Source organism: Bos indicus, chromosome X, assembly GCF_029378745.1.
Source record: "Bos indicus isolate NIAB-ARS_2022 breed Sahiwal x Tharparkar chromosome X, NIAB-ARS_B.indTharparkar_mat_pri_1.0, whole genome shotgun sequence".
Lineage (NCBI taxonomy): Eukaryota > Metazoa > Chordata > Mammalia > Artiodactyla > Bovidae > Bos > Bos indicus.
Genome location: NC_091789.1, coordinates 127,118,148 through 127,262,326, shown reverse-complemented (window position 1 = coordinate 127,262,326; position 144,179 = coordinate 127,118,148). Strand labels below are relative to the sequence as shown.

Here is a 144,179-nt window from a genome sequence, read left to right as displayed (position 1 = left end):
GCTTCTTTCTTGGGAGACTGTACATTTCTAAGAAATTGTCTATTTCTTCTAAGTTTTCCGTTTTATTGGCATACAGTTGCTTATAGTAGTCTCTTAGGTTCCTTTGTATTTCTGTGGTTTCCGTTTTAATTTCTCCTCTTTCACTTCTAATTTTATTAATTTGAGTCCTCTCCCTTGTTTTTTGTTCATGAGTCTGGCTGAAAGTTATCAATTTTGTTTATATTTTAGAAGAATCAGCTTTTAGGTTCATTGATCTTTTCTATTGTTTTCTTCATCCTATATCATTTATTTCTGCTCTGATCTTTATGATTTATTTCCTTCTACTAACTTTAGATTTTGTTTGTTCTTCTCTAGTTGTTTTAGGTATAAGGTTAGGCTGTTTGAGATTTTTATTGTTTCCTGAGGTAAGATTGTATTGCTATAAACTTCCCTCTCAGAACTTCTATGTTCCATAGGTTTTGGATCATCATGTTTTCATTTTAATTTGTCTCTAGGTAATTTTTTATTTCTTCTTTGATTTCTTCAGTGATCTATTGGTTATTTAGCAAAATATTGTTTAGCCTCCATGTGCTTGTGGGTTTTTTTTTTTTTTAGCTTTTTTCCTTGTAGTTGATTTCTAATCTCATAGCATTCTGGTTGGAATATATAGGCATATATACATACACACACATATACATTCCTATATAGTCATACTCATACTATACAAAAAAGCTGAAGCTCCAATACTTGATGCTAGGAAAGACTAGGGGCAAGAGCAGAGGGGGGTGGTAGAGGATGAGATGGTTGGATGGTATCACTGACTCAGTGGACGTGAGTTTGAGCAAACTCTGGGAGAAGGGAAGGACTGGGAAGCCTAGTGTGCTGCAGTCTATGGGGTGGTAAAGAGTTGTACATGACTTAGTGACTGAACAACAATAACAACACTTATACTAACAAATACACACAATTGGTAGTTGTTTCTGTGTGAGCACCCATGCAGAGACTTAACCCAGAAGGGGACTTTGTTTGTATAGTTCCTTTTGCTCAATTATAAAATGAATGCCCATTACAAAGGCAAATACACTGAAAAAAGTCAATAAAGAATAAAGGGACCACATCCTCATGATCTTCTGAAAAGCCTCTGAATACATGGAGCTGCTCTTTTACCTTAGGTTGAAAGAAGTAGAATCTATCAAGCACTTCATGGCCTTGTCAGCAAACTGGATGTCACTAACGTTGGGAGTCTAAATGGTGGCAGGGGCTTCCCAAGAGAGTCTTCTGATGAGTCTCCTTTCATGAAAGGTAACTGCCCTACTAAGGAGGAGATCAAGGAATTCTTGAATATAATGAGGGTGAGACGGAGAAAACACTTCATCGTTAGGAGCCCAGAAAGCCTATCACTCAAGATTTATGCAGGAAAAGTAACTGGAGTGCCAGCAGGTGCCAACAGTGATCCTCCATAGTATGAATTCCTATGGGGTCCAAGGGCCCATTCAGAAACCAGCAAGATGAACATCCTGGAGGTTTGGCAAGGTCACTTACACTATCCACAGTTCCTTCCCACACCAATATGAGGAAGCTTTTAGAAATGAGGAAAAGAGAACCTGACCAAGTTGTAATGAGGGTAAGCACTACTGACACAGACAGCACATGTTCCAGGGTCATGTCCAGTTTCTTCTCCTACCCACAATGAGTCTGCGCTGGTTTCTTTAATTTGTTGTTGAAGAGAGCAGTGAATGTTTCAACTAATGGAGAATTGGTGCTGGGCTAGAAGAAACAACGTTTATCATTTTGTCTTCCTGTTTTATGTGATACCTTGGAGATTTCCCTTCCTTCCTTCTTCCTTCTTTTTATAAAATAAAATTTTCATTCTTTTTAAATTTCTTTCTTCTTTCTAATTAATTCCTAAATGTGTCTTTTAACAGGAGATTTAAATAGCTTCAGAATATAAGTTTACTAATCAAATCTTTGGTTACATACTTAACTCTGTGTATCAGGTTTAAGAGCATAGGAACTATGTATTTTGGAAAACAAATTGGGAAATTTTTATCTTATTTTGTGATATAAAGCAGAATATTATGCGATTGAGTAGCTGTTTCTTTGGAAATATAAAAAAATTAGTAGTAAAATTGTTGGGCTTAAGAAATAGGTAATGTGAAAGACGGTGACTCATGGCCTTCCTAATACTTTCAGTCCATCATTTTGTAAAATTAAAAGATGTGTACATGAATTACTTAATCAAAGAAAGTAGGAGAAATTAAAACAAATTAGATAGCACTTCACTGGCTCATTAATTCTCTAAATATTAACAGACCGCATGCTCTGTGGAAGACACCTTGATATTCTTGGGGATGTTACCGATTGTGTGTCTAGGAGCAATTAGAAGTTAAAATGTATCACATTAGTGCAATTTAAAAGGAGTAAAGGGATAGGAGCCCAAGTAAGAGCAGGTAGGTGTAAAAGCCCTGAGGCAAATCAATTTGGACATTTGGGAAACTGCAGCTTTTCAGTGTAAAGTAAGTTTTAAGCTTATCTATAAGGTGAATGAGGTAAGGCTATGGGGGACCCTCAGATGGTATGTCTCAAAGTTGAGAGACTAAAGCCTAAAGTATAAAATGGCCCTTAGCAGTTACCCTTGAATCCTTGATAAATTAGAAAGAAACTCTCCACTGGGAGAGACAAGGTAGGTGTTACTAGTTCCAACGCATTTGATCACAGTTTACAAAGTAGCTATTTTACATTCTCAACCACAAACTCATGCTGCTGCTGCTGCTGCTAAGTCACTTCAGTCGTGTCCGACTCTGTGCGACCCCATAGACGGCAGCCCACCAGGCTCCCCCGTCCCTGGGATTCTCCAGGCAAGAACACTGGAGTGGGTTGCCATTTCCTTCTCCAATGCATGAAAGTGAAAAGTGAAAGTGAAGTCACTCAGTCGTGTCCATCTCTTAGCGATTCCACGGACTGCAGTCTTCCTGGCTCCTCCGTTCATGGGATTTTCCAGGCAAGAGTACTGGAGTGGGGTGCCATTGCCTTCTCCACAAACTCATGCTATCTTCCATAAAAAAGGAAGGATGACTCAGAGGGTAGAAAGGAGAACTCACAAGACTGAGGTGATAACCAGAGTTTTTCCCAGGCTTTGAAATCAAATCAGGGAACTGAAACATTTGTCCATTGCTGTTGCCCAGTGACTCTTATACTTCCCATTTGCTTGTTTCTAAACAAGAATGTCTATAGATTCCTACTGCTATATCTCCATTGTACATTGGATTTGTTAGAACAGATGTCTTGTCTCTTTATCTTACTGCTACTGCTAAGTCACTTCAGTCGTGTCCGACTCTGTGTGACCCCATAGACGGCAGCCCACCAGGCTCCCCTGTCCCTGGGATTCTCCAGGCAAGAACACTGGAGTGGCTTGCCATTTCCTTCTCCAACGCATGAAAGTGAAAAGTGAAAGCGAAGTCGCTCAGTCATGTCCGACCCTCAGCGACCCCATGGATTGCAGCCTACCAGGCTCCTCCATCCTTGGGATTTTCCAGGCAGGAATACTGGAGTGGGGTGCCATTGCCTTCGGAGATTCATTCTGCCCAAGTGGTATGCTTAATGAACTTCCACCCAAGAGTCTCATCATCTGCAGTTGGACCTGGTTTAGATGATGAGACTTGGATTTTAAGTCAATTGTGTAATGAGGCAAAACTCTGAGGGATCTTGAGAGAGGGTGAATGAATTTTGTATAAGGTAGGGGCAGGAAATATTGAAGCCTGGAGAGTAAACTGTGGCAGGCAGAACCTCATGTGACCCCCCCTGATCACCAATTCCTGGTGATCATGCCTTTGTATATTGGTTTAGGGTGGGGCCTCTGACTTGCTTCTAATTAATATATTATGACAAAGGTGATGAGATGTCACCTCTATGATGACATTACATTATATGTGTTACAGAAATAATTAGAAAAACAAACCATCCTGCTGATTCAAAAATTCCTCTCCACATATTATGCATAAAATAAAAAACAAATATAGATTATTAAGGAAATATCTTTCTTGAAAAAATTATTACCAAGGTACAAAGGGAATTTTGAAATAGGGGGAGGGGAAATATTGCAATAGAGAAAAGCTGTAACCATAAGATCTCCAAGAATCTCAAGTATTAGGCAAAAAGGGTTTTTCTTTTCTAAATGGGAGTTAACAACACTAGAACGACTGGGTGTGGGGAGAGGGCATGAAGTGGGTAGCGTGACTGGATACTGAATCAGAGAATGTTTTACCCTGAGGCCTGCCTATTCTCAAGACAGGTTGTCTGCTAGGTCTGGTGAGAGGAGGCCAAAATTCAGGAGACTGGAGGAAAAAGAGAAGCTTAACCCAAGTTTGGATAACAAGCATTTTGTTTCAACTGATCACTTATGAAACAAAAAGTGGTATTTCTGAGTATCCGTATCTGACCTTGTCATAGGTAAACAAAGGAACATCCATGAGTCTTATTTAAATTATATGGGGAAGAATGGTTCTTTCAGGTAAGCAATTTCCTGAAACACAAAGCAGGAGGATCTCTTAACCTTCACTGTTTTCCAGAATCACACGGTTCAGGTAAAATATTATCATATAGGCAAGAAAATAATTTTAATATTAAATAAACATTAAACTGGGATATGAGGTGCATCACAAGCAAGCAACTAAAGAGATATCAAAGTCAACAAGAAATCTCACCCTTTTATATAGCCAAGCAGATATAACCCATTACATTCACATTCTCGAGATAAAAGATAGCTAGACCTCAAGAAAGAGGACTCAATATCACTGTTGGTGCTTTGCTAAGTCTCTTTAGTCATGTCCGACTCAAACCTAGACTTTTTTTAATATGCTAGACAGCATATTAAAAAGCAGAGACATCACTTTGCCGACAAAAGTCAGTATAGTCAAAGCTATGGTTCTTCCAGTAGTCATGTATGGATGTGAGAGTTGAACCAAGGAAAGCTGAGTGCTCAAGAATTGATACTTTCGAATTGGGGTGCCGGAGAAGACTCTTGAGAGCCCCTTGGACTCCAAGGAGATGAAACCAATCACTCCTAAAGGAAATCAGTCCTGAATATTCATTGGAAGGACTGATGCTGAGGCTGAAGCTCCAATACTTTGGCCACCTGATGCAAAGAGCTGACTCATTGTAAAAGACCTTGATGCAGGGAAAGATTGAAGGCAAAAGAAGAGAACGGCAGAGGATGAGACAGTTGGATGGCATCACCGACTTAATGGACATGAGTTTGCGCAAAGGCCGGGAGATAGTGAAGGACAGGGAAGCCTGGTGTGTTGCAGTCCATAGGGTCACAAAGAGTTGGACATGACTTAGTGACTGAACAACAATCACCATGTGTTAGACAATTCTTCCTGAATGCATGTGGTAAGTGGGGTGGTACAATGTATTAGCCTTTATCCAAAGGAAAACATTCATGGGTGGAAAAATTGGCAAGAATATTGAAAAGAGAATGGTTTTCTATTTACAAGTTTTCTAAAGTAAATGCTCTAAAAAGAGAAAGTCTCATGCCTTTTTTGGGGCACCAAAAGAATTATTTTTTATTTTTTTAATTTATATTTTTCTTTCCAATACCCTCCCTTTGTTGCTACAGAATAGTAACACTACAGTTTTAACTTTTATTTCCACTGCCATTTCTACCTTTCACTGGGCAAATTATAACCATCTAAATAACCAATAAATCTATGGTAAATTACAAAAGCAATGAAAATATAAAAATAAAGTAGGGTGGATTGAAAAATTCAGTACATTATTTGCCCAGAGGGGAAAATTTTTAAATATGTCACACTAAAGGAGAATGGTTAAAGCAAATTTTTGGTTAGCAATGTACAAAAGTTCTCCATCATACATTAATTTCAAAAACTGTTGTGATGCTTTGTTGCTCAAGCTTCCAAATGATTAACTAGTTGAGTATTATTTAGTAGTGCCTTGTAAAACAGTACCCATTCTAAGCCTAAACTTAACTCCAGAGTCTGAGAATCTAAAATTTTAATTAGGAGTTTCTCTTGCAAGGGCCAATAAATTTCTGAGTTTCCCTTAATAACATAAGTAAAATAATATTTATATGATCACTTAGAACTCTTAAATAAGTGCTCTATCTCACCACATAGTTCTTCCCAGATGTGAAGCACAAAGACATTTGGCCATTATCTAGTACCAAGATTTTATTACAAGGCACCTGTTGAAAGGCAAAGTTTGAATTTCCAGTGTTTAATGGGTTGTTGTTGTTCAGGTGCTAAGTCGTGTCCAATTATTTTTGACCCCGTGGACTGGATGCAGCACACCAGGCTTCCCTGTCCTTCACTATCTCCCAGAGTTTGCTCAAACTCATGACCATTGAGTTGGTGATGCCATCCAACCATCTCATCCTCTGTCGTCCCCTTCTCCTCCTTCATTCAATCTTTCCAAGCATTAGAGTCTTTTCCAATGAGTCAACTCTTCACATCAGGTGGCCAAAGTATTGGAGTTCCAGCTTTAGCATCAGTCCTTCCAAAGAACACCCAGGACTGATCTACTTTAGAATGGACTGGTTGGATCTCCTTGCAGTCCAAGGGACTCTCAAGAGTCTTCTCCAACACCACAGTTCAAAAGCATCAATTCTTCGGTGCTCAGCTTTCTTCATGGTCCAACTCTCACATCCATATATGACCACTGGAAAAACCACAGCCTTGACTAGATGGACCTTTGTTGACAAAGTGATCCTTCTGCTTTTTAGTACACTGACTTTCCTTCAAAGGAGCAAGTTATTTCAATTTCATGGATGCAGTCAACATCTGCAGTCATTTTGGAGCCCACAAAAATAAAGTCTGTCACTGTTTCCATTGTTTCACCAACTATTTGCCACAAAGTGATGGGACCAGATGTCATGATCTTAGTTTTCTGAATGCTGAGTTTATTTTTCCTTTAAAAAAATTATTTATTTAGGCTAATTACTTTAAAATATTGTATTGGTTTTGCCATACATTGGCATGAATCTGCCACAGGTGTACATGTGTTCCCCATCCTGAACTCCCCTCCCTGAGTTTTAAGCCAGCTTTTCCTACTTCCCTCTTCACCTTCATGAATAGGTTCTTTGGTTTTCTTTGCTTTTTGCCATTAGATTTTTGTCATCTACATGTCTGAGGTTGTTATTTCTCTCAGCAATCTTGATTCCAGCTTATTATTCATCCAGCGTAACATTTTGCATAATGTACTCTGTGCATAAGTTAAATAAGCAGGGTTACAATATAGAGCCTTGATATACTCCTTTCCCAGTTTGAACCAGTCTGTCCGGTTCTAACTGTTGCTTCCTGACCCACATACAGTTTCTCAGGAAGTAGATAAAGTGGTCTGGTATTTCCATGTCTTTAAGAATTTTCCACAGTTTGTTGTGATCTGCACAGTCAAAGGATTTAGCGTAGTCAATGAAGCAGAAGTAGGTATGTTTCTGGAATTTCCTTGCTTTTTCTATGACCCAACGGATGTTGGCAATTTGATCTCTGGTCCCTCTGCCTTTTCTAAATCTAGCTTCTACATCTGGAAGTTCTTGGTTCATGTATTGCTGAAGTTTTGCTGAAGGGATTTTGAACATTACTTTAATAGCATGTGAAATGAATGCAATTGTAAAGTAGTTTGAACATTGTTTAGCACTGCCTTTCTTTGGGATTGGAAATGAAAACTGACCTTTTCCAGTCCTGTGACCATGATGAGTTTTCCAAATTAGCTGCATATTGAGTGCAGCAGTCTAACACCATCATCTTTTGGGATTTTAAAATAGCTCAGCTGGAATTCCATCACCTCCACTTGCTTTGTTCCTAGTAATGTTTCCTAATGCCCATGTGACCTCTCTCTCCAGGATGTCTGACTTTAGGTGAGTGACCACATCATCGTGGTTATCCAGGTTATTAAGAAATTTTTAGTACAGTTCTTCTGTGTATTCCTGCCACCTTTTCTTAATCTCTTCTGCTTCTATTAGATCCTTGCATTTTCTGCCCTTTCTTGTGCTCATCTTTCCATGAAATGTTCCCTTGGGATATCCAATTTTCTTGAAGAGATCTCTATAAGTCTTTTCCATTCTACTATTTTCCTCTATTTTTTTTTTTGTTTGTTTTGCATTATTCACTTAGGAAGGCTTTCTTATCTCTCTCTGCTATTCTCTGAAACTCTCAATTCAGTTGGGTATATCCTTCCCTTTTTCCTTTTCCTTTTGCTTCTCTTCTTTTCTCAGCTATTTTTAAAGCCTCCTCAGACAACCATTTTGCCTCCTTGCATTTTCTTTTCTTGGGGATGGTTTTGATCACTGCCTCCTGTATAATGTTACAAACCTTGGTCCATAGTTCTTTAGGCACTCTGTCTACCAGATCTAATCCCTTGAATCTATTGGTCACCTCCACTGTATAACTGACTTCCCTCATGTCTCAACCCATAAGGAGTCTGCCTGCAATGCAGGAGGCCTGGGTTTGATACCTGGGTTGGGAAGATAATCTGGAGAAGGAAATGGCAACCAATTCCAATATTCTTGCCTGGAAAATCCCATGGACAGAGGAGCCTGGCAGGCTACAGTTCACGGGGTCACAAAGAGTCAGAGACGACTGAGAAACTTCACTTCACTGTATAATTACAAGGGATATGACTTAAGTCATACCTGAATAGCTTAGTAGTTTCCTCTACTTTCTTCAATTTAAGCCCTTAATTTTGCAATAAGGAGCTCATGATCTGAGCGACAGTCAGCTCAAGGTCTTGTTTTTGCTGACTGTGTAGAGCTTCTCCATCTTTGGCTGCAAAGAATATAATCAATCTAATTTTGGTATTGACCATCTGATGATGTCTATGAGGGTGTTTGCTATGACCAGTGTGTCTACTCTTGGAAAAACTCTGTTAGGCTTTGTCCTGCTTCATTTTGTACTCCATGCCCAACTTGCCTGTTACTCTAGGTATCTCTTAACTTCCTATTTCTGCATCCCAGTCCCATATGATTAAAAGGACATCCTTTTTTTTTTTTTTTTTTTTGGTGTTAATTCTAGAAGGTATTGTCTGTCTTCATAGAATCTTTTGACTTAGTTGTTGGGGCACAGACTTGGATTACTGTGATGTTTAATGGCTGGCCTTAGAAATGAACCAAGATCATTCTTTTGTCTTGGAGATTATACCCAAGTATTGCATTTCAGACTCTTTTGTTGACTATGAGGGCTATTACAGTTCTTCTAAGGGATTCTTGCCCACAGTAGTACACATAATGGTCATCTGAATTAAACCCACTCATTCTCATCCATTTTAGTTCACTGATTTCTAAAATATCAATGTTCACTCTTGCCACCTCCTGCTTGACCATGTCTAGTTTACCTTGATTCATCGACTTAATACTTTATGCTCCTATGCAGTACTATTCTTTATTCCACTGGACTTTACTTTCACCACCAAACACATCCACAGCGGAGCACTGTTTCAGCCTTGGCCCATCCTCGTCATTCTTTCTGGAGCTATTTCTCTATTCTTCCCTGTCAGGAAGCATTTAACAGCAGGCTTCCTGTGTGCTGTTTTGGATCTGTCAGGAATTTTCTGCTCCTTATTAATTCAGGAATCAAGAGGAGAGGCAAGCCTCTCCCGGGACTGAGGAATCCAGACATTTCCTTCATTAGTTTTTCTATACGGTGATAAGTACCCTCTTCCTTTTTATGAACCATATGGTAAAAGTGGTTATTTACAACTCTCTCTTTCATATGGATGACCTCATGCTTTCTTGATAACTTGTAAGTTTTGATTTTATCTCTGCTGAAAATAGCTACCTTGTAAGACAGTATATATATGCCCACACCATGTTGATTAAAACCCTTTGCTCCGTCAGGGCTCTGGTGCCCATGTCTTTCTTCCTTTCTCTCTCTTTCTCCCTCTCTTTTTCAGGCTGATCCCCTGGAGCACAGAGGCCCTCTGAGTTCACTTTCCTGCGCGGGCTTCTAAGAGCCTCTCGAGAAGGCACTCTGCATTTTCACCCCATCGAGAGGGCGCCTGAGGCCTCCGTGGACAAAGCAAGTCCTGTGTCAGGGGCTTTATTGGCTTTCTGCGTAAACCAAGGAATATCAGCCTCTTTCTCTCCTTTACTTTCTTATTGTCGACTGCAGACCACCAAGTTCCGGTCCATTAAAGGAATTCAACAAGTGGCGCCCAGAACAAGAACTTGGTACACATAGGCAGATTCTTGGACGGAGTGACCCCAAGGCCTATTGAGGCCGGTAAGTACTAAGACATGGGTAAAATGGCTGGAAAGCCCCATCACTTTTCTACTTTACTTCATCACTTATTTAAAGTTCAGTGATCTAATGAAACGTATGCTGATTTTTTAGCTAGATTATAAACTGCTATTTCCCGTACTGTAATTGGAAAAGAAGCCAAAAGGCAACTAGAGAAATTACTTGCTTATGAAAATGCAATTCAGGAATGTCAAAAAGCTATAGCTCCAATTGGTGAGACAGGGACTATTATTGATTATTTGAAGGCTTGTTGCAGTCTAGGATTAGAAACTCAAAAGATGCAAACGGCAGCTGAAACAATAGCTGCAGCCTTAAGAAAGGGAAATAAAGGATGCTTTACATGTGGAAATAAGAACCATTTAAAACGGGATGGCCCTAAGAAAGCTAAAAAAAAAAAAAAAAAAGAAAAAATACATAAAAATAAAAACCTCCAAAAATCTGCCCTCGCTACCGTAGAGGAATTCATTGGGCCAAAGATTGTAAGTCTAAATTTGACATTGAAGAAAACCTATTCCGGAAAACTCCAAGCAGGGACCCCTCAGATCCCCTTCAACAAAAACCTGGGGCAAATTCCATCTTTTACCTAAAACCCTCAACATCTGGCAGTGCTGCCATCAATATACCAGCTTTGTTTTTATATAATATGAAGTTAATGAGCTCTATTTAAATTCAAATTCACGTGAACTGAAAAATATTAAATATATATATAATGTTTATTTAAATATAATTTGAATATAATTGTTTGCTAATCTAATTAAGACATGTCTTAAGTCATCAACATTATATAATACTTTTATTATGCCTGCTGCTGCTGCTAAGTCACTTCAGTCATGTCTGACTCTGTGTGACCCCATAGATGGCAGCCCACCAGGCCCCCCCATCCCTGGGATTCTCCAGGCAAGAACACTGGAATGGGTTGCCATTTCCTTCTCCAATGCAGGAAAGTGAGAAGTGAAAGTGAAGTTGTTCAGTCGTGTCTGACCCTCAGCGACCCCATGGACTGCAGCCCACCAGGCTCCTCCACCCATGGGATTTTCCAGGCAAGAGTACTGGAGTGGGGTGCCATTATTATGCCTAGGTTTAAGGTAAACTAAATTTGTCAACAAAAAGGTAACTATATGTATATATAAATATATAAATGAGATAAAAACTTTTAGATAAACTCTATTAAAAATAATTATATTTTAATAGAATAATCTATTATTATAATCTGTTATTATAATCTAAAATAATCTCTTAAGATTGAGATAACTTAAATTTCTAGAGTTGTACTAAACTAAACAATAAAAGTTTATTAAATAGGTAGGTCATTTCCAAATAAAATAAGTTTTTAAAACATTAATTACTAAACATTAACTTCCTCTTACAAAAAGTTTTTCTTACAGAAAAACTAAAGAGATTTTAAACTATTAATAAATATATTATATAATGCATAATATATTGATATATATAAATATAGACATATATTTATATATAATATATATTATAATATGATATAATAAATATGTTCACCAATCTATAAAATGCTAATATACAAGACACTTCATAGTTGCTAAGGAAAAGTAAGATATATGCTTTTAATAAAAAGATATAAGATATGACAAACTCAGATATACATTCCACACTTTTCCTTGGGGCCACTGCTCATTTAACAAACAATACAATTATTAAAATAACCTGGAAATATGACAAGCCTATTTGGACAGAGCAGTGGCCCCTCACAAAAGAGAAATTACAGTCGACTAAAGAACTTATAGATACACAACTAAAATTAAAGCATATTGAGAAATCTTTTTCTCCTTGGAACTCTCTTATTTTTGTAATTAAAAAATAGTCTAACAAATGGCATCTCCTAACAGACCTTAGAAAAGTTAATGCATCTATGAAACCTATGGGTACATTACTACCAGAAATCCTATCACCTACCACTATTCCTTAAAATGGGCATATTATTATTATTGATTTACAAGATTGCTTTTTTAATATACCTTTACACTCTTTAGACCAAGAGAGATTCACTTTCTCTCTCCCTTATCTTAATCGTATTAGACCTTATAAATGGTACCAATGAACTGTACTGCCACAGTTCAGTTCAGTTCAGTCACTCAGTTGTGTCCGACTCTTTGTGACCCCATGAATCGCAGCACACCAGGCCTCCCTGTCTATCACCAACTCCCGGAGTTCACTCAGACTCACATCCATCGAGTCAGTGATGCCATCCAGCCATCTCATCCTCTGTCGTCCCCTTCTCCTCCTGCCCCCAATCCCTCCCAGCATCAGAGTCTTTTCCAATGAGTCAACTGTTCGCATGAGGTGGCCAAAGTACTGGAGTTTCAGCTTTAGCATCATTCCTTCCAAAGAAATCCCAGGGCTGATAGGGATGATGAATTCTCCATGTGTCAGTACTATGTAGCCAAAGCCCTTGAGCCTGTGAGAAAACAATTTCCTAATTTTCTTGTTATTAACTATATGGATGATGTATTGTTTTTGGCTCCATCTATCTTAAAAACTCAACACATGTTTGATATAGCTCAAATATGCTTAAAAAACTCTGGATTAATCATTACCCCTAAAAAAAATTCAAACCTCTACACCTTACCATTACTTGGGGTTTGTTGTTAATAGGCAACACATTACTCCCCAACTAACTCGGATCCGTACTGATAAATTACCAACCTTATATGATTTTCAAAAGCTCTTAGGTGATATTAATTGGATTAGACCTTCTTTGCTGCTGCTGCTAAGTCACTTCAGTGGTGTCTGACTCTGTGCGACCCATAGAAGGAAGCCCACCAGGCTCCCCCGTCCCTGGGATTCTCCAGGCAAGAACACTGGAGGTTGCCACCTCCTTCTCCAATGCATGAAAGTGAAGTTGCTCAGTTGTGCCCGACTCTTTGCAACCCCATGGACTGCAGCCCACCAGGCTCCTCCGTCCATGGGATTTTCCAGGCAAGAGTACTGGAGTGGGCTGCCATCACCTTCTCCAGGAGACCTTTGCTGCCGCTGCTAAGTTGCTTCAGTTGTGTCCGACTCTGTGCAACCCCAGAGACGGCAGCCCACCAGGCTCCCCCGTCCCTGGGATTCTCCAGGCAAGAACACTGGAGTGGGTTGCCATTTCCCTCTCCAAAGCATGAAAGTGAAAAGTGAAAGTGAAGTCGATCAGTCGTGTCCGAGTCTCCGCGACCCCATGGACTGCAGCCCACCAGGCTCCTCCGTCCATAGGATCCTCCAGGCAAGAGTACTGGAGTGGGGTGCCATTGCCTTCTCCAAATTATCAACTGAATAACCTATTTAATACTTTAAAAGGAGATCCTGATTTAAATAGCCCTTGTTCACTTCCTCAAGAGGCATGAGAGGAACTCTGTTTGGTGCAAAATAAATTACAAAAACAATTTCTTACTCACATCAAACTAGATTTACCTCTAAAATTGTTTACACTCCCCTCTCCTATATTTCTAGAAACTTTAAACAATTTTTACAATCTTTTCCTATTATACACATTACAAGTATTCTTTATAATCCACAGACACAAGACATAGTCAAACAAACACATCACACACTAAAGTTACAAATAAAAAAATTTTAAAAGGGAGAATACACAGGTACACTACTGTCTTCCTTATCTAAAACAGACTTTACTAGATTCCAACATATTTTCTAAACCTATAACTATTGTTAATACAGCTTTGCTTGTTTTAAATTTTTTAACCTCTTCTTAAGATTCGACCCAAGGGGGCCCTCAGCATTCAAAATGGAGATGAAACAAAAACCCCAGAAAAGAAAAATTCAAAAACGGGCTATGTCTGCTCTAAAGATCTCCAAAAAACACAGCCTTTGGGGGCATCACCCCTATGATCTCCCCAGTTGGGGACAAATAAAAACCCTTACTAATCAAGCTGAAAATTTGGTCTTTCAACAGAGATTGCCTCCGAGTCCTGAATACATTGTCCTGACAATGCTCAGTCTTTTGACCTGTACCTCCCCCATGCTCGAGCTCGGACTAATACCCAACCCCCCTCTATTACAGGTGGTCGAATAGACAGAGAGAGGACCAATCGTTTCAACTAATGACTCTATACATATGCCTTCTCCCTAGTAGAGGAAAGGGCCCTCACACCCTGGGCAAAAAAGAAAACTAATTAACATTTCTCTAGGCTATGAAGTCCTTCCCTTGTGCATGGGCCTAACAAAATTGTACATAAACATCAGCTAACAAACTTGGGCTTTTGTCCTGCCTCCAAAAAAAGACTTTCAGATATTGCTTAGATTATTTACTGCCCTTTCTTTGTCTATAAACCATGTTTATACTACTGAGACTTTAGGGAAAGAGTTAGAAAAAAAGTTAGGGAAAAAACAAAGAACATTATGCAAAGTGTTCACTTATAAAAACTTTACTTATACTCCTGTTCATTGAGACAAATGTCAATCAAACCAAATCAAAAAAAATAAATGTTTGTGGCTAATTATACAATTGTTGATTGGGAACCCAAGGTATGTGGTTATCTGACTACTCAGAATATATTAACAACACTGTGTGTGATATGGAAGGTTACTGACACTACGATGAAACATTACTATGACAAAAGACTTCTTGAGTGGCTTAAAGGTGGATTAGCCCCACCTCGTCCTAGGATCATCCTTGATAAACAGAGTGGGCCTGAACAATGGGACATTTGAAAACTTGCTGCGAACACCAGAGCACGAAAAAACTTGAGACTTGGACTGGACATTTCATAGGAACCAGTTGTGGTCATAATAACTATTTCTTTCGCTATAATCAGTGATATTTTATACAGGCCTGTGTTCCACTTCCTTTTGTTATAGCCATAAAAAAATTTACAATTTAATAAGACTTTTACATTCTGTAACTTGTATTAATTACAAACTATATACTTGTCTTAATTCCTCTATTTCTTTAAGCTACTCGATTTTGTGTTACTCCTGTTCAATTCAATCATAGTGCCTACAACTGGGAACAAATCAAATTTCATTTACAAAATATACATGATAATGCCTCTCTGAATGTACAATTACTACAAAAGAAAATCTTTAAAACTTTTTCTAAAAATCTGCCCTCTTCCCCTAATTTAATAACTTTAGCTAAACAAATTATCTGGGCTAGACCCTCGAAGATAGTTTCAAAGTATTACCCACAGTATCAGGTCTGGAAATGTAACTTTGGTAATTGTCTTGATAATTATATTTGTTGTTTACCGTCGCCTTTCTATAAGGATGGTTAATACTAACCAAACTCATTTGGTCAAGACCTTTTTTACAAATATAATAAAATAGGGGGAATTGTTAGGAAGCATTTAACAGCAGGCTTCCTGTGTGCTGTTTTGGATCTGTCAGGAATTCTCTGCTCCTTATTAATTCCTGAATATTCAGGAATTAAGAGGAGAGGCAAGCCTCTCCCGGGACTGAGGAATCCAGACATTTCCTTCATTAGTTTTTCTATACGGTGATAAGTACCCTCTTCCTTTTTATGAACCATATGGTAAAAGTGGTTATTTACAACTCTCTCTTTCATATGGATGACCTCATGCTTTCTTGATAATTTTTAAGTTTTGATTTTATCTCTGCTGAAAATAGCTACCTTGTAAGACAGTATATATGCCCACACCATATTGATTAAAACACCTTTGCTCCATGAGAGCTCTGGTCCCAGTGTCTTTCTTTCTTTCTCTCTCTTTTTCTCTTTCTCTCTCTCTCTCTCCCCCTCTCTTTTTCAGGCTGATCCCCTGGAGTGCAGAGGCCCTCTGAGTTTACTTTCCTGCCGGGGATTCTAAGACCCTCTCGAGAAGGCACTCTGTGTCTTCACCCCATTGAGAGGGCACCTGAGGCCTCCGTGAACAGAACAAGTCCCATGTCAGGGGCTTTATTGGCTTTCTGCGTAAACCAAAAAATATCAACCTCTTTCTCTCCTTTACTTTCTTATCATCGACTCCAGACCACCAAGTTCCAGTCCATTAAAGGACCTCAACACTTCCCCAGTAACATATTGGACACCTACGAACAAGGGGGCTCATCTTCTGATGTCATATCTTTTTGCCTTTTCATATTATTGAGAAATATCAATAACCTCAGATATGCAGATGACACCACCCTTATGTCAGTAAGCAAAGAAGACCTAAAGAGCCTCTTGATGAAAGTGAAAGAGGAGAGTGAAAAAGTTGGCTTAAAGCTCAACATTCAGAAAACTAACATCATGGCATCTGGTCCCATTACTTCATGGCAAATAGAGGGGGAAACAGTGGAAACAGTGACAGACTTTATTTTGAGGGGGCGCCAAAATCACTGCAGATGGCGAATGCAGCCATGAAATTAAAAGATGCTTGCTCCTTGGAAGAAAAGTTATGACCAACCTAGACAGCATACTAAAAAGCAGAGACATTAATTTGCCAACAAAGGTCCGTCTAGTCAAAGGTATGGTTTTTTTCAGTAGTCATGTATGGATGTGAGAGTTGGACTATAAAGAAAGCTGAGCACCAAAGAATTGATGCTTTTGAACTGTAGTGCTGGAGAAGACTCTTGAGAGTCCCTTGGACTGCAAGGACATCCAAGCAGTTCATCCTAAAGGAAATTAGTCCTGAATATTCATTGGAAGGACTGATACTGAGGCTGAAACTCCAATACTTTGGTCACCTGATGCGAAGAACTGATTCATTTGAAAAGACCCTAATGCTGGGAAACAATGAAGGTGGGAGGAGAAGGGGATGACAGAGGATGAGATGATTGGTTGGCATCACTGACTCAATGGACATGAGTTTGAGTAAGCTCTGGAAGTTGGTGATGGACAGGGAGGCCTGGTGTACCGCAGTTCATGGGGTCACAAAGAGTTGGACATGACTGAGTGACTGAACTGACTGACTGACTGTTCATGGGGTTCTCGAGGCAAGAATACTGAAGTGGTTTGCCAATTTCTTCTCCAGTGGACCACGTTTTGTCAGAACTCTCTACCATGACCTGCCCTTCTTGTGTGGCCCTGCACAGCATGACTGATAACGTCATTGAGTTACAGAAGGCTGTGATCCATGTGATCATATTGGCTAGCTTTCTGTGATTGTGGTTTTCTTTTTGAGGCAGTGGGATTACAGTCCTTTCTTTTTCTGTTTGCCTTCTGATGGATGAGGATAAGAGGCTTGTGCAAGCTTTCTGATGGGACAAACTGGCTGTGGGGAAACCTGGGTCTTACTCTGGTGGGCAGCACAATGCTCAGTAAATCTTTAATCCAACTGTCTGCTGATGGTTGGGGCTGTGCTCCCTCACTGTTTGTTGTTTGGCCTGAGGATTTCTAGTCCTAGAGTCTATAGGCTCTATGGTAGGACTAAAGGCAACCTCCAAAAGGACTTATGCCAACAAGTACCTCCCAGGACTGTTGCTGCCAGTGCCCCTGCTCCTGCTGCAGGCCACTGCTGACCCACACCTCTGCAGTAGACCCTCAAACACTAATAGGCAGGTCTGGCTTAGTGTCTTGTGGGGCTACTGCTCCTTTTGCCTGTATTCTGGTGTGCACAAGGTTTTTTTTGTGCCTTCCAGGAATCTCGCTTCCCCCAGTTCTATGGAAGCTCTGTAATCATATCCCACTGTCCTTCAAAGTCAGATTCCCTGGGGACTCAGTCCTTTTGCTATATACCCAGGTTGGGAAGTCTGAGGTGTGCCCTAGAATGTTTGCAACAGTATGAAAACTTGTTTGGTATTATTGTCCTCCAGTTCATGGGTCACCTACCCAGCAGGTATATGGTTTGATTTTCATGTGATTGACCCCCTCCTACCACCTTGTTGTGGCTTCCTTTATCCTTGGACATGGAGTAGCTTTCTTCTGTGGGTTCCAACATCCTCCTGTCAATGATTGTTCAGCAGCTAGTTGAGATATTGGTGTTCTCAAAGGAGTTGAGCAAACATCCTTCTACTCTACCATCTGAATGTACATGGCTCTAATTTTTTTAAGCCTTGAGGACACACCCAAGCTCTTTTTAGCATCCATCCAAATCAGTAGTTATATTATTATAGCAGTCAATTAAATGTCCACAAACAATGACTTTTGTTTATCTCCATATATTGGGACTGTATCCCAAATTAAACAAAGTGACAGTAGACCTGTCCTCTGAAGTCTCTATCAGCAAGTAACAGATTTATCTACTAATTTGATGCTTTGCTTTTTTACATTATCCTTCTGTTTCTTTCAGGATAGTCATAGTCCCCATACTTAACTGTCATCTTAAATATGAACATTCCTGTAATTTTGAACATGTGATTATATCTTGGAGTGAGTGCCTTGAGAGTTTTGTGCAGTTGTTGTTGTTCCAGGATGAAATAGTCCAAGTGGTATGTTTACAAATTTTAACAACTAACCTGTCTATTTTCCAGTAAAACATGACTCTTAAAGAACTTGAAATAGTAAAACATGACTCTTAAAGAACTTGAAATAGCCACTACTGTGAACAGGACAGCAAGGTGGTCTGTGAGAATAGTAAGTTTGCTAGGATGTCTCCTTTCAGTTGTATTAAGAATCAATTTAGTTACTCTAGAAAATGTAAGTTTCATGTCCTCTAGAGAATCAGTCCTAGTCCTTCTGTAGTGCTGGCTTCACATGGAAGTATGAATCTGTTTGAGTTTATCCTTTTTAGATTCCACGTATAAATGATATCATCCAGTATTTGCCTTTCTCTGAGTTATTTCACTTAGCATAGTGTCTCCAAGGTCCACCCAAATTATTGAAAATGATACCATTTCCTTCTTTCTCATGGAAGAATAATATTCCATTGTGTATATATATATATATATATATATATATATATACATATATATATACACACACACACACACACACACACACTACATCTTCTTTATCCATTCATCTTTGATGGACACTTGGATTGTTTCTTTATCTTGGCAACTATGAATAATGCTGCAATAAAAAAAGAGGTGCAGACATCTTTTTTATATTCTGTTTCCATTTCTTTTTGATATCCAGAAGTAGGACTGCTGTATGATTTGCTACATGTATTTTATTAGAAAGGAACCAAATAGCCAAGAAATCTTGAGAAAGAAGAACAAAGCCAGAGGCATGATACTTCTGAATAACAAACCATAATACACAGCTGTAGTAATCAAAATAGTATGGTATTGATATAAAAACAGACACATAGACTAATGAAATGGAATCAATAGCCCAGAAATAAACCCCCTCATATATGATCAACTCACATTTGACACCCCTTCATGGATCACTGCCTTGTCATGGTGAAGAGGCTTGCATAACTCAATGAAGCAATGCATATAGGGCCACTCAAGACAGACGGGTCAGGTTGGAGAGTTCTGACAAAATGTGGTCCACTGGAGGAGGGAATGGAAAAACACTCCAGTATTCTTGCCATGAGAACCCCATAAACAGTATAAAAAGGGGAAAAAATATGACACCAGAAGATGAGCTCCCCAGGTCTCAAGATGTCTAATATGCTACTGGGAGAGAGTGGAGAGATATTATTAATAGCTCCAGAAATAACAAAGTAGATAGGCCAAAGCAGAAATGACACTCAGTTGTGGATATGTCTGTGATGAAAGTAAAGTCCAATGCTATAAAGAACAATATTGCATATGAACCTGGAGTATTAGGTCCATGAATCAAGGTAAATTAGACATGGTAAAACAGGAGATTGCAAGATGAACACTGATATCTTTAGGAATCAGTGAACAAAACTGGACAGGAATGACTGAATTTAATTCATATGACCTTTATATCTACTACTGTGGGCAAGAATCCCTTAGAAGAAATGGACTAGCCCTACCAGTCAACAAAAGAGTCCGAAATGCAGTACTTGGGTGCAATCTCAAAAACGACAGAATATTCTCAGTTAGTTTCCAAGGAAAATCATTCAATATCACAGTAATCCAAGTCTATGCCCCAACCACTGATTCTGAAGAAGCTGAAGTCTACCAGTTTTATGATGACCTATAAGACTTTCTAGAACTAACATCAAGAAAAGATGTCCTTTTCATCATGGGGGACTGGAATACAAAAGTAGGAAGTTGAGGGATACCTGGGGTAATGGGCAAGTTTGACTTTGGAGCAAAAAATGAAGCAGAACAAAGCCTAACAGAGTTTTATAAAGAGAACACACTGGTCATAGCAAAAACTCTCTTCCAACAATACAAGAAATGACATTACATGTGGACATCACCAAATGGTCAATAATGAAATCAGACTGATTATATTCTTTGCAGCCAAAGTTGGAGAAACTCTATAGAGTCAGCAAAAAAGAAGACCTGGAGCTGACTGTGGCTCAGATCATGAGCTTCTTATTGCAAAATTCAGGCTTAAATTGAAGAAAGCAGGGAAAACAACTAGGCCATTAGGGTATGACCTAAGTCAAATCCCTTATAATTATACAACAGATTCAAGTGATTAGATCCAGTGACCAATAGATTCAAGGGATTATATCTGGTAGACAGAGTGCCTGAAGAACTATAGATGGAAGTTTGTAACACTGCACAGGAGGTGGTGACCAAAACTATTCCAAAGAAAAAGAAATACAAGAAGGCAAAGTGGTTTTCTGAGGAGGCTTTACAAAGAGCTGAGGAAAGAAGAGAAGTGAAAAGCAAGGGAGAAAGGGAAAGATATACCCAACTTAATGTAGAGTTCCAGAAAATAGCAAAGAGAGATAAGAAGACCTTCTTAAATGAACAATGCAAAGAAGTAGAGGAAAACAACAGAATGGGAAAGACTAGAGATCTCTTCCAAAATAACTGGAGATATCAAGAGAACATTTCATACAAGGATAGGCACAATGAAGGACAGAAATATCAAGGACCTAACAGAAGTAGAAGAGATTAAGAAGAGGTGGCAAGAATACACAGAAGAACTATGCCAAAAGGGTCTTAATGACCTGGATAATCACAATGGTGTGGTCACTCACCTAAAGCCAGACATCCTATAGTATGAAATGAAATGGGCCTTAGGAAGCATTACTACAAACAAAACTAATGGGGGTGATGGAATTCCAGATAAGCTATTTAAAATCCTAAAAGATGATGCTGTTGAAGTGTTGCACTCAATACTTTAGCAAAGTTGGAAAACTCAGCAGTGGCCACAGGACTGGATAAGGTCAGTTTTCATTTCAATCCCAAAGAATGCATACATTCATGCTAAGTTGCTTCATTTGTGTCTGACTCTTTGTGACCCTATGGCTGTAGCCTGCCAGGCTCCTCTGTCCAAAGGATTCTCCAGTCCAGAATATTGGAGTGGGTTGCCATTTCCTTCTCCTGGAGATCTTCTTGACCCAAGGATTGAGCCCATGTCTCTTTATGTCTCCTGCATTGGTAGGCAGGTTATTTACCACTAAGCCACCTGGGAATCCCAAAGAAAGGCAATATCAAAAAATGTTCAAACTACTGTACAGTTGTGCTCATTTCACATGCTAACTAGGTTATGCTCAAACTCCTTTAGGCTAGGCTTCAGCAGTACATGAACCAAGAAATTCCAGATGTACATGCTGGATTGAGAAAAGGCACAGGAACCAGAGGTCAAATTGCCAACATCCATTGGATCATAGAGAAAGCAAGGGGATTACAGGAAAACATCTATTTCTGCTTCACTGACAATGCTAAAGCCTTTGACTGTGTGGATCACAACAAACTGTGGAAAATTCTTAAAGAGATGGGAATACCAGACCACCTTACCTACATCCTGAGAAATCTGTATGCAGGTCATGAAGCAACAGTTAGAAATTTACATGGAAAAACAGACTGGTTCAAAATTGGGAAAGGAGTACCTCAAGGCTGTATATTGTCACCTTGCTTGTTTAATGTATATGCAGAGTACATCATCAGAGAAGGCAATAGCAACCCACTCCAGTACTTTTGCCTGGAAAATCCCATGGACGGAGGAGCCTGGTAGGCTGCAGTCCACGGGGTCACTAAGAGTCAGACACGACTGAGTGACTTCACTTTCACTTTTCACTTTCATGCATTGGAGAAGGAAACGGCAAACCAATCCAGTGTTCTTGCCTGGAGAATCCCAGGGAGGGGGGGAGCCTCGTGGGCTGCCATCTATGGGGTTGCACAGAGTTGGACACGACTGACGCGACTTAGCAGCAGCAGCAGCAGAGTACATCATGCGAAGTGTCGGGCTGGATGAAGCACAAGATGGATTCAAGATTGCTGGGAGAAATATCAACAGTCTAAGATATTCAGATGATACCACTCTAAAGGCAGAAAGTGAAGAGCAACTGAAGAGGCTCCTGATGAAAGTGAAGAGGAGAGCAAAAAGGCTGGCTTAAAACTCAACATTCAAAAAACCAAGATTATGGCATCTGGTCCCATCACTTCATGACAAACATAAGGGAGGAAAGTGGCAACAGTAACAGATTTTATTTTCTTGGTCTCCAAAATCACTGGGGACAGTGACTTCAGCCATGAAATTAAAAGATGCTTGCTCCTTGGAAGAAAAGCTATGATAAACCTAGACAGCTCATTAAAAAGCAAAGACTTCACTTTGCCAGCAAGGTCCATATAGTTAAAGCTATGGTTTTTCCTGCAGTATGTATGGATATGAGACTTGGACCATAAAAAAGGCTGAGCACTGAAGAAGTGATCCTTTTGAACTGTAGTGTTGGAGAAAACTCTTGAGAGTCCCTTGGACTGCAAGGAGATCAAATCAGCCTATCCTAAAGGAAATCAGTCTTGAATATTCATTGGAAGGACTGATGCTGAAGCTGAAGCTCCAATACTTTGGCCACCTGATGTGAAGAGCTGACTCAATGGAAAAGACCCTGATGTTGGAAAACACTGAGGGCAGGAGAAGGGGGGCAACAGAGGATGAGATGGTTGGATGGCATCACTGACTCAATGGACATGAGTTTGAGCAAAGCCTGGGAGATTGTGAAGGATAGGAAGCCTGGTGTGCTGCAGTCCATGGGGTTGCAAAGAGCTGGACATGACTTAGCAGCTAAGCAACTACAACAACATATGACAAGATGCCAACAATAACATATGACCCAATGGGAGAAAGCAATGTGTCATCAAAAAAAAAAAAAGCTGTTGGAAAAACTGAATAACCACATGCAGAGGAATGAGGTTCATGCCCTATGTTATACTCCTATGTTATACTGGTGACAAAAATGAACTGAAAATAGTGTAAAAACTTAAATTTAAAACCTGAAACTGTAAAACTCCTAGAAGAAAACTAGGAAAAGCTCCTTGACATTGGTCTTGGCAGTGGTTTCCTGGATATGACAGCAAAAGCACAAGCAACAAAAGCAAAAATAAGTGAGTCTGCTAGGTTTGAAGAGCAAATTTTATAGCTCTATCAGCAAAGTTCTTACTACCTTTAGAAACTTCATCCTTCTGCCCTGAGTTCTACCCTGAATTACTGCTATCTGAGTAGACAGTTGGAAAGCCTCTAACAAACTAGCTATCACTTTTCCAAAAGAAAATTTTTTCTCATCAAAGTAAAAATTCCCCTTCTCCAAATTTACCCTGTGGCATGGCAGAACCAAGCTGGAGGAGGGCATGGCAACCCATTCCAGTATTCTTGCCTGGAAAATCTCATGGACAGAAGAGCCTGGGGGGCTACAGTCCATGGATTCAAAAAGAGTCAGACACAACTGAGCAACTGAATACACGTATGGCCGAACCAAATATTTATTAGTAGTATATGTATCCATTTTAAGTCTAGGACCAAGAATTGAAGCTCTAGGAACTGTTAACTCATGTGCTTCTGCAGACCTAACTCCAGACAAAACATCTAAGATTTCATGTCACTGCTGCAGAGGAAGCCTTAAGTCGGCCACTTTTATCTTGAGTACATGACTCAGCAGTAAACATTAACAAATTTGCCTTTTAAACAGAAATATCAAATAAATTATGCCAGATTTTTCAAAATTTAGACTCCAAAGCTTAGGGTGAGAGAGAAGCTGTAGCCAATTTCAATTATTCAAAAGCCTCTTCAGACTCTAGGGATAAACCCCAGAGGATCTAGAGAACAACCATGTAGTTGTTTTGTCAGAAGTTACGACTGTCCTATAAAAAACTAGAATCCCCTGTCCCCAATATCCTACTAGTTCCCAAATTATCTAAGATATTTTTCTGTAGTTGGCGATTTTATCTGCAAAATTGGCTGGCTCCTCACTCATAACACTTAGCCACCTTCCTCTGACAACAGATGTCCTAACTGTTTTCCCTCAGTTTGCCAATATTGCACTTTGCCTAGGGAGGCCTTATGGCCCTGTGAAGAGAGGAATTTTAACAAAGTGTCATCTCTGCATTGTTCTTTAGTTTTTGAGTGGGCCAGCAAATCATCTGCATGTTGCATGATTATCCCTCTACTAGTGGCACGAATTTCTCTACATTTTCCTGTAAATGATAAGAGAAAATAGTGGGAGAGTCCTAAAACATTTGAGGAATCCTTTGCCATAAATGCTGTACTCTTTTTTAAGCCAACACACATAAGAATATAGATCGGTATGCTAGAGGAACAGAGAAGGAGAAACAAAACCAGAATGCAGATCAACTACAAAGAAAAAACACTGCAGATGCAGGTATGAAAGTCATGAGTGAGAACAGTGGGAGGCTTAGGGACTACAGGAATTAATGGACAACAGGTTTACTTACTTCTCTAAGATCTTGCACAAAATGATTTAGTGGTTAAACATCTTCCTAAAATTTCCCTTCCTTCTTTACTATAAGTATGGGAGTATTACAGGGCAAGTATCATGTTCATCTTTTTTATTGTCTCCCCTTTTCTCTAATTCTTTTATAACAAGTTTTATTCCTTCTAACTGACCTCTCAACAAGGAATATTGTTTTACATATGGCCATGACATCCCTTCCATGAGCTATTTTTATTGGTTCCGTATGTCTCCACATCCAATAACGATACTGGTTCCATTCCCAGTATCATTATTCCCTAGGGTCTAAAGTGATGCATAGTTCATTTCAGCTTAGGGTGCTTTTCCAGCATGGTATGACACTGCCACTTTCTGCTACACCCCATTTCATTCATAAGGCACAATGAACCCAATCAGGGTCTTTTCTCCCCCTTGCGTGCTCCACAGATAGTCTGTCCAGTGTATAGAATGCAGTAGGTAACCTTTAATTTCCAAGGCATGTCTCTCCCCAGTGGGTTTACAGGAGGATCAAGAGAAAGTAAGAAAGGATTTTCTTTAGTCATGGGACTATCTGTATGGGAATCATGGATGAAAAGGGACAAGAAGAAGGCTGACCCAAAATGCCAGAAACCTGTATTGATCTATCACCAAATGAAAAAGCAAAAAAAAAAAAAAAAAAAAAAATCCTGAGGAAATTTCAGAATAAGCAGCACCAGTACCACCAATTCCCACCTGCAAGATTCCAGTATCTGTCCATTTTTAGCTATTTTGCTAATTATCCCTCAATCTCCCTGGGCTTTCCTGATACCCTGATTCTGGCAACTTTGGCATTTGGAATTTCTCTTCAGTTCCTCTTCCAATGTCCTGGCTTCTTGTAAAAATGACACACAATTTCCCTTCTTCACTCTTTTCAGAAGTTGGTCAGATTAGGGGTTAGTCCTCTACTAAATATTTTTAACTGAGCAGCTAAGACAATGATTTTTAATTTCTTCTTTCCTTCATCTTTCTTTTGATAGTCAGAAAATGAGGTGGCTGCTGCCAAGATTTCAGTAACAATCTGTCCTTACCATCCTTCCCGTTTCTGCCTAACTTGAGTATGGATAGTCATCAAGAGTGCCCAGACAAAGGTGCTGAAGGCCAGACAGTGATTCTGATCTGCCTTTGGGCCTGAGCCAATAGATTTTGAGACTGCCTCAGTAAAGAGCCAATTGAAATCAGTTGTGGGGGGGGACTCACCAGTTTTCTGGTTACACCTCTGCAATGTCTCTCAGCTCACCTTTAGCAGAAAGGCTTCAAGCACGGCTATTAGTAACCCTTCCTGCAGGTCTTTAATGTCCTTGGTTCTTTCATACTTGTGTGAGGGGGAGTGGAGGGGGGCAGAGGTTTCCTTTGGCCACCATACACCTTGATGCATGAATTTTCTGGACCTTGACATGCTTGTTCCATCAAACACACCAAGACAGCTGGTTGAAAAATTCCACACACCAATCAATGCATATCCCCACACAGGGGGCTGTCAACTGAAAACACACTGCAAAGTATTTCTAGGATACAGTGAAAGAAAGTCTTTAAATGAGTCACATCGGCTTGTTAGAAAGGCAAGCAGATGCCCTCGGAGGCCTAGGTGGCTCCTCGGCACTTGGCATTGCTGGTGATCCAATAGGAAGAGGTGGTTGTTCTCATACTGAAACAAGAAAAATGTAAATTATGTGGTCTTTTGTCTAATCTTCCCATGTTGACATTTATTAGTGTAACACAACACCTCTTTTTTTGTTTGCTTTGCTTCAAGTGCCTAGTGGAATTACTTTTCACCCTGTTTCCTTCAGATGGGGAAACAATCTTTTATCCACATTTTCAATTATTACATGATCCTGTAGCTTTAATATTTCTGTTCTCCTACCAACCTGGTGGGGAGGATACTGGAATCTTATAGGTAAAATTAGGCTAAGACATGAAGTGGACTCAGGCTAGGGCATGAAGTACACACACCTGTGTCCTCCAATAGGGCAGATAATAATAACTTCTTAGCAGTTAAAAAATCATGCCTTAGTCCCTCTGTGCAAAGGAATCACTCATGAAAGGAACTATGCATCCAAAAGGTCACTGCCTCCTCTTCTCCAGAAACTGATTTGAGTTTGGGAAAGATGAGGAGAAGCAGGGAAACAGAGAGAGCTGGGACGTCAGGGAAGAGCTGGGACTGCCTCTAAGTCAGTAACATCTTGGTTCTCCTCAGTGTGTCTATAATCAGAACCATATCCCCTAGCCACTATGTCTATCACTATCATCCAGGTTATGCTTCCTTAAAGTCCAGTGATTGACATCTCAGTGGGGAGACTGGTGCAGAGGTAGATGGAATGAACAGATCATTGGTCCAGGAAGTGTTCTCCCAAGGCACTGCTAAATTCCCATGCACTTTTCTTTGAAAGTTAAAGCCCAAGATGGTACCCAGACCAACTATGCAGGAAACGAGGGAACTGAAGGTGCTGCCATTTCCTCTTCCTCTTCAGTTCTGTTACTCAGTTGACTAATGTACTCATTTCCTTCCAGCCTTTTCCTTCCAGCCTTTTCCTTCCAGATGCCCTACCTGAACAATGCTGGTATCTCCCTAGTTGATGGAAAACACACATTCTTTTTGCACATCTCAACTGGATGTAACTTTGAAAATTACCCTAATATATGTAAAAGGTTCTTAGTCCCCAAAGAACTGAATTTTGCGTCTAATGTGAGGGAGTGTTTGAGTTGCATTTTTTTTGTTATATTAATATTTATTTATTTGGCTGTGCCAGGTCTGACTTGTAGCATGCAAGGTCTTCCATCTTCGTTGAGGCATGAAAGATTTGTAGGTGCAGCACATGAACTCTCAGGTGCAGTATGTGGGATCTAGTTCCCCAACCAGGGATCGAACCTGGGCCCCCTGTATTGGGAGCACAGAGTTGCAGCCAATGGACCACTAGGGAAGCTCCTGCATTATTTTTCAATGAGGATATACAGTTGTTCCATTATCACACCTTAGTAAAAAGGCTGTTCTTGCTCCACTTCTCTGCAATGGCAGTTTTAATAATTAGAGGTTCACATGCAAGTGGGTCTTTTATGACATTCCATTCAGTTCTATTGGTCTATTTGCTTATATTGACATATGCAACACAAATTTTTAATAACTGCAGTGTTTTTTCCTCTGGAACTCTGCCTTCAGTTGGATATATCTTTCCCTTTCTCTTTTGTCTTTTGCTTCTCTTCTTTCCTCAGATGTTTGTAAGGCCTCCTCAGGCAACCACTTTGCCTTTTTGCATTGCTTTTTCCTTGGGATGATTTTGGTTACTGACTCCTGCACAATGTTATGAACCTCCATCCATAGTTTTTCAGGCACTCTATCAGATCTAATCCTTTGAATCTGTTTGTCACCTCCATTGTATAATTATAAGGGATTTCATTTAGGTCATACCTGAATGGCATAGTTATTTTCCATACTTTCTTCTATTAAACCTGAATTTTGGAATAAGGTGCTCATGATCTGAGCCATATTCAGCTCCAGGTCTTATTTTTACTGATTATACAGAGCTTCTCCATCTTTGGCTTCAAAGAACATAAACAATCTGATTTCAGTATTAACCATCTGGTGAGGTCCATGTGTATAGTAATCTATTGCGTTGTTGGAAAACAGCATTTGCTATGACCAGTGCATTTTATTGGCAAACTCTGTTAGCCTTCACTCTGCTTCATTTTGTATTCCAAGGCCAAACTTGCTTATTACTCCAGCTATCTCTTGATTTCCTACTTTTGCATTCCAGTCCCCTATGATGAAAAGGGCATCTTTTTAGCTGTTAGTTCTAAAAGGTCTTATAGGTCTTCATAGAACCTGTCAGCTTTAGCTTCTTTGGCATTAGTTATTGGGACATACACTTGGATTACTATGATGTTGAATGGTTTGCCTTGGAAATGAACCAAGATCATTCTGTTGTTTTTGAGACTGTACCCAAGGACTGTGTTTCAGACTCTTTGGGGGGGCTACTCCATTTCTTTTAAGGTATTCTTGCCCACAGTAGTAGATATAATAGTCATCTGAACTAAATTTGCCCATTCCTGTACATTTTAGTTCACTGATTCCTAAAGATGTCGATGTTCATTCTTGCCATCTCTGGCTTGACCACATTAATTTACCTTGATTCATGGACCTAACATTCAAGGATCCTATGCAATATTGCTCTTTACAGCATCAGACTTCACTTTTACACTAGACAGGAAAAGATATACCCAACTGAATGCAAGAGTTCCAGAGAACAGCAAGGAGAGATAAATAAACAATGGAAAGAAATAGAGGAAAACAATCAAATGGGAAAAACTGGAGATCTCTTCCAGAAAACTGGAGATATCACTCTTCCAGAAAACTGGAGATATCAAGGGAACATTTCATGCAACAATTGGCACAATAAAGAACAGAAACCTAAGGACCTAACAGAAGCAGAAGATATTAAGAAGAGGAGGCAAGAATACACAGAAGAACTATATAAGAAAGGTCTTAATGACTCAGATATCCACAATATTCTGTCCCTAATCTAGACCTGGACATACTGGAGTATGAAGTCAAATGGGCCTTAGGAAGAATTGTTACCAACAAAGCTAGTGGAGGTGATGGATTCCAGCTGAGCTATTTCAAATCCTAAAAGACGATGTTGTTAAAATGCTGCACTCAATACATCAGCAAATTTGTAAAACTCACCAGTGGCCACAGGACTGGAAAAGGTTCATTTGCATTCTAATCCCAAAGAAAGGCAATGTCAAAGAACGTTCAAACTAAGGCATAATTGCACTCATTTCACATGCTAGCAAGGTAATGCTCAAAATCCTTCAAGCTAGGCTTCAGAAGTAAGTGAACTGAGAACTTCCAGATGTATAAGCTGGATTTAGAAAAGGAGAGGAACCAGATATCAAATTGAATCATGGAGAAAGCAAGAGAATTCCAGAAAAACATCTATTTCTGATTCACTGACTATGTGAAAGCCTTTGTGTGGATTACAGCAAACTGTGGAAAGTTCTTAAGGAAATGGGAATACCAGACCACTTTACTTGCCTCCTGAGAAACCAGTATGTGGGTCAAAAAGCAACAGTTAGAGCCGGACATGGAACAACAGACTGGTTCAAAATTGGGAAAGGAGTCTGTCAAGGCTGGATATTGTTACCCTGCTTATTTGACTTACATGCAGAGTACATCATGTGAAATGTTGGGCTGGATGACTCACAAACTGGAATCAAGATGGCCGGGAAAAATATCAACAACCTCAGGTACGCAGATAATACCACTGTAATGGCAGAAATTGAAGAGGAACCAAAAAGCCTCTTGCTGAGAGTGAAAGAGGAGAGTGAAAAAGCTGGCTTAAAACTCAACATTCAATAAACTATGATCAAGGCATCTGGTCCCATCACTTCATGGCAATAGAAGGGGAAAAATCATAAACAATGACAGATTTTATTTTCTTGGGCTCCAAAATCACTGCAACAGTGACTGCAGCTACGAAATTAAAAGACACTTGCTCCTTTGAAGGAAAGCTATGACAAATGCAGACAGCATATTACAAAGCAGAGACATTACTTTAAGAGTCAGACATGACTGAGCACCCTTTCATTTTTTCACTTTGTCGACAAAAGTGCATATACTCAAAGCTATGGTTTTTCCAGTAGACATGTATGGATGTGAGAGTTAGACCATAAAGAAGGCGGAGTGCTGAAGAATTGATATTTTTGAACTGTGGTGCTGGAGAAGACTCTTGAGAGTCCCTTGGACTGCAAGGAGATCAAACCAGTCAATCCTTAAGGAAATCAACCTTGAATATTCATTGGAAGGACTGATGCTGAAGCTGAAGCTCCAATACTTTGACCACCTGATATGAAGAGCCGACTCACTCGAAAAGACCATGATGCTGGGAAACATTGAAGGCAAAAGAAGGTGGTGTCAGGGGATGAGATATTTGGATGGCATCACCGACTCAAGGGGCATGAATTTGAGCAAACTCTGAGAGATAGAGAACAGAGTATCCTGGAATGCTGCAGTCCATAGAGTTGCAAAGAGTTGGACATGAGTTAGGGACTGAACAACATCAAAAATTCTAGTGTAGATCTAAGGGAGAGAAGCAATTATGAAATTGTATCCACAATAAGCAAGATCACCATGGTTGGGTAAAGCAGTCTGAAACCCGAGCAGGGCCCTCCTCCCCAGAGTTCAGTTGGGAGACTACAACCACGCATTTTCTTTCGGTTGAATAAGATGAGTCAGAAGAGGAATGGTAGTGAGTTCTGGACCATCCATACCCTGGCATTTTGGAAACTGAGACAAATGGAAATGAACAAAAATGCTACCTCCAAACATTGGGAGGTTCTATATAGCCCGAGTTTTTTCCCACTTGTTAAGGAAGATAGCCATCCAGCAGCAGCCTGAAAACATGAAGATAGACACTTAGTGAGCACCTCCTTGTTTTATAGATGCTATCCACTGCCTCCATAGATTCCTGAGTTCTTTGCAGCCATAAGGCAGACGTCTTTTCAGTGGTCTGTTGACACCAGATACTCTCTTGGGTAGACAGTTGGCCCCTGGTGTGTATGCATTTTATAGACTGGGTGGAGGGAATCATTGCAAATAGTGCAGATTGAGAGTTTGGGATTGACACATCCATGCATGCTCAGTCATGTCTGAACTTTGTGACCCCATGGACAGCCCATCAGGCTCCTCTGTCGATGGGATTTTCAAGGCAAGAATACTGGAGAGGATTGCTATGCCCTGCTCCAGGGGATCTTCTCGACCCAGGGACTGAACCTGCATCTTTTGCGTCTCCTGCACTGGCAGGATTCTTTATCACTGAGCCATCTGATTGACATGTACACATTGCTATATTTAAGTAGATCACCAACAAGGACATACTGTAAAAAAAAATTTTTTTTTAATCATTGGAGTTGATATGCGATGTCCAACTTACGGGCCTGTCCACGTGGCACAGTGGTAAAGAACCTGCCTGCCAATGCAGGAGACCCAAGAGACTTGAGTTCAAACCCTGGGTCACAAAGATCCCCTGGAGAAGGAAATGGAAACTCACTCCAGTATTCTTGCCTGGACAATCCACATGGACAGGCTCCCATTGAGCCTGGTGGGCTACAGTACATTGGGTCGTAAAGAGTTGGGTATGGCTTCACGACAGAACAACAAAAATAAGTGCTTTTTTTAAAAGTAATTCTCATTATCTAGTAGAGTACATCCTCATATTTCTTTCTTTATCAAGAGGAAACTGACACTTCTTGGCCATGCATGGGTATTTTATTTAGTAATTTACAAGTTGCATTTTGTTTAATTTCATGGTGACATGTTTGTTACTGCAGAAGCAGAATGCATGTTTATATACTGACTTTATACTCACCAGCTTTTAAAACTAATTTTATTGATTTCATAGGTTATTCTTACTTATTGTTTTCATAGATATCCTTTACTTGCTTGATAGCATAACTTCTTTTATCATGAATGAAAGAAAAAATAAATCTTATGAAACACTATTCTGTATTAATTTAGATGTGATTTTTCTCTCATTTAGTCTATCCACGAGATATGCCAGCCATGGATTTATCCTCTGTCAGATCAATTCCTTACTCTTCTGCTCTGCTCTTTAGTGTAAAATGCCTGACTCCCATTTCTCATGCTCTGTGCTGTCCAACACCTGGATGCCAGCTCAGATAAACAAGGAGTGACAGCTAGAGATTAGAGTCCAGGAGGATCAACATGCCTAGAATTTGTCACCTTCTTACTCTCTGAAGCAGGTGGTTTCCATTCAATGGCTACGTAATGTCCATGGCTCCAATTTCCCTCAGTAACAATACTTTTCCTCTTTGTTCCCCTAGCCTAGAGACGGGAGTGCTTATTTCAAGTTGTATTGTTTTGCTCAACTCTCTCCAATAGGCTTTTGAAATAACCAATCTCCTACACTAAATTCTCCCATTTATTTTTTCCTGTGAAAGCCTTCTTTCAGTCCTAAGAAAAACTTAACTCTATCACATATGTGTATATACACCAACACACACATAAAAAAAATTTGGCAGGCTCCTCTGTCCATGGAATCTTCCAGGCAAGAATACTGGAGTGTGTTGCCATTCCCTTCTCCAGTGGAACTTTCTGACCCAGGAATTTGAACCCAGGTCTCCTGCTGCAGGCAGATTCTTTATTGTCTGAGCCATCAGGGAAGCCCATATTAAAAAACACTAACAGTATAAGGGAGAGATTTATCCAATATTTAAAAATTTTGAGCACTACACATAAAGCTCTACAGTACAGCCTGTGAGAAACAGTTCAAGTGGTACTTGGATATTATAGTCTTAAATAGATCTATCAAAAAATATTTAAAACCTTTAAAATATTTAAAACCCTCTAATTCAAGAGCTATAGAAACAATAATACATTACACTCAAGTAATTAGAAGGTAGGAATTGATGAAGATAAATGCAGAAGTGATGAATTAGAAGACAGTAGAACAAACTAATGAAAGCCAGTTCTTTGAAATTATTTCTGTAACATTTTCTGTAGGTATTATCAATTACAAAATAAAGAAGCATGAAAGTGCTATTAGTCAATAGAATTCTATAAGATATACCTACAGGAGAGATTTGGGGCTTCCCGGGTGGTGCAGTGGTAAAGAATCTGCCTGCCAATGCAGGAGACACAAGAGACACAGATTCGATCCCTGGGTTGGGAATATTCCCTGGAGGAGGAAATGGCAACCCACTTCAATATTCTTGCCTGGGAAATCTCACGAACAGGGGAGCCTGGCAAAGAGTCGTCGTAAAGAGGGTTGCAAAGAGTTGGGCACTACTGAGCACACATGCACTTGCAGAGGAGAGATTTAAAGGCTATAATAGAACACTATAAATACTTTTCAGGATACCAAATGGTGGATATGGAAAAAAATTCTACCTAAAGCATTTTTTAGCTAATAATCACAAAAGAATGCTAGCATGACCATTCTGCAGCCCCTAATGGATTAACGGTTGAGGGTAATGTTCCTCAGTGACTGGCAACATCACCACAAAGGAGATAACAGACACAATGTGTTCCCTGATGGAAATGCACAGTGTCACCTTAGGAGTAGGTTATTTACTAGTAATTAAACCTTCATGTTCAAACTTTTTCCTATTACAACTGAGGATTGTTGATGTTGAATACCAGATATGTTGGGTTTATTATTCTATTCTCTGTACTCCTGTAAGTCTGAGAATTTTAATAACATGATTTTATTGTAAGTAGCATGTCTTTAAATCAGGATTGGGAACACGTGTACACCCATGGTAGATTCACGTTGATGTATGGCAAAATCAATACAATATTGTAAAGTAAAAAATAAATAAATAAAAAAGAAACAAGAACAGCCAAAATTTTGAAAAAAAAATACAATTGAAATTAAAGGTTTTTTAGCAAAATATAAATGACTAAATAGGTCCATAAAGAAACAGAAAATTAGTATAAGAATAAAAACTAAAATTGTAGTGAAAATCACAGCATCCTCAAAATGTTCCTGGAAGCTTCTTACACTAAATGAAAGAGAAATGAACTGTTGCAAATCATACCAAAAAATGGGAAATGACTCATCCACTCTAATGGGCTAATGCTCCTTGATACAAAGACCAGGTAAGCCTACCCTGAAGAAAGAACACTTGAGTCAAGCTAATTCATGTAGAGATGAGTCTTAAATAACCTCATAGCTCATGCAATGTAGTGGTGTACTAATAAAAAAACAGACACTGTCAAAGAAATGCAAAGGATACTATATTAGAAAACATGAATTGGAAGTCACTATACTAACAGATAAGGGAGAAAAAAAGCATTTGCTCATGTGCAGGGGTGAAGAAAAAGCTTTGATTAAAAAACAGCATAAATTAATGGTAATAACTTTGAGAAAGCTTATAAGAATGGAATATCCATTATCATCAAGTTGTCAGCAAATATACATAAATGTGAAATATTAGAAACATTCCAAATAAAGTCTGGAAAAATACACAGAGGTATTGTACCACAATATGAATAATGAAAAAGAACATAATAATAATACCAAGATGGGCTTCCCTGTGATTCCATGGTAAAGAATCCACCTGCCAATGAAGGAGACATGGGTTTGACCCCTGGTCCAGGAAGATCCCACATGTCACTGGACAACTAAGCCCAAGGGCCACAGCTATTGAGCCTGTACTCCAGAGCCTGGGAACCACAAATATTGAGCTGACATTCTGCAACTACTAAAGCCCAAGTGCCCTAGAGCCCGTGCTCCACAAAAGGGAAGCCACCACAATGAGAAGCTCCTGCACTGCAACTAGAGAGGAGCCCCTCTTGCCGCAACTAGAGAAAAGCCCGCACAGCAACAAAGACCCAGCATAGTCAAAATTAAAACAAATAAATAATAAATAAAATCGTTAAAAAATTATAATACCGAGATGATTTTGTAAGTAAAATGCCTAAACTAATAGGCAAACATGATATTTCAATATATAAGGAGCATAAAAACTCTAGCATGTTGAAAATCATACAGCAAAATCAGCAGCCTGGTCACACAAAATTGATAGCTAATCAATACCATTCACAGCAGCAACAATATCTAAAATATACCTGAAATTAAGTGCTTCCCTGGTGGCTCGGTGAATCCACCTGCCAATGCAGGAGATGTAGGTTCGGTATCTGGGTCAGGAAGATCCCCTGGAGAAGGAAATGGCAACCCACTCCAGCGCGCTTGCCTGGAAAACTTCATGGACAGAGGGGCCTGGAGGACTACAGTCCATGGGGTCACAAAAGAGCCAGACATGACTTAGTGACTGACCAACAACAACGAAAATGAAAACTAATAAAATTGTAGAAGATCTTTATGGAAGTAACTACAAACATTTACTGATAGAGAAAAAAATGTCCTGAATAGAGCACTATAATATTTTTATTCAGGGGAACAGAATACTGCAAAGATATCAGTTCTCCCTAACTTATTTACAGTTGTAGTGCTGTACATGTAGCTTCCAAGATGACAATCAAACTCGGGGTGCTATCTCCTGTGCCCCAAATCAACCCTGGAAAAACTAAAGAAGGAATAAATCAAATGATATCAACAATAAGAGTGAAACAATAGTGAGAAACCTGAGGATAAAAAGAAAACTGAGGATAACAAGTCTGTACTGTTAAGTGCTTGTGTGAGGGCAAGTAAGAGAGGTCTAGGTAAGACAAGGATCAGTTGAAGGAAAGGTTTTAAAGTTTGGCCCTTGTATCTTTTGTTGTGTCCTGAGTAAACGAATTTCTACTGCCTCATAGCACTTAAGGGAACTTCAGGCAGCATCTCAGAGCCTGTATGCCAGGACTATTGGGTTATGCCAGGACAATGGGGTGATATCAGGACAGCGCCAAAGGTTGGTTTGTTGAGACAATATGAGTCCAGAGATTGTCCTAAAAACCACCTGAATCTTCTTTCATTGGTGAGGATGGGGCTTTTTTTAATGGTTCTCTTAAAAAGACTATAAAGCATGAATCAGAATAGTAAGAACACTTGAGCTCTACTCTTTAAGCAAATTTCAAATATATAATACATTATAACTAACTGCTGTCACCATGCTGTACAGTTGATTTCCAGAACTTATTCATCTTATGACTGAAAGTTGTACCCCTTGACCAGTATACCCCTACTCACTAACCCCTCAGCCTCCGGTAACCACTGTTTTATTCTCTATTATTAGGAATTCAACTTTGTTTTTTAGATTCTACATATAAGTTAGATCATTAATACTTGTCTCTCTGTGTCTGACATTTCATTTAGCATAAAGTCCTCCTAGGATCATTTACCTAGTTAAAAATGATGGGAGTTCTCAACATACACAAAAATATGGTAACTATGGGAGGATTTAAGTTACGTAGTTAGATCCTGGCACTAATTTCACAATGTATGCAAATATCAAAAACACTGTAATATATATATATATATATATATATATATATATATATATATATAAAACAGTTACATTTGTCAAAATATAAAGAAAAATATCAAAATAGAATAGCAAGTAACACAGTAATTGCACACAAGGACAAAATTTCATATCAGAAAATTTCATTAATGACACTGGTATCAGTGAAGAAAGAACCCACGGAGAGCTGTCAGTCTAAGGAGTTGCCTCTATTTCTCCATGGGTTCTTGAGGACCCTGGTGCAGTTAGGGGTCTGAAGTTAGAAAAGGAAAGGATTCCAGGATTCCTAGAACTCGATGCAAGTTCCCTAACTGGGAACACTGAAACCCACAGATTTCTCACCTCCTGCAGGAATTTCCAGGAAGTCTCAGGTATATAAGTGTCCAGGTGAGATGTACATGCATTTCATACCAGGGGTCTCAGGAGCTGATGTCTTCAATGTGAGGCCTTAGCCTCAGGTCAGCAGATGGGATGTAGCCCAGCACCTACACGGGTCAAGGAAAATATGGAAAGAGAAAAGAGCATCACTCACCACAGAAGAGGGAACCCAAGAGAGGCCTCACTGTTGGTCTCAGGGGCTCCAGGATGGCTGTTAGGTTTGGGCTCACAAATACTTCCTGCTGGGTGTGCAGACAGAAGTGAGTATGAAGGGATGAGGCCAGTTCACTGAGCTCAGCACAGGGACCCCTTAACAGTCAATGAAAGGACCACATCTCATCCAGCAGGAAGCTCCCCCAGAACCCACCCCCCCTCACCCAGGTCCCACCCTTGCTGTCCTCCTGGAGCCCAGATGCACATGATAGGAAGTGACATCCCCCTAATCACACTGGGGGTACTACACCATCTTTGATAGTATTGCTATCTCTGGGAGCTGCAGTACATGGTGACCAGAGGGAGGAGGTCCAAGTTTCAATCAGGTGTAAATGTGTGAGGTGACATGAGTTACCAGTGCAGGGATATACCCCGGAACCCCCAATCCATTTTCCCTCCAAGAAAGGGGGCCACACAGCCCCAGCCAACCCTGCTCTCAGCCCAGAGGCTAGGGCCTGGCTCTTAGGTCCCAAGTCCATTGACTTCACACGTGGGGTCTCTGTAAGAAATGCCTGGATCTGGGGGTGGTGGATCTGGGTGCAGGGTTGGTGGACCCTGGCTCTGTTCAGTAGAGGGAAGTCCAGGATTCTGTGGAATGAAGGAGGGATCTGCAGGGGGACTGAGTTTCTCAACACCCCAGATTGGCCACACCTAACCCTTTACCCAGCGTGACTTGGCCGGGGAGCAACCGGTCAGCATCTGGGGAGTTCTAAAGGCTGAGGGCTCCCTGACTGCAATCACCAACACAGGACACTCGGGGAAGATGGGACCTCGTTCTGAAGGGCTGGCAGCAGGTCAGCAGAGGGAGGATGTCAGGGCTCGGGTGGAGTCAGGGTAATGACCATCTTCCGCATCACACAGCCGACTCAGGACCCTCCCCTGTGGCCAGCACTTCCTCCCAGCCAAACATGGGGACGGGGGCGGTGGTCTGTCAGGGGAGGTTGCAGCTTGGTTGTGAACGGGCAGCTTCGAGACAGCAGAAGGGCGGGTCCCGGCTCCCTTCATTGGGGGCCTGAACATTCCCTCCTCTCATCATCTGGGGTGACAGGGAAGGTGGCAGCGTCAACTTCAAAGCAAGAGAGGGAACAGGGTGGGTGGGTTTGGGGGCGGGGGGGGGATATGAGGGAGTCTTGCCCCAGGTTTCCTCATGACTCTGAAATGTGAATTGAAAGGACTGCCTCCCCTGCCAGCTCCCACAGGCCTCCCTCTTAACACCGAGGCAGGGCTGTCTGGCTGTGCCCCAGCGATCACTCTCATTTTCTACTCAGTTGTCTCAAGGGAGGGGATCACCAGGAGAACAGACTTGTGGGTCCTAGAGCACTGGGCTCAAGGACTGCTCAGAGGCGGCTTTGGTTCAAGCCAGGGAGGAATCTCCTCAGTGCAGTTGTTCACAACATCTGCTTGTCCTTCCTCTAGGTGCCCTCCTTGCCTGCCACCCTGCCCACATGTGCCTGTGATCCATAACCTGTGTCACCATGCCTCGGAGGCACAAAAACAAGTATCATGCCCGTGTGAAATGCCACCAGGTCCAGGGGGACACTCAGTGTCCCCAGGAAGCCCAGACCAGTGCTGTTGCAGCCCCCAAAGAGGAGTGCCCCTCCTCCCCCTTGTCTGTCCCTCAGGGTTCTCCCCCAAGCTCCCCTGCTATTGGAGATCACCAGGAGCTTCAGGGAGCCATGGCCTCTAGCTCTCTTGATGCAGGGCCTTCCTGCTCAGGATGTGATGAAGGTGCCCAGGGCCCAGAGGACGAAAGTGCATGTGCCTCCCAGGCAGGCCCTGCCACTCAGAGCCCTCCCATAGATCCTCTGACCAGTAAGGCCAGCATGCTGGTGGAATTCCTGCTGGAGAAGTACACCAGGAAGGAACCCATCTCCCAGCACGCCCTGCTGAAGGTCGTTGGCAGCAAGTATAGGCAGCACTTCCCTGAGTTCCTCAGGAGAGCCTGTAAGCACATGGAGCTGGTATTTTGCCTGGAGCTGACGGAAGTCGACTGTAGCAGGAACATCTATGCCCGCATCAACAAGCTCAACCTCGGGGGTGATGAAGGTCTGAGTGATGAGTGGGGTCTGCCCAAGTCTGGTTTTCTCATGGTGCTCCTGGGCATTATCTTCATGAAGGGTAACCGAGCTACCGGGTAGGAGGTCTGGGAAAGGCTCAGTGTGTTGGGGGTCTATATGGGGAGGAGGCATTGGATCTTTGGGGAGTCCAGAAGGCTCATCACCAAAGATCTGGTACAGAAAAAGTACCTGAAGTACGGACAGGTGCCCAGTGGCGATCCTCCACACTACGAGTTCCTATGGGGCCCGAGAGCCTGTGTTCAGACCAATAAGATGAAGGTGTTGGAGGTGTAGGCCAAGATCCACGATACCCTCCCAATTTCCTTCCCAGACCTCTGTGACAATGGTCTGAGAAATCAGGCGGAGAGAGCAGGGCTGAGAGGTGTGGCCAGGGCTCCAACAACGGCTGAAGCCAGTGCCCCTTCCAGGGCCAAGTCCTACAGCTCCTCTCACATCTAGGGAGGGAGGCCCAGACACTTTCTTCCCTTTTGTTTTGGAACAGAGCTGTCAAGATCCTAAACAGTAGAGAGTACTAGGGTGGAGGGAACAAAACTGGTATGTTCTTTAGTGTTTTATGTAGTAAGGGAGTTTAAGTGCAACTCATTTTTAAAAATATATATCATTTTTCCTTTATCCATAGGAGAAATATCTAGTGAAAGTTGATTTAAATTAGATTAAGGAGATGAGGGAGGAGTTCAGTATTTTCAAATGTTAATTACTTTTCATAAGGTTTCTTGTGCTTCAGAATACAAATGGATTAATCATATAAATCACATTGTTTGCTGTTTTAAAGTTTTGAAAGCCACAGGTTGGGTATATGTAAAACACACTGAACATATTGAATATGTTGTTCACCATCTAAACAAGGTAAGATGACATTGGAACAGAATTTTCTCAAAGGGTAGTCAAGCTCCTAGATAGTGCAGGTTAGTAGGGGTCGAGAAAACCAAGTTTAGATCTCTATTTTCTTCCTGATTTAAACTAGTAACTTCTGTATATTATCTATTTCATTTTTATCGAATATTTTTACTTCTACAAGATTCCATTTCTTTAGAATACTGATTTGGTAATGATATTCCAGTTTTATTTATTGCTGTTTTAGGATTTTCAAGTTACAGTTTTGGTAGATGTAAAAGAAACCTGACATGCCTCTTGAGAAATTTGTATGCAGGTCAGGAAGCAAGCGTTAGAACTGGACATGGAACAACAGAATGGTTCCAAATAGGAAAAGGAGTACGTCAAGGCTGTATATTGTCACCCTGCTTATTTACTTATTAACTTATATGCAGAGTATATCATGAGAAACGCTTGGCTGGAAGAAGCACAAGCTGGAATCAAGATTGCCGGGAGAAATATCAATAACCTCAGATATGCAGATGACACCACCCTGATGGCAGAAAGTGAAGAGGAACTAAAAAGCCTCTTGCTGAAGGTGAAAGAGGAGAGTGAATAAGTTGGCTTAAAACTGAACATTCAGAAAACGAAGATCATGGCATCTGGTCCCATCACTTCATGGGAAATAGATGGGGAAACAGTGGAAACAGTGTCAGACTTTATTTTTCTGGGCTCCAAAATCACTGCAGATGGTGACTAGCAGCCATGAAATTAAAAGACACTTACTCTTTGGAAGAAAAGTTATGACCAACCAAGATAGCATATTGAAAACCAGAGACATTACTTTGCCAATAAAGGTCCATCTAGTCAAGGGTATGGTTTTTCCAGTGGTCATGTATGGATGTGAGAGTTGGACTGTGAAGAAAGCTGAGCGCTGAAGAACTGATGCTTTTGAACTGTGGTGTTGGAGAAGACTCTTGAGAGTCCCTAGGACTGCATGGAGATCCAACCAGTCCATTCTGAAGGAGATCAGACCTGGGATTTCTTTGGAAGGAATGATGCTAAAGCTGAAACTCCAGTACTTTGGCCACCTCACGCGAAGAGTTGACTCACTGGAAAAGACTCTGATGCTGGGAGGGATTGGGGGCAGGAGGAGAAAGGGATGACAGAGGATGAGATGGCTGGATGGCATCACTGACTCGATCGACGTGAGTCTCAGTGAACTCCGGGAGTTGGTGATGGACAGGGAGGCATGGCGTGCTTCGATTCATGGAGTCTCAAAGAGTGGTACACGACTGAGTGACTGAACTGAACTGAAATGAACTGGAAAGAAATTCATGAACCATCTGTATTGTCTTTATGATCTGGAAGTAGGTAATATGTCGCTGAAAGAGAGATTTTCATGGTAATGTGAAATGTGACCACAGAAATTATTGAGAAACCAAAAAGCAATTAAGCAAATATAAAGGAAAAAGCTGTTAATTTGTAGCATGCCTTATTTTCTCTAACCTCTTTTTTTTTTTGGTTAAAAAATATATATATTTTGCCTTAATTTGGCTCATTTAAGAATATTCATTTCTTTTGTCCCAGTGCACTGCATAGTCTGTGCTATCCACTGGATAAAAATAACCGCAGATAGGAAGGTGGTATTTTGGAGGTTCATAATAATCATAGCTTCTGTTAAATTAAAGACCAGTGTTTCTTAATCAGTATGACTCTGCTTTATATGTAGTACATGCATTCCAGCATTCATGCAGGATAGGATTTAGCAGACTCCATTTATAGATGGATAACTTGCAGTCTTCTGAAGTTCACAAGACTGATAAAGTGACCTTCATCAGACAAGTCCCCTGATGTGCTCTAGTCCAGAGTCCTTCCCTTTCTTTGCAAGAGCAAGCACTGAGGAAATCTCTTTTCACCGTGACATATTTGGTACCATAACTAGGATTGTTGCCACGGTGAACTGCAGTTGTCTTGCCCAAACTGCTGGCTGGAGACCCCTGACTTTTGCTCTATCTCTCCCATGAAAATTTGCTTGCTGTCACTCTCTGCTTTGTTCTTTTTCCATGACCCACAGGGCAAGATCTGGGTCAGCCCACTGTGTCATGGCTCCCCTCAATTAAGAGCTGCAAGGAGTACCCCCAGGCTGTGCATACCCAAAGAACACTTGGGTGGCAGCTGACACTGTCTTAGGCCTGGAAGACACAGAATTTCCAATGATGAAGGCGCCCACTGAGGCCAAGACTTTTCTCCTCTCAGTCTTTGTCATTTCCTCTATGGCTCTACCCATTTTGAGGTGAGAAGTTTAACCGAGAAGACTGCATGATGTTCAAATTAAGACTGGACAAATAATCACGGACTTGACTGGGTGAGTTTCTTTTCTGTAAGTCCTCGAGCCCAATTCCCTCCCACACATTCTTAATCCCAGTGTGGTTCCCGGACCAGAACTGCATCAGGGGCCAAAACTGGGGGAGTCTGCATCCTTCTCTAGATTTTTGGCATAACTCACCACACCCCAACCTTACACTGTGGGCGATCACCTCCCTTCTGGGGATCTCAAGCAGACTTTACCTATAAAAAGGGCAATGTGTCCTGGAACTGCAAGCTGAGCTTAGGAACAGAGAACTGCAAAAACTATTGGCATGAACAACTCTGTCCAAACATTTACATTAAGAACCTTGACTGACCTCTGGCATGGTTTCTAGCAGCAACCCAAGGCCACGTTCTAGGACAATTCAGCTACCCCTGAGTTCCTGTTTAGAAAATTTCAAGGCTGCCAAAGGAATCAGTTCCAGCCAACATCTGACATAAGCCCCTCATCTTCCTTTATTGAGACTGTCTATTTAAAACAAAGACCAAAAAAAAAAAAGAAAAGAAAAAGAAAAAACCCTCATGATTACAAGAAAAGTGTGATGGAAATAAACTAGAAATTGATAACAAAAAGTCAGCAGGAAAATTAAAGATAATTTGCAGACTAAACAATAAACATCTAAATAACACATGGGCCAAAGATAAAATCTAATGAGAAAGTTTAAAATATTTTTACAAAATGAAAACAAAATTACAACTTATCAGAAGGTGTATGATAACAGCAAAATCAGTAAAGAGGTATACACAGTATTGAGTGCCTATAACAAAAAAACCTACAATTAATAACTTAAGCTTCTATACTAGTAAACCTGTGAAAGAAAAGAAAAAGCAGAGGAAGAATAAATCAAAGTGGAAACCAATGACACTGAAAAAAGGAAGGCAATGCAGAAAAAAACAAAACCCAAAGAAGTTTCTTTAAAGATACAAAATAAAAAGAACATAAAATTCTCCCCAGGCTAAAGAAGAACAAAGAGAAAAAACACAAATTACATTACTAATAGTAGAAATGAAGGAGGGGCCATTACTACTGATTCCATAGACTTTAAAAGGATAATGAGTGAATATTATAAACAACTCTGTGCCTACAAAAAGGAAAGGTTCCATTGAGAAACTGCTTGAAGGTATAACTTAGCACCACTTTCACAAAGAAAAATAGATACTCTGAATTGGTCTGTATCTATTAAAGAGAATTAATCTATAACTAATAAGCTTCCAATAAAGACACTAACAGACCCAGATGTTTCCACTGATGAATTCTAACAAAAATTTAAGGAAGAAATGATAACAATTCTCTACAATCTCTCCCAGAAAATAGAAGCAAAAGGAACACCTCCTAATTCCTTTTCTGTGAGGTGAGTATTACACTCGAATATCAAAATCAGATGAAATTAAGAGAAAAAAATTGAACACAAATGCCTCTCATGAACATAGAAGCAAAATCCCCAACAAAATATAAGAAAAGAAACCTAACAATTCATAGAAGGAATTACATACTATAGCTAAGTAGGATGCATTTTAGATGTGCAACATTTGAAAATCGGTAATCACAAATCATAATAACAATAGTCTAAGGAAGATAATCACAAGATGAGATCAACAGATGAAGGAAAAAATCATCTGATAAAATCCAACACCCATTCATCATAAAAAATCTCAGCAAACTAGATACAGACAGGCATTTCCTCAGTTTCGTATACAACATCTGAAACTACAGGTAAAACATCATACTTTATAGTGAGAAGACAGATGCTGTCAAAGGTGAGGAACAAGGCGAGGATATCCCTTCTCACCATGCCTATTCAACACTGTAGTGAAAGTCCTAGCCAATGCAGTGAGATAAGAGAAGGAAGCAAAAGATACAGATATTTGGAAGGGAAAAATGGAATTATAATCATCAACAATAAGAAAACTCCTGGCATTAGTAAGCCAGGACTATATGTTAATAAGGTTAATATATTATCAATATATAACTACTATATAATTAATACATTAATAAGGTTAATACATAATAGTCAATTCTTTTCCAATAAAGAGATGGAAATTGCAAATAAAAACCTAATACCATTCACATTAGCACCAAAATATATTAGAAATAATTCTTCAAAAATATGTATAAGATTTACATGAGTAAAACTCATAAACTGCACTGAAAAAAATTAAAGAAGATCTATATAAGTAGACACACCATGTTCATAGATAGGGAGATGCTGTATTGTTGAGATGTCACTTATTTCCAACTTAACCTAGATACTTAATGCAATTCTGTTTAAAATTCCAGCAAGATAGCTTGTAGATAGCAGCCACCAACTTAAATTTTACGTCAAAAATGAAATGATCCATAATACCCACTGAAGTCAATATGAAAGGTCAAAGTTAGAGAATTGATATTACGGGATTTCAAAACTTGCTTTAAAGCTACAATACTCAAGACTGTATGCTATTAACAGAACAATAGACAGATCAATGGCACAGAACAGAAAATCTAGAAACAGACACCCCAAACACTCAACCGACTTTTAACAAAGGCGCAAAGGCAATTCAATGGAAAACGACAGTCTTTTAAACTTACAGTCCTGGGATAACTAGACATCCATATCTAAGAAAAATGAATCCACATACAAACTCTAAACCTTTCAAAATAATTAACTCAAAGGGAATCACAGACCTGAATGAAAAACTCACAATTTAAAAGAAATTGCAGGGACATCCCTGGCAGTCCAGTGTTTAAGACTCAACACTTCCACTGCTGGGGGAAGAGGTTTGATCGCTGGTCAGGTACTAGGATTCTACATGCCATATGCAATAGGCAAGAAAATCTAGAAGATAACACGGGGGCAAAACATAAGTTTGGTAATGAGATTTTAGGCTCAACACCAAAAGCACAGTCCATGAAAGAAAATAATAAGCTGAACCTTGTTATTATTAAAAACTTCTACCTATTTGCAGGGCAAGAATGGAGACACAGATGTAGAGAACGGGCATGTGGACACATCGGGGGAAGCAGACAGTGAGACGAATTGAGAGAGTGGTGTGGACAAATATGCACTACCATGTGGACAACAGGCATGAGGGGGAAGTTGCTGGGTGACACAAGGAATCAGCTCAGTGATGACCTAGAGGGGTGAGGTCGGGGGTGGGAGGGAGGTTCATGAGGGAGGAGATATATGTATACTTATAGCTGTTTCATACAATAAGCCTGACACACCATTTAATTATCTTCTAATTAAAAATAATTGTTAAAAAATCTATGAATTTAAAAACTAGAAAAAAAATCTGGAGAAGTACATATAGCCACTAGAGTTATATACAACAATGCCAAATGAATAAAAGTCAGAAGTGATAAAAAGCAAAGGATCACAGTAACAATTTGATTCTCGAATTACAAATCTTAGAAAACAGGACAGGAAATATTCAAACATGTAAGAGACTTCAAAAATCTGGAATAAACAAAGATCACGGCAGCAAGATCATCCAGTTGGTCTGGAAGAATCAACAATTACTTACACCAAGTAACAGAAAATACACCATAAACAGAAGCACCATAGAAAAAATTTACCTACAAAGAAACTTTAGAAAAATGTATACAGTCTTCATGTAGGCAACAAGAATTTCCTGAGAGTCTCAGGAAAAATAAGGCTCGAACAGAATAGTATGTTATGTATATTCATGAAGAACAGATCTTGTAAGACTGTCAATTTTCTGTAACTCTTTTACAGATTTAGTACCACATTCAGGGTAGCTGAGACCACAGTGAAACACGGTGTGCTGCTTTTTGTACTCAGAAGTAACCACAGAAATCTTATGGAAAGAATGAAGAAAACTATTAACAAAAGTGAAAATATAAAATTAAATAATCCGTGATGGACAGTAAGTCTCCACTGAACTTACCCTATGTGTGCCCAAGTTGGGGAGTACTTAAGAGACTGGCACAGATGTGCAGGCTGCAAGGGAAGCAGACAACAGGATCAGCTGCAAAAGGCTTTAAACTTGAGCCCTGGATTCTTCCACTCTGCCCTGGGATCATGAATCTCCACTGCTTCACTGAAGGAATCTGAGGCAGCATCTCCAAGGCCCCATGCCAGGACCATGGGGCACCAAAGTTTGGCTTGGATGTGGCAGCATGGCCCAGATCATAAAATAACCAACACAAAGTTTGTTGTGTGTGTGCTTAGTCACTCAGTTGTGTCCGACTCTTTGCGACCCCATGGACTGTAGCCCACCAGGCTCCTCTGTCCAAGGGGAAACTCCAGGCAAGACCACCAGCTTCGGTTGCCATGCCCTCCTTCAGGGGGTCTTCCCAACCCACGGATTGAACCCAGGTCTCCCAGGCTGCAGGCAGATTCTTTACTGTCTGAGCCACCAGGGAATGCTAGTGGATGAGAACTGGCCCTTTAAATGATCACCTTAATAGACTATCACCCAGGGACTAAAAGAGAAAAGTTAGTATCACAGTAATTGTGCAAAACGACAAACATCATCTCAGAACTTTTGATCAATGACCCTGCAGTCGACTAACAGCCCACAGTGAGAACTGTCAGGCTAAGGAGGCCCTTCACTTGCTTTTCTGGAATTGTATGAGCATGGTTGTGGACAGGGGTGGACTTATACCAGAAAGGGAAGGATTTCCAGGCCCTGTCAGCAGTCAATATGAATGAAGTTTCTGAGTGAGATGTGAGGGGTTCCACACCACAGAAGACAGTCTCTCATCCTTCCCTCTCAGCTCATCTTACCTGTAGCAGCCATTTCCAGGAAGCCTCCAGTATAAATGGCGAGATGAGATGTATGTACACTTCATACCAGGAGACTCGGGGGTTCACATCTTCGATATGAAGCCTTGGCCTCAGGTCAGCAGATGGGATGCAGCCCAGCATCTACAGGGGTTAAGGCAAGGCATGGAGAATGACAGAACATCGCTTACTATAATAGCAAAGAGAGCCCAAGAGAGCCTTCGGTGTTGGTCTCATGGGCTCCAGGAAGGCTGTTAGGCTTGGGCTCCCCAATTCTTCCTGTTGGGAGTGCTGACACAAGTGAGAGGCATGGAGTGAGCCAGCTGACAGTTCAGGACAGGGACCTCCCAGGACCCCTTAAGAGTCAAGGTAAAGTCCACGTGCCAATCCTGTGAGAAGCTCGCCCAGAACCCGGCCTGTCCAGGTCCCGCCCTTGCTGTCCTCCAGGAGCCCAGATGCGCATGACAGGAAGTGACGTCCTCCTAAGCACGCTGGGGGAGCGACGCCATCCTTGATAGTGCCGCTATCTCTGAGAACTGCCGTTGACGGTTGCCAGAGGGAGCAGTCCGAAGTGTCATCGGGTGTGAAGATCGGAGGTGACGTGAGTTACGAGTGCAGGGACACGTCTCTGTACCCCCATTTTCTTTTCCCTCTGAAAAGAGGGGGCCGCACAGCCTCCGGCCACCCTACCCCTGCACTCAGACCAGAGGATCCAGGCTAGCTCTTAGGCCCCAAGACCATCCACTAACCCCTGGGGGGTCTCGGGAAAGAATGCCTCGGTCAGGCTCTGCTGGACCCCAGCTCTGCTCGGTAGAGGAAGAGCCACGAGCCCTGTCGAGTGAAGGAGGGACCCTCGAGGGGACTGAGGGCCTCCATACACCAGAACGGCAGCCATGTGTAACCCCCACTCACCGCAATTTGGCTGCGGATTATCCGGCTGAGGGGCTCCCTCACTGCCACCTCGGACACGGGACACTCGGAGAAGAGGGGACTTTGGTCTGAGGGGCTGGCAGCTGGTCAGTAGAGTGAGGATATGAGGGTTCAGGAAGAGTCAGGATGAGGGCCATCCTCCCCGACAAATGGGTCACTCAGGAACCTCCCCTCTGCTCAGCGCTTCCCCCCGGCCAAACATCGGGAAGGGGGATGGCGGTCTGAGAGGGGAGCTTGGAGCCTTGTTGTGAAGAGGCAGACACGAGACAGCAGAAGGGAAGGTCCTGGGACCCTTCAGTGAGGGGCTGAGTATGCCCTCCTCTCCTCGTCTGGGGTGACAGGGAAGGTGGCAGCGTCAATTTCAGACCGGAGAGGGAACAGGCTGGGTCCGGGAGAGGGGGCGTCGGATATGGGGGTGTCTCGCACCAGTTTTCATCCTGACTCTGAATGTCAGCTGAGAGGACCTGCCTCTCCTTCCAGCCCCCACTGGTCCCCCTTTTAACACCCAGGCAGGACTGTCTGCAGTGCCCCAGGGCTCACTCTCCGTTGCTACTCAGTGGTCTCAGGGGACAGGCGGACCAGGAGAACAGGAGCCTTGTGGGTCCTAGAGAACTGGCCTCGAGGACCCCTCAGAGGTGGCTACCACTCTCCTCGCTGAAGGTTCTCACAGCATGTCCTTGTCCCTCCTCCAGGTGCCTTCCTGCCTGCTTTCCTGCCCGCACTCCCACCTGCAGTCCCTGACCTGCTGTCACCATGCCTCGGAGGCACAAGAGCAAGTCCCATGCCCGTGGGAAACGCCACCAGGTCCGGGGGGACACTCAGGAGGCCCAGGCCAGTGCTGCTGAAGCCCCAAAGGAGGAGTGCCCCTCCTCCCACTCTACTGCCCCTCAGGGTTCTCTCCCGAGCTCCCCTGCTGCTGGCAATCACCAGCAGCTTCAGGGAGCCATGGTCCCTAGCTCTCCTGATGCAGGGCCTTCATGTGCAGGATCTGGTGCAGGTGCCTCCCAGGCAGCCCCTCGCAAAGATCTTCTGGCCAGGAAGGCCAGGATACTCGTGGAGTTCCTGCTGGAGAAGTACACCAAGAAGGAGCCCATCACGCAGAACGCCCTGATGAAAATCGTCAGCAGGAAGTACAGGCAGCACTTCTCTGAGATCCTCAGTACAGTCCGTGAGCGCATGGAGCTGGTCTTTGGCCTGGAGATGAAGGAAGTCGACGGTAGAGGGAACATCTACACCCTGATCAGGAAGCTCAACCTCGGGGGAAACGATTGTCCGCGTGATGAGGGAGCGCTGCCCAAGTCCCGTCTCCTCATGGTGCTGCTGGGGGTCATCTTCATGAATGGTAACCGCGCCACTGAGGAGAAGATCTGGGAATTCCTCAGTATGTTGGGGGTCTATGCTGGGAGGAGGCACTGCATCTTTGGGGAGCCCAGAAGGCTCATCACCAAAGATCTGGTGCAGAAGGAGTACCTGAACTACCACCGGGTACCCAATAGTGACCCTCCGCGCTACGAGTTCCTGTGGGGCCCGAGAGCTTGTGTTGAGACCAGTAAGATGAAGGTGCTGGAGGCTCTAGCTAAGTTCCACGGTAGGGTCCCTAGTTCCTTCCCAGACCTCTATGACGAGGCTCTGAGAGATCAGGCGGAGAGAGCAGGGCTGAGAGGTGCGGCCGGGGCTCGAAGCAAGGCTGAGGCCAGTGCCCCTTCCAGGGCCTCCTCCCACATCTAGGGAGGGGGGCAGGGCACTTTGTTCCCTTTGTGTTGGAAGAGAGCAGTGAAGCTCCTAAATAGTGCAGAGTAGTAGGGGTGGAGGGAACAAAACCCATATCTTCTTACAGTTTAAGTGGTAAGCGAGTTTAGGTCTAGTTTGTTTTAACAAAATATATATCTGTTTTCTTGTATTCACATGAGAAATACCTAATGAACGATGATTTAAATTAGAAATGTAAAGAGGTGAAGGAGGTGTTTAGTATTTTCAAATGTTCTTACTTCTGATAAGGTGTATTGTGCTTCAGAGTTCAAATGTATGAATCATATAAATCATAGTTTTCAGCTGTTTTAATGTTTTAAAAGTTTGTGTATTTGTAAATCACACTGAAAGTACTGAATATATTGTTCACAATGAAAACAAGATAACATGACATTAGAAGAGAATTTTTCTTGAAGACTAGTCAAGCTTCTAAAGAGTGCATGGTGGTGGGGGTTACATCACATTTCTTTCCATCACATTTCTCTTTCTGTGTCACACGAGTAACTTCTACATATTATTTGTTTCATTTTTTTTTCAAATGTTTTTACTTCTAAGAGGTTGTTTTTCCTCAGAGTATTAATTTGGTAATGATACTGCTGTTATGTTCATTGCTGTTTGAAAAGTTTTAAAGGTACAGTTTTGGTAGATATAAAAGAAATTCAGGAGCCATCTATATTGTCTTTATGATCTGAAAGTAGGTAACATAGCACTGCAAGAGTGATTTTCATGTTAATTTGAAAGAAGACTACAGAAACTTTTGAGAATCATAAAGAAAATGGAGAAAAGAATAGAGTAAAAAGTCTTTAAGTTGTGGTTTACCTTCTTGCTTTTAAACTTTCTTTTAGTAAAAATAAAAAAATACTTTGACTTATTTAGCTCATTTAAGAATATTTGTTTCTTTTGTCCCAATTCACTGCATATTCTCTGTTCTCTCCTGGATTAAAAGTTAACTCAGATGGGAAGGTGGTATTTGAGGGGTTCATAGTAATCGTAACTTCCACTTATTACAAACCAATACTTAATCAGTATGCCACTGCTTTATATGTAGAACATGCATTCCAGCATTCATGCAGCATCAGATTTAGCACTCCATTTATGGATGGATAACTTGCAAATTTCTCAAGTTCACGAACTGATGAAGTGACCTTCCTAGGACTAGTCCCCCGATCTGGATTAGTGCAGAGCCCACAATGTGCCACTTCTCCCAGCCTAAGCCAGACATCATGTCTTTTCATTCATTTTTCCTCTAAACACTCCAAAAAATGTGTCTGGTTGGATACATGGGGCCCTGTCCCAAAGAACTGTTTTGGAATAAAGTTTAAAAAATGCTAAAAAATGAATGGTATGAAAGAAGACAAAACTACTCAGGGACAATGTGGTCATGAACACATGCAATGACAGATATCCTGAAAAGATCAATATGCCCTCATTTATCCCTCTTGATTCTCAGGGACATAAAAGCCTTTGCTTAAGCACTGTGTCCTCAGGTCAATGGATGGAAGAGTCCCAGTCTCTGATACTTATCAAGGGGAAGATTTTAGAACACTAGGGGTCCCACAAACTATACCCTGCTTCTTGCCTTGTGTGGCCATGGGGAGAGCAGTCTGTCTGAGGTGTGCCTTCCTTTCCTGCAGGGCAAGGGTGGAGGGGTTCGCAGGGAGTTGAGTGCCTTGGTCTTGTGACAGCAGCTCCAATTCTGCCCAAGTAGGAGATCCTAAGAGGCCTTCATAGGATTTACAGTGAGGACACTGGGGGCTGACGAGTGGACACCCCGGCCCATAGCAAGGGGGATGGCATGGAGGAACAGGCAAGGGTAGCCAGGGAGTAGCTCTCTCACCTCCCCTTCTGTTGTCTCAAGAAGGCAAAAGCCTTGGCCACAGGCCAGCTGATTCAGCCAATAGAGAGGGTGGATTCCCATATGCTACTGGAAGTCAAGGTAAGAAACCTGATCTAAAACAGGGGGACCACTGACTCCAGAAGAAGAGTGGAGCCCTAGAATGTTCTCCTCCTCAGAAGGCCCCAGTAGCTTTGCACACATCTGGTTCATCCTGTCTTCCAATCCAGAACTTCCAAGAAAGTAATGCCTTTGTTCTGAGGAGCACAGCCTCAGGTGAGCGGAGGCTGCAGTCTGGGTCTGGTCAGGAGTGAGGATGAGGTCCCTGAACGGGGTGCAAGAGGACCACTCAGCCCAGAACAGGGGAGACTGTGGAGGCCCAGCCCTGATGCCAGCCCTATGAGACCCAGGAGAAAGCTTTCTGGCTGAAGAGCTTCTCTTTCCACTGGAGTGGTCTCAGGGAGGTGAGGGCCTTGGTCTACTGGGAGAAGCCTCACTTCAGTACAGAGTGGAAGCTAGTGACTCCAAATGAGAATAAAGGGACTGCACCTAGAACACAGCCCTGCCCCTCTACACCTCGCACTGGCACATTTGGGAACACAGGCATGATGCACCCCACACATTTCTTTTTAAGAGAATCTCAGGAGGTGAGGTGCTGGGGCTCAGGGGTCAACCTCAGGAGGAATTCCAGTTCATGCCAAGAGTCACGTAGAGGACCATGAGGACTAAAGGAACCACTCACACTATACCACTTTTATAGAATCCCTCCCCTAGGGTCAGCCATGAGTGACCACAGGTTGGCAGCCCTCACATCCTCCGAGGAGGTCTCAGGGAATTTAAGGCTGTCACATGAGAGGACAGGTATCGTTAGGAGATGGGAAGTCAGTGTGAGGACCTGGAGAGAGGACATTAATAATGAAGAGAGGGAAGAAATACAGGTCTTCCTAGGAGCCTGACTGAGGACAGGTGCAGCCAGCCATCAGAAGGCCTCAATTTCCAGTCACAGCTTTCTGTCCTGAGAGACAACGGGTAGATGTGGTAAGTTAAGCAACCTCTGCTTTCTTCTATTGGGTCTCAGAGAGTTGTGGGCCTTACTCTGAGGACATGTCCTCAGGTAAATAGATAGGAGCTGCAAGACCTCCCAACAGTTCCCAGAGGACCCCTGGTCATTTCCCCAGAGGAGCTTCAGGTAACCCTTGATGTGGCAGGGAGGATAGTTCTTTCATACCTGGGTCAGCTACTCTGTGCAGACTGATTTCCCTGGGCCTTTGTCCTTCCAATCCTCCATGATAAAGGGAATTGAAGTTAGGCTTCAAACCAAGTGGCGTGCTCCTCCCCTAAAGTCCTTGCTAGGCAAGTTTACCTTTGATGTTTCTGCACATGTATGACTGCCCCTTTCACTTTTTGGGAAGAAAATTGCTCACTAAAAGCCAGACAATAGTCCAAGCTGGAGACCTTCATTAGAAGGCTCCCACCAAGAGAAACGACAGCTCTTGGCTCGGGGAGCCTGCCTCCATATGACAGGGATAGAATAGCATAGGATACAGGTAGCTGTCCCAGGTGATTCTGTGGAAAAGAATCCACGTGCAATGCAGGAGATGAAGGTTTGATCGCTGTTCTGAAATATCTCCTGGAGGAGGAAGTGGCTACCCATTCCAGTATTCCTGCCTGGAGAATCCCATGGACAGAGAGCCTGGAGTGCTGCAGTTCATGGGGTTGCAAAGAGTCAGACATGAATGAGGGCTTGAGCACAGACAGACAGACTGGTAGATCTAGAAGTCTAGGAGGGGAATAGAGGTAGAGAAACATAGGAACAATTGGTAGACCATTGTAAGTTAACATCGTTCAAGAAAGGCATCATAATGTAGTGGAAGAAGGCAGGTTTGTTTAAATATAAAGGCATAAATAATACATGAGATGTTCCCCAGGCCTTTAGGTAAAAGAGGAATGTCACGACCCTTCTATCCATTTGAAGAAGTTCTACAATAATCCAAGTTTGACCTCATAAGGTCAGACACTCTCCTGCTCCAAATGAATTGGGAGGCAGTGATGTAAGCCTGACCTGTACTCAAAGAAGGCAGTCTTTCCTAGTCCTCCACTTTCCATTGACTATAGAATGTATTCCACTTAATCCTCCAGGCAGAGCTCCAACACCTGACTGCTTGCATCTCTTACAAGCATCCTATATACATTAATCTATTTCTTGCCTAACACTTTGCCTCTTGCTGAATTCCTTCTGTGCTGAGACACAAACAACCTGAGCTGCCCTAAGTCCAGCTACCAGGTGAGTGATTCTAATTAAAAAACCACGGTTCAAGTTCCAATCTGGATTTTTGGGGGGTTGGAGTCCTGGCCATGTGGATTTGAGTCAAAACCTGGTGTGATAGGTTTGGAAGTCTCCATGCCACCCCTTCGAAAATTTAAACTACGGCCTGTTAAACTGGCTCATAGGGGTAGTATGAAAGTCACTTTCTTCTGCATGTCTCTGCACATAGACTCCCAATATCTTTGCCTTTGGGTGTCCAAATCCAGACACTGTATGCCATGAATGCCTCCACTTTGTGTTTATAAAATTCAAGCTGAGAGTGTCTAAAGGATAAGGTGAGAATGGACAAAAAAAGAAAAGAAAAGAAATTGAGCTAAACATTTTCTGGCTACCTTCTGAAATATGGCTGTCCTGGTGCTTCAGATGGTAAAGAATCTACCTGAAATGGCAGGAGATCGGGGTTCGATCCCTGGATTGGGAAGCTCCCCTGAAGTTGGGAATGGCAACCCACTTCAGTATTCCTACCCAGAGAATCCCATGGACAGGGATCCGGAGGGCTACAATCCATGGGGCCACAATGAGTCAGACATGACTTAGAGACTGAACAACAACAGCAATCTTCTAAACCTTCTTCTACTTTACCACTTCTTGCTGCAACTAGTGAAGCCCATGCGTCCTAGAGCCTGTGCTCCACAGTAAGAGAAGCCACCACAATGAGAAGCCAGTGCACCCCAATGAAGGGTAGCCCCTGCTCCTCGAAACTAGAGAACACACACGCAGCAGAAAGAGCCAGCCCAACCAAAATGAAATACATAAATAATTTCTTAAAAAAAAATACTCAGGGAAGCCACAACGTCCCCTGGGGTGAGAACTGAACCACATTCTGCCCAGCAAGATCACAGGTGAGGGATGCCACAGCCATGAAAAATCCATAAGGGAATTCAGTGACACCAAAAGCCCCTTATGAGCATTCGTCATTTCCTTTTCAGATGGGTAACTGACTGTCCATTGCTGAAGACTTGCCCTTAGGATTCCAGCGAGGTCCCTTATGTCCAAGTCTTCCTTGCCTTTAGGAAAAACTCTGAACTTTGAAAGACTTGCCAGGTAGACTCTGCTGGCTTGGCAATGCTTAATTTGCCTACAAAAGCCCTTCCCCTTCTCCAGATGGTACTAACCATCAGCCAGCCACTGAGCCCTGTTCACAGGAACTCTTTTTGGACAAAAGAAGGAGCCTCTTGGACCACAGACCTCTTCTTCATTTGTACTCAGCATTGAACACCACTATTCCCGGCCCTCATCTAACCTGGGGCTCTAGAACTCCTTAAACTCTATCCACCTCAGGAAGTCATAGGGCCCACCAGACTTCCATAAGAATCCAAGTTCCCCTCTCCATGCAGGATCTCAGTTGGATAAAACAAGATTAGGGAAAATTCTCAGATGACCCCAAAAAATATCTAGACAAGTTTAGACATCTATGACTTTTGAATTAATCCAGAAGGACATTTATATCATCCTTGCTCAGACACTCTCTCAGGCAGAAAGGACAACTCTATACAGATTCTGCACTCAGCTGGGAGACAGTTATCACATGGCAAAGTCCCAACCATTTCCCATGGGAACGATGGCTGTTCCCTGCTCAGAATCTAATTGGGAGTATAATACTTGAGCCAGGTTAGCAGCCAGGGATGCTTTGTCTTCCTCTTCCCCACCTGAACACTGGTGGTCAGAGCACACCCAGAGAGGCTCCCTGTTCTGGCCAATGACCACCACTAGGTTTCCAGCCATGTCAGGACCAAGCAAGACAAAGTGCCAGCAAGGGGTGTCACAGGTGCACCAAGACCTAAACGGTGACTACTGTAACCCAGGGTTCATGATGCCATATTTATAAAAAATAGCACTGTGGTTTCTGTCGTTCTTCCCACTCCATGGATTTTGCGTGGGTACTTATGGGTAACTGCCTGCACACTAGGAGAAAAGTTATATAACCTAAAGCTGTCCATCAACTTGTCAGTCAAATGACACAGGACACACATGACCCTACCACATGGCAGGACCACTTCTGGTTTCCAGACAGCCTGCTCTCCTCCTTCTCAGGAGTGTAATTTTGCTCTGCTTCATAAAACTGCTACTTAAAACTGCTCTGTTTCTCCAATAAATTCTTTCTCTTTGGGAGGACAAAAACAGGAAATCAGTGTTCTGCTGGTGAAAATATGGATCACATATTTATTACTGTTCATCAGGTTCCAGTTAAAGTTTTTATATTTTATAACACAAATTTAGAAACTTTTGATTGCTGTGTGATCTAGAACAAGAAAACACAGCAATGGAAGAGGGATTTTCATGCAAATTTGAAGAGACTCTGAGGTAAAATAACTTAGGTCAAGTAAAAAAGAAAAGAAAAAGTCAATTTTGGTAAGTTTTTGGTGAAATTCTTTTAATACTCCTTTTTAGTAAAAGTATTTCCTGAGTTTATTCAAGATTGTGGGAGAAATTACATAGTAATAAAGTAGACAACTTTATCATTGTCACTCTTATTTCCAACCAGTAATTGAGTACTCCTTGGAATGCTCCATGGCAGAACTGGGGATGGTAATAAAAAGAAGCCTGAGCCACTGTCCATAGAAGTTAACTGTCTATAAGTTGCTGCCATATCAAGCAGATGGGGAGATACCCTTTGAGACCTAAACATGTGACAAGTTGAAACCAGGGATGAGAACGAGAGGAGGTTGCAGATTAGAGCAAGTCAAAAGTAAATGCTTTGAGGCGAGGCATGTGGGTGCTTTGGAACACTGCAGTTCCCTTGAGGATGTAATTTGAAGTTACGTGGGTTGGTGGGCTAAATGAGGCTGAGTGAATTGAGGGCAGTGGGTGACCCTGAAATGGGGGGTTTAAGTTGAGAAGTTGAAGAACGGAATGGAAGATTACCCTTGATTCTTACTTTGAGACTGTGGGTAAAACAGAGAGACTCTCCACCTCGGACAGGAATAAAATGGGTTCTGTGCTCCTGCCCTAGTATGGAGAAATACAGTGCACGAACTGGGGATTTAACCCCACTGCCTCCAGGGTGTTTGCCGGAAAGAAGGATGGTATTTCCTTGAACTGAGATATCTAATACTCACTGTAAAGCAGTCTCCACATTGGGGTCAGAGGCCACTATGTTACAGAAATGTTCTACTACATATTTTAAGCATAATTTGGGGGAACTTCAAATGAAAGCTACACTTTTGGTGCTGGTAAAATTAATGAAAATGGGGGGTGTTGGTATGGATGAAAAGGCAACTGGAAGGGAAGATCTTTGTCCTTGACACAAATTCTAGAAGTTCTGAGTAGCATCCAGGCAGGGGAGATTCCTCTACATTCAAATGGCATATTTACAAATGGGGAAATTTTATTTAGTTTTACTAAGCAGAACTGTGTTCATTCTGAAAGTGCCACATATTTCTGATATCTCATGCAACTAAAAAAAACAAAATTCACAAACTATGGTCTGTAGTCATTATCAGAGGAATAAATGTCATTCTTTGAAATCCATTTTTGCAAGAGCTTTAGATCCTCTACATAGAAAACCCTAAAGACTCCACCAGAAAATTACTATAACTAATCAAGGAATACAGTAAAGTTGCAGGATATAAAATCAACACACAGAAATCCCTTGATTTCTATACACTAATTCCTATACACTAATAATGAGAAAATAGAAAGAGAAATTCAGGAAACAATTCCATTCACCATTGCAACGAAAAGAATAAAATACTTAGGAATATATCTACATAAAGAAACTAAAGACCTATATATAGAAAACTATTAAACACTGGTAAAAGAAATAAAAGAGGACACTAATAGATGGAGAAATATACCATGTTCATGGATTGGAAGAATCAATACAGTGAAAATGAGTATACTACCCAAAGCAATTTATAGATTCAATGCAATCCCTATCAAGCTACCAACGGTATTCTTCATAGAGCTAGAACAAATAATTTCACAATTTGTATGGAAATACAAAAAACCTCGAAGAGCCAAAGCTATCTTGAGAAAGAAGAATGGAACTGGAGGAATCAACCTGCCTGACTTCAGGCTCTACTACAAAGCCACAGTCATTAAGACAGTATGGTACTGGCACAAAGACATAAATATAGATCAATGGAACAAAATAGAAAGCCCAGAGATAAATCCACGCACATATGGACAACTTATCTTTGACGAAGGAGGCAAGAATATACAATGGATTAAAGACAATCTCTTTAACAAGTGCTGCTGGGAAAACTGGTCAACCACTTGTAAAAGAATGAAACTAGAGCACTTTCTAACACCATACACAAAAATAAACTCAAAATGGATCAAAGATCTAAACTTAAGACCAGAAACTATAAAACTCCTGGAGGAGAACATAGACAAAACACTCTCCGACATACATCACAGCAGGATCCTCTATGACCCACCTCACAGAATATTGGAAATAAAAGCAAAAATAAACAAATGGGACCTAATTAAACTTAAAAGCTTCTGCACAACAAGGAAACTATAAGCAACGTGAAAAGACAGCCTTCAGAATGGGAGAAAATAATAGCAAATGAAGCAACTGACAAACAACTAATCTCAAAAATATACAAGCAACTCCTACAGCTCAATTCCAGAAAAATAAATGACCCAATCAAAAAATGGGCCAAAGAACTAAATAGACATTTCTCCAAAGAAGACATACAGATGGCTAACAAACACATGAAAAGATGCTCAACATCACTCATTATCAGAGAAATGCAAATCAAAACCACTATGAAGTACCATTTCACGCCAGTCAGAATGGCTGCGATCCAAAAGTCTACAAGCAATAAATGCTGGAGAGGGTGTGGAGAAAAGGGAACCCTCTTACACTGCTGGTGGGAATGCAAACTAGTACGGCCACTATGGAGAACAGTGTGGAGATTCCTTAAAAAACTGGAAATAGAACTGCCTTATGATCCAGCAATCCCACTGCTGGGCATACACACCGAGGAAACCATAAGTGAAAGAGACACATGTACCCCAATGTTCATCAGAGCACTGTTTATAATAGCCAGGACATGGAAGCAACCTAGATGTCCATCAGCAGATGAATGGATAAGAAAGCGGTGGTACATGTACACAATTGAATATTACTCAGCCATTAAAAAGAATACATTTGAATCAGTTCTAATGAGGTGGATGAAACTGGAGCCTATTATACAGAGTGAAGTAAGCCAGAAAGAAAAACACCAATACAGTATACTAACGCATATATATAGAATTTAGAAAGATGGTAACAATAACCCTGTATACGAGACAGCAAAAGAGACACTGATGTATAGAACAGTCTTTTGGACTCTGTGGGAGAGGGAGAGGGAGATGGTGGGATGATTTGGGAGAATGGCATTGAAATATGTATATCATATATGAAATGAGTCACCAGTCCAGGTTCGATGCACGATACTAGATGTTTGGGGCTGGTGCACTGGGATGACCCAGAAGGATGGTATTGGGAGGGAGGAGGGAGGAGGGTTCAGGATGGGGAACACATGTATACCTGTGGCAGATTCATTTTGATATATGGCAAAACCAATACAATATTGTAAAGTTAAATAAAATAATATTTAAAAAAATCACATATATTACAATAGTTCTACAAAATACGGTTTAGAACACTCACTTTGCAGATTACAAATTTGGTAATATTCTCAAGTTCATAAGACTTGTGACAGAGCTGGAAATAGACATTTGGTCTGCATCTGTCGAGAGGCCACACTGTTCCACTCTTCCCAGCCTGAGGCAGACCTAGTGTCCTTCAGTTCTCCTGTCATCTCCCTACTCCAAACTGTATTTCAGAGGCTTCTGTTTCAAGACAGCGGTGTAGGAGGATGTCTGTTCATCTCCTCCTGCACCATAACTGCAACTAGCTGTTGAACAACTATCAACAGGAGGACGCTGGAACACACCACAAATGATACCCCAAATTCAAAGAATAAGTGGAAGTCGCAACAAGATAATAGGAGGGGTACAATCACAATGAATTCAAATCCCATACCCTCTGAGTAGGTAACTGGAGAACAAAAATACCAAAGAAGTTCTCCCACGATTGTGAAAGCTCTGCACCTCACATCAAGGAACGCAGCCTGTGGTTCTGACAAAGGGACTTGGAATTCCCTGGTCATCTGACCTTCAAGGGCAATGGGATTTGATTATAGGACTCCCACAGAAGTAGGGGAAACAGGCACACCACTCTTGGAGGGCACAAACAAATCTCGCATGCACCAAGACCCAGAGAAAAGGAGCATTTACTCCACAGGAGACTGAATCAAACCTACCTCCAAGTGTTCGAAAGTCTCCTGTGGATTCATGGGTCAGCTGGGGCTCAACACAGGGATGGGGGCACTGGCAGAAGCAGTCCTAGAGGTCCTCCTTGTAGTAAGCCTTCCTACAGGTCAGCATTAACTCTGCCATAGAGACCACAGACCCATAATTCAAAGAGAGGCAAGCACTCTAATGTTCACTGCAGAACTGTTTACAACAACCAGCACATGGAAGAAACGTGGATGTACATCGACAGATGCAAGTATAAAGAAGCTGTGGAAGGCACATTCAATGGAATATTGCTCTTGTTATTTTGTCACTAAGTTGTATGTGATTCTTCTGAGACCCCAAGGACTGTAGCTCACCAGAATGCTCTGTCCTTGGGATTTCCCAGGTAAAAATACTGGGGTGTGTTGCCATTTCCTTCTTCAGGGAGTCTTCCTGACCTAGAGATTGGTCACAGTTCCTGCCTTGGCAGGCAGATTACTTACCATTGACTCACAAGGGTAACCCAGTGGAATATTACTCAGTCATAAAAATGAACAAAATTGTGTCATTGTTAGAGAGATGGATGGACCTAGAGAGTGTTATACCGAGAAGGAAGTCAGAAAGAGAAAAACAAAGATTGAAAATTAATGTATATATGTGGGAACAAGAAGAACGGCACAGGTCACCCTATTTGCAAAGCAGAAATAAAGACAGTGATATAGAGAACTAATGTATGGTACCAAGGGGGAAAGGGTAAGGGTGGGAGGAATTAAAATATTGGGATTGACACATACACACTATTGATACTATGTATAAACTAGACAACTGTTGGGAATATACTGTATAGCACAGGGAACTCTCCTTAATTCACTGGGATGCCCTCAATGCGAGGGAAATCCAAAGTGAGAGGATATATGTATATGTATGTCTGATTATTTTTAGCATGGAATAGAAGTTAACACAACATTGTAAAGCAACATACTGCAAGAAATATTTGCTGCCATTGACTCAAAACAGTGACTGTAAATGTACTTTTATTTAAACATTCCATGGTTTTCCAAAGAACAATGCAAAGTAAATCAGATTTTTCCTTCACAGGCTGTTATTTCACACAGTGTTTTTTTATGTTAACATGTATCTTTCAAAATGTAAATGTCATACAAAGGAAACTAGGATTAATAACTTTTTAAATTTCTCTTCTTTACTGTAATTGTTTTTACTTTCCTAGTTAGTATGGGAGAGCAAAACATGCCATCTCAAACTGTCTCTTTTGATACACAGATTATTCTAACTGAAAACAATCAAGGCCAAAATACTCAGAAAGGAACATGACCTTTGGCCTAACTGCTGAAAGAACTTAGGCAAAGGTCCTGTTTCCTGAAGAGAACTATGACCAGAGATAGCTGCAAAGATTATGGGCAAGGTGTGGTGGCGAAATCTTGGCAGGGCCTAGAGATGAGAGTCCACTCTGTGGCCCGGGGTCTCTGCCTGGCACAGAAAACATTCTTTTACCAACATTCCCTTTCCCATCTCCATGTGAACTTCCTTCTTATTATTTCAGGTCCCAAAGAACTACCATTAAAATTTTCTTTTCTCTTTGGCTCTGGGCTTTGGCCATGTTGATGAGCTATTTAGTTTTCCTGGGTCTCTCTCATGTCTATGTGTTATTATACATTTATTTTATCTTATTAATCTGTCTCACATCAGTTTAATTCTTCGACCACCTGCAAAAACCCAGAAGGGCAGAGGGAAGTATCATGCTCCTCCATATTAGCTACATCTCACATATTTCTCTCTGTGTTCAAAATCCCTAATGAGGTATTCAGTAACAAACTAATGGCTACGAATGTCATTAAGGATTTTACTTATATTGATATAATTACATATTTCTTTATGCTTTTCTAATTTTTATTTATTTATTTACTGAGCATTACCCCGCCCAATATAGCAAGAGCCAGGTTTCCTCATAGCCAGTCCCTCCCATCAACAAGCTTCCAAAAGCCTCTTAAACTCATTTTTTCAGAGGGGAGACAGAAGAACTACAATGCCCTATTCTCTAGAATGAAAACCACAGTCACACGAAGCTAACCTAAATGATCACATGGATCACACCTTTGTGTAACTCAAAAGCTACAGGCCAGGCTTTGCATGGCCACCCAAGGTGGATGGCTCCTGGTGGAGAATTCTAACAAAATGCAGTCCACTGGAGAGGAGAATAGCAAATCACTTCACTATCCTTGCCTCGAGAACCCCATGAACATCATGAAAAGGCAAAAAATATGATACCAAGAGATCATACCAGGGGGAGATACCTGCGCACCCCAGGTCAGTAGATGTCTAATATGCTATTGGGGAAGAGCCCAGAAACAGCTCCACAAAGAATGAAGAGACTGGGCCAAGTCAAAACGACACTTAGTTGTGTATGTGTCTGGTGGTAAAAGTAAAGTCTGATGCTGTAAAGAATAGTACTACATAGGAACCTTGAATGTTAGGTCCATGAATCAATGGAAATTGGTCAAGCAGGCGATGGCAAGAGTGACCATCAACATTTAAGAAATCAGACAACTAACATGGACAGGAATGGGTGAATTTAATTGAGATTACCATTGTATCTGTGGGCAAAAATCCATTAGAAGAAAGGGAATATATCATAGTCAAAAAAAGAGTGCAAACTGCAGGTACTGGGTGCAGTGTCTATAAGGACAGAATGATCTTGGTTCATTTCTAAGGCAAAGCATTCAGCATCACAGTAATCCAAGTCTATGCTCCAACCACTGATGCCAAAGAAGGTAGAGTCCAGTGGTGCTATGAAGATGTACATCACAGCCTAGAACTAACATCCCTAAAAAATGTGCTTTTCATAATAGGGGACTGGAATGGAAAAGTAGGAACTAAAGGAATAACTTGCAACTGAAGATGGAGAAGCTCTATATAGTCTACATAAACATGACCCGGAGCTCACTCTGGCTCAGATCATAAGTTCCTTACTGCAAAATACAGACTTACATTGAAGAAAGTAGAGAAAAGCACTAGGCCATTGAAATATGACCTAAATCAAGTTCCTTATGATTATACAGTGGAGGTGAGGAATAGTTTCAAGGGATATGATCTGGTAGGAAGACTGCCTGAAAAACTAAATATGAAGGTTCAGAACAAGGTATAGGTGGTAACCAAAATCATCCACAAGAAAAAGAAATGAAAAACGCTAAATGGTTGTCTGAGGCCTTACGAATACCTGACAACAAAGGGAAGCAAAAGGCAAAGGAAAGGTGTACAAATCTGAATGCAGATTTCCAAAGAGCAGCAAGGAGTAATAAGAAAGCATTTTCAAGTGAACAATGCAAAGAAATAGAGGGGAAAAATAGAATGGGAAAGACTAGAGTTCTCTTCAAGAAAATTAGAGATACCAAGAGAACATTTCATGCAAAGATGGGCACAATAAAGGACAGAAACTATAGGGACACAACAGAAGCAAAAGATTTTAAGAAGAGGTGGCAAGGATATACAGAAGGACTGTTCAACAAAGGTCTTTATGACCCAGATAACAGTGATGTTGTGATCACTCACTTAGAGCCAGACATCCAGGAGTGTGAAGTCAAGTGGGCCTTAGCAAGCATTCCTAAGAACAAAGCTAGTGGAGGTGACGGAATTTCAGCTGAGCTATTTCAAACCCTAAATGATGATGTTGTTAAAGTACTGCACTCAATATGCCAGCAAATTTGGACCACTCAGCAGAGGACACAGGACTGGAAAAGGTAAGCTTTCATTTCAATCCCAAAGAAATGCAATGCCAACGAATGTTCAAACTATCATATAATTGCGCTCATTTCACATGCAAGCAAGGGAATGCTCAAAATCCTTCGAGCTACGCTTCAACAGTATCTGAAAAGAGAACTTCAATATGTACAAGCTGGATTCAGAAAAGGCAGAAGAATGAGATATCAAATTGGTAATCTCCACTGGGTCATAGGCAAAGCAAGTGAATTCCAGAAAAACTTCTACTTGTTTGACTATGCAAAAGCCTTTGCCTGTGTGTATCACAGGAAACTGCAAAATTATTAAAGAGTTGGGAATACCCGACCACCTTTCCTGCCTTCTGAAAAACCGGTGTACAGGTCAAGAAGCAACAGTTAGAAGTGGACAAGGAACAACAGACAGGTTCAAAATTGGGATATGGGTACATTAGGTTGCATATTGTCACCCTGATTATTTAAGTTATATGCACAGTACATCATGAAAATTCCCGGATGGATGAACACAAGCTGGAATCAAATTGCCGGGAGAAATATCAATACCTTCAGACATGCATATGATACCACCCTTATGGCATAAATTGAAGTGGAACTAAAGAGACTCTTGATGAGAGTGAAAGAAGAGAATGAAAAAGCTAGCTTAAAACTCAACATTCAAGAAATTAAGATCATGGCATCTGGTCCCAACACTTCATGGCAAACAGATGAGGAAAAACTAGAAACAATGGAAGATTTAATTTTCTTCTCCAAAATCACTGTGGATGGTGTATGCAGCCACGACGGTGGTGGTGGTGGTTTAGTGACTAAGTCGTGTCCGACTCTTGTGACCCCATGGGCTGTAGCCTCCCAACCTCTTCTGTTCATGAGATTCTGTAGGCATGAATACTGAAGTGGGTTGCCATTTCCTTCTCCAGGGGAACTATCTGACCCAGGAATTGACCCCAGATATCCTGCACTGCAGGCACATTCTTTACCAACTGAGCTACGAGGGAAGCCCCAAATTAAAAGATGCCATGAAATTAAAAAACGCTGTTTCCTTGAAAGAGAAGCTATGACAAACGTAGATCACATAATACACAGCAGAGACATCACATTAGTAAAAGAGGTGTGACTAGTCAAAGCTATGATTTTCCCAGGGATCATGTGTGGATGTGAGTGAGCGCTGGACTGTAAAGAAGGCTGAGCGCTGACAAATTGATGCTGTTGAATTGTGGTGCTGGAGAAGACTCTTGAGAGTCCCCTGGACAGAAAGGGGACCAAACCAGTCATTTCTGAAGGGAATCAATGCTGAATATTCATGGGAATATCTGATGCTGAAGTTGAAGCTCGAAACATTTGGCCACCTGATGGGAAGAGCTGATTCATTGGTAAAGACCCTGATGTTGGGAAAGATTGAAGGGAAAAAGAAAAGGAGGCAGCAGAGGATGAGATGGTTGGATGGCATCACTAATTGGATGGATAAGAGTCTGAGCCAACTCCAAGAGTTTGTGAAGAATAGGGAGCCTGGCGTGCTACGGATCATGCGGTCACAGTCAGAGATGACTGAGCAACTGAACAAAAGCAACAACACAGAACTGCAAAACAACAAAAGTAAAATATACTGTAAGCAATGGACAATAAGTAATAACACCATATTGATATTAGTTGCTCATTTTTAATAAACGAACTTGTATCAGTTGAACCATTCCAAGATGTTAATAACAGAAGATGCTAAGTGGAGGAAGAGACTGGCTCTATAGGAACTCTGTACACTATCTGCTAAATTTTCTATAATCCTAAATCTGTTCTTTAGAAAAATAGAGAGGCTCACAAGACAAGATGTTGACCACTCATTATGAAAGAAATGCAAACCAAAGCTACAATGATGCATCATCTCACACTTGCCAGAAAGGCTATCATAAAAAAATCTAGAAACAATCAGTGCTGAAGTGGCATGGAGAAAAGAGAACCCTCTTGCACTTTGAGGGGGAATGTAAATTGATATAGCCACTATGGAGAACAGTATGGAGAGTCCTTTAAAAACTAGAAATAAAACTACCCAATGACTCAGCAATCCCACTACTGGGCATACACACTGAGAAAGCCATGTGTGAAAAGATTCACGGACTGCACTGTTTATTGCAGTACTATTTACAATAGCTAGGACATGGAAGCAACCACCTCAACTTCCACTAACAGATGAATAGATACAGAAGTTGTGGTAGATATATACAGTGGAATATTCTTCAACCATAAAAGTAACAAATTTAAGTCAGTGGCAGTGAGGTGGATGCACCTAGAGTCTGTTTCACGGAGTGAAGTAAGTCAGAAAGAGAACAAAAAGTATTGCGCAGTAACACATTTATATGGAATCTAGAAAATAGCACTGATGAATCTATTTGCAGGGTAGGAATAGAGACACATGTAGAGAAAAGACATGTACACAGCAAGCGATGGAGAGAGAGGGACAAACTGAGAGTGGCTATGACATATATGCACTACCATGTGTACAAGAGAGAGCTAGTGGGGAGGTGCTCTACAACAGAGGGAGCTCAGACTGCTGTTCCGTGATAACCTGGAGGACTGAGATGGGGGTGGCGTGAGGGATGCTCATGGAGGGGATATATGCATACTTACAGCTGCTTCATACTGTTGTACAACAGAAACTAACACACTATAAAGCAATTCTCCTCCAAATAAAATTTTTCATAAACTCTCTACTGATTTAAAATGTAGAAAAAATCTGGACAGTAACACATAGCCAGTACAGAGTTATATACAACAATGCCAAATGAATAAGAGACAGGAACAATGAAGAACAAAAGATAATGTAGGAATTTATCCTCGAATTAAAAATCTGAGGAAACACGCACAGAAAGTATTCAAACATATAAATAACTTCAGCTATCTCGTATAAAATAGATCACCATAGCAAAACCAAGAGTCTGGCCTGGAAGAATCAACAATTACTTAGACCACGTAATAGAAAATCCAGCACAAATAAAAGCAACCATACCAAAAAAACATACCTACAAAGAATCCTCAGAACAATGTATAGGTTCCACATAGAGGCAACAAGAAGAATTTCTTGACAGCTTTAGGACAAAGAAGTCTCAAACAGAATAGTATGTTATGTGTATTCATGAGGAGCAGATATTGTAAGACTGTTAATATTGCTTAACTCCTTTGCAGATCTACTCCAGTCAGACCAGCTGAGACCACAATCAAACATGGGCTGCTGTTTCCTGTACCCAGAATAAACCACGGAAAACTTACACAAGGAATAAAGACAAGTATTAACAAAAGCAAAAGCACAAAACTAAATAATCCCCGAGGCAAAGTAAGTCTCTAATGAACTTGACCCTATGAGTGTTAAGGTGAGGGAGTCCTCAGAGACTGACAAGGGGTGTGCAGGCTACAAGGGAAGAAGACAACAGGATCAGCTGGAAAAGGCTTTAAAGTGCAGCCCTTGATTCTTCCACTGTGCCCTGGGGCCATGAATCGCTACAGCCTCACTGAAGGAATCTGAGGTAGCATCTCAGAGCTCCCATGCCAAGACCATGGGGAACCAGTCTGAGTTGGATGTGGCAGCATGGCCCAGACGTCATGAAATAACCAGCACAAACTTTGTTAGTGCATGACAACTGGCCCTTTTAAGTGATCACCTTAATAGACTATCACCCAGGGACTAAAAGAGAAAATTGAGTACCCCAAAAATTATACCAAAGGACAGAAATTCACCTCAGAACTTTCGAGCAATGCCCCTGCAGTCGACTAAGAGCCCACAGTGAGAATCGTCAGGCTAAGGAGCCCCTTCACTTACTCTGCTGGGATGGTGTGGGGCATGGTGAGGGACAGGGGTGGATTCATACCAGAAAGGGAAGGATTTCCAGGCCCTGCCAGCAGTCAATATGTAGATCCTGAGTGAGATGTGAGGGGTTCCACACCACAGAAAGCAGTCTCCCATCCTTCCCTCTCAGCTCATCTTACCTGCGACAGCCATTTCCTGGAAGCCTCAGGCAGAAGGGTCCAGAGGAGATGTACGTGCACTTCTCAGCAGGAGTCTCGGGACTTGATATCTTCGATGGGAGGCCTTGGCCTCAGGTCAGCAGATGGGACGTAGCGCACCACCTACAGGGGTTAAGGGAAGACACGGAGAGCGGACAGAGCATCACTCAGCCCGGAAGACGGGGCCCGAAAGTGCCCCCACTGTCATTCTCAGGAGCTCCAGGAAGCCCGTTCGGCCAGGCCAGAAACAATTCCTGCTGGGGTGCTGATGGAACCTAGAGCCTGGGAGGGAGGCCCGTAGACTCTGCTCGGTACAGGGAAGGTCTCAGGATCCGCGACGATGCAAGGAGAAGTGCACATGCCAATCCTCCGGGAAGCTCCCCCGGAACCCCGCCCGCCCTGGCCCCGCCTCTGCTGTCCGCATGGAACACAGATCCACATGACCGGAAGTGACGACAACGCACCACGATGAGGCTGCGAAGCCATCTTTGAGAGCTGCTGCCGTCTTAGAGAACTGCCGTGTAGGGTGCCCAGACGGAGGACTCCCAGGTCTCAACAGGGGTCTGAGTGTGAGGTGACGTGAGTTACAAGTGTGGGACACACGTCCAGCACGCCCAAGCCTTTCCCTCTGAAAAGAGAGGGCCGGACAACCCCCGGCCATTCTGCCCCTGCTCTCCCCTGGAAGATTCGGGCCTGCATCTTAAGCCCCAAGTCCATCCACTTCACCCAGGTGGTCTCCGAGAGGAAGGCTTCGGTCCGGGGCTGGTGGACTCCAGTTCTGCTCATTAGAGGGAAAGCCCCGAGCCCTGTAGCTAAAGGAGGGACCGTCGGGGAGTACTGAGGGCCTCCTCACCCTAGAACGGCAGCCACGCGAAACCCCCACCCCCCGAACTTGGCCTCGGAGCATCCGGGTAGGATCTGGGCAGCTCTAACGGCTGCAGATCACCCTCATTGCGATCTCGGATGCGGGACACTGAGGGAGGAGGGCACCTCGGTCCGAGGGATTGGTAGCTGGTCAGTACAGGGAGGATGTCAGGGCTCAAGAGGAGCCAGGGTGAGGACCATCCTCGCGGACACACGGACGAATCAGGACCCTCCTCTGTAGTCAGTGCTTACTCCCGGCCAAGCACAGGGAAGGGAGGCTGCGGTCTGAGTGGGGAGGTTAGAGCTTGCATACAGAAGGGCGGGTCCCGGGACCCTTAGGTGGGAGGCTGAGCACTCCCTCCTCTCCTTCTCCAGAGTCACAGGGAAGGTGGCAGCATCAGCCTTCAGAGCAGAAGAGGGATCGGGATGGGTGCTAGGGAGTCATTCCCCATTTTTCATCCTAACTATGAATGTGAACTGAAAGGACATGCCTCCCCTGCCAGCCCCCACAGGCCCCCCTCTAACGCCCAGGCAGGGATGTCTGGCTGTGCCCCAGGGCTCACTCTCACTTCTTCCTCAGGGTTCTCAGGGAACAGTCTGACTAGGAGAACAGGAGACTTGTGGGTCCTAGAGCAGTGGACTCAAGGCCACCTACGAAGCAGACTTGGTTTAAACCGGGGACGACCCTCTCTGGTGTAGGTGCTAATTTTTCTTTTTCCTTCCTCAAGGCCACTCAAAGCCTGCCTTCGTAACTGCACGCCCGCCTGCAGTCCCTGACCTGTGTCATCATGCCTCGGAAGCACAAAAACAAGCAACATGCCCATGGGAAACGCCACCAGGTCCAGGGGGACACTCAGGAGGCCCAGGCCAGTGCTGCTGCAGCCCCAGGAGAGGAGTGCCCATCCTCCCCCTCTTCTGCCCCTCAGGGTTCTCCCCCGAGCTCCCCTGCTGCTGGCGATCGCCAGGAGCTTCAGGGAGCCATGGCCCCTAGCTCTCCTGTTGCAGAGGCTTCCTGGGCAGGATCTGAGGAAGGTGCCCAGGGCCCCGAGGAGGAAAGTGCAGATGCCGCCCGGGCAGCCCTGCTCGCTCGGAGCATTCGCAAAGATCCTCTGATGAGGAAGGCCAGCTTGGTGATGGATTTCCTGCTGGAGAGGTACACCAAGAAGGAGCCCATCACACAGAACGGCATGCTGAATGTCATCGGCAGGAAGTACAAGCAGCACTTGCCTGAGATCCTGAGCAGAGCCTCTGAGCGCGTGGAGCTGGTGTTTGGCCTGGAGCTGAAGGAAGTCGACTGCAGCAGGAACATCTACACCCTCGTCAACAAGTTCAGTCTCGGGGTTGAGGAAGGTTCAAGTGATGAGGAGCTGCCCAAGTCTGGTCTCCTCATGGCGCTCCTGGGCATCATCTTTACGAAGGGTAACCGCGCCAGTGAGGAGGAGATCTGGGATTTCCTCAATGTGTTGGGGATCCATGCTGGGAAGAAGCACTCCATCTTTGGGGAGCCCAGAAAGCTCATCACCAAAGATCTGGTGCAGAAGGGGTACCTCATCTACCGCCGGGTGCCCAATAGTGATCCTCCGGGCTATGAGTTCCTGTGGGGCCCGCGAGCTTATGCTGAGACCACTAAGATGAAGGTGTTGGAAGTTCTGGCCAAGATCCAGGATAAGGTCCCGAGTTCCTTCCCAGACCTCTATGATGAGGCTCTGAGAGATCAGGTGGAGAGAGCAGCACTGAGAGGCGCGGCCAGGGCTCCAACAATGGCTGAAGCCAGTGCCCCTACCCGGGCCAAGTCCTACAGCTCCTCCCATATCTAGAGAGGGATCAGGGCACTTTGTTCCCTTCGTGTTGGAAGAGAACAGTCCACCTCTTAAATAGTTGAGGGTAGTAGGGGTGGGGGGAACAAAACCCATATGTTCTTCACAGTTTTAAGTAGTAAGGGAGTTTAGGTGCAGGTTTAACAAAATATACATGTTTTCTTTTTATCCATATGAATAATATCTAGTCAAAAATAGATGATTTAGGTAGGGAGGTAGAGGTTTTTTGTATTTTTAAATGTCACTACTCTTCATAAGGTTTATTATGCTTCAGAGTATCGGTTAATTAATGTCATGGATGTCATGTTTACTGCTGTTAGGTTTAAGACTAGGAGTTCATTGTAAACAAGTCGAAAAGACTTCAATATTTTCCTTATGGTCCAGAACAAGGTAACATAACATTGGAATAGAATTTTACTTGGAAATGTGTAAGAATCTTAGAGATAAGTATTTGGGAATCACAAAGGTTTCAGAGTAAACACTAGTTTATTCTTTGTCTTCTTATCTGTCCTCTTTTTTGCTTGTAAAAGTTAATAACATGGACTTAGATTTGTTTAGCTTATTCAAACTGTATGACATTTAAATCATAATAAAAGAGAGTCTTTGCTCATTATTCCTTTTTTCTCCCAAATTAATTGACCATCTTGTGTTTAGAAGGCTTTTTTATAGTACTGGGTTGATAAGAAAATGAAGCCCAAGCCACTGCCCATGGAATTTTGAGTCTAGCAGCAGGGACCATATAAGGAAGGTGGTGAGCTAACTCTAAGGAATAAACAAATCATAAATTTAAATGGGGGAGGTGTGGAAGAGGAGGTTCCAGATGAGAGCAAGGAAGGCGAAGTTACCTGATTAAGGTGGCATTGGGTCTTGGGAAAAGTCTAGTTCCTCGGTGGGAGGTCCTGTTCAGTCCAGATGCATGATGGGCTAGATGAAGCTGTGGGAGTGATGCCAGACACTCATATGATGGTGCTCAGAGGTGAGGCTGTAAACCTGGAATATATCTAAACCATATATTCACCATTATTTGGGGATATCCGAAAACCATAGGGAATGGAAGGGGCCCTGTGCACTTGAGCCAGGGCAAGTGAACACTCACACTATGTGTTTTCATCAAAAGCTGTCCAGAGAGTTTCTGAGAAATAAAGGTGATACCCATTGAAGCGAGATGCCAAGACGTCACTGGACTGTCTCTCTTTTTCTGGGATGGGAGCACCAGAACTTGCTCTGTTAAACAGTTTAATTAGGTTATGTTTAGTGTAATTTGGCAAACTTTAAGGGAGGGCTCAATTTTTACTGTCAGTGGGATTAAATTAGGGGTGGTTTGGACAAAAAAAAAGCATCTGAGAGGGAAGTTGCTGGTCCTTGAGACAAATGAACTTGTCCTTGCATCCATGTGGAGAAGATAACCCCAAACACCTATTAAAACAAGTGCTCAAATAGGGAAATACTGCTTAGTTTTTACTTGCTTGGGAGCATTAGTGCTGATGTCGATTTGATTATTGTTTGGAGTTGCATATTCTCTAGTATAGCCTGGAAATAAAATTATGTGATGGAAGTTTGTTATCATTCGGGGTCAAAATCACCTTCGTAATAACGGCTATTCATTCAAAGTACCAAAGCTTGCCTCATACTGTGCCAGGTGATTTACATACATCACACATGTCTGTGGTCCTACACTATAGACTCTTTCAAACACAATTTGCAGATAAAGAAGCTGGAATAAAGCAGCTCAGACTCAAAGCTCATAAATGATAGGAGCTGGACTGAACCCCGGCACTGAATTCCTCCAGAGCCCATACTGTGCCACTCCTCCAGGATGAGGCTAACCTTGGGTCACTTCCTCTTTCTGAACATTAGTCCAAAAGGTATTTCACATGTGAAATAGCAGAATTTCATACCCCAAACACAGTTTTGGAATAAAAAGCCCCAGAAATAAGTAACAAAAAATGAAAATAAAAGTGAAGTACAAATAAGGAAGGAGACTGCATTCAGTGACAATTTATCTACAAAGGAAATGTCAGTAAACTGCAATAGATCAGGGGTGCAGAAAATCATTTAATTCAGCCCCTTCCTTTCAGAGAGTAAATCTGTTAAGAGTGAAGGTTCTACAAGAGGCTGTGTCTGGTCAGTGAAGAGAAGGAAGAGATCAGCGTGTTTTCTCTGATAGCACACCACCTATGCTGGGGCCCCCTCCCAGACTATAGCCTCCCTATCACTCCTGGGACTCAGTCCACTCTCTGTGAGATTTGTTGCAGGCAGACTAAGACTTTTCAAAGACGTGGCTTTTACCAAGAACTCTTTCATAGAAGAGACAGGAGTCAAGGTAAAGACAGATGAATGAGGAACTGAAGTCACAGAGAGACTGGCCTGTGTCGGCTCTCAGAAGGCCAAGAGAGGGTTGCCAGGCTGCACGTTCGCTCACTTCTTTTCAGGGCTTGCAAGGACATGGTCTTTGGTCTACATGGGTCACCTTAGGTTGAAAGAAAGAGGAAATCCAGAGTCCCCCAGGAGTCAAGGTGAGGTACCTGAGTGAGGGCATACCCCTACACTGAATACAGAGGGCCCCAAGAAGCCTGAATCCTGATGTCATCCCTGAAGGCACAGGTAAGAGTAGCCTCATGTGGCATTCCCAGACTTTCCCTCTCTGGCACCACAGGGAGTGAGGACCTTGGCCTGAGGAGAGCTCCCTTATGTAAACAGAGAAAGGAGCCCCAAATGCTTCCAGGAGTCCAGCTTTGGACTTACAAAACCCCCTGATCTCAGAACTCTGAGGAAACCACACAGAACCCTGCCCTTCCTGGCATCCCTGGGATACCTGCTTATTGTTGACATGACATGCCCATTTCCTTCTATGATGTCACAAGGGGGGTTGGGACATGGTCCAAGGGGTATAGCCTAGGGCCAGCAGTGGGATTATTTCCAGGTTTTCCAGAAACCAACTGAATACGTTGAAGACGAAGGGAACCACACAGCCCATAACCATATGATTCATCTCATCCACCCTCGCCTCAGAAAACCAAGGACAGCTATGGACGGATGAGGAGAATCTTACTTTCTCCTAGGGGTCTCACAGGGATGCTTGCCCTACTGTAAGAAAGTATAGTAGTAGACGGGGTGGACCTAAGTGGAAGGGAGTGTAGAATTTCAGGCCACAACAGAGGTCAAAGCAAGGACTGAGGGATCATCTACCAATAAAAAGAAGTGATAACGAAACCAGCCCTGTTCCTTATAGCCCTTGAAGAACCAGGGCAGAGCTATCAAGCTGAAGTTCCATCAACATTTATTTACATCAGGTGTGTAGGAGGTAAACCCCTTAGTATGAAGGTGCAAATACTATTCCAAGAAAGGGGTGGGGACACCAGGCCCTATGGGGGAACCAAAGGAAGCACTCTTAATTCGTGTTGAGGACTCCAGAGGCCACACAGAAAACTTCCCACTGAGCACTCAGTACTGGGTGATAACTACTGACACGGGTCATAAGCTGAGGACGTCTTCACTTCTCAGAAATCCCAGGGAAATTTGTGATGACAACTAGAGGACAGCAGAGGGAATGGGTCCTATGACTGGTCCCTAGTTGGGTGGTGGTCTTGAATGTGAAATAACAGATGCATCTGCGTAGGAGACTACCAGCCCCTTCTGTCACCCCAGCATGCCTGAGGCAGGGGTAGCAGGATGAACCCTAAAGATCACTCTAATTTCCTTCAATATGTTTCCCAAAGGACAGGCTGATTAGGAGAATAGGAACCCTGGGGGTTTTCAGAACAGTGCCCTCAAGAAAACCACAAATGTAGCCTTCGTGATAACCAAGGTGGTATTTCCCTGCTGCAGCTGTACACTCAACCTTCGTCTTCCTGTGGGCCCTTATCACCTGCCCTCCTACTCACACTTCTAATCATTGTCCCCCAGCGCAGGCATCATGCCTCAGGGTCAGAATCATAAGCTCTGCACCTGTGAGAAATGCCACCAGGCCTGATGTGAGCCCCAGAGTCACAGGGGACTTCAGCCCGCTGCAGTAATGGAAGAGCTTCCCTCTACTTCTTCTCTTTTAGAAGATAATTCACAGAGCTCCTCAGCTACTGGGTCAAATAGCAATTCCCAGGGGTCTTTGGAAGCCCCATCTACTACCAACACTTTTTCAACTACTTCTGACACAACATCTGATGAAGAAGATACCAGTCAAGATGAGGAAGATCCATGTTCCTCCGATGTCTCATCTTCTACTGAGAACACCTACAGTGATACTCTGAACAGCATGACAAGTTTGTTGGAAGAGTTCCTTCTGCATAAATATAAAATGAAGCAGCCCATTATGAAGGAAAGCATACTGAAGATTATCCACCCAAGATACCATAACCGATTTGCCGAGATTCTCAAGAGAGCCTCTGAACACATCGAGGCTGTCTTTGCAGTTGACTTGAAGGAAGTTGATTCAACCATCCACTCCTATGACCTTGTCAGAAAACTGAACCTGCCCAACAATGGGAGGGTGTGGGATGGTAGGGGCTTACCTAAGATTGGTCTCTTGATGACAGTTCTGGGTGTGATCTTCGTGAAGGGCAATTGTCCTGCTGAGGAAGACATCTGGAAATTCTTGTATATGGTGCGAGTATATGCTGGGAGAAAACACTTCATCTACGGAGAGCCCAGGAAGCTCATCACCAAAGACTTTGTGACGATGAAGTACCTGGAGTACCGCCAGGTTGCCAACAGCGATCCTCCACGTTAGGAGTTCCTGTGGGGCCCACGAGCCCATGCGGAAACCAGCAAAATGAAAGTTTTGGAGTTTTTGGCAAAAGTCAATGATACGGTCCCCAGTGCCTTCTCATCACAATATGAAGAATCTTTGCGAGATGAAGAGGAGAGAGCTCGAGCCACAGTTCCAGCCAGGCCTGGCACCACTGTCACTTCCAGGCATGTTCCACGGCCACGTCCAGCAGCTTCTCCCACCCCTATTGAAGACCAAGACTTTTAAAAAATCATCCAGATAAGAAAATTTGACATCAAAATAGGGACTTTTGCCAAAACGGGAAGCAATCCCACAATAACACTGATGGGACAATGGAATGAAAAAATGAAAAAAATTTCAAAACATCGTCAACCTTGATTGTTCTCCATCTTTTCTGTGTTCTATTTTGTAAAATTAAATAATTTATACCTCGATATGCTTCTTGAAAAATGCAGGAGCTATTAAACCTTAACAAGTTAGACCTCTTACTGTCTTCATTTATTTTTTGAGCATCTGCTCTTTGAAAGGCTCTATGCCAGTTCTGGTGAGGCTAAGGTCAAGACCTAGCCTATGCCCATACAACTTTAGAAACAAGGAGCTGCAATCACATAAGCAAGATCTTGAGATAGCCTTTAGGAATGACAGAAAACTAGAAAGACTATCCAGGAGGAAATCTCTACCTGGGGTAACATACTGATTTGTTGGGCTTTCCACAACAAAACCCCACAGAATGGATGGCTGAAACAACAGAAATTTATTTTCTCAGAGTGCTAGAGGCTAAAAGTCCAAGATAAGGGCTGGTTTATCCTGAGGCTTCTCCTCTTGGCTGCCAGGTGGCCACCTCTTCACTTGGCATTCCTTTTGAATGCATATATCCCTGGTGTCTCCTTTTGTGTCTCCATTTCTTCTTATAGTCGCATTGGGGTATGGCCCACCCTAATGACCTCATTTTAACTCTACGATCTCTTTATTTTTTGTTTATTATATTGTGCTCATTGATCTTTATTTATTTATCTTTTTTTTTTTGTTTATTTTGGGTTTTTTTGATCACTGGGATGACCCAGAGGGCTGGTATGGGGAGGCAGGTGGGATGGGGGTTCAGGATTATACACACGTGTACACCCATGGCAGCTTCATGCTGATGTATGGCAAAACCAATACAATATTGTAAACTAATTAGCCTTCAATTAAAATTAAAAAAATATTTAAATCAACCATATCTTTAAAGACCTTATTTCTAACTACAGTTCCATTCTCAAGTACTCTGAGTTATGCCTTCAATATGCATTTGTGGAGGGGACACAATTTGGCCCCTAACAGACAGAAATCTAAGGTGTCTCTGCTCTTATCTCAATGCAGGAGATTCCAGGGCACAGACTGGTATTCTACGCACATCATCTCCAGGGAGTTTCTGAGATGTAAGGGTGAACTCCCTTGAGGTGTTTAGGGAAGAAGGACATTCCTCCCTTTATCCCTTTTGAATTCTTGTGGTTAGACTACTAGTGAACTTGACACAAGACAGGGTAACAGAAGAAAAAGAGACAAATTGCAATTCATGTGCACAAGAAGTGTCATAGAAATGGGACCTAAGAAGTGGGCAAAGCAGGCAGCTTCTTTATTTTGTAGACAACAAAACAATTTGTGAGGAATCGACAGGACAAATCAACTTAGGTTTTAGGTACTCAACTAGTAAGGAATCTAAACAGAATCTGTACCCAGGGTAGTAAATGAAAGACTTAACAAGGTTTGTGTATACAGGCTTCTCTGCTTGAACTGCCTACTTCTGGTTAGAAGGGTTTCCCTCTGCCTCCAGATACAGGCAGTACATCCTTCATATGAGATGTATTTCCTGCTCTCAGGGAGGCAGATATCGGGGGGCGGTGGAATGTCCCTCCTCTGTTGGCTGTTTCTTAAGTTACTTGAAATCAAAATAATCAATATGCCACTGTGGTATATTTGGGGGCAGAGTGCCCTAAGCCTTGACAGGTGCCTCCTCTGAAACTTGCCTGCAAGTCTCACATGGTAAAAGCTGACCTGGTCACTGTGGAGAGAGAGAATGGATTAGTGGAGTCCTCCATTTCATGGCAGCAGTTGCATCATTCTGAGAACAGGTCAGTTTATTTGAACAGTGGTATCTCATTTCAATAGGTGGTGATGCAGGTGGGCTCCCAAAGCTAGGTCTAGGGTGCAAGCGGTATCAGGTAGTTATTAATAAGAGGCATTTCTATGGAAACAAAAAAAAAAAAAGCAGACATTAATGATTGGAGCTGGTTATAAACCAGTTTCTGAGCCCAGGGGGTAGTCAGTCAAGAAGTTTTCTAGGTGTGAGGATCGAAGCAACTATTGTAGTTTGAAATGTCTCTATCACAGTTAGCAATATTTCTGGGTGATCAGGTTAACTTTCTGAGTGGCTCGTATAGCAACAGTCATGAAGTCTATTTCAAAATGAGCTGTTGTACCCCAGTGTTCATCGCAGCACTGTTTATAATAGCCAGGATGTGGAAGCAACCTAGATGTCCATCAGCAGATGAATGGATAAGAAAGCTGTGGTACATATACACAATGGAGTATTACTCAGCCATTAAAAAGAATACATTTGAATCAGTTCTAATGAGGTGGATGAAACTGGAGCCTATTATACAGAGTGAAGTAAGCCAGGAAGAAAAGCACCAATACAGTATACTAATGCATATATATGGAATTTAGAAAGATGGTAACAATAACCCTGTGTACGAGACAGCAAAAGAGACACCGATGTATAGATCAGTCTTATGGACTCTGTGGGAGAGGGAGAGGGTGGGGACATTTGGGAGATTAGCATTGAAACATGTATAATATCATGTATGAAACGAGTCGCCAGTCCAGGTTCGATGCACGGTACTGGATGCTTGGGGCTGGTGCACTGGGACGACCCAGAGGGAGGGTAGGGGAGGGAGGAGGGTGGAGGGTTCAGGATGGGGAACGCGGGTATACCTGTGGCAGATTCATTTCGATATTTGGCAAAACTAATACAATATTGTAAAGTTTAAAAATAAAATAAAATTAAAAAACAAAACAAAACAAAACAACAATGACAAAAAAATGAGCTGTTGTGACAATTTCTCTGATCTTTGCATCAAGTCATCTAGCTTCACCTTGCAGGACTTCAGGAAAATGGCAATGTTAGTTCTCAGTGATTCAAGTCAAAAGAATGGGAGAGTGACTGGATCAAGATGGCAGAGGTGTATCACTTGGAGCTTACCATCTTCCCACAGACACATCAAAAGGATGGGAGAAATTGGGAATTTTAGTAAGAAAATTCCGTAGTCCAGCTAGATACGGGTGGACACTAGAAAAATTCAGGATCCAACCTAGTTTGCAGGTAAATAATAAAACTTCAAGGAAACGTAATACCACTAGAACCTAATACCCACACATGTGTAGTACACTTTCTATTGAACCAATTTTTTCTATCATCTCCCTTATTTCTACTGTAGACAGGAAAACTAAGACCTAATATGTTTGCAAAGGAAGTCTAAATTCAATAAACTTGGCCTGATTATTTATCTGAGTACAGTAAGAATAACAATTTGCCAATAGGCGCTTTTAAATCTGCTTTGCTGGAACAGTTCATAAGGAGTCTCCAGAAAGACATTTTAATAGCCTCTTGAGGCTAGGAAGCCACAGCAAAAACTTGTTGTCAAACCTAGAGATCTGGATGAATTCCTCTCTTCCTGAAGTCCCCAAAACATCCTAAAGTTCCTGTGCCTGCCAGAAGTGATCATCCTTACTCACCTGGTAAGGCTGATGGGAATTCTGTCAGCAAGGTCCCAGGCTGTTTTTCCAATGGGTTTTTATGGCTCCATGGAAAAAGCAAGAGTTCCAGAAAAATATCTCTTTCTGCTTTCTTGACTATGCCAAAGCCTTTGACTGTGTGGATCACAATAAACTGTGGAAAATTCTGAAAGAGATGGGAATACCAGACCACCTTACCTACCTCTTGAGAAACCTATAAGCAGGTTAGGAAGCAACAGTTAGAACTGTACATGGAACAACAGACTGATTCCAAATAGGAAAAGGTGTACATCAAGGCTGTATATTGTCATGCTGCTCATTTAAATTATATGCAGAGTACATCATGAGAAATGCTGGGCTGCAAGAAGCACAAGCTGGAATCAAGATTGCTGGAAGAAATATCAATAACCTCACATATGCAGATGACACCACTCTGATGGCAGAAAGTTAAGAGGAACTAAAAAGCCTCTTGATGAAAGTGAAAGACAAGAGTGAAAAAGCTGGTTTAAAACTCACCATTCACAAAATTAAGATCATGGCATCTGGTCCCATCACTTCATGGGAAATAGATGGGGAAACAGTGGAAACGGTGTCAGACTTTATTTTTGGGGGCTCCAAAATCACTGCAGATGGTGATTGCAGCCATGAAATTAAAAGACGCCTACTCTCTGGAAGGAAAGTTATGACCAACCTAGATAGCATATTCAAAGGCATAGATATTACTTTGCCAGCAAAGGTCCGTCTAGTCAAGGCTATGGTTGTTCCAGTGGTCATGTATGGATGTGTGAGTTAGACTGTGAAGAAAGCTGAGCACCGAAGAATTGATGCTTTTGCACTGTGGTGTTGGAGAAGACACTTGAGAGTCCCTTGGACTGCAAGGAGATCCAACTAGTCCATTCTAAAGGAGATCAGAACTGGGTGTTTTTTGGAAGGTCTGATGCTAAAGCTGTAACTCCAATACTTTGGCCAGCTCACGCGAAGGGTTGACCCATTGGAAAAGACTCTGATACTGGGATTGGGGGCAGGAGGAGAAGGGGACGACAGAGGATGAGATGGCTGAATGGCATCACCAGCTCAATGGACCTGAATTTCAGTGAACTCTGGGAATTGGTGATGGACATGGAGGCCTGGCATGCTGCAATTCATGGGGTCACAAAGAGCCGGACATAACCGAGTGACTGAACTGAACTGAACTGATGGTTAACCTTAGTTTCCTGAAGTTATCTGGTCATATCCAAGTCCACCTGTGTGTGTCAAATATGACATTCCAGTCAAAGTCTCTGTAGTGTAATCAATGTTTCCACTTGTGTCCCACTATAAGAACAGATTCTTACTGAACTTTTGAAAAATAACTATTTCCCTAAGGAAATAAGAACACTGAGAGTTTCTAATTTCTGGAGTGGTATGGTAGGGAGAGAAAAATTAGTGTTTCAATTCTAATGACAAATGTACAATTTATCAAATTTCTGTGTTAAAAAATTTCCTTATATCTAGAAAATTAAAGATTTTTAAAAGACAGTACTCTTTTAAAAAATCAGGAAAATTATCATTATATTTGTAATTCATTAAGCCCCATGTTAGCCCAACAGACTGGTTCCAAATAGGAAAAGGTGTACGTCAAGGCTGTATATTGTCACCCTGCTTATTTAACTTATTTGCAGAGTACATCATGAGGAATGCTGGGCTGGAAGAAGCACAAGCTGGAATCAAGATTGCTGGGAGAAATATCAATAACCTCTCATATGCAGAGGACACCACCCTGATGGCAGAAAGTGAAGAGGAACTAAAAAGCCTCTTGATGAAAGTGAAAGGGGAGAGTGAAAAAGTTGGCTTAAAGCTCAACATTCAGAAAACAAAGATCATGGCATCTGGTCCCATCACTTAATGAGAAACAGATGGGGAAACAGTGGAAACGGTGTCAGACTTTATTTTGGGGGGATCCAAAATCACTTCAGATGGTGACTTCAGCCATGAAATTAAAAGATGCTTACTCCTTGGAAGAAAAGTTATGACCAACCTACATAGCATATTGAAAAGAAGACAGTACTTTGCCAACAAAGGTCCGTCTAATCAAGTATATGGTTTTTCCAGTGGTCATGTATGGATGTGAGAGTTGGACTGTGAAGAAAGCTGAGTGCTGAAGAATTGATGCTTTTGAACTGTAGTGTTGGGGAAGACTCTTGAGAGTCCCTTGGACTGAAAGGAGATTCAACCAGTACATTCTCAAGGAGATCAGTCCTGGGATTTCTTTGGAAGGAATGATGCTAAAGCTGAAACTCCAGTACTTTGGCCACCTCATGCAAAGTGTTGACTCATTGGAAAAAACTCTGATGCTGGGATTGGGGGCAGGAGGAGAAGGGGGCCACAGAGGATGAGATGGCTGGATGGCATCACTGACTCAAGGGACCTGAGTCTGAGTGAACTCCAGGAGTTGGTGATGGACAGGAAGGCATGGCGTGCTGCGATTCTTGGAGTTGCAAGGAGTCGGACACGACTGAGAGACTGAACTGAAAGCCCCGTGTTCCTAATTCTTAAATTGCCAGAGTCCAGTTTTTGTATTGTTTCTGTCAATCCTCCCTCAAGTTTGTGGCTCATATGGACAATGGTTAATTTCAAGAAGCCTTCAAGGTTTTGGTTAAAGCTTGTATAATTTGCCCAGAGAAATGTGTGCCTGGATCACACTTGATAAACCAAGCAGAGAACACATTTTCTCACACTTTCTTTGCCACCGTAAGGGAATCAGCCTTGCAGCAAGGTAAGGCTTCAACTCGTCCAGAAAATATAGGAATGACAAGAATATTTTGATGACTCATCTGTTCTGTTCAGTCTCTCGGTCGTGTCTGACTCTTCGCAACCCCATGGACTGCAGCACACCAGGCTTCCATGTCCATCACCAATTCCTAGAGCTTGCTCAGACTCATGTCCATTGAGTAGGTGATGCCATCCCACCATTTCATCCTCTGTCATTCCCTTCTCTTCCTGCCTTCAATCTTTCCCAGCATCGGGGTTTTTTCCAATGAGTCAGTTCTTCACATCAGGTCGCCAAAGTACTGGGGCTTCAGATTCAGCATCAGTCCTTCCAATGCATATTCAGGACTGATATCCTTTAGAACTGACTGGTTAGATCTCCTTGCAGTCCAAGGGACTCTCACGAATCTTGCCCAGGAGGAACAAGATGGCAAGAGGAGTTGGTGGACATTCTAGAATACATCTCTCTCCAAGGATACATCTGGAATACACCTTCAGACACAGAAGTGCATGCAGAATACCAGCTGAGAGTGGACAGGAGTACATGACCAGCAGAAAAGAATATATAGACCCATGCAAAACTCAATGTCAAGCCCTGAGCCTTTAGAGTGGGTGCACTGGCTCCAAGATCCTAGACTACCAGAGAACTAACCCTAGGATATCAAATAGTGAGAACTGACACAAAGGAAACCACTGGAATACAAGACTCGGCATCACCAAACCACTGATAGCACCCTCTGCAGGACGCCTCATCTAAACCACAAAGAAAACAAAAATGCAAACCCGATCATCGGCAGACAGAATTACCACCTTACTCAGCCTTGCCCCTCAGAGGAAAAAGCAAACAAACAAACAAACAAAACCTCAGCACAAATCTCATTCTATAAGAAGCTTACACAAACCACTGGACCAACCTTAGAGGGCAGAAACAAAAAGGAAGAAAAAATTCAACCCTGAAGCCTGGGAAAAGGAGACCTCAAACACGATAACTAAAATAATAATAATAATGGAAAAGGCAGAGAAATACTACACAAATGAAGGAACAAACCAGAAACACAGAAGTCCAAATCAATGAAGAGGAAACAGGCAAACTACCTGAAAATGAATTCATGCTAAAGGGAAGGCAGTGATACTGATACTTTGGAAACTGTCTGGCAAACTCTTTTAAGCTAAATATAGTCCTATCATATGATCTAACAAGTGAACGTTAAGGTATTTACTCAAAAGAGCCAAAACCTTAAGCCCATCCAAAAACCTTCAACCAAATTTTAATAGCAGAATGAGTCATAGCTGCCAAAAACCGAAATCACCAAAGATGACCTTCAGTAGATGAGTGGGTAAACAAAATATTGGAAAGCTACATGGAATACTATTCAGTTCTAGAAGAAAACATTTCAAACCATAAAAAGATACAGAGAAAATTCAATGTATATTGATTAGCAGAAGGAGCCAGTATAAAAAGCCTACATACTGTATGATTCCATCAGTGTTACATTCTGGAAAATGCAAATCTTTAGAAAGAGTAAAATGGTCAGTAGTCATCAGGGGTTCCAAGTGAGGTTTTGAGGGATGAACAGATGGAGCATGGGAGATCCATAGGGCATTCACACTCCTCTGCAAGACATCATGTTGGCTGAGTTGATACTATCATGCATCTGTCAAACACTAAAGAACTGTAAAACACAAAAAGTAAAATGTATTGTAAGCAATGGACAGTAGTGAATAATAACGTATTGACATTAGTTGGTCAATTGTAAAAAACGAACTTGTATCCATTGAACCAATACAAGATGTTAATAATAGAAGATACCAAGTGGAGGAAGAGAGTGGCTGTATGGGACCTCTCTATTCTATCTGCTGAATTTTCTCCAATCCTAAATGTGTGCTTTCAAAAAGAAATACAGAGGGGCAACAAACACATAAACACATGAAAAGAGGAGCTACATCGCTCATGATGAAAGAAATGCACATCAAAATTACAATGAGGTGTCACCTCATACAGGTCAGAATGGTCATCATCAAAATTTGTACAAGCAGTAAATGCTCGGGAGAGTTTAGAGAAAAGGTGGGACTGGAAATTGATATAGCCACAATGGAGAACACTGGGCAGATTCCTTTAAAACTAGAATTAAAACTACATATGACCCAGCAATAGAAATACTGGGCATATACACTGAGAAAAGAATCATTGAAAAGACACCTGTATCCAGTGTTCACTGCAGCACTGCTTACAATAGACAGGACATGCAAGCAAAGTAGACTTCAACTGACCGATGACTGGATAACGAAGTTGTGGTAGCCACATACAGTGGAATATTAGCCATAAAAAGGAACTAATTTAAGTCACTTGTAGTGAGGTGGATGCACCTAGAGCCTGTTTACAGAGCGAACTAAGTTAGAAACAGAAAAGTAACATACATTAACGAATATACATGGAAAGTTCGAATGGTACTCACGAACCTATTTGAAGGGCAAGAATAGTGACTCAGATGTGGAGAATGGACCTGTGGACACAGCAAGGGAAGGCATGGGTAGGACGAATTGAGAGCGTGGCACTGACATATATCGAGTCCCATGTGTACAAAAGATAGCTGGTGGGAAATTGCTATATAATACAGGGAGCTCAGCTTGGTGCTGTGTGACATCCTAGAGGGGTGAGATGAGGGGGTGGGAGGAAGTCTCATCAGGCAGGAGGAATATGTATACGTAGCGCTGATTCATCCTGTTGTATAGCAGAAACAACACAACATTATAAAACAAGAATCTGTCGATTAAAACAACTTTTTAAAAGTCTACTAATTTAAAAACTAGAAAAAATATCATAAGAACACAGTCAAAATAGAGTTACATGCACCAATGCAAAATGAAAAAATGTCAGCAATAATGAAAAGCAAATTATCATGGTAAGAATTTGATCCTCGAATTAAAATTCTTAGGAAACAGGCACAGAAAACATTGACACATATAACTAACTTCAGAAATCTGGCACAAAAAAGATCAACACAGCAAAATCAAGAGACTGGTCTGGAAGAATCGACAATGCTTAGACCATGTAATAGAAAACATACCATACACAAAAGCAACAAACTTAGAAAAATGTATGCACTCTACACGAAGGCAACAAGAAGAATTTCCTGAGCGCCTTAGGAAAAAGAAGTCTCAAACAGAGTAGTATGTTATGTGTTTTCATGAGGACAAATTTTAAGACTGTCCATTTTCCTTAAATCCTTTACAGATTTAGTACCACATCCAGAGTAGCTGAGACCACAGTCACACGTGGGCGGCTGTTTCCTGTACCCAGAACAAACCATGGAAAACTTACACAAGGAATAAAGACAACTACTAACAAAAGCAAGAACACAAAACTAAATAATCCCTGAGGAACAATAAGTCTCCATTGAACTTGACCCTATGAGTACCCAGGTGGGGGAGTACTCTGAGGCTGACACAGGCGTGCAGGCCACAAAGGAAACAGACAACAGGATCAGCTGGAAAAGGCTTGAAACTGGAGCGGTTGATTCTTCCACTGGGCCGTGGGACCATGAACCTCTACTGGTTCACTGAAGGAACCTGAGGCAGCATCTCAAAGCCCCATGCCAGGATCATGGGGCACCAAAGTTTGGGATGGACATGGCAGTATGGCCCAGAGGTCATGCAATAACCAGCAGAAACTTTGTTAGTGGATGACAACTGGCTCTTGTAAATGACCAGCTTAAGAGACTGTCACACATGGACTAAAAGAGAAAAGCTTGTATCACAGTAATTGTACAAAAGGACAGAAATTCATCTCAGGACTTTTGAGCAATGCCCCTGCAGTCAACTAAGAGCCCATAGTGAGAACCGTCAGGCTAAGGAGCCCCTTCACTTTCTCTGCTGGGATTGTGTGGGGCATGGTTGGGGACAGGGGTGATTTTATACCAGAAAGGGAAGGGTTTACAGGCTCTGCCTGCAGTCAATATGAAGATCCTGAGTGAGTGTGAGGGGTTCCACACCACAGAAGGTATTCTCCCATCATTGCCTCTCGCTTATCTTACCTGCAGCAGCCTTAGGCAGAAGCGTCCAGATGAGATGCTGGTACACTTCTCACCAGGAGTCTGGGGATTTGACATCTTCCAGGTGAGGCATTACCCTCAGGTCTGCAGATGGGACGTAACGTAGCATTACATTCAGGGGAAGACAGGGATAGAGGACAGAGAGCATCACTCAGCACACAAGGAGCCCCAGAGTGTCCTCACTGTCTGTCTCAGCAGCTCCAGGAAGGCTTTCAGGCTCGGGCTCACAAATTCTTCCTGCTTGATCTACTGAGAGAAGTGAGAGGCAAGGAGTGAGGCCAGTTGACTGAGATCAGCAGGGACGTCCCAGGAGCCACTATGAGTCGAAGAAGGGAACACATCCCCCCTCTTGCCGGAAACTCCCCCAGAACCCCGCCCACCCAGGCCCCGCCCCTGCTGTCCTCTTGGAGCCCAGATGCACATGATAGGAAGTGACTGCACCCTATCCACGCTGGGGTGTGATGCCATCTTTGAGAGGGCTGCTGTCTTTGAGAGCTGCTGTAGCTGTGACCAGAGGGATGAGTCCGAGGTCTCATCAGGGGTCCAAGTCGGAGGTGACATGAGTTACAAATGCACTGGATAGTTACAAAGATACGCCCTGGCATTCCCAACACCTTTTCCATCTAAAAGAGGGGACTTCACAGCCCCCGGCAAACCCCCACCTGCTCTACGCCTGGAGGCTCGGGCCAGGTGCAATGTCCATCGGCTATGCACACAGGTTCTCAGGACATAACCTGGGTCCAGGGGTTGCTGGACCCTGGCTTTGTTCAGTAGAGGGAAATCCGGGATTCTGTGGAGTGAAGGAGGGACCCGCTGGGGGACTGTGTCTCCATACCCCAGATTGGTGGCAACGCCTAATCCCTTACCCAGTGTTACTTGGCCGGAGAGCAACTGGTCAGCGTCTTGGCAGTTCTAAAGTCTGAGGGCTCCCTGCCTGCGATCACTGACACGGGACACTCGGGGAAGAGGGGACCTCGTTCAGAAGGGCTGGCAGCAGGTCAGCAGAGGGAGGATGTCAGGGCTCAGGGGGAGTCAGGGTAATGACCATCCTCCGCATCACACGGCTGACTCAGGACCCTCCCCTGTGGCCAGCACTTCCTCCCAGCCAAAAACGGGGACGGGGGCGGTGGTCTGCCACGGGAGGTTGCAGCTTGCTTGTGAAGGGGCAGCCTCCAGACAGCAGAAGGGCGGGTCCCAGATCCTTTCATTGGAGGCCTGTACATTCCCTGCTCTCATCGTCTGGGGTGACAGGGAAGGTGGCAGCATCAACTTCAAAGCAAGAGAGGGAACAGGGTGGGTGGTTTGGGGACGGGAGGGATATGAGGGAGTCTTACCCCATTTTTCATCATGACTCTGAAATGTGAACTGAAAGGACCTGCCTCCCCTGCCAGCCCCACAGGCCTCCCTCTAATGCCCAGGGAGGGCTGTCTGGCTGTGCCCCAGAGATCACTCTCACTTCCTACTCAGCGGTCTCAAGGGCGCGGCTCACCAGGAGAACAGGAGACTTGTGGGTCCTAGAGCAGTGGCCTCAAGGACCCCTCAGAGGCGGCTTTGGTTCAAGCCAGGGAGGAATCTCCTCACTGCAGTTGCTCACAACATCTGCTTGTCCCTCCTCTAGGTGCCCTCTTTGCCTGCCACCCAGCCTGCATGCGCCTGTCATCCATAACCTGTGTCACCATGCCTCAGAGGCACAGGAACAAGTACCATGCCCATGTGAAATGCCAAAAGGTCCAGGGGGACATTCAGTGTCCCCAAGAGGCCCTGGCCAGTGCTGCTGCAGCCCCCAAAGAGGAGTGCCCCTCTTCCCCCTCATCTGTCCCTCAGGGTTCTCCCCCAGGCTCCCCTGCTACTGGAGATCACCAAGAGCTTCAGGGAGCCATGGTCCCTAGCTCTCCTGATGCAGGGCCTTCCTGTGCAGGATCTGATGAAGGTGCCCAGGGCCCAGGGGAGGAAAGTGCAGGTGCCTCCCAGGCAGCCCCTGCCACTCAGAGCCCTTGAAAAGATCCTCTGACCAGGAAGGCCAGCATGCTTATGGAATTCCTGCTGGAGAAGTATACCAAGAAGGAGCCCATCTCACAGCAGGCCCTGCTGAAGGTCGTTTGCAGCAAGTATAGGCAGCACATCCCTGAAATCCTCAGGAGAGACTCTAACTAAGCATATGGAGCTGGTATTTGGCCTGGAGCTGATGGAAGTCGACCATAGGAGGAACATCTATGCCCTCATCAACAAGCTCAACCTCGGGGGTGATGAAGGTCCGAGTGATGAGGGGGGTCTGCCCAAGTCCGGATTCCTCATGGTGCTCCTGGGCATTATCTTCATGAAGGGTAACCATGCCCCCAGGGAGGAGGTCTGGGAATTCCTCAGTGTGTTGGGGGTCTATACTGGGAGGAGGCACTGGATCTTTGGGGAGCCCAGAAGGCTCATCACCAAACATCTGGTGCAGAAAAAGTACCTGAGGTACCGACAGGTACCCAATGTCAATCTTCCATACTACGAGTTCCTGTGGGGCCCGAGAGCTTGTTTGAAACTAATAAGATGAAGGTGTTGGAGGTGCTGGCGAAGATCCAAGACACCGTCTGGACTTCCTTCCCAGACCTCTATGATGAGGGTCTGAGAGATCAGGCGGAGAGAGCAGGGCTGAGAGGTGTGGCCAGGGCTCCAATGACAGCTAAAGCCAGTGCCCCTTCCAGGGCCAAGTCCTACAGCTCCTCTCACATCTAGGGAAGGATGCCCGGACACTTTCTTCCCTTTTGTGTTGGAACAGAGCTGTCAAGCTTCTAAATAGTAGAGAGTAATAGGGTGGAGGGAACAAAACTTGTATGTTTTTTACAGTTTTATGTAGTAAGGGAGTTTAGGTACAACTCATTTTAACAAAATATATATCTTTTTTTCCTTTATCCATAGGAGAAATATCTATTGAAAGTTGATTTAAATTAGATTAAGGCAACGAGGGAGGAGTCTAGTATTTTCAAATACTAATTACTTTTCATAAGGTTTATTGTGCTTCAGAATACAAATGCATTAATCATATAAATCACATTGTTTGCTGTTTTAAAGTTTTATAAGCCATACGTTGGGTATATGTAAAACACATTGAATGTATTGAATATGTTGTTCACCATCTACACAAGGTAAGATGACACTGGAATAGAGTTTTCTCAAAGAGTAGTCAAGCTCCTAGATAGTGCAGGTTAGTAGGGGTCGAGCAAACCATGTTTTGGTCTCTATTTTCTTCCTGACTTAAACCAGTAACTTCTGCATGTTATTTATTTCATTTTTATCGAATACTTTTACTTCTACCAGATTCTTTTTCTTCAGAATATTGATTTGGTAATGATTTTCCAGTTTTATTTATTGCTGTTTTAGGATTTTTAAAGTTACAGTTTTGGTAGATGTAAAAGAAATTCATGAACCATCTGTATTGTCTTTATTACCTGGAAGTGGGATTTCTTTGGAAGGAATGATGCTAAAGCTGAAACTCCAGTACTTTGGCCACCTCATGCAAAGAGTTGACTCATTGGAAAAGATCTGATGCTGGGAGGGATTGGGGGCAGGAGGAGAAGGGGACGACAGAGGATGAGATTGCTGAATGGCATAACTGAGTCGATGGATGTGAGTCTGAGTGAACTCCGGGAGTTGGTGATGGACAGGGAGGCCTGGCGTGCTGCGATTCATGGGATCACAAAGAGTCGGACACGACTGACCGACTGAACTGAACTGAACTGAATATGTCGCTGAAAGAGAGATTTTCATGGTAATGTGAAACATGACCACAGAAAATATTGAAAAACCAAAAAAAAATTAGGCAAATATAAAGGAAAAAGCTTTTAATTTGTAGTTTGCCTTATTTCCTCTATTTTTTTTTTTTTTTTGGTAAAAATAAAATATACTTTGCCTTAATTTAGCTCTTTTAAGAATATTTATTTTTTTGTCCCAATGCACTGCATAGTCTCTGCTATCTACTGGATAAAAATAACCTCAGATAGGAAGGTGGTATTTTGGAGGTTCATAATAATCATAACCACCATTAAATTAAAGACCAGTGTTTCTTAATCAGTATGACTGCTTTATATGTATACATGAATTCCAGCATTCATGCAGGATGGGATTTAGCAGACTCCATCTATAGATGGATAACTTGCAGTCTTCTCAAGTTCACAAGACTGATAAAGTGACCTTCATCAGACAAGTCCCCTGATGTGCACTAGTCCAGAGTCCTTCCCTTTCTTTGCAAGGGCAAGCACTGAGGAAATCTCTTTTTACCAGTGACATATTTGGTACCGTGACTAGGATTGCTGCCATGGTGAACTCCAGTGGTCTTGCCCAAACTGCTGGCTGGAGACCCCTGACTTTCACCCTATCTCTCCCATGAAAACTTGCCTGCTGTCACTCTCTGCTTTGTTCTCTTTCCATGACCCACAGGGCAAGATCTGGATCAGCTCACTGTGTCATAAGAGCTGCAAGGAGTATGCCCAGGCTGTGCATACCCAAAGAACACTTGGGTGGCATTTGACACTGTCCTTGGGCCTGGTACCCAAACTTGCTCTTACTCTAGGCAGGTATCACTTGACTTCCTACTTTCGCATTCCAAGCCTCTATGATGAAAAGGACATATTTTCTTGGTTTTAGTTCTAGATGGTCTCGTAGGTCATCACAGAACTGTTCAACTTCAGTTTCTTTGGCATTAATTTTTGGGGCATAGACTTGGATTACTGTTGTATTGAATGGTTTGCCTTGGAAACGAACAGAGATCATTCTGTACTTTTTGAGATTGCACCCAAGTACTACATTTTGGACTCTTTTGTTGACTATGAGGCTATTCCATTTCTTCTTTAAGATTCTTGCCCACAGTAGTAAATATAATGGTCACCTGAATTAAATTTGCTCATTCCCATCCATTTTAGTTCACTGATTACTAAAATGTTCATGTTCACTCTTGCCATCTCCTGTTCGACCACTTCCAACTTACTTTGATTCATGGACCTAACATTCCAGGTTCCTATGCAATACTGTTCTTTACAGCATCAGAGTTTACTTTCATCACCAGTCACATCCACCACTGGGTGTTGCTTTCACTTTGGCTCTGTCTCTTCATTGTTTCTGAAATTATTTCTCCACTCTTCTCCAGTAGCATATTGGGCACCTACTGACCTGGGGTGTTCCTCTTTCAGTGTCATATCTTTGTGTCTTTTCATACTGTCCATGGGATTCTCAAGGCAAGAATACTGAAGTGCTTGGCTTTTCCCTTCTCCAGTGGACCATGTTTTGTCAGAACTCTCCACCATGACCTGTCTGTCTTGGGTGCCCCTACATGGCTTCACTGAGTTAGACAAGGCTGTGATCCATGTGATCAGCTTGGTTAGTTTTCTGATTGTGGTTTTCATTCTGTCTGCCCTTTGATGGATAAGGTTAAGAGGCTTGTGGAAGCTTCCTGATGGGAGGGACTGGCTGTGGCAATACTAAGTGACTCATACTAAGTGGCAAATATTTGTGACTCATACTAAGCGGCAAATATTTGTGACTCATACTAAGCGGCAAATAAATGAAATTTTGTTGCAGGTGTTCAAAGTGTCCAGGGAAAGGAGGTCTGAGGCCTCTGGGGCAAAAATCTGTTTTCCTTTCCTTTCCAGAGTTATGGACCTGGCAGGATAGACATTGCTGGTAGACTTTGCACAATTTTATAAAAATCTTCCTACCAGTGTCTATAATTTGAGTCATCTTAAATGATGGTCAGGGAAAGAGTTGCTAGAAAGCTGGGAGAAACCAAGGGGTCATCTTGAATTTCTCATAGCCCCAACTATTTATTTCATTTAAAGCTATTGTTTACCCACTTACTTTCTCCAATGTGGGAGCTGACTGGTGCCATATTAAATAGACATCAGGATGGCAAAAGTGTGGCAAGGAAGGGTCAATTTTTTTGGCAGAAGCAAAATGGACTTTATCTACATGTGCCACAATGTTCACAGATTCTTTTGTTGTTCTGCCTGTACATACAAGTCAGCTTCAGTGTTTCTCTGATACTTGGGTTTAGTCCTTTTAGTGTGAGCTTCAATTTTGATGACAGACAACATTCTACTACAGGACATAGAAGACTTCCAAAAGTTTCTAATAATTCCTGAAACACTTATTATGCACATCCATACAAGTCTGAAAGTGTGAGTTGCTCAGTTGTGTCTGACTCTTTGCGACCCCTTGCACTGTAGCCCACCAGGCTTCTCTGTCCATGGAATTCTCCAGGTAAGAATACTGGAGTAGGTAGCCATTCCCTTCTCCAGGGGATGTTCCTGACCCAGAGAGCGAAGTCAGATCTCCTGCACTGCAGGCAGATTCCTTACTATCTGAGCCACCTGGTAAGCCAGACACAACATAAAAAAGGTTTAACATTCCTTCTTACTTGGCAATGCTTCCCATGGTTAAATTTCATATAACTAATATTCTTAGTTCATTTTTTATTTAAATTTATTTATTTTAATTAGAGGCTAATTACTTTACAATATTGTATTGGTTTTGCCATACATCAACATGAATCCACCACGGGTGTACATGTGTTCCCAATCCTGAACCCCTCTCCCACCTCCCTCACCATACCATCCCTCTGGGTCATCCCAGTGCACCAGCCCCAAGCTTCCTGTATCCTGCATCGAACCTGGACTGGCGATTGGTTTCTTATATGATATTATACATGTTTCAATGCCATTCTTCCAAATCATGCCCCCCCTCCCTCTCCCACAGAGTCCAAAAGACTTCTATACATCTGTGTCCCTTTTGCTGTCTCACATACAAGGTTATTGTTACCATCTTTCTAAATTCCATATATATGCATTAGTATACTGTATTGGTACTTTTCTTTCTGGCTTACTTCACTCTGTATAATCGGCTCCAGTTTCATCCACCTCATTAGAACTGATTCAAATGTATTCTTTTTAATGGCTGAGTAATACTCCATTGTATATATGTACCACAGCTTTCTTATCCATTCATCTGCTAATGGATATCTAGGTTGCTTCCATGTCCTGGCTATCATAAACAGTGCTGTGATGAACACTGGGGTACACATGTCTCTTTTTATAAGGAGAGAGAACAAATCTTTGAGATATTTCAGGGGCCCTCTGAAATATACCTCAAAGCTACTTCTAAGTCAAAAAGACATGTAGAATTTGATTTGGAGGACGCTTGTCAAAAATATCAAAGAGGCTTTAGAACACTTAGTCACATAGATCACTGGGAAAAAAATGCTTAGTTATCCATTTAACCAAAATAACAATTAAAGACTTCATAGGCAAATATAGGTTATCAGTACAGTTCAATTCAGTCGCTCAGTCGTGTCCAACTCTTTGCGACCCCATGAATCGCAGCACGCCAGGCCTCCCTGTCCATCACCAACTCCCGGAGTTCACTCAGACTCACGTCCATCCAGTCAGTGATGCCATCCAGACATCTCATTCTCTGTTGTCCCCTTCTCCTCCTGCCCCCAATCCCTCCCAGCATCAGATCTTTTCCAATGAGTCAACTCTTCGCATGAGGTGGCCAAAGTACTGGAGATTCAGCTTTAGCATTATTCCTTCCAAAGAAATCCCAGGGCTTATCTCCTTCAGAATGGACTAGTTAGATCTCCTTGCAGTCCAAGGGACTCTCAAGAGTCTTCTCCAACACCACAGTTCAAAAGCATCAGTTCTTCGGTGCTCAGCCTTCTTTACACTCCAACTCTCACATTCATACATGACCACAGGAAAAACCATAGCCTTGACTAGACAGACCTTTGTTGGCAAAGTAATATCTCTGCTTTTCAATATGCTACCTAGGTTGGTCATAACTTTCCTTCCAAGGAGTAAGCGTCTTTTAATTTCATGGCTGCGGTGACCATCTACAGTGAATTTGGAGCCCAGAAAAATAAAATCTGACACTGTTTCCCCATCTATTTCCCATGAAGTGATGGGACCGGATGCCATGATCTTCGTTTTCTGAATGTTGAGCTTTAAGCCAATTTTTTCACTCTCCTCTTTCACTTTCATCAAGAGGCTTTTGAGTTCCTCTTCACTTTCTGCCATAAGGGTGGTGTCATCTACATATCTGAGGTTATTGATATTTCTCCCGGCAATCTTGATTCCAGCTTGTGCTTCCTTCAGCCCAGCGTTTCTCATGATGTACTCTGCATATAAGTTAAATAAGCAGGGTGACAATATACTGCCTTGACGTACTCCTTTTCCTATTTGGAACCAGTCTGTTGTTCCATGTCCAGTTCTAACTGTTGCTTCCTGACCTCCATACAGATTTCTCAAGAGGCAGGTCAGGTGGTCTGGTATTCCCATCTCTTGAAGAATTTTCCAGTTTATTGTGAGGTTCTGAATAAAATTTAGCTCTTTTAACATCCAGAGGACTAGGTTTACTTGAGCAATCATGGTCTGATAAAGATAAAACAAGATTACTCTCTCTCTCTTTCTCTCTCTCTCTCTCTCTCTCTATATATATATATATAGTCAGATTCCTTTAAGGTAAAGAAAAACTTTAATAATTTCTTCTTACTAAGAACAAACTCATAGAAAAAATACAGTTTGTCCTTTTAACAGAGATAAAACCAAATTCCAATTTTATACCAGGTTACTTTTGATATTTAAACTCATTTACTTAATTAAATTGATCCCAATTTTATTTATTCCTGATCACATATAAAATTCCTTTCCAAAGATTTATTTTTTCACAAAACTTACAATTTTCTATGTCCATTTTAGTTTGTGCCTTGTTTTCTTTCCCATTTGGGAATAACCAGCCTTACTGAAAATCCCATGGATGGAGGAGCCTGGTGGGCTGCAGTCCATGGGGTGGCTAAGAGTCGGACACAACTGAGCGACTTCACTTTCACTTTTCACTTTTATGCGCTGGAGAAGGAAATGGCAACCCACTCCAGTGTTCTTGCCTCGAGAATCCCAGGGACGGGGGAGCCTGGTGGGCTGCCGTCTACGGGGTCGCACAGAGTCGGACATGACTGAAGTGACTTAGCAGCAGCAGCAGCAGCAGCCTTACAAAAAACGACTTTCTTTTTCCTTAACAAAAACATCTCCATACCATATAACTTTTATTACCACCAAACACATTCTATGTCTGTTATTATACTCAGTAGCTTTAACCACATATTAAACTTCTTAATCCTTTTAATTTTAATTTTTTTAGTGAAAATAAAGAAGTAATTTTTTTCCTTTTTTTAAATTTAAATTTATTTATATTAATTGGAGGCTAATTACTTTACAATATTGTATTGGTTTTGCATAAATCAACATGAATCCGCCACGGGAGTACATGTGTTCCCCATCCTGAACCCCCTCCCACCTCCCTCCCCATACCATCCCTCTGGGTCATCCCAGTGCACCAGCCCCAAGCATCCTGTTTCCTGCATTGAACCTGGACTGGCGATTTGTTTCTTTCTTAATTGTATTAATATTTTGTGGCTCGGCAAACTTAAAAATACACATTATAATTTCCAGAAATATATAGAATAATCTTTCAATAAAGCATAAGGTACATTTATTAATAAATCAAAACATACTTAGTCTCTTGTAGTAACAGGTGAAATATATGCAAACTTAGACTTGTTCAACAATTAGTGTTTTAGTATTTTATCTTATTTGGAAATGACCAGAGAGTCAACAAATTTTCATCACTTAATTTAACTTAGCCAAACTCTAAGAGTATAAATTACCAAAGAGATTTAGGAAACAATTTGAGTAGACATATCACAAACGATTATTATTAAAAAGTTCACCTAGAAAGTCCTATCTCATTTATATCTATTTAATTCTTTTGTTCTTAATAATCATACTTAGATTCCTCATGAAAATCTCATTAAAGCATTTAGTCATTATCTTAAGACCTTTTGACTCTTTTTTGTTTGTTTGTTCCCGACAAATGTTGCAACAGAGACATTAGCTCATTTGACTAGTAAACCCAGTAGAACAAAAGTTGGTTATCCATATTTTATTTTATGCTAACTCTGAAGATATACCCATATTAAACCAGTAAGCTTAAATTTAGCTTTTATTTACTCAAGATTATTCTAGCTCATGTGAACTTGAAAAATATTTGGGTTGGTGTTTCTTAAACTTTAAGAATTTTTATATAAGCACGAGTTTTTGTAAGCCAATTAAATAGAGCTCTTTTACAAATATGATTTTGGCAACATAATCTGGAAGTAGAAAGATACGATATTTACAATGTATACATATAGACATACAGACAGACAATTAGCTTAAAGTTTTCATTGTAAAACTTTAGTCATGAATCAGGCACAGTACAAAACTCATTAGTTTATAAATAACAACTGGAATTAATTAAGTATACTCATTCAGATGGCTAAAGTATTTTTCTTTGTTTGTGGAGAAAATTTTAAGACCAGTATTTTCCCTTGACAAGCAATTTTAAAGAGACTGTTTAGGTAAGGGGGTGTTTTAGCAGTATGTGTTTAAAGAGGTCCCTTTTTTTTTTTTTTAATTCTACAGACTGAGCTAACCCAGACTCATTCTCAGGTGCTGTGACCTGTGTTAACACTTGAAAGACATGATAGAATTTATAACTTCAAGGGGCAGAGACAGAAAATGTGTTTTCTCCTAGGAGTTTTGGAGCATATTTGTCTATTATCATAAGTATTTGAGTAATTGCTATTAATTTTTTCCTTAAGTAAAGGAAAATTTTACTCTAATACCCTGGTTATTTATAATATCTACAAGCATTTTAGTAGGGATGGGCAAAGCCTTGGGACTTGTCAAGTTAGGTGTGTTTTGACTTGCTTCTAGAATCGTATTTCTGATTTTATATGTACAAGACAAAGACAGTTGTTTCTGTTAGCCCTTGGCTCCAGCTGATTTGTTCTGAGATTATGTGTAGGAGGTCCTGAAAATTTACTGAGGAAGCAGGGTTATTTTTAAGAAGGAGAATTTTGTTGGATTTTTGTTTAAGTTCTTTCATCATAATAAGGAATGTCTTAAGGGCAGTCATAATTTATTTTCCTTTCAATTTGATCCTCACATAAGTATCAATATGACAGATGTTTATGATGACAGCTCCCACAAAATGTTTTCCTTTTAAATACAGCCAATTTAAAGGATCCATCATCTGGCAATTGGTAAGTAGGCTCTTATATTAATTTCAAACAGCAACTCAAACCAGTAAGTTTTTTTTTTTTTATTGCTTAACCAAAGATGCAAGAAACATAATACAAGAGAGTATGTACCCCTCACAAAATCCAGAAAGTTCATTCCCAGAGTTAGTCAAAAAAGTAAAAGCGTTTTGTTGCTACAGGTGGTATGAATGATGTAGTGAAAACAAGCTCTGTAGTGTCCCACAAAACGTGGGGCACTCCAGCCATAAGCTCACTAATTCATGACACCAGGCAGGCACTACTGGCATGAGGCTTTCCAGTGCTAACAAGAAACACAAGCTGAGATGACAAATGCCCTTTATGGACCAGGACCCCTTATGACAACCCCCCCTGAGAGCTGGCCCAACCAGACAAAGGGAGTGCTGCTGGTGACTTCATGTCTTGGAACTCCAGTCTATTCAACAAGCCACCAGATATACCCCAGTAAATGTATCTCCTGGATGGCAGAGATCAGACAGAATATTCTCACTGGACAAAATGATGAGCTCTCAAGATATAAAAGAAGATGGAAGGTAAAGTCTCATCTGGTTTTTACTTACGGGAACCACAGCAAAGTTTGTCTAAATAGACGCAGGTCTGGTGAGAATTGCTAACTCATCACTCTGTGAGGCTGGCTTGAACAGCAGGCTTATAGAGCCTATGCCTGCTGTCCTGCCCTATGGTTCCTGCTCCTTATGACAAATGACACAACAGACAAAGTAAAACAGTGACCATGTTTGAGAAGAAAAGAATCCCTAAGTTTCCCTAAGTCCAAGGAACTAGCTACGCAAATATTATCTCCTGCTAATCTAAATTTAGAGAGAAAAAAGGGACTCTGACTACTTTCCCTCACATCAGACCTTGAAGGCAGAGATCTGGGGGACTGACATGATAAGACATCTTACCTTCTGTGGCCTTTGTCAGATGTCCCAGGATCTCTCAGTAGCAGCAGTCTCAGGATGAGAAACCTCCTGGCTGGCTTGCCAACTGTCAGGGAGAGAGAAATTTATGCCTCTATGCCTCTTGGGTTCCTGTGATTGGACTAATAATAAAATTGACACAGACAGATTAACAGGAGAAGAAGAAACAAATTGTAATTCATGTGCATGAGGGTGTCTTAGAAATGGGACCTGAAGAAGTGGCCAAAGCAGGCAGCTTTTATATGGTTCATACCTAGAAACAATACATTCTTGAGGAATGGACAGGACAAATAAACGTAAGTTTTGAGGGCTCAATTAGTGAAGAATCTAAACAGAATTTGAGCTTGGGGTAGTAAATTAAAGACATTTGTGTATACAGACTTCTCTGACTGAATTCTCTATTTTTGGCTATCGGGATGTTCTTCTACCTCCAGATGCAGGCAGTGCACCTTTCATATGACAGACACATTTCCTGCTTTCAGGGAGACAGAAAAGAGGGTCAAAATATTACTCCTGCAATGGCCTTTTCTTAAGTAACCTGAATACAAGGTAATCAACATGTCACTGTGGCATATTTTGGTGCAACCTGCATTGAGCCCCAACAGGTGAGATGCACAAGAGCCACTCTGTTGACTCTTTCTGCCTTGAACTGGTAGAGCCAAATCCCAATGCACTAATAGAGCATTTTAATTGGGTTATCTTGAGTAATTTGGCAAATTCAAAGAGGAGGCTAGATTTTGGTGGGGAAGAAACAAATAAAAATAGACATGGTTTAGATAGAAGGGAAACTGGAAAGGACTAAAAGAGTTGGTACATGACAAAATTCCAGGAACTTTGAGTTGCTTCCAGGTAGGGAAAAAAAAAAGAAAAGAAAAGAAAAGAAAACCTCCACACCAAAATTAAATAATAAATGCTCTAACGTGGAAAAGATACTTAAGTTTACTTGCTAAAGCAAAATTTTGACTGATTTGGTATTGTTCTGTCTGAGAGTGCTGCATTTCCCCTGACATATGCTGGATTTAAGAAAACATTCCTACACAGGAGGGTGATATTGTCTAGGTAAAAATATTAACTGCCATTCATGAAACATGCAATATTTGCCAAGATTTTGATGGGTGCTTTATACACAATACATACATTCCCACAGTCATACAGTTGAGTTCAGTTCAGTCGCTCAGTCGTGTCCGACTCTTTGAGATGCCATGAATTGCAGCACGCCAGGCCTCCCTGTCCATCACCAATTCCCAGAGTTCACTCAGACTCACGTCCATCTAGTCCGTGATGTCATCCAGCCATCTCATCCTCTGTCGTCCCCTTCTCCTCCTGCCCCCAATCCCTCCCAGCATCAGATCTTTTCCAATGAGTCAACTCTTTGCATGAGGTGGCCAAAGTATTGGAGTTTCAGCTTTAACATCATTCCTTCCAAATAACACAGTCATACAAGTTAGGGTTTATCAAATTCATTCGGCAGATGAAGAACTTGCATTATTCTCATATTCACAAGGTGGTAAGTAACAGAGCTAGACTAGACTCCTGGTCTCAATGTCTCTAGGGCACACTCTTGTCTACCACTCCCACCCTGAAGTTGACCTTGTGTATTTTTACTCACTTTTCTTCTCTCTATTCTTGAATATATTTCAGGTGATTGAAGGAACAATAAAAATAAAAAGCAGTGTGTGCCCAAAGTACTGGATTGAAATACATAACCAGGGCAATAAGAAAACCCAAATAAGTGAGGGGTATGAATAATGAAAAGAAGCTTACTACCTGGTAACAATATGATCATTTATATGTGCAGTGTCAGTTAACCATGAAATAGGGGAATCTCATGAAATTATCAGGCTCAGCCCACTTCTGTAGTATGTAAGTCTCATAGAATAGAAGTTGTATTGGAAGCCAAGTCTGGGTGGTAAAGAGAAGAAAGAAATCAGCATGTTTTTTGCTTTGTTCTCTGAAAGCTCAACTCCAATCTAAGTCCTCTACCTGGCACTTCAGCTTCTCTATCTTACATCATTCCTGGGACACAGACCCATTGCCCTTAAGACTCACAGTGGAGATGGTACTTAGGAATTTGCATGGATATGACTTTTACAAAGAAGCCATTCATTAAAGAGACAGGATCTGAGACAGGACTCGGGTGCAGGACTGGAGAACACCACCCAATCGTTTAGGGAATCCTGCAGGGACAACCCCGTACCTACTCTTAGACCTGTGCCATCAGGCAGCTTCCTACAAGGAAGGTCTCAAGTAGGTGAGGACCTCGTTGTAAGGACAGTAACAGAAGGAAGTGCCCAAGGTCCTGAAAGGAGTGTAATTGAGTGTAATTGAGTGTAATTGTAATTGAGTGTAATTGTGGGAGTGTAATCACGCCCACAAAGCCCTGACGCTCTGGTGGAGGAAGATTCCTTCCCAGAGGCTATCCGGGAGGTGAGGACCTTGGTTGAAGTGGGTGGCCCCAGTTTAGAGGGGGAAGAAGACCCTAAAAAGTGTCTGAGAGAGGAAATTCAGGTGCAAAGTCTGAACAAGGCCCTGGTTGTTGCTCTCAGAGGACCCAAGCATGGCAGTCAGGTAGAGGTGAGCCTTCCTTTTCTATATGATAGATTAGGAGCTCGACCACCTTGCCCTGAAGGAATTTGAGGAGGCAACTCTGAGTGAGGTCTGAGGGGACCTCCACCCCAGAACAGTGAAGTGGTACAGGACTTGTGGTTCTGTCAATCTTAGGAAGACCCAAACAGGACGATCAGGCTGATTTCTTTGAGGAGGGTCTCTGAGATTGTGAGGGTGTTGGTTTTTTAGGGGAGGGGCCTCAAGATAGCAGACGAAAGCATTCTAGGGTGGCCAGGAGTTGGGATGAAGGCCCTATGTGAGGACAGAGGGAATTCCTGCCCTGCTGGCAGCCTGGCGTGTCTGTGCAACTGGTGATGTGATGACTGACACTCATTTTCTCTTATAGTATCTCGAGGATGGAATGGTGAAGGGATGGCGGGCAGGGGGAGAGGCAGGAAGGCAGCATGTGGGGTGAGTGAAAGATTTTATTTATAAGGGGTAGTTTATTCCCCCACAGTAGGAGGATTTCCAGATCTTTCCAGGAGTTGTATGGGGTACAAAAGAACCCATCTGCTATTCTCAGCCTTAGAGACCATGGGAAAGTGGGGGAACCCTCAAATGTTACTGGGTTGTTGTTTCAGCAGAGGCTGGCAGGAAGACAGAAAACCCAGACCATGCAAAGGGTCAAAGGAAAGATTGAAAGGACTACCAATCATTGAATCAGTTCAATTCAATTTGGTCACTCAGTCATGCCTGACTCTTTGTGACCCCATGGACTGCAGCATGCCAGGCTTCCCTGTCCATCACCAACTCCCAGCACTTAATTAAAACTCATGTCCATGGAGTTGGTGATGCCATCCAACCATCTCACCCTCTGTTGTCCACTTTTCCTCCCGTCTTCAATATTTCCCAGCATCAGGGTCTTTTCCAATGAATCAGTTCTTCCCATAAGGTGCCCAAAGTATTCACCTTCAGCATCAGTCCCTCCAATCAATATTCAGGACCAATTTCCTGTAGTTTTGACTTGTTTAATCTCCTTGCAGTCTAAGGGACTCTCAAGAGTCTTCTCCAACACCACAGTTCAAAAGCATCAATTCTCTGGTGCTCAGTTTTCTTATAGTCCAACTCTCACATCCATACAGTTCAGTTCAGTCGCTCAGTTGTGTCCAACTCGTTGCAACCCCATGAATCACAGCACGGAAGGCCTCCCTGTCCATCACCAACTGTCGGAGTTCACTCAAACTCATGTCCATCGAGTCGGTGATGCCATCCAGCCATCTCATCCTCTGTTGTCCCCTTCTCCTCTTGCCCCCAATCTCTCCTAGCATCAGGGTCTTTCCCAATGAGTCAACTTTTCGCATGAGGTGGCCAAAGTATTAGAGTTTCAGCTTCAGCATCAGTCCTTCCAATCAATACCCAGGACTGGTCTCTTTAGGATGGACTGCTTGGATCTCCTTGCAGTCCAAGGGACTTGCAAAAGTCTTCTCCAGCACCACAGTTCAAAAGCATCAGTTCTTCGGTGCTCAGCTTTCTTTATAGCCCAACTCTTACATCCATACATGACTACTGGAAAAACCATAGCCTTGACTAGATAGACCTTTGGTGGCAAAGTAATATCTCTGCTTTTCAATATGCTCTCTAGGTTGGTCACAGGTTTTCTTCCAAGGAGTAAGCATCTTTTACTTGCATGGCTGCAATCACCATCTGCAGTGATTTTGGAGCCCCAAAAAATAAAGTCTGACACTGTTTCCACTGTTTCCCCATCTATCAGCCATGAAGTGGTGCTACCAGATGCCATGATCTTAGTTTTCTGAATGTTGAGATTTAAGTCAACTTTTTCACTCTCCTCTTTCACTTTCATCAAGAGGCTTTTTAGTTCCTCTTCACTTTCTGCCATCAGGGTGGTGTCATCTGCATATCTGAGGTTATTGATATTTCCCCCGGCAATCTTGATTCCAGCTTGTGATTCTTCCAGCCCAGCGTTTCTCATGATGTACTCTGCATATAAGTTAAATAAGCAGGGTGACAGTATACAACCTTGATGTACTCCTTTTCCTATTTGGAACCAGTCTGTTGTTCCATGTCCAGTTCTAACTGTTGCTTCCTGACTTCCATATAAGTTTCTCAAGAGGCAGGTCAGGTGGTCTGGTACTCCCATCTCTTTCAGAATTTTCCACAGTTTGTGGTGATCCACACAGTCAAAGGCTTTGGCATAGTCAATAAAGCAGAAATAGATGTTTTTTCTGGAACTCTCTTGCTTTTTTGATGATCCAGCGGATGTTGGCAATTTGATCTCTGTTTTCTCTGCCTTTTCTAAAACCAGCTTGAACATCTGGAAGTTCACGGTTCACGTACTGTTGAAGCCTGGCTTGCAGAATTTTGAGCATTACTTTTCTAGTGTGTGAGATGAGTGCAGTTGTGAGGTAGTTTGAGCATTCTTTGGCATTGCCTTTCCTTGGGATTGGAATGAAAACTGACCTTTTACATACATGACTACTGGAAAAACCATAGCTTTGACTAGATGGACCTTTACAGCAAAGTAATGTCTCTGCTTTTTAATATGCTATCTAGTTTGCTCTTAGCTTTTCTTCCAAGGAGCAAGCGTCTTTTAATTTCATGGCTGAAGTCACCATCTGCCATGATTTTGGAGCCCAAGAACATAAAGTCTCTCACTGTTTCCATTGTTTCCCCATCTATTTGCCATGAAGTGATGGGACTGGATGCCATCATCTTAGTTTTTTAAATGTTGAGTTTTAAGCCAACTTTTTCACTCTCCTCTTTCACCAAGAGGCTCTTTAGTTCTTCTTTGCTTTCTGCCATAAGGGTGGTGTCATGTATGTATCTGAGGTTATTGATATTTCTCCCAGCAACCTTGATTACAGCTTGTGTTTCATCCAGCCTGGCATTTCAGATAAGTTAAATAAGCAGAGTGACAATAGATCACAAAAAATCTAGGCCCCACATTTTTCATTCGGAACTTGCAGGCTCAGGGCAGGACTGTCAGACTGAGGCTGACAATCCACATCAAATTTGAGAGAGAAGAGTATGAGGTTAGTATGACGTTGCAGCCATCAGTCAGCAGAGGGGAAGTATACCAGGTACTGCCTGGAGACCAGGTGAGCATCCTTAACGAGAACTGAGGACCCAAGCACCCCTAAAGGAGTGGGTTCCACATAGCTCTCATTTGGGTATCCTCTGACAGAGAGAAGGGCTAAGGAACCAATTCACTTCTTCCTCTGGGGTGTCAGGGAACTGCTGACTTTGGTTTGAGGTGTCAGCTTCAAAGCATCAGAAAAGAGGAGGCTCTAGACCTGCCAACAATTGACTATATGAGTATGATGACCCTGACTATAAACTGAGAATACCCTCAAACCCAGAAGCGAGGCTCCCTACTGCCAGCCCCTGCTGTCACCATAGTATACCCCTAGCAGGGTTGGCAGGCTGCATTCTAAGGCTGTAATATCCTGTACAGTTTTCTCAGGGGACAGGCTGATCAAAACAGAAGCCTTGAGAGGTCCTCGACCAGTGCCCCCAAGGACCCTGCAGAGGTGGCTTTGGTTAAAGCCAAGGTGGAATCTCCCTGCTGAGGTGCTTACAGCGTCTTATTCTCCTTCCTCCAGGTGCCCACGTCTTCTGAGCTCCTGTCTATACTCCTTCCTGCTGTCCCTGACCATGCCTCAAAGTAAGAAGAGTAAGGCCCATGGTGGTGATAAATGTCCCCAAGCCCAAGGCAAGACCCAGAGTTGTGGTGGTGCTCAGGCCATAGCAACAGCAGAAGAGGAGTCCACTACCTCCTCTCTTCAGTGTGAAGATATTACCCAGAGTCTGCCTGGTGCTGAGTCATGTAGCACTTCCCGGGAGCGTCAAAGAGTACCGACCATTGCCACTACTGCTCTCTTTTCTTACACTAGATCTTGTGAAGCATTTGATGGCCAATAAAAGTATACAGCACTTGCCTATGAGGTCCCACCCTTCACTGAGACCCCAGGAACTGACTGTTTAACCAGGAAACCTAGCTTGTTGGAGCAGTTCCTTCTGTACAAGTATAAAATGAAGCAGCTCATGGTGAAGGAAGACATCCTGAAGATTATCCACCAAAGCCACCATGACCGATTTGCTGAGATTCTCAAGAGAGCCTCTGAATGCACTGAGCTAGTCTTTGCAGTAGATCTGAAGGAAGGCGACTCAGTTGTTCCCTGCTATAATCTGGTCAGCAAATTGAAACTCCCCAACAATGGGAGGGTGCGTGGCAGAAGGGGTTTACCCAAGACTGGTGTCCTGATGAATCTCCTGGGTATGATCTTCCTGAAGGGCAACTGTGCCCCTGAGGAAGACATCTGGAAATACCTGGGTACGATGCGAGTATATGCTGGAAGAAAGCACATTATCTATGGAGAGCCCAGAAAGCTCATCACCAAAGATTTAGTGAGGCTGAAGTACCTGGAATACCACCAGGTTGCCAACAGTGATCCTCCACCTTATGAGTTTCTCTGGGGCCCCAAAGCACATCTTGAAACCAGAGAGATGAAAGTCCTGGAATTTTTGGCAAAGGTCAATGATGCTGTTCCCAGTGACTTCCCTGCTTATTATGAAGAAGCTTTGCGAGATGAAGAAGAGAAAGCCCAAGGCATGCATGCAGCCAGGCCTGACACTACTGTCAAAGTCAGTATACCTCCCAGGGACATGCTCAATATTATCATCCCACCCATAAGGAAGTATGTGAAGTTTTTACCCCGAGCCAGGAAAATATAACATCACAATAGGGATTATATTATTGGAAATGTGAAAGAATCCCATAGTAAAATAGTTAGGATAATGGAATAGAAAAAAAGTAAAATATGGTCAATGTTAGTTTTTCTTGTTCCTTTTAGTCTTTAGCTTTGTTAAAGTAATTGATCTGTGCTCTGAGTTCCTTAGCTTCTTCAAGAAAGTAAGAGAAGTAAAATGCTAGTAAAGTAACCTTGTGTTTATTGGCTCTTTTATTCATCAAACATTGAGAATATGCTCTTGGGAAGGCTCAGTGCTAGTACTGGGGATGCTAATATAAAGAAAACCCAGCCTCTACTCACAGAATTTTAGAGCTTATGAGTTACACTCATATGAGTAAGATACTGAAATATTCTCTATGACTTATACATAAAGTAAAAAGAATGGTTGAAGTGGAGGGTATTCCTTATGATGGCCCTGCCTGCCTGGCTGCTCAATCACTTAAGTCATGTGTGACCCCATGGATGATAGCCCACCATGCCCCTCTGGTACATGAAATTTTCCCAGAAAGAATACCGGAGTGGGTTGCAATGCCCTCCTCCTGGCGATCTTCCCGACCCAGTGATTGAACCCACATCTCCTGTTCCTCCTGCATTGCAGGAGGATTCTTTGCCACTGGGTGATGGCAGTTAAGTGTAAATTTCCTGAGTAAGGCAGTTTGGGACTTTAGGAAACTATGAGTCCTCACTGGAATGTAATTTTCATTGCTGTTGTGTGGTGGGGTAGTTGAGATCCTGAAGTGATGAGTAGAGGCCAAACCTTCCAACAGCTGATAGAAAAAACCCTGTATCAGTCTGCCCAGGCTGCTGTAACAACACCATAGATAGGGTGGCTTAAACAACAGACATTTATTTTTCACAGTTACAGAAGTTGGGAAGGCCACAATCAGTGTGCCAGTGGATTCTGTTCCTGGTGAGAGCTCTCTTTCTGGCTACCTTCTCTCTGTCCTCACATGATGGAGGGAGAGAATTCTGGTCTCTATTGCTCTTCTTCTAAGATACCTGATTGCATCATAGGTGCCCAATCCTCATGACCTCATCTAAACCTAATTATCTCCCTAAACTTTCACCTTCAAATACAATTACATGGACACGGTGGGAAGGAGAAAGTGGTTAGGGCTTCAACACATGAATTTTGCCAGGGACACAAACATCTGGTCTATAATGGCAAACTGCTGCTACAAATTATTTTGGGATTGTGGATAAACTATAGAAAAATCTCCACCAGGGGCAGGAAAGGAAGGTGTCCTTTGCTCTCGTTCTAGTGCAGATGAACACAGTGTGCAAACTAGGTATTGTAGGCACATTATTTCCTGGGAGTTTCTGAAAAATAATGGAGACGTTCCCCTTAGGTGAGATGCCAAGAAACCACTGTGCTGGCACTGTTTGCCCCAAACTGGGAGAGCCAGGGTCTGATCCATTATAAAGGCATTTTAAATAGGTTATCTTAAGTAGAGTTTGGCAAACTCTTGAGGGATAGCTTTCTTACGAGAGTGTAATGAATGTAAACAGAGCTGGTTTGGATGCAAGGGCACCTGGAAGGGATGGTAGGGTTAATCTCCTAGATAGACCACATCTAGGAGCATGAGCTGTACCCAGCTAGGGGCAACAACTCCATACCTAAATTAAATGCTCAAATGGGTAAAGTTAGTTTTGTCAGCTAGAGAGACTTTTTGGTTGATTCAGTATTCTTTTTCTAAGAAAATTACATATTTGAAATTTCCTGAGTTAAACATTCCAAGGGAGGTAAATGGTATCATCTGAGATCAAAATAATATAAATTACTGCTATTCTTTAACTATTGGGTGATATTTGCTGGTCCTCTTGCCATGTGATTTATATATGGTACATACATTTCATCCATCTTACAAGATAGGGCTTACCAAACTCAGCAGATGAAGAACTCACAGTTTTCTCAAGTTCACAAGACTGGTTATTAGCAGAGCTGGGAACAGACTCCTGGTCTGAATTTGTCCACAGGCCATACTGTTTCATTCTTCCCAGCCTGGGGCAGACCTGTCTCTTAATTCACTTCTCTTTGCACTATGTATCTCAAATAATAAAAAGGCCTTTGAAGTTAAAGTGCTAAAAGCAAGTCTACTGAAGGGGAGAGTGAATATGAGAATAGATCAGTATGTGGGAACTGTCCCTGGGTTTCATTTTCCTAGGATCCTACTGAGAGCTAGCTCTGTCCAGAAACTAGTATTTTGTTTAGCTCCAGTTCTTTCCACCATTACAGCATCCTCTCCTCTCCTGACCCCAGAATTCCCCAGTGTGTCCTCCTTCCAGCTCTGGAACCTGACCTCCTGCTGACTAGTTCTTCTCTGCAGCCTCTTCTGAGGGCTGCACTCTGCTCAGTGGAGTTGACAGTCCATATCTTCTGCTATCCCTGCCCCCCTACCCCCCACCTTATAGCATCGCAACTCCCTGGATATCACTTCCTTTATCATGGATGTGTACCATCTTTATTTTCCTATTTATGTGGTAATTTGGAGATCTTTATTTCTCTAACTGTCTCTCTGTATCACTGTCTCTGTCTTTGTCTCTCTCTTTTCATTATTTTTCAAATATTGTCTGTTTTAATAGATGGTTTAAATAGCTTCTGAGTACATTTATGTATCACTTGTTTATACATTTATTGCTGTGTATCAAGTTTGCAAGTAGGAATTTCTATATTTTGTGAATCAAAGTGGGACATTTTCATTCTTATTTTTTGATTTGGAATGGGTAACATGACATTGGAATAGGTGTTACTTTAGAAAAGTAAAGTATGTCGGTAGAAAAATTGTTGGGATCAAGAAATAGAGCAAAATAAAGTAAAAGATTGTCACTTCCTGTCTTCCTTATCTTTAGTCTGTTGTACAGTAAAAATTAAATGATACATACCTGCATTTGTTTAGCTTAGCTAAGAATTTAGGAGAAATTAAATCTTAATAAATTAGATACTATGCTCCTGGGCTCATTTATTCCCTTAACACCAATTGGGCATCTGCTCTTTGGAATACACTGTGTTATTTCTGGGTGCTAGGATCTGTGTGTCTAACAGCCATCATCTTACAATAAAGATGGTAAGATATTATGGTAAACCAGAGGGCAATTAAAAAGAGAGTGAGGGAGTTGAGGTCTAGATAAATGCAATGAAGTGGAAGCTAAGTTTAAATGCTCCAAGCTACGTCCACTTGGGAAATTGCAAGCTCTTCAGACTAAAGTTTAAGTTTAGTTATGTCCTGGGGAGTTTAGTGGGAGTGAGGAACAAAGGCCAGCTCTGTGCAAGATGTATCTCAGAATGGAGAGACTTAAGCTTGGAGCACAATGACACCTTTATCACTGGATATATTGACACCTTTATCATTATGTAATTCCCTTCTTAATCCCTGATACCTTTCTATGCTCTGAACTCTGCTCTGTCTGTAATTAGTACAGCCACTCCCACTTTATTTTGATTACTGTTACCAAGGTATATCCTTCTCTGTTCCTTTACTTTAATCTGTGCGTCTTTGTATTTAAAGTGGGTTTCTTTCTTTAAACAACATATTGTTGGGGTTTGGTTTTGGGTCCACACTGATAATCTCTGCCTTTTAATTGGTGATTTTAGACTGTTGATATGCAAAGTAATTATTGATGTGATTGGGTTAATATCTACCATATTTGTTACTGTTTTGTATTTGTGGCCTTTTTTTTCCCCTCTTGTTTTTGTTTTATACTCTTTTTGCTCTGTTTGTGGTTTTTAGGCTAATTAGCTTGATTGGGGGTATCATTTCACAATATACATATATATCAATATCACATTTCATACCTTAAATATATATAATGTTTATTGGTCATTCATATTAATACCTCAGTAAAACTGGAAAAAATTAGTTGAGCTTTTATGGGATTCCAATTTCTATACTTTAGCATATCAATTATTTTTAAAAAATTATTTTCAGTGGTGGCCCTAATGTTTGTAATACACATTTACACCTAATTCAAGATCACTTTGCAATAACCCTCTATTATTTTACGTATAGTGCAAGTAGCTCATAATCACAGAGTAGTCCTAATTATATCCTCCTGTCCCTTGATTATTTCTCTTATTCATTTTGCTTGTACATAGGCCATAATTGGACTTCCCAGGTAGCACTAGTGGTAAAGAACCCACCTGCCAATGCAGGTTAGATGTAAGATGCAGGTTCGATCCCTGGGTCGGGAAGATCCCCTGGAGAAGGGCACAGCAATCCACTCCAGTATTCTTGACTGGAGAATCCCATGGACAGAGGAGACTGGCAGGCTACAGTCTATAGGGTCTTACAGAGTCGGACATGAGTGAAGCAACTTAGCACACATGCAGGCCATAATCATCTAAAACATTGTTGTAATTATTGTTTTGAACAAACTGATACCTGTTAGATCAATTATGAATGAGAAAAATATGTTTTCTTTCACTTCCATTTATTCTACCTCTAATTCTCTTCTCTTTAGAAGGATTCAATATCATTTTCCTTCTTTTTGAAAAATTTCCTTTATTTCTTACAAGGTCGATCTACTAGTAACAAGTCTCTTCAATTTTTGTTTGTCTGGAAAAGTCTCTATTTGTTCTTCCCTTTTGAGGGATAATTTTGCAGGATAGAGAATTCCTATATATTTTCCTCTCAACACTTAAATGTTGAGAGGAAAAAATACTCCCCTTTTTTCTGATGTGTATGGTTTCTGAGGAATAGTCAAACATAACTCTTATCTTTGCTCTTCTACAGATAGGCTGTTTTTCCTCTGGCTTCTTTTAAAATTTATCTTTATCTTTGATTTTCTGCAGTTTGATGTGTGGGTTTTTTTTTGTTTGTTTGTTTGTTTTTGTTTTTTTGACACCATCAAGTGGTTCTCTAATTCTCAGCAGACAGTGACTGGGTGTCCTACAAATATAACTCAATTCTGACACTGTCTACCTGGAGAATGCATCACAGACCCCAGGTTAAAGGTTCAGTCCTACAAGACTGACTCTACTTCAAATGCCAGTCACAGGTCCCAAGTAGCTACTTGTCCTTCTGACCTACTGGCTACAAAGTTCACAAGCGATTCACAGTCCTACACTCCTCTTAAACTGGACTGGATGGCTATGTGGAATTGGAATTATTTCCCTTGTCCCATATAGAAGGATAGAGAAGGCTAGAGCTAGGTATTTTATTTCTCCCAAGCCAGTCTGGCTCTGATAAAACTTCAATAGATTAGGCTCTGATAATATAATTTCTCCTGAGGGCAGGTTTTGTTAAGGACAGAGTGTTCTGGCATATGTCAGCTGATTACTTTTTCCTCTACCTGCAGGAAGCCCAAAGGGATTTTTTTTAGTCTTAACTGTGAGAATCTGGTAACACTCCTGGATGTAAAATTCACAAAATGTAAAGAATTTTTAACTCTCAGACTTTTCCACAATGAGCTTCCTAGAAATTTCTCAATTATAGTTTAGATTTTCCTACCCTGGCACTGGTTCCCATTGAGGTTTCTGTTTTTTAAATTCTGATTCTCTGTATTGACCTGACAGCCCTTCCAATTAGAGGGGCAGCAGTTTTCTCTGTGGTCTCACCTCTCTGGCTGATGTAAAAAGATTTATTGATTTTTTTCAGCTTTTTATTTGTTGTCAGGATGGAATGACAACTTCTAAGTGACTCACATGCCAGAGAGGAAACTGTAACTTTATTATTTCAATTATTCTTTCTGCCCCTTTCTCTACTCTGAGACTTATTTTACATATGATTTCATAACTGATGATGTTCCACAAGTCTCTTAGGCATTTCTCATTTTCCTTATGTATTTTACTTTCTGTTCCTCAGATTATATAATCTCAATTGACCTGTCTTCTGGTGAGTCTTTCTTTGGCCTGCCCGAATCCCCTACTGAATCCCTCTAATGTATTTTTTATTTCTGTTACTGTACTTTTCAACTCCAGAATTTCTATTTTGTTCATTTTAATAATTTTAAAAACTTGGTTGCTGGTCTTCATTTGGGGAAACAGAATTCTTAGTTTCCTTTAGTTCTTTGTACATGGTTTCCCTTACCTCTTTCATAATATTTAAATGGCTGATTTAAGGTCTTTGTTTACTAAGTTCAATATCTGGGCTTCCTCTTGTACAGTTTCTATTAATCTCCTTTTTCTCTACTTTTTTTCATTGCATCAGTTCAGTTCAGTTCAGTCACTCAGTCGTGTCTGACTCTTTGCGACCCCATGAATCGCAGCACGCCAGGCCTCCCTGTCCATCACCAACTCCCGGAGTTCACCCAGACACACGGCCATCGGCTCAATGATGCCATCCAGCCATCTCATCCTCTGTCGTCCCCTTCTCCTCCTGCCCCCAATCCCTCCCAGCATCAAAGTTTTTTCCAATGATACCTCATGGTTTTTTCTTGAAAACAATACATTTTGAGTATTATAATGTGTTAACTTTGAAATCAAATTCTTCCCCCATTCACGGCTTATTTTTGCTTCTTCTTATGGTTTCTGTTTGTTTGCTTCATTAATTTTCTGAACTCACTTTTTAAGATATGTGTTCTTTGTAATGAGTGGTCACTGACTCTGTTCAATTAGTTGATTGATCAGCTAGTGACTTGACAGAAATTTCTTAATGCCTGAAATAAAAAATATAAATCACCTCCATTCTTTGCAGATGGGCGATATGTGTTTGTGTTGGAGCATGCCTTCTACAATCAGTTGGGCAGTCTGCAACTTTGCTTATACTTTTGCTTGCACAGAGTCTAACTGTGAGCCTTAGGTAAGAGACTAGGGCCTTCCAGGTATATTTTTTTAGCATTAGCTAGTTCTGGGCATTCATATGATACTCCAGATTCTCAGAAATATATAGTAGCTTTAGAAAGCTCCTTTCCCCCAAAGCATCTCATTCTTTACCTTTCTTGCCATGCCTTTTGGTTTGTCTGTGATTTGTTCCAACTATTATCTTTCAGGCCTCAGTGGCTTATACCCTTAGCTCTAAATATTTCTGATAAACATTTTGCAGTAAAATGCCTCTTCCCTGGGAGAGTTTAGAAAAATAAAGGAGTCCTTTGAACGCATCCTTCAGGGAGCCATTGGATAGGCCAAAACAACCACAATTCCCTCCGAACAGGCCACTTTGCCCTCTCTAAAATAAGGAACCCATATCTGGAAAATTGGCTCCCTTCCTTAAGGACAGTACTCATTGGAGGAGCCAGGTAAGAGGTAGGTGAAAATTCCATGAAGTTTGCTTATCAAGATTCAGGCTCCCCCTTTTTCTTCTAATCAATGACTTTATCTTTCTTTTTTAAATTGAAGTATAGTTGATCTACAATATTGCTCAATGTTGTGGTTTCTGCTGTATAGCAAAATGATGCAATTATACATATATATATATATATATATATACACACATTTTTTTCCATTATGGTTTATTATAGGATATTGGATATAGTTCCTTGTGCTACAATGGTAGGACCTTGTTGTTTATCTATTTTATATATAGTAGTGTGTATCTGCTAACCCCCAAATACTAATTTACCCCTCACCTACCCCTATCCCATTTGGTAACCATAAGTTTGTTTTCTGTGTCTGTGAGTTTGTTTTCATTTTGTAAATAACCTCATTTGTGTCATATTTTGCCCTTCCTGACATTCAACGTGGGATAGCTCCTCTAAGCCCTCCTGTGCCCGCGCAGCCACCACTCCCTGGACATGGGGTTGGTCCTCAGAAAACGAAAATCATGGCATCTGGTCCCATCACTTCATGGGAAATAGATGGGGAAACAGTGGAAACAGTGTCAGACTTTATTTTTGGGGGCTCCAAAATCACTGCAGATGGTGACTGCAGCCATGAAATTAAAAGATGCTTACTCCTTGGAAGGAAAGTTATGTCCAACCTAGATAGCATATTCAAAAGCAGAGACATTACTTTGCCAACAAAGGTCCGTCTAGTCAAGGCTATGGTTTTTCCTGTGGTCATGTTTGGATATGAGAGTTGGACTGTGAAGAAGGGTGAGCGCCGAAGAATTGATGCTTTTGAACTGTGGTGTTGGAGAAGACTCTTGAGAGTCCCTTGGACTGCAGGGAGCTCTAACTAGTCCATTCTGAAGGAGATAAGCCCTGGGATTTCTTTGGAAGGAATGATGCTAAAGCTGAAACTCCAGTACTTTAGCCACCTCATGCGAAGAGTTGACTCATTGGAAGACTCTGGTGCTGGGAGGGATTGGGGCAGGAGGAGAAGGGGATGACAGAGGATGAGATGGCTGGATGGCATCACTGACTGGATGGATGTGAGTCTGAGTGAACTCTGGTAGTTGGTGATGGACAGGGAGGCCTGGCGTGCTGCGATTCATGGGGTCGCAAAGAGTCGGACACGACTGAGCAACTGAACTGAACTGTGTCATATTTTAGATTCCATATGTAAGTGATATTATATGGTAATTGTCTCTCTTTCTAACTTATTTCAATAAGTATGATAATGTCTAGGCCATCCATGTTGCTACAAATGGCATTATTCATTCTTTTTTTAAAGATTATATAATTCCCTTCTTAATATTGTAAATTGGATCCACAGTTGCATAGCCTAAAGAATGATGAAATCATTAATTTTCCTTGGAAGACTTTGGATACACTGATAGTGTGACCACAGACAGGTTGTGTAAATAAACTAACACATCCACAATGTCACATGCATAATAATTACAAAACAAATATGTTAAAATAATAATTTCAAAAAATTGAAATATATCAACTATTTTGGCATTCTGGGCTTATGCATGCAGGTCAGATAATAAAACAGTAATACTCATTCTTACAAAGATGCATACAGTGAATACTGACAGGAGATCCTTGAGAATTAATATGTACAATTGCTTCCACTGCATGAAAAGAAATTGTAAAAATTGAAATTTAACTCATAATGCTAAAATACTGCATGGGTCCAAGGCACCTGCTATCCATGAATACTGATCTTAAGGTAATATTTGGAAATTTAGAAGTTTGTCATATAAGTATTATAGAGATAATGTACATTACAGCAACTTAAAAAAAATAAAAAACTTTAATGTGACTATTTCATGATATGGTCCAATTATGTATAAAATTTCTTCTAGAGAACCAAAGAAGGTTTTTGGAACAATATGTACAACAGAAGCTAAAATTTCCTCCTTTGCTTGCCAGTCATGTGACTATACTTATTAAATAGTCTTTCAAACACTCCAAATACTTTAGTTTTTACAAATGGAGTTATTCATTTTGCAAAGATGAGATACTCATTTCTTGATTTTCTGTTTGTCTAGAATAAAGTATTTGTCATGAGGGGAGGAGGATTCTTAAACTGCAGCAAACTAAGTAAATTTCTTAACAAAATCTTTAAAATAAAATGCCACACTATTCTTTGCAAGATAAAAGTACTGTATTATATAACTTATTTTTGTCAAACCATACCAAACACAGAGCACAAATTTATGTAGATTAAAATGATTATACTTACCTATAACAGAGGGACAATTTTAATCCTAGTACCACCTCATACCAGTCAGAATGGCTATCATTAAAATGACTACAAATAGCAAATGCTGGAAAGAGTGTGGAGAAAAGGGAACCAACCCTCCTACACTGTTGGTAGGAATATAAGTTGGTACAGTCACTATGGAAAACAGTATAGAGTTTCTTCAGAAAACTAAGAATAGAATTACCATATAATCCAGCAGTCTCACTCCTGGGACTATACCAGGACAAAACTATAATTCTGAGAGATATATACACCCCTATGTTTGTAGCAGCACTATTCACAATAGCTAAAACATGGAAACAACTTAAATGCCCATCAACAAGGGAATAGATAAAGAAAAAGTGGTACACATATGCAATGGAATACTACTCAGTCATAAAAAATAAAAGTAAAAAAAATTTAAAATAAGGTAAAAAAAGCCAAAAAATAACAGTAACTGGAAAACTCACAGTAAAGGGGTTGGGGAGGGTCCAGAGGGGTTCCTGAATCTAATTAGGGGAATCTTTCAGATCCATGACCTAACCTGGCTAATATCCAGAGCCTCCTCAATGTACTCCTAACAAGGAAGAAAAAGCCATGGTCTTTTAAAAAACCCGAGATGAAGCAGAGAAAGAGAACAGAACAGAAACAATGCACATGGTGCTATTTTCAGACGGGGAATCAAGGGCTCCCAGATAATGGACCCAATTGGGACCACCGAGACAGAGGAGAAGGGAGTGGAAACAGAGGCTGGCCCATTATATAATTATGATAATTATGATCCTAAACAGAATCCAGGAAGCAGAAAAGAAACCCAGCAAGTGGAATAAGATAAAAGAAATTTATCAGAGCCAACAAAAAACCCTTTGGCATTCCTAGAGCCTCAGGGGATGCCTCTGAATCTATGCTATTGATGATTGAGTCCTTGGAAGGAAGACAATCCTGAGGTGCTATTTCTCATTTCCCAAAGTGCTTCAGCATTAGGCATAAATTTCAGAAAGTGGAAATAGAACCAGATAGCCCTACTTTTCACCTGGTCAAGGTTGCCTACCAGGTATTTAATGAACAAGATATAGAGGAGGAAGTGGAGAAAGAAATGGCAACCCACTCCAGTATTCTTGCCTGGAGAATCCCAGGGACAGAGGAGCCTGGTGGGCTGCCGTCTATGGGGTTGCACAGAGTCAGACACAACTGAAGCGACTTAGAAGCAGCAGCAGCAGAGGAGAAAAAGTCAGAGGGTAAAAAGGCCTAGAGACCCACCTACTGGCTATTGCTCTCTGATGTCAGTCAGCATGAGAATTTGGACTAACTGCCCATGGAGACTCTCTTCTCTGGTGAGTGACCCCAGGCCCCATGGAAAGATAGAAAGCCAAGGAAACTGGGACCCAATAAGTGCACCATAGTTAAACAGGAAGGGCATTGGAAAAGAGACTGCCTGAAGGGGGATAGAAATTGCATATCCCAGTCACTACCCTGGAAGGCAGGTTGTCCAAGTAGAAAAAGGATGACAGGGCCTAAGCAGGCACTCCAGCTGACCCTGAGGAGCCCTGACTGACTTCAGATAGAGTGGGGAAGGCTGTTGAATTCTTAGTCAACACCAGTGCCACTTACTCAGTTCTGAACACCAGATCATGCAAACTCAATTCACAAGAGTTGTAAAATTATGAGAGTATCAGGGAAGGCCCAAGAATGGATATTCACAGAATCATTTGAATATCCATTGGGTAAACACACACTTATCCATTCCTTTCTGTGTGTCCCTGAATGCTCTATACCCTACTAGGAAGAGAGATCTTATACAGATTGGGGAGCTACTATCCACCTAATGGCGGACAAATTGGAGTCTGGGATCCCCTTAGTAAAAGGGCGTAAGATCACAGTGTTAATGGCTGAGAGTATACCTCCCCGGACAGAGCAAGTTGATCTTTCCAGAATTATCCTGAGGTATGGGCCCAGGGATGGGTGGAACAAACTGTAGGAGCCAGTGCCATGATAGTCCGTCTAAAACCTAGACATACATGTCCCAGTAGAAAACAGTATCCTCTTCTTCAGGAGGCCTTGTTGGGCATAGCCCCTGTTATACAGGGCCTAAGTGACCAGGGCCATATTAGACCATGACAATCAGCCTGTAATACCTCCATTCTCCCTATATTTACAAGTGACAAGTGTTAGTCACTCAGTTGTGTCTGACTCTTTGTCGCCCCATGGACTATAGCCCACCAGGCTCCTCTGTCCATGGGATTCTCCAGGCAAGAATATTGGAGTGGGTTGCCATTCCCTTTTCCAGGGGATCTTCCTGACCCAGGGATCAAACCCAGGTCTCCATCACAGGCAGATCTGTTACCATCTGAGCCACCAGGGAAGCCTCCATTCTCCCTATAAAGATATCCAATAAGGAATACTGGATGGTACAGGGCCTCAGGGCAGTCAGTGAAACCACTGAGGAGGTACATCCAGTAGTCCCTAATACCTGTACCTTGGTGGCTACTCTATTGTCCACCAGGACTTGGTATTCTGTACTGGATTTAAAAGATGACTTCTTTTGTATTCCACCAGCTCTCGAGTCACAAGAAATTTTTTCTCTTGAGTGGCAGGATCTAAAAGTACCACAAAAACATACTAGAGACTGAGAATGGATCAAGTTGGCAGAGTAGAATATGGAGCTCACCTTCCCCCACAAACACATCAAAAATACATCTACATGTGGAACAATTCTCACATAAAACTAACCAGAAACTGGCAGAAGAACTTCTATACAACCAAAGATTATAGGCAAGAAATATTTCCACATAACCAGGTAGGACAGAAAAAAAGTATAGGGTCAGGACGTCCCTCCCTGGAAGGATCTGAAAGGAAAAGAAGAGGACCCTCAACACGGGAGGCAAGTGTGTGAAGCCACAAACTGGACATCCTATGCAGAGGAGACAAGCCCCTTTGATGGCTGGGAAATTTACTGGGATAGGTAGAAAGTCGGGAGAAGCCTAGATTCTTCTCACAAAGAGTTTACACATGCTAGCTTGCTAACAATCAGCAGAGAGCAAATAGGACCTAATTAAACTTCAAAGGTTTGCACAGCAGAGGAAACCATCAACAAAATGTAAAGACAGCATACAGAATGAGAGAAAAATATTAGATTGGCCAAAGGTTCATTCAGGAATTCCTTCCCATCTTACGAAAAATCCAAACGAACTTTTTGTTCAACTCAATATTTGCAAATGAAGCAACTGACAAAGGCTTAATTTTCATAATATACAAAGAGCTCATACAAATCAATATCAATAAAACAACCCAATCAAAAAATGGGAGAAGGCCTAAACAGACATTTCCCCAAGAAGACATACAGATGGCCAACAGGCACACGAAAAGATGTTCAACATTGTTAATTATTAGAGAAATGCAAATAAAAAAATGAGATTTCACCTTGTACCATTCAGAATGGCTATAATAAAAAAAAAATCTACAAATAATAAATGCTGCAGATGGTGTGGAGAAAAGGGAACCTTCCTACACTGTTGGTAAGAATATAAATTGGTGCAGCCACCATGGAAAATGGTATGCAGATTCCTTTAAAATCTGAAAATAAAGCTACCATACAATCCAGCAATTCCATTCCCATGTATATATCTGGAAAAACAAACATTTTAATTTGAAAAGATGCATGCACCCCAATGTTCATATCAGTTCATTTCAGTTCAGTCACTCAGTCCTGTCCGACTCTTTGCGACCCTATGAATTGCATCACCCCAGGCCTCCCTGTCCATCACCAACTCCCTGAGTTCACTCAAACTCATGTCCATTGAGTTGGTGATGCCATCCAGTCATCTCATCCTCTGTTGTCCCATTCTCCGCCAGCAATCCCTCCCAGCATCAGGGTCTTTTCCAATGTGTCAACTTTTCGCATGAGGTGGCCAAAGTATTGGAGTTTCAGCTTTAGCATCATTCCTTCCAATGAACACCCAGGACTGATCTCCTGTAGGATGGACTGGTTGGATCTCCTTGCAGTCGAAGGGACTCTCAAGATTCTTCTCCAACACCACAGTTCAAAGGTATCAATTCTTCAGCACTCGGCTTTCTTCACAGTCCAACTCTCACATCCATACATGACCACTGGAAAAACCATAGCCTTGACTAGACGGACCTTTGTTGGCAAAGTAATTTCTCTGCTTTTCAATATGCTATCTAGGTTGGTCATAGCTTTTCTTCCAAGGAGCGAGCGTGTTTTAATTTCATGGCTGCAGTCACCATCTGCAGTGATTTTGGAGCCCCGAAAAATAAAGTCTGACACTGTTTCCACTGTTTCCCCATCTATTTCCCATGAAGTGATGGGACCAGGTGCCATGGTCTTAGTTTTCTGAATGTTGAGCTTTAAGCCAACTTTTTCACTCTCCTCTTTCACTATCATCAAGAGGCTTTTTAGTTCCTCTTCACTTTCTCCCATAAGGGTGGTGTCATCTGCATATCTGAGGTTATTGATAATTCTCCCAGCAATCTTGATTCCAGCTTGTGCTTCAGCACTATTTCAATAGCCAAGACATGGAAACAATCCAAGTGTCCCTCAACAGATGATTGAATTAAGAAGATACACACACACACACACACACACACACACACACATACAATGGAATATAACTCAGCTATAAAAAAATAAAATATTGTCATTTGCAGTAAAATAAATGGATCTAGGGAATATCTAGCTCAGGCAATAAGTCAGAGAAAAACAAATACTATATGATATCACTTATATGTGTACTCTAAAAAATTAATATAAATGAATGTATGTACAAAATAGCTGTTGACTTATAGAAAACAAATTTAAGGTTACCAAAGGGGTCGGGGGAGGAACAAATGAGGAATATGGGATCTATACATACAAATTATTAGACATAAAACAGATGAACAATAAGGAGTTATATATACATTAATAACACAAGGAATATTACCTAATATCTTATAATCCTCTATAATGGAACATAATCTGCAAAGAAAGCCCCAAGTTACTTTGCTGTACAACTGAAACCAACACAATATTGCAAATCAACTCTATTTCAATTAACAACAACAACAAAAAATCCCCCAAAAGGGAATTCTCTGGTGATCCAGTGGTTAGGACTCCATGCTGTCACAGCCGAGGGCCTGGGTTCAATCCTTGATTGGGGAACTAAGATCCCATAAGGCACATGGCAAAGCCAAAATGAACAAACAAACAAAAAACAATACTGCTGGATGGTCCTGCTCCCAATCTCCAAAGGGGAAGAAAAAAAACTGCCCCATCATTTCTGGGGAAACTTTAGCTGAAGACCTTAAAGAAATCTCCTCTGGTATGTAGAGGATATTCTAGCCACGAGCCCTATGATGGGCATCTGGTCCCACCACTTCATATAAATTGATGGGGAAACAGTGGATGAATTTATTTTTCTGGGCTCCAGAATCACTGCAGATGGTGATTGCAGCCATGAAATTGAAAGACACTTACTCCTTGGAAGGAAAGTTATGACCAACCTAGACAGCATATTGAAAAGCAGAGACATTAGTTTGTCAACAAAGGTCTATCTAGTCAAGGCTATGGTTTTTCCAGTGGTCAGATATGGATGTGAGAGTTGGACTACAAAGAAAGCTGAGTGCCGAAGAATTGATGCCTTTGAACTGTGGTGTTGGAGAAGAGTCTTGAGAGTCCCTTGGACTGCAAGGAGATCCAACCAGTCTATCCTAGAGGAGATCAGTCCTGGGTGTTCATTGGAAGGACTGATGGTGAAGCTGAAACTCCAATTCTCTGGCCAACTGATGCGAAGAGCTGACTCATTGGAAAAAAACCCTGATGCTGGGAAAGATTGAGGGCAGGCGGAGAAGGGGATGATAGAGGATAAGATGGTTGGATGGCATCACCGACTCAATGGACATGGGTTTGGGTGGACTCCGGGTGTTAGTGATGGACAGGGAGGCCTGGCGCGCTGTGGTTCATGGGGTCGCAGAGAGTCAGACACGACTGAGAGACTGAACTGAACTGAACTGAACAGAGCCCTACGAAGGAGTCCTCCGACAAAAAACACTGTAGCCACCCTAAACCACCTAGCTGATAAAGGATACAGCTGTCCAAGAAAATGATCAAGTATCACAAACTAGGATGAACTACCTAGGCTTCATCCTCACACGTCAGAGAAGCCCACCCCAGGAAAGGAAAGAAGCCATCTGCAGCCTCACTCCTCCTAAAGCTAGAAAACAGCTAAGGGGTTTCCCGAGGATGGCCACGTTTTCCCACAACTGGATCCCTAACTGTGGTCTAATAGCTAGTCCTCAATATGAAGAATTGAAAGGAAAGGAGGATGATCCTTTTGAATGTGATTCAGAATGCAATTCAGAATGTGAAGGGGCCTTTTAAGAAGTGAAAAAGCAATTACTTTAGGCCACTTCCCTGGCTCTCCCAGATTTAGCTAAACCCTTCACCTTTACATTTATAAGAGAAGGGGAATTGCCATTGAGGTATTTTAGCTTATAAACTGGGACACCTTATTAAGGTGGTTGCTTATTTCTCTAAACAATTAGATCAAACCATGAAGGGATGGCCTCCTAGTCTGCTAGCAACAGCTACAGCCCTGCTAAAGGAAGCGAAAAGTTAAAGTTTGGTCAGCCAATCACTATATGGACTCCACACCAGGTTCAGGCTTTCGTAAGTTCTAAGGAAATAGAACGGCTATGTCCCAGAAGGTCTATTCAAGTTCAGGCTCTGCTTTTAGACACAACCCAGTGGCTACCATAAAAACCTGTCACATACTACATTCTGCCACGCTGCTATCCACAGAAATGGGGCCCCTGGAGCATGACTATATAGAAATCATAGACATGATCTATTCCAGTCACCCAAACTTAGGAAGTGAGCCTCTCCCAAATGCCAAAGAGGAATGGTTCACAGACAGGAGGGATTTTATGAGAGAGAGGAAAAAGGCTGGTGAGATATGCAGTCACCTCCCCGGCCCAAGTCACAGAGGCACAAAACCTACTGTTACAGACTTCTGCCCTAAAAGTGGAGCTGATAGAGAGCCTTAGAGCTTGGAACAGGGAAGATCTTAAATGTTTACACAGATTCCCAGTATTTGCATGCTAACCTTCACACACAGGGCCATTTGGAAGGAAAGAGATATGTTTACTGCAGAGAACAGACTGATGAAACATGGCTTAAGCATACTGAAGCTCTTAGAAGCAGTGCAGCTTCCCCAAAATGTGGCAGTGATTCACTGTAGGGGTCACCAAAAGGGGGTGCAGAGTTAATAAAGGGAAACAACAAGGCCAAGGCAGATGCAGTTGCAAGAAGTACACCCCTGAACTATTAACTTGGCAATTATCTTCTTATGTAAGAGGCCAGGTCCATTCAGTTACTACCCAGTCTATACAAAGGAAGAATTAGACAAAGCCCCAAAACAGAACTTCATTATAGATCTAGGAACCCATGGGTGGCTAGTTAATAAACATGGGCGATAGTCCTTTTTCCAAACTGCATGTGTCATGCCATCAGGGAGGCTCATCAAGGAATTCACTATGGGAAGGAAGCCTTCCTTATACAATTGATCAGTTGAAGTCATGGTAACTCCTGGCATGAAAAGTATTAATATACTCAGTTGGAGAGCTGAGACACGCCTCATCTGCACAATAAACAACTCCAACACCAGTCTCCCCAGAAGCTCCCAGATAAGGTCCATGGAAACCAGGGGAACATATCCTGGAGAACACTGGAAGTTTGATTTCACTGGCATGCCGAGAGTCCCGAGCAATTTCAGGTATCTCCTGGTGCTTGTAGACATGTTTTCTGGGTAGATAGAAGCATTCCCTGCTAGAATTGAAGAGGCAGCTGAAGTGCCTAATGCATTCCTACAAGAAATAATCCTTAGATTTTTGCTCCCAGGATCCCTACAAAGTGATAATGGTTCAGAATTTGTGTCTCAAATGACAAAGGGCCTTCATCATAAAATGGACCTTGCACTCAGCCTCAAGACCCCAATCACTGGGGAAAGCAGAGAGGTCCAATCAGACCTTGAAATGGGTTGTAGCCAAGTTATGTCAGGAAACTCAAGAAAATTGGATTAAGTTGCTTCCAATGACCCTTCTCCCAGTGCCATTATTAGTTCAAGGGATAAGCTACAGTTAAGTGTATTTGAACTCATGTATAGGGGGCTTCCCCTGTGGCTCAGCTGGAAAAGAACTTGCCTGCCACATTGGAGACCTGGGTTCGATCCCTGGGTTGGGAAGATCCCCTGGAGAAGGGAAAGGCTACTCACTCCAGCATTCTGGCCTGGAGAATTCCATAGATTGTATAGTCCCTGGGGTCGCAAAGAGTCGCACACAACTGAGCGACTTTCACTCACTCATAGTAGAGCCATTCCCCAAGCCCAAGGGAAGGAATGGACTTGAAAGGGAACAACCCAAGTATGCCCTCCAGGTGGGAGAAACCATGAAAGCTCTCACGGAATATAGTAACCAGATGCTGACCGCATCCACCAACCTGGGCCTCCACCCTGTCCAGCCAGGAGACTGGGTGAACCTAAACACTGGGAAAACCTGCAGCCACAAACCAACTCACTCTTAAGAAGAACAGACACTACTCGGTGATCCTAACCACCCATTACACCCTGAAGTTGCAGGGCCACTCTGTGGGGACTTTGCATTTGAGGGAAGAGGCCCCTCAGCCCCAACCTGGGGCAACGACACCCCCCGACTACTCGTGTGACCCACTCTCTGACCTGAAGCTTCTCTGCAGAAAACCCACAAAAGCATGAGCAAGGAGATTCAGGCCACAGTGGTGAGCCTCGACACCAAGGCACAGTTTTGCCTTCGGGCAAAAGAACTGGAGACCTTCATTTTTAGGAAAACTTGGCCATGTGCCCATTGTTCTCTTGCTAAAATTTGGGCCGTGTATCTTAAATTGGGCATCGCTCAGAGCTATGAACAATTGGGGCCGAGCTGACAGAACTGAAGCGGTGGGAGAAGTTCTGTTCCTCCACACGCAGTCAGGACGATGGCCACACACAGCAGGGAGCAGTGACACAGGACAGACTTGACTGGCGCCCCTCAGTGCCCTTCGAGCACCACGAGCAGGATGAAAGGCAGTTTCACCTGCACAGCCCATTAACAAAGCCCAGGAAATAAAAATAAATCTGAGTAACAAAGTCTAACCTTTTCCTTTGCTTTTGTGCTTAGTCTAGTTCTGCTTGCTCATAGGGGGCCATGTGCAGAGCCCTTCCACCTGGCTCCTCAGACCTGCGTGGCCAGGGAGAAAGGGCTGCTCTGACATCTCAGCTCTGAAGGCCTCATGCAGGCCTGACACTGTCATTCAACATGGCCACGGCCGTCGTGCAGAGACGATGCATCCAGCACTGAGATCTGAAGTGCACCTGTGGCTGTTCCCGCCTCACGAGAACTCCTCTCTCCACCCCACTCAACGGAGGAGATCCCTGTGAAGCAGCCCTGCCCCATCTCACGTGGCCTCAGCCTGTAGCAGCTTAAAGCTGGGCATCAGTTCCAGATCAGAAATTGAGGCAGAATCTAGGCGGTGAGGGCACTGAATCCTAGCCCCTAGACCAGCGGTCAGGGACAAGGCTTTGGCCCTTGACCTTTCCGGAAAAGAATTCCCACATAAGATGGGAAGTGTAGGGTGAGGGAGTTAGTTAGAGAAGGCGAGGTTCGGAAAAAGAAGGAGACCGCGCTTTACAGGAACAGATCACCTTTAATGAGGTGAGAAGGGGCATCAGTCAGATTAGTAAGCTGCTGCACTAACCCAAGAAAAGAGTAAGTATATATAGGCATATATATGTGGAAATCTACTGTCTTAAGGGGGCCTGTTCTTCTCCCAGGTTGTTCAGAGTAGTTATCTTTTAAACGGCTGGGGCAAGGAATTCTGGAGATCAGCCAGAGGCTGTGACCAGCTGGGAGCTGGGCGTTATCAACCTTAATGTCCATTTTTTCCTTCGGGTGAGAGAGTTCTTTGTTTTGCATAGAATGGTGGGGAGGACCTGGAGGGGAGTTTTAACTCTAGGCTATTTTGAGCCGTGTAAGTTTCCTTCAGGAAGTATTGAGACATGTGTTTATTAGGAAAAAAAAGAGTGCAGTACAGTGTGGATAGACGCACGGGCGGACCCAGAGAGAGTCTCGCCTCCGTGGTAATTTGAATCAGCTTTATGGGGCATTTGCTTCTTTGGCCAAGCATTTTTATTTGTCTGGTTCTGTGTCCATATTTGGTATATCTCAGGATCCTCCCAGGTGTACATGCACATCGCTCAGCCAAGATGAATTCCCCTGAAGAGGCCTGTGGGTAGGTAGACTTACCGTCATTTACCTTTTGATCTCTAAGGAGCTTTCTAAACAGGAGGGTTTCCTTGACTTTGAGAATGAGACATATGTGATTTTTTTCTCTCTGAGCAGGGCTCAGCCTCCTCTCTTGATTGTCCTGCTATTCTCGTCTTGGGATATGGGACCACCGGGAACGAATCTCCAATTGCTTTACCCTGGGTGGGGGATGGGGAGGTCTTGCTTCATGCCCACCACCTGTCCAGGACAGCATGGATGAACTCTAGAGCATGAACTCACCCGTCTCCATTCTTTATTCAAAAATAAAACTTTCTTTGCTTTAGAACCAAACAGTCTTGTTCTACCCGAGTGACACTGGGCAGGAGGACTCTTGTTGGGCACTGACTTGGGCTTGTCCATAACAGTATCTGCAAAGAACGTGGGCAAGGTGTGGTGGGAGAAACTCTAGGCATCACCTAGAGATCAGAGCCCACTCTGTGTTCTATGGTTTCTGCCTGGCCCAGCAAATACTTGTTTACCAATCATTTGCTTTTCCATCTCCATTTCAGTACCTTCCTTCCTTCCTTTGCAAATCTCAAACTACTACCCTCAACTTCCTCTCTGTCTTTAGCTGTGATGGTATTGAAGGTGAGGATTTTGGCCAATTTGGTGAGTTATTCAGGTCTCCTCAGTCTCTCTCATGTACACATGTTATTAAACTTTTGTTTGATTTTCTCTCATTTATCTGTTTCATGTCAATTTTATTCTTAGATTAGCCAGAAGAGGGTGGAATGGCACCCCACTCCAGTACTCTTGCCTGGAAAATCCCATGGATGGAGGAGCCTGGTAGGCTGCAATCCATGGGGTTGCTAAGAGTCGGACACGACTGAGCGACTTCGCTTTCACTTTTCACTTTCATGCATTGGAGGAGGAAATGGCAACCCACTGCAGTGTTCTTGCCTGGAGAATACCAGGGACGGTGGGGCCTGGTGGGCTGCCGTCTATGGGGTCGCACAGAGTCGGACACGACTGAAGCGACTTAGCAGCAGCAGCAGCAGCCAGAAGAACCTAGATGGCTGGAGGACAACTTCTTCTTCCCTACCACCTTCATTATAATGTTTGTTATTTTTGTTGCATATCACGTATCCAAAAATAACTACCAGTAATAGATCATATTCAAAGGTGATATAAAATTCATCTTGAACACTTTCAAATATTCAATAAGAATAATCTTGATGTCTTTCTTTAAATATTTTCCAAAAAGTGTTCCTTTTCATTCTGATTTGTACGATTTCATTAGTCTATAAATATACGGGCCCAAGTACACTTGTGATTAATCTTTTTACTTTTCATTCTGTGCCCTTTTATGGTTTGCAGTCTCAAGTCTATTCATAAAATATTTTTCTTCACAACATACACCATGTATTTTGGCTTTATTCCCAAGCAAAGTCTTCCCATCCAAGTGTCTCTTACCTTGTCACTGTCAGCCAGTTGTGGTCTCTGTAGACTCAGTTTTGTTTGACACAGTTCTACTTTTAGTTTAGGTTACTTTCTGAATCAGAAGTGTGAAGAGTACCTTCTGTTCTTTTACATTCTCCCTAATATAAATATTAAAGTTATTATATTCAAAATCAAAGGACAAAATCTGCTCTTTACCAATAAATACATAAAGTTGACAGATGATTTTATCAGTATCTTAAATCTTCTGGGTTTGACGAATTATTTGAAGTATAAACATCAATTATGTTTCTTGTCATAAAACTACTCTCACCAGCATTGATCAATGAATATTAGATTCTCAGAGGCCTCTGATTTCATGATCAGCACCTGTTTTGGGTTCTATAAGGAATCCCAATCAAATAACAATTTCCAAATGAAAATAGTCATGTTATATATATATATATATATATATATGTATATATATGCATATATTTTAAGCAGAAAGTGTCAAAAAATTGGAATTAAGCTGATAATAATTTTAATGTTCTTATTGTATATCAGAGGTCCCATTAAGTTAGATCATATTTTTTGATGCTGTTGTTCTTTAGTCGCTCAATCATGTCTGACTCTTAGATCATATTTACTGATCAAGAAAATGCCTAATTTTCATAGATCGCAAACATTAAAATAATTACTTATATTCACTATTGTTCATAGAAAATAACTTGCATGTTTGATACTATATTTCACTCTAGATAGATATTTTCCATAATTACTTTAAAAATTACCCTGTTTCCTCTGCTGTATTGTAATTAAAAATGTACGTGTAGTTATGCTACATTCAAATTAAAACTATTCGATTATTAATTTATAGATAAAATGGGACAGAATTAAATGAACGTATAGTTGAAAAGAGAATGGAGAAAAAATAAAATAATTCAGAGGACAAAACCACAGCAGTAAAAACAAAACTCACTAGGAGTTGTGAATAGCAGTGTTGGCAAAGGAGGAATTTCCCTCTAGGTTCTCCTGGTTGGTCTAAGAGTTAAATTGACATGAGACAGATTAACAGGAGAAAATCAAACACAAGTTTAATAGCATGTATATATGTGAGAGACCCAGGAGAACTAACTTGCCAAATTGGCCAGAACCCTCACCTTGAACATGATCTTTAGCTAAAGACAAAAGAGGATGTTGCAGGTTGTGGTTTGGGACTTCAGAGGGGAGGAAGGCAATTGACATGGAGATGGAAAGGCAAGTGTTTAGTAAACCAGTGTTTGCTGGGCCAAGCAGAGACCATGGAACACAGAGTGGACTCTGATCCCAGGCTCACCCTAGAGTTTCCCCCACCACATCTTGCACGTATTATTTGCAGAGATCTCTGATGATAGCTCTTTTCTGGGAACAGATCCACAATCCAAACGATTTTAGGCAGTTTGGAGGAAGGTCAAAGTCTCTTCCTTAGTCTTTTGTCCCTTGATTGTTTTCGGCTAAAAATAATCTGCATGTTAAAGAGACATTTTGCGATGGCAACTATTGCTTCCCTACAAGTAGCAAGACAGAGAATAGATCCATGAAAAGTGCAAAAATGAAAACAAGGAGGCATGAGCTGAAACAGGTGTTTTTAAATAAATGACAATAAATATTCACTCTGTTATTGATGGAAGATTAATCAATCAGTCTACGAAAGAGGGAAATTTTGTTCAAGCCAAAGTTGAGGATTATAACTCAGGAAGAGCATCCCAGAAAGCTCTGAGAACTGTGCCACTCATTAGAAGTCAAGGCACAGTTATACTGTATACACTTTTTTGAGACAGAGGGCTCTACATTAAATGATGTATTATTGACAATTTACACAATGTAGGTCTAAGTGTCATTGTGGCCATTACAAGATCAAGAAGGAATATTATCTTTTAAGGAATTGTCTTCTTAATGCTAGGAGAATGTTGCTCTTTATGGTCACATAGATATTTCTGCCTATTGTGGCGGTTCGGTCAACCCATAATGCAGGTACACAATGCATAACGGTGAGGAGTTGTTTAGTTGCTAAGTTGTGTCCCACTCTTGAGACCCCACGGTCTGTAGCCTGCCAAGCTCCTCTGTCCATGGGATTTCCCATGTGAGAATACTGGAGTGGGTTGCCATTTATTTCTCCAGGGAGTCCTCCCAACCCAGAGACTGAACCCATGTCTCCTATATTGGCAGGTGGATTCCTTACCACAGAGCCACCAGGGAAGCCCAACAATGGTGAGAGAGGAGGCCAAAGGGCAGAGAAATTTTTTTATGTTTAAATTTTTTCTTGTTTTTCCATAAAAAAATGAATTTTATTTCACACTACAAATTCCCAGTGCCCTTCAAGGGGGAAAAAAATAATAGAAGAACTGGAGCAAAGGTAAATACATAGCATGGAGCAACCTAAATGCCCATCAATGGATGATAGGATAAGCAAAATGTGAGAGAGATATATTATTTAGCCATAAAAATGAAGGACATCTTGCCATTTGTGACAATGTGGATGAAACTTACAGGCATTATGCTAAGTGAAGTAAGCCATACAGGGGAAGACAAATAGTATAGGATGGCACTTGTAGGTAGACTCTAAAAAATAAACCCAAACTGACAGATTCAGAGAACAGGTTGGTGGTTGCCAGAGGTAGGGGTTAGGGGGTAGGGAAAATGAGTGAAGGTGGTCAAAAGGTACAAGCTTCCTGTTATAAAATAAGTCATGGGTATGTGATAGTATACAGAAAAGTGACTATAGTTAATAATGCTGTGCTTAATGGCTCAGTCATGTCTGACTCTTTGTGACCCCCATGGACTGTAGCCCACCAGGCTCCTCTGTCCATGGGGATTCTTCAAGCAAGAATACCGGAGTGGGTTGCCATGCTCTCCTCCAGGGGGTCTTCCCAACCCAGGGATCAAACCCAGGTCTCCTGCATTACAAGCAGATTCTTAACCATTTGAGCCACCAGTGAAGCCCAGAGTTAATAATACTGTATTCTATATTTGAAAGTTGCAAAGAGAGTACATTTTAAAAATCCTTAGCAAAAAAATAAATAAATAAAAATCCTTAGCACAAGAAAAGAAAAATCATGTAATGATGGATGTTAACTGTACTTATTGTGATAGTCATTTCACCATATATACAAATATTGAATCATTATGTTATGGAATTAAAACTAATGTTATATATCACTTTTTAAAACAGATACAATCTGATATAGCCAATTAAATATTTGAAATAAAGATGGAAGGAATTCCCTGGTGGTCCGGTGGTTAGGACTCCACACTTTCACTGTCAAGGGCCTGGGTTCAATCCTTGGTCAGGCTGATCCCACAGGCTGTTTGGCATGGCCAAAAAAGAAAAAAATAATAATAACATTTATAAACAACCAGGTCCTACTGTATAGCACAGGGAACTATATCCAATCTCCTGGGATAAACCATAATAGACAAGAATATTTTTAAAAGAAAATATAGATGTGTTAAAAAAGAAAAGAAAGAAAGATGGAGGGAAATACTCCATGCACCAATCCAAAGAAAATGACTTAGAAAAAAATGCAACTTTTCTTTTTTCTACAAAGTAATGATACCTTGCTAGAATGTACACATTGAATCTAGAAGAAAATGGGAAAAACTTTATACCTAACCCATTTGACAATGATTAGCACTCAATTAAGACTTTCTACCATTCTGTAATGATACTAGGATCGCATGAAACAACATTATGTAGGTTAAGTTTGCTAAAGTCACAAAACCTGTGACAGAGCCAGAAGTCAAACCAAAGATTCTACGTGCTTTCCTCTTACCAACTCTACCTTAGTATCCTCCTTTTCAGGCTATATAATAATGTAGGAAAATATCTCTACAAGTATATATTCAGGTCGATATGTATATAAAAGCAACATATATGTACATGTGTGCGTGCTCATGCTCAGTCACTTCAGTCATGTCCAGCTCTTTGCAAACCCATGGACTGTAGCCCGCCAGGCTCCTCTGTCCATGGGATTTTTCAGGCAAGAATACTGGAGTGGGTTGCCATTTCCTACTCCAGGGGCCCTACCCGACCTAGGGATTGAACCCGCATCTCTTGCGTCTTCTGCATTGGCAGGCAGATTCTTTACCACTGTGCTACCTGGGTAAGCCCAAAAAACAAATGAACATTCTTAAATAGTCAATTTTGCTCTGAATATCAGAAATCTTAGATTTTGTCCTGATTTGACACTAACTCAAATTGGGCAAGTTACTAAAAAGTCCAAATAAAAAGCTTCATATTTGACAATCATTAACTGAGAATCTGTTAACCACTCCTCTGTCAACAATATTATGCCTTAGATATTGGTTTAATTATGCACAGAATGAAGTGTGCATCCTGGCTGATACATGAAATGCCTTCTAAGTGATAATATACTCTGAATAGTAATGCTGAAAACTGAATCATCTGAAACTGTGAACTGGCATAAGATTACTTTCTAATGTCCACTTTCTTAGTAATAAAATGTTGGCCACTGCTGTGAAAAAATGGAGAAACAAACATTTTAAAAGCTTAGTAATATTGAGAAGAGACTGTGAAGAAGAAATAATGTCATACTTTGCTGATTGGAGAGTAAAGTTTCTGAAACTGCTTTGGAGAGCAATTGCTAGAATATTTTAAAATAACAAAGTGCTTATTTTATGAGTGTTTACACTAGAGATTTGCCCCATAGGAGGTGAGTACAAAAATGTTTTATTCATTTATTTGTTTTATTCATTTATTCATATATTTGTAGTAATTACAAGTGTGATAAAAGCTAAATGTCTTATCAAGTGGCTATTGGCAAAAACCACAGCATACCAAGAAATATTCTTCAATAATTATATAAGTTTGTGATTAACATAGGTGTATGGATTTGTCAATATAACCAAGGTAGATTGTTAAGTAATAAAAAAACAAATGCAAAATGGTACACATAAGTTATATTTTAAAACACCATGTGATTTATGGTAAAGACAAAACTCAATCCATGGCAGAGATCTGGCTGATTTATAGCTATCTGAGGGAGGGACGGGGCTTTGTAGTGATGTTCAAGGAAGATTTTATCTATAATGCTGACTTTTGTGTTTTGGCTGCACCACAAGACATGTGGGATCTCAGTTCCCTGACTAGGGATCAAACTCGTGTTCCCTCTATTGGAAGCACCGAGCCTTAACCACTGGACCCCCAAGGAAGCCCCTAATGCTGTTTTTAGTGCATATGTATTTATAATTATTGGAATTTGATTAAATTTAACTAAAATAATGGGGATTTTTTTTTTCCCATTTATATAGTGCTGTGATCTGAATGCTTGTGTTTCTCCTGATTTTGTGTTGCAATCCTAATACCCAATGAACTGCTGTTAGGAGGTGGGGTCTTTAGAAGGTGATGAGGTCATAAGGGCTCTGAATGAGATTGAGGTCCTCATAAAAGAGAGCCAAGCGAGGTACCTTGCCCCTTCTATGTCATGAGGACATAACAGGAAGTCTGTAATCTAGAAAAGGGCCCTCACCCAACTGTGCTGGCACCCAGATCTCAGACTTCATAGCCTTTGTCAGCCAGCTAGTGCATGCTCAGTCAGGTCCAACTCTATGCAATCCCATGGACTGTAGGCCACCAGGCTCCTCTGTCCATGGAATTTTCCAAGCAAGAATATTGGAGTGGGTTGCCATTCCCTACTCCAGGGGGTCCTCCCGACCCAGGGATCAAACCTGAGTATCTTGTGTCTCCTGCACTGGCAGGTGGATTCTTTACCAACTATGCCAAATTCATAGCCTCTAGAATGGTGAAAAATAAATTTGCTGTTTATAAGCCACCCAGTCTGTGGTATTTCTTAATAGCAGCCTGAATGGACTAAGATATATAGCCACTGAATTTCATATAACACAATTCTAAGTATACTTTAAATATAATATGATGGCCTGTATTAAGAAAGGTATGAAGCTTATATTGAGGATCATGCAACAATACACAAACAAAAGGAAGAGATAAACTCTTTTTTTGAAATTTAAGTTTTAAATTATTTATATGATTTCACTTACTCTCAAATTAAAATTAATTTCCTATTCTGGTTTGGAGTGATGAAAATTAACATCTCAATTAGAGATGGGATTTCCTTCAAGAAATAAACAGGTGAAATACTAAAGTATATTCAGTAAAAGAAGAATGAATGGTGGCTTATTCTGCCATATTTCAAAACAAAAAAGTAAGTACTTGAACATAACAAAAGAAAAACTCTAGATATATGCCTGAATTAATAGGGACGTGGACCATTTTAAAAATGGACTTTTAAATGAATTGGGAGGGATCATTTTAAAATGGTTATAAAGGAAGTATATACACATTTGAGAAAAAAATAAGTTTAGGACAGCATCTTACACCTTACAAAAAAGTGCACTTCAGTGTACACCTTAAACTTTTAAAAATAAAACATAAAAACCTTAAAGAAAGACTAGAACTTAATGTAAGTGAATATTTATCTACTCCTTGGGTTAAGAGTATGTTTCTAAAATTTTAAAATAGATATAAAAACATAAAGGGAAAATTAATAAATTTGTCTAGTTAATGAAAACAGCTTCATATTCAAAAATATATGTAAAAGATGAGTGAGCTCCAGAAATATATCTAGCATATTTGGTAGTCAAAGAATGAAATCTTTAATATATGTAAAGAATTTTCAAAGAGGAAATGCACAAGAAAATGCCATATTTTAAAAAATAGATAAACGATAGTTCAGAGGAACACTCTTAGACCCTGAAAATCTGGCAGCAGAATTATTATGCATGTATACCTGGTAACAGACCAATCTTGATGCTTCTCTTTGCTGATGATATACTCCTCTGAGTAACATTTAAGAAAAAAGAATGCATTAATTTTTTGTTTGCATTCATTTGAACAGAAGTGTATTGAGCATTGGTTAATTGCTTCTGGTATGGTGATGTAAGCTTCTAGTATAGAAGAGCAGTAGTAGAGAAGTTATTCAGCTGTTTTCTTAAAAAGAACATATCAGTACGAAACATGTCCCTGGCAGATGTGTATCTTACTAAGAAACACAGGGGCCAAGGAAATTCAACCAACATGCTCGCCATTTAACCTTAACCCTGCTCTAGTAGTCATCTCACTTCTATAAGTTTCACTTTCTTAGCTGAGTAACTGCTGAACTTATAGAGGGTGTCTTGTTTCCTCTGGCCAGTGTGCAAACCATCTGAAATTCTGTAATTCAAGGCATGGTTTTTTTTTTTTTTTTAGCCTGGGTGCTACAGTATTATATTTAGAATTTAGAGGGGAGTGTCCAGAACTGAAGAAGGAAACAGGAAGCTTTGTGTGGGCAAGGGAGAAAGTTGTTGTTCACTTGCTCAGTCGTGTCCCACTCTTTGTGACCCCATGGACTGCAGCACACCAGGCTTCCCTGTTCTTCACCATCTCCCAGAGTTTGCACGAACTCATGTCCATTGAGTCGATGATGTTATCCAATCATCTTATCCTCTGTTGCCTCTTCTCCTCCTGCCTTCCATCTTTCCCAGCATCAGGGTCTTTTCTAATGAGTCAGCTCTTCACATCAGGTGGCCAAAGTATTGGAGTTTGAGCTTCAGCATCAGTCCTTCCAATGAATATTCAAGGTTGATTTCCATTAGGATGGACTGGTTTGATCTCCTTGCAGTCCAAGGGACTCTCAATAGTCTTCTCGAGCACCACAATTTGAAGGCATCTGTTCTTCGGCACTCAACCTTTTTTATGTCCAGCTCTCACATCTGTACATGACTGTTGGAAAAGCCATAGCTTTGACTATACGAACCTTTGTTGGCAAAGTAATGTCTGCATTTTAATACGTTGTCTAGGTTGGTCATAGCTTTTCTTCCAAGGAGTAAGCATCTTTTAATTTCATGGCTGCAGTCACGACCCACAGTGATTTTGGAGCCCAAGAAAATAAAGTCTGTCACTGTTTCTATTGTTTCTCTATTTGCCGTGAAGTGATGGGACTGGATGCCATGATCTTCATTTTTGAACACTGAGTTTTAAGCCAGCTTTTTCACTCTCCTCTTTCACCAACAAGAGGCTCTTCAGTTCCTCTTTGCTTTCTGCTATTAGGGTGGTGTCATCTGCATATCTGAGGCTTTTGATATTTCTCCCAATAATCTTGATTCCAGTTTGTGCTTCATTCAGCCTGGCATTTCCTATGATGTACTCTGCATTTAAGTTAAATAAGCAGGGTGACAATGTACAGCTTAGATGCACTCCTTTCCCAATTTGGAAAGTAGGGCTCCAAACTCAAGATGATTAGGTTGATTAAGGAAGTTTACTTGGTAAGGACATTGTGTCAGTACATTTGTCTTCCCCTATGTATAACTGGTTAGGCCTTGTGGACAATGTATGGACAACTTGAGGCAAAGTCAAGGGGGTCCAGGATGCAGTTTCTAGATTCCTCCTACACTGCTGTTAGCCAAAGCTGTGTGGATGATACAACAGCTGCCAAACGTTAGCAAGCACAGAATCACCTGGAGGGTTTGTTAGAACACGGAGGCCAGGAATTTGCATTTATACCAAGTTTTCAAGGGTAATTAATGTTGCTGGTACTAAAACTACCAAAGGGATCTAGAATCCCCCAAAAGGGATTTGAAACTGCCAAGGTTCAGATTACATCTCAGATACACCTAACGGCTACATGTTATCACTGTGTGAGCATGCTAAGTCGCTTTAGCTGTGTCCCACTCTTTGTGACCCTATGGACTGGACTGTGGCCCACAGGCTCCTCTGTCCATGGGATTCTCCAGGCAAGACTACTGGAGTGGGTTGCCATAACCTCCTCCAGGGGATCTTCCCAACCCAGGGATCAAACCCACATCTCTTATATCTGCTTCATTGGCAGGCAGGTTCTTTACCACTAATGCCACCTGGGAAGCCCTTCTTACCAGTTGGATAATGCTAGACTGATAGTCAATACATTTTGTGAGGGAGAAACAAAACTGTTCTGTACCCAGTTCTTCTGGCTGGTCTAGAATTAAATTGATATTAGACAGATTAATAGAAGAAAATCAAACAAAATTTAATAACATGGATACATGGGAGAGACCCAGGAGAACTGAGTAACTCACCAAATTAGCCAAAACCCACACCTTAAACATCATCTTCAGTTAACAACAAAAGAGGATGTTTCAGGTAGTGGATTGGGACTTCAAAGGGGAGGAAGGCAATTGACATGGAGGTGGAAAAGCAAGTGTTTTATACACAAATGTTTGCTGGGATGGAGAGACCATGGGACACAGAGTAGACTCTTATCTCTAGGTGCTGCCTAAAATCTCCCCCACCACACCTTTCCCATATTCTTTGCAGATATCTCTGGTGATAGTTCTGTTTCAGGAATATGCTCTCTATCTAAATTGTTTTAGGAGATTGGAGGAATGTAGAAAGAAAGACTTCCTCGGAGAAGGCAATGGTACCCCACTCCAGTACTCTTGCCTGGAAAATCCTATGGATGGAGGAGCCTGGTAGGCTGCAGTCCATGAGGTCGCTAAGAGTCGGACACGACTGAGCGACTTCACTTTGACTTTTCACTTTCATGCACTGGAGAAGGAAATGGCAACCCACTCTAGTATACTTGCCTGGAGAATCCCAGGGACTGGGGAGCCTGGTGGGCTGCTGTCTATGGGGTCGCACAGAGTCAGACACGACTAAAGCGACTTAGCAGCAGCAGCAGCAGCAGAAAGAAAGATTTCCTAAGACTTTTGATTCTTCAAAATTGAATAATCCTCATGACAGAGAGACACATTTTGGGGTGGCATTTTTTCCCCCTACACTTTCTAGGTAGATAAGTGTTGAGGCTTTGAAACCCAGCAAGGCCTTGTGGGGCTCCTGGGCATGGAAGCCTTTCTTTCCCGTTTTCTTGCTTGTATGAAACAGACTCCAGCCTGTATGACCTACCCTGAGTTCCAAAGGGTGGATTCAAGCTGTTGTTAATCAAGGGAGGAGCAGCCATGAAACCACCCAAGGGAAGATTAAAGGGACTAGAGAAACTCATCAAGGTTACCTGAGACCAGATTAAAGGAGTACAAGCCCTGCACACACCTGAATCTTCTGAAACTCCATCCTTAAACTATTGCTATAAAACTTCTCATCACATCCTCCTGGATTGGAACTCATACTTATTGAGGGCAGGAGCCAGCTGTGGCCCCCTTTACCTGGCAAAGCAATAAAGCTATTCCTTTCTACTTCCTTTCTACCAACATGCTACTGAAGATCAGTGGAGAAATATCTTCAGAAAGAATGAAGAGATGGAGCCAAAGCAAAAACAACACCCATTTGTGGATGTGACTGGTGATGGAGGCAAGGTCTGATGCTGTAAAGAGCAATATTGTATAGGAACCTGGAATGTTAGGTCCATGAATCAAGGCAATTTGGAAGTCGTCAAACAGGAGATGCCAAGAGTGAACATTGACATTTTAGGAATTAGTGAACTAAAATGGACTGGAATAGGTGAATGTAACTCAGATGACCATTATATCCACTACTGTGGGCAAGAATCCCTTAGAAGAAATGGAGTCACCATCATAGTCAACAAAAGTGTCTGAAATGTGATACTTGGATGCAATCTCAAAAACGACAGAATGATCTGTTTGTTTTCAAAGCAAACCATTCAATATCACAGTAATCCAAGTCTATGCCCCGACCAGTAATGGTGGAGAAGCTGAAGCTGAATGGTTCTATGAAGACCAACAAGACCTTCTAGTACTAACACCCCAAAAGATGTCCTTTTCGTTATAGGGAACTAGACTGCAAAAGTAGGAAGTCAAGAAACACCTGGAGTAACAGGCAAATTTGGCTTTGGAATATAGAATGAAGCAGTGCAAAGGCTACTAGAGTTTTGCCAAGAGAATGCACCAAGAGAATGCAAACACCCTCTTCAAACAACACAAGAGAAGACTCTACACACGGGCATCACCAGATGGTCAATACCGAAATCAGACTGATTATATTCTTTGCAGCCAAAGGTGAAAAACCTCTATACCATCAACAAAAAGAAGACTGGGAGCTGACTGTGGCTCACACCATGAACTCCTTATTGCCAAATTCAGACGTAAATTGAAGTAAGTAGGGAAAAACACTAGGCCATTCAGGTATGACCTAAATAAAATCCCTGACAATTATACAGTGGAAGTGAGAAATAGATTTAAGGCAGTAGATCTGATAGACAGAGTGCCTGATGAACTATGGACAGAGGTTCATGACATTGTACAGGAGACAGGGATAAAGAACATCCCCAGAAAAAGAAATGCAAAAAAGCAAAATGGCTCTCTGAGGAGCCCTTACCAATAGCTGGGAAAAGAAGAGAAGCGAAAGGCAAAGGAGAAAAGGAAAGATATACCCATTTGAATGCAGAATTCCAAAGAATAGCAAGGAGAGATAAGAAAGCCTTCCTCAGTGATCAGTGCAAAGAAATAGAGGGAAACAAGAGATCTCTTCAAGAAAATTAGAGATACCAAGGGAACATTTACATGCAAAGATGGACTCAATAAAGGATGGAAATTGTATGCACCTAACAGAAGCAGAAGATACTAAGAAGAGGTGGCAAGAATACACAGAAGAACTGTACAAAAAAGATCTTCACGACCCAGATGATCATGATGGTGTGATCACACACCTAGAGCCCGACATCCTGGAGTGTGAAGTCAAGTGGGCCTTAGGAAGCATCACTATGAACAAAGCTAGTGGAGGTGAAGGAATTCCAGTTGAGCTATTTCAAATCCTAAAAGATGATGCTGTGAAAGTGCTGTACTCAATAAGCCAGCAAATTTGGAAAACTCAGCAGCAGCCACAGGACTGGAAAAGGTCAGTTTTCATTCCAGTCCCTAAGAAAGGCAATGTCAAAGAATGTTCAAACTACCACACAATTGCACTCATCTCACGGAAATGGCAACCCACTCCAGTGTTCTTGCCTGGAGAACCCCAGGGATGGCGGGGCCTGGTGGGCTGCCATCTATGGGGTGGCACAGAGTCGGACATGACTGAAGCGACTTAGCAGCAGCAGCAGCAGCAGCACACGCTAGTAAAGTAATGCTCAAAATTCTCCAAGCCAGGCTTCAACAATACGTGAACCATGATTTTCCAGATGTTCAAGCTGGTTTTAGAAAAGGCAGAGGAACCGGAGGTGAAATTGCCAACATCCGCTGGATCATCAAAAAAGCAAAAGATTTCCCCCAAAACATCTATTTCTGCTTTATTGACTGTGCCAAAGCCTTTTGTGGTTCACAATAAACTGTGGGGAATTCTGAAAGAGATCAGAATACAAGCCCACCTGACCTGCCTCTTGAGAAATCTGTATTTAGGTCAGGAAGCAACAGTTAGAACTGGACATGGAACAACAGACTGGTTCCAAATAGGGAAAGGAGTATGTCAAGGCTGTATATTTCCACCCTGCTTATTTAACTTTTATGCAGAGTACATCATGAGAAATGCTGTGCTGGAGGAAGCACAAGCTGGAATCAAGACTGTTGGGAGAAATATCACTAACCTCAGATATGCAGATGACACCACCCTTATGCCAGAAAGTGAAGAAGAACTAAAGGGCCTCTTGATGAAAGTGAAAGAGGAGAGTGAATAAGTTGGCTTAAAGCTCAACATTCAGAAAACTAAGATCATGGCATCTGGTCCCATCACTTCATGGCAAACAGATAGGGAAACAGTGGCAGACTTTATTTTTGGGTGCTCAAAAATCACCGCAGAAAGTAACTGCGGCCATGAATTTAAAAGACGCTTACTTCTCAGCAGGAAAGTTATGACCAATCTAGACAGCATATTAAAAAGAAGAGACATTACTTTGCCAACAAAGGTCTGTCTAGTCATGGCTATGGTTTTTTCCAGTAGTCATGTATGGATGTGAGAGTTGGACTATCAAGAAAGCTGAGCACTGAAGAATTGATGCTTTTGAACTGTGGTGTTGGAGAAGACTCTTGAGTGTCCCTTGGTCTGCAAGGAGATCCAACCAGTCCATCCTAAAGGAAATCAGTCCTGAATGTTCACTAGAAGGACTGATGTTGAAGCTGAAACGCTAATACTTTGGCCATCTGATGCAAAGAGCTGACTCATTTGAAAAGACCCTGATGCTGGGAAAGATTCAAGGTGGAGAAGGGGATGACAGAGGATGAGATGGTTGGATGGCATCACTGACTGAGTTTGTGTAGATTCCAGGAGTTGGTGATGGACAGGGAGGACTGGCGCACTGAAGTCCATGGGGTTGTAAAGAGTCGGATATGACTGAGCGACGGAACTGAACTTTCTACCTCACCCAAAACCTGTCTCCAAGATTCGATTCGGCACCAGTGCACAGAGGCTGTGTTTTGACATCAGTTTCAGGGACAAAGAGGAGAGCCTAGAGCTGAGATATGTTTTTACTCTTACTGACTCCATTTCCTTCAAACAAACAACCAAACAAACAACTAGTTGGAAGTGAGGAGGAAAACCTCAGCAAAGCAAAAAACAAGTTTATCACTTTAACTATGAGCAATTTTATTTTAATTTGGAGATCACTTTTTGATTTTCCTGCTTTTCTGTTTTCAATAGTTTTGATTCTGCAGCTAATGGGAGCAATTCATCTGTTTTAGGAACAAATAAATGGCAGTTAGAGGGCTGGAATTCAGCCATAATTGTCTTTTGAAGTTCAGGTGTCTTCAAAATAGAAAATTAAAAGGCTATCTTAGGCAAGAGTATAAAAAATGTACTTGTATACATTTGCAAAATATATGTAAGTTTGTATATACATTTATAAAAATGTACTTATATAACCTTGGGACAAGTACATTAAAAACTTTTTCTTTGAAATCTCTCTTTGTTACTGAGTCCCAGTCCAAACTTGCTCTGCTCACCACACGACAGGCCAATGAATCTGAGTGACGAGGTGTTGAGGCAAGGAAAACAACTTTATTCGGAATGCCGCTGACCAAGAAGATGGCAGTCTGGTATCTCAAAATATCCATCTTGTCCAGGTCTGGATGCCAAGTTCTTTTGTAGAGTCACAGGAAAAGCAATGAGAAGCTAAAGTTAAAAGGGAGAATAGAGAGGGAGAGGCAGTGTGGAAGTAAAATGAAAGGATCTTCATTCTTGGAAAACATCTGCAAAAGACAGGGTGTATTAATCTCTTCTGTTCACAGGTGGATAGGGACCTATGAGCTGAAGTAAGGCACTTTAGTTTACAGTCAAGCAGAGGGGCAGGGTCCTGTGATGCAAGCTATTAAGTATGATTATAACAACAAAAGCAAAAAGGAAAGGCAAGTCAAAGGGACAGTTTCCAACATGGAGTCAGAATTGGCTTCCTTCTTGCAACATTTCTGTTCTGAGATCTTGGGATAGGGTTAAATTCATTAGCCAAATAATACTGGGTTACCAAGTTCATATGGAAGAGTCAAAAAGCTTTATTTCTGACATAATTTTTAGGTAAAGAAGACCTGTTTAGTTAGAGCCAACAAATGTCGGAAGAGGGGTGTAGTGATGTCAAGTATGTAGTCAACATACTTGACTTCACTGAAGCTGGTGAAAGGGAGCAGAATAGCACCCACAAATTTGTCTCTTTGGCATAAGGATTATTTTGCACTGATTTGTTTTAAGCACCTCCAGACAGGAAAAGCTCTGAAAATGATAGTAGGAGTAACCCTTTTGTAAGAGACATTTACATCAATTAGGGAAATCTCCATTTGTAAAGGTATCTGTCTTACTGCTCCAGGAAGAGAAGGATGACTCTAAATCCCTAGAAACTCTTATCAACGGAGAAAAGGATAACTTAAATCTGCATAACAACCACATCCCTATTTGCTGGGCTTTGCCTGAAAACTGTGCGTAACTGGCCAACATCTTTCTTTTGCTTTTAACTGTAGATAGTATTTAAAGTGGCAGCTTGGGTCATATCTGGGAGTTATTGTGTCCCTGGGTCTCTTCCATGTGTACAGGAGGTATACATGTTATTAAACTTGTTTGTTTTCTCCCATTAATCCATTTTTTTTTTATTACAGCAGGGGCCTCAGCCAGGAGCCTAGAAGAGTAGAAGGAAAATTATGTTTCCTCCCTGACACTGGGAACCTTGGGATTGTTTTGTCTTTCCCTTGGGATATTTCAAAGTCTCAACTTGAGGAAATGGCTTCTGAACTGAAAAAGAATACAATGTCAGAGTTTCTCTCCCTCTGTGCTTTCTTATTGTAAAGGTTAGGGAAATGCTGTAGAGGATAAAGGGGAGCTGGGGTAAATCTAAAAATAATAAATGGACAGTACTCAGTAGCGGGTGCTTCCCAGATGGCTCAGCAGTAAAGAATCCACTTGCCAATGCAGGAAATGCTGGAGACATGGGTTCGACCCTGGGTGAGTAAGATGCCCTGGAGGAGGAAATGGCAACCCACTCCAGTATTCTTGCCTGGAAAATTCCACGGACAGAGGAGCTTGGCAGGCTACAGTTCATGAGGTTGCAAAGAGTCAGACATGACTGAGCATGGACACACACACAAGTAGAGGGTAAATCTATTGTATTGGAGAGCATAAGGAGGAACCACAAAAAAAGAAGGCAGTGGTTTAAGAAGCCACTGGAGCATGAAGAGAAGGTCAGATTTGCGGCCAGGTCATTCTCCCTCACCCGTGTGAATGGCTAGCTGTCACTGGGGAGGCTGGAATTCCTTTTTCTCTTTAGATGAATAGCGGTTGACTAATGATGAAAGAATTGACTGGATAGGTGTGCTTTGAAGCCAGTTCCAGGATGTTAGGTGCAAGAGTCAACAACAAAAGAAAATGAAAACTACTGGAATTGCAAGCAATAGAATAGATTAAACACATGCTTTTCTATGATAATGTATAATAGGGTACCTCAAAGTGAGTAGATGAAGGTCAGGAATTAGATTTAATCAACTCACCTGTTAGAACAAGGCAAAAAGGTAGAAATGACAGAGAAGGGGGGTGCTCATGTGAATTGATGACCTCTTGAGAAAAATGTAATTTTTCTGATCCAGCAAAGTGATTACAATATATTCAAAAGGCACAGGAGAAGAAGACCTAATGGATAACCATGGAGGGTTAAAAATTAACTGTGGTGACCCATGGACAAAAAAGCAGGTAAAACCAAGGAGTGTCTTGGAATGCAGGAATGGAAAAACCAGGCCTTTATCATCCTTCCCTCCCCTATGTTGTAACTATTAACGAATTTCAGGTCCTCCTGAGCAGTATAACCTGTCTCCCCTCCTACTCCAAGGGAGAAGGTATTTGCCTTACTCTTCCCTCCCCCTAGTATATGCATCTCATCCAATCAGCAAATGACCACAAGACCCCTATCGCACTCCTTGTACCCTGGGTATAAAAGTGGACTAAGGACCCCTGTTCAATGTCGATTCTCCTTTGAGCTGGCCCACTGTTCTAACAGCGTCCCCCACTCTAATAAACTTTATTCTTCTCTCAATCTGCCTCATGTCTGGAAATTCTTTTGAGTGTGTTTGAGTGTCTCCTGTGGAGGTACGGGTCAGCAGTGGCCTGCCACAGGGTCAGGGTCTCTGGGTGCAGCAGACCTGGGTATGGCATAAGCCCTCTTAGAGGAGGTCATCATTACCCCACTATCGAGCCACCAGAACTTACACAGGACTGGGGAAACAGACTCCTGGAGGGCACAAACAAAATCTTATGCACACCAGGATCCAGAAGACCCAGGAGACCTGCACCCAGACCATGACATTAACCAACTAGTGATCTTTCTTGTCAAAAAACAATTGCATTGGACAAGTTAAACAGGCAAGGAAGATCTTACCCAGTGCCATGGAAACTGGGTCAAGACTAGCACAATAGGGGAGACAGATTGAATTCAAGTGCCCTGAAACAAAAGGCAGGAGATTTTTAAGTGCTGGAGTGAGCTACTAGTTTAGTACTGGAGGACATTAGGGAGAGGTTGTTCAACATGATTACTCCACCTATGAAGTTAGGTTCTTACCCTCCCAACAGAGATTATTTCAAAGAGATGACTCCCATGTCCTTGAGAAAGATATTGTGAGTTGGAAAAGGGGAAAGAAGAGATATCTCTAAAGGAGAAGAGAAAGAATTTATAATTGCAAATTTTCTAAAGTTAATGCTCTAAGAACAGAAAAATCAGGGGCCTATAGGTATGAAGAAGCCTGTCTAAAGTTAGTTAAGCTGAGGGGAAAATTAAGGCAATATTGGTCACTCTAAAAAGAATTCAGCACATATTCTTTACAGAGTTGTAATACTCTACAAATAAGATTCATTCCAATGATTTATAATATGTAACATATAAAGACAGTATACTACAAAAAGGTAACATAATAATTCAAATGCTAACTCCTAATTTTAACACAAAAAAGATTATAAAAATAGAAAGTGAAAGCATAACAACTAAACTTAAAACTACTGCCCAAAACAACTCAAACCGTTCATAGACAATTTATTCTAGGATGGCAAAAGTAGTTTTGAAAAGAGAAAATTGTGAAGTAATATAAAACTGAATA

The 144,179-nt window shown here is 41.9% G+C and overlaps 3 protein-coding genes and 2 pseudogenes across 4 annotated transcripts; all 5 read left to right on the top strand.

The window, feature by feature from the left end:
• The first annotated feature begins 38,862 nt into the window (after positions 1-38,862).
• On the top strand, positions 38,863-39,525 carry LOC139181609 (melanoma-associated antigen B1-like). Its single transcript, XM_070785097.1, has one exon. The coding sequence runs from the start codon at positions 38,863-38,865 to the stop codon at positions 39,523-39,525; it is 663 nt and encodes a 220-aa protein (XP_070641198.1).
• Positions 39,526-49,058: 9,533 nt separating this feature from the next.
• LOC109554933 (melanoma-associated antigen B4-like) lies at positions 49,059-50,033 on the top strand. The gene has a single exon (XM_019955506.2). The coding sequence runs from the start codon at positions 49,059-49,061 to the stop codon at positions 50,031-50,033; it is 975 nt and encodes a 324-aa protein (XP_019811065.2).
• An 18,613-nt stretch (positions 50,034-68,646) lies between these two features.
• Positions 68,647-71,439, top strand: LOC109554932 (melanoma-associated antigen B4-like). 2 transcript variants are annotated; one of them, XM_019955505.2, is made up of 2 exons: positions 68,647-68,761; positions 69,780-71,439. In XM_019955505.2, the coding sequence occupies exon 2, from the start codon at positions 69,840-69,842 to the stop codon at positions 70,866-70,868; it is 1,029 nt and encodes a 342-aa protein (XP_019811064.2). In that variant the 5' UTR covers positions 68,647-68,761; positions 69,780-69,839; the 3' UTR covers positions 70,869-71,439. The 2 variants fall into 2 exon arrangements, with proteins under 2 accessions (XP_019811064.2, XP_070639736.1); XM_070783635.1 differs by having other exon boundaries at positions 68,664-68,736.
• Positions 71,440-74,883: 3,444 nt separating this feature from the next.
• Positions 74,884-75,824, top strand: LOC109554930 (melanoma-associated antigen B5-like; annotated as a pseudogene).
• Positions 75,825-88,703: 12,879 nt separating this feature from the next.
• LOC139181608 (melanoma-associated antigen B5-like) lies at positions 88,704-105,412 on the top strand (annotated as a pseudogene).
• Positions 105,413-144,179: the final 38,767 nt, after the last annotated feature.

Excerpts from the sequence above, each read along its gene's own strand:
- LOC139181609 (XM_070785097.1), top strand. The coding sequence starts at position 38,863 with ATGCCTCGGAGGCACAAAAACAAGTATCATGCCCGTGTGAAATGCCAC.
- LOC109554933 (XM_019955506.2), top strand. The coding sequence starts at position 49,059 with ATGCCTCGGAGGCACAAGAGCAAGTCCCATGCCCGTGGGAAACGCCAC.
- LOC109554932 (XM_019955505.2), top strand. The coding sequence starts at position 69,840 with ATGCCTCGGAAGCACAAAAACAAGCAACATGCCCATGGGAAACGCCAC.